This window comes from Diabrotica virgifera, chromosome 6 (genome assembly GCF_917563875.1).
Source record: "Diabrotica virgifera virgifera chromosome 6, PGI_DIABVI_V3a".
Lineage (NCBI taxonomy): Eukaryota > Metazoa > Arthropoda > Insecta > Coleoptera > Chrysomelidae > Diabrotica > Diabrotica virgifera.
Window position 1 is genome coordinate 79,423,610 of NC_065448.1, and position 102,957 is coordinate 79,526,566.

At 33.1% G+C, this 102,957-nt stretch overlaps 1 protein-coding gene and 1 long non-coding RNA gene across 3 annotated transcripts; both read right to left on the reverse strand.

Moving 5' to 3' along the window:
* Positions 1–8,536: 8,536 nt before the first annotated feature.
* On the reverse strand, positions 8,537–86,346 carry LOC126886456 (neurofilament heavy polypeptide-like). 2 transcript variants are annotated; one of them, XM_050653403.1, is made up of 8 exons: positions 86,193–86,346; positions 69,983–70,318; positions 69,620–69,898; positions 56,468–56,798; positions 50,468–50,614; positions 30,631–31,257; positions 22,521–22,898; positions 8,537–11,661 (listed from the first exon to the last, which is right to left on the reverse strand). In XM_050653403.1, exons 2-8 carry the CDS (start codon positions 70,301–70,303, stop codon positions 11,552–11,554), a joined length of 2,193 nt encoding a protein of 730 aa, XP_050509360.1. In that variant the 5' UTR covers positions 70,304–70,318; positions 86,193–86,346; the 3' UTR covers positions 8,537–11,551. The 2 variants fall into 2 exon arrangements, with proteins under 2 accessions (XP_050509360.1, XP_050509361.1); XM_050653404.1 differs by having other exon boundaries at positions 85,953–86,254.
* A 6,807-nt stretch (positions 86,347–93,153) lies between these two features.
* Positions 93,154–95,399, reverse strand: LOC126886462 (uncharacterized). Its single transcript, XR_007698628.1, has 3 exons — positions 95,255–95,399; positions 95,019–95,166; positions 93,154–93,421 (listed from the first exon to the last, which is right to left on the reverse strand). It is a non-coding gene; the product is annotated as an uncharacterized LOC126886462 (long non-coding RNA).
* Between the last annotated feature and the right edge of the window lie 7,558 nt (positions 95,400–102,957).

Genomic DNA, 102,957 nt, shown 5'->3' on the forward strand with positions numbered 1-102,957 from the left:
TAATATTTTTAATTTTTTCGATATTATTAATTTTACTATTAGGATTGAAAACAAACTTCATCTTTCAACTGCCAGATGACGCTAGTCACCTAGTACCTTCACTTCAGTTGCAATGGGTGGGAAAAGCTCTCGGTGCTGGTCAATTGGGGTATGGAGAACAGTGCCTACGTTCTCTCCGATGAGGCTCCAATAAGAGCAGAAAATCGCGATTCAGGGGACTGGACTGCGCTCCGTATTCTAATTGAAAGGTAAGATTGTTTTGCCTTCGCATTGCAACTGAATAAAAATGGTATTCGCGGTGTGCAAGTACTTGGAAGGGGAAACGAGAAACGACCCTGCGCGAGTCGCGGAGAAATATTGCAACTATCTTAAATAATTCATATTGTCAATTGAAATTGTCAAATTGACGTATATTTCATACCTTCTGTCAATGAAGCAGAAAAATTATATATTGCTCCACAATATTGATATGATATGCAATTATTATATAAAGGTAAATTTAATTAATTTTATTTTGCTTGCAGTACTGCATTTTAATAACTAATTTTATTTACTACATACAATTGTTGACGTTTTCACAACATAACCTGAATCTTATTTTTTCTTCTTATTATTTTTTTGGACTATGGCCTTGACAATTATCCAGTAACCAGGACTAATATAATTGGCCAATATAATTAAAAGTGCGAATTTTAGTATAGAGCGTAGAAATAGGGGTCGCTTTGCCGAACTTGCACGGTCCCAATACATTTTTAAAATAAGAAATGTTAGCAGTTTTTGGTGCATTATTAAATTAACAAGTTAATATAGATTCATATTATGTATATTACAGAATAAGAATGGCTAGAATTTTGCTAAGAATCTCCTACGTAGTTTTTAGATACCATAAGAATTAAAAATTTATTGCTGTTTATATCAATATGTATAAAATGTGACATTCCTTGTTTTTCCCCTGTACTTTTCATATATAATAAGCCAAAATTAAACACAGTATGAAAACAACAGGTAGAAGAAATAAGAAGGCGGTATAAGACGTATAAATGGTATAAGCTACTTATAAAATGAATACTGTTGAGACACTGAATAAAAGTCGGATTTTCAAACAAGTTATTCGTAGGAAACGACAAACTAAAGAAGAAAAAATCCTTAAGAAACTTTAAGAATATATAAACAAGGATTATTATCTTAGCTCATAAATATATAAAAAAAATATATTACAATAAAGTTACTATAAAATGAAAGATACTGTTAGACAATAGTTCAAAACGAATCATTCACATTCGCTAAACACTAAAATAAAAAATGTAATTTTGGATTCCTATGTTAAAGATGTGCTCACACTAATTCTATACAATAATTTAAGTTTTTAATTCTCATAGAATTAGTAATGTTGTTCAAGTAAACAAAATTTAAAAACTTCAAGCTGCTATATCTACAATTGAATATCTTTCTGGCACCTGATCTGTAATAAGATTAATAAGAGTAAAACAGTTTTTATTGATGGATTGAATCTATTATCAAATATGTGTAACTTTACATCTCTCCCTAAAGGTATTTTAATGTACATATTTTTAATTAGGAAAAAATAATACTAGTGCGAAAAAAGTCTTGAGGTTTTAGACATTTATAGAATTTTGCGCCTTTTATCCTTAAATTAGATATACAGAATTATCGTGATTGCATTGACAATTTCACTGAATATTGATTTTTTTATTTAGTTTAAATGTCTCGACAACTAAGGCCCTTGGAATGGTACGGTTGATTTCACAATCAGATTATAGTGTAATGTGTGTGTTGAGTAAATGTCGTGTTACTTGGTAAAGTCGATCTCATTGTCTTTACAAAGAGACGCTAATTGTATCCGAACGTCTGCGGTCCCTCTGGTGAGTACCGATCCCACAAGGATAGAAATAACTATTGAATGTAATTTAAAATATTTCTATCTATTTCTATTGAATGTAAATAGAGTAGTCTGTGCGATAAAAAAGACGTGTATTCAAATTTTAGTCACTTGCGGAGAATGACATAATAAATAAAAAATTTATTTGTAAGTTTTATTGCACAAATCATGTTTTTAAATATGTTTAGCAATAAAAATAGCAAATAATTTTGTAATATATAAAATGACGATTACTAAAAAATTGGCTTTTTAAATGAATTAAAAGTTAATTTACGTTCTTAATAAGATTTATTTTAAGAATAGTTTTAACCAATTTTAAAAAGTAGGATTTTTATAAATTAATTTTATTATTTTCATATTACTTATAAATATTGCATAAAAAACAGTACACCTTTATACAATACACATTTTATTTTACAATTAATTTTTAAACGCTTTTCTTTAGTTCGTTCTTAAAATACACGAATAGTCAATACAAAAAATTTGATGTTTATAATTGTTTAAATAAAAAAAAAACAGTTGTTTTTTACAATGTAGAAAGTTGAAACTTTTACAGATTGTAGCTAATTATATGAAATATACATAATTTCACTTTTTACGTTTGCTTCATAAATAAACAATAAAGTTTCAAATTTTTTGCCGATTCCGACTACTTTTTATGTTACAATGTATGTATCAAATGTTATCTTCAAATGAAATAAATGCAAAAAATGTATCTATCATATTATACATCCTTTTTTTTTAAACATGACGATATATTTTAATGTTTGAAAAGTGTAAGACTAACAAGCAAAAAATAAAAAATATGAAAAAAATTTTTTTAAGAAACGGTTTTCTTTAGTTATGAGTGACTAAAATTAAAAATATTATAAAGAAACAACTAAAAAGCAAAAAATAAAAAAATCAAACTCTAAGGATTATTCGAAAAAAAACTGTTAGAGAGATTAAATATACAAAAATCTCACACTTGCTTTTAAAAAATGTAACACATTCGTTAAAGAAAAGGGTGGGGCACGTCTACATCGAATAAACGGTTTAAGTATAGATACTTTTTTAATTTTCGTGCCCCACGCTTTTCTTTAACGAATGGTTACATTTTTTCAATTTTTTAACGTATTTGTGAGATTTTTGTATATTTAATCTCTCTAACAGTTTTTTTCGAATAATCCTTCGAGTTTAAATTTTTTTATTGTTTGCTTTTTAGTTGGTTTTTTTATATTTTTAATTTTAGTCACTCATAACTAAAGAAAAGTGTTTCTTAAAATTTTGTTTTATATTTTTTATATTATAAAAAGGTGAATATAAGATTCAATCCAAAAATCAATCAAGAGTGAAGCGAAAGGCAGTCAAAAGGTTTTGTTAAATTTACTAACACAGAGTACAGCGGCATAGATATGCGTAATGCGCAAAAGCTTCACTTGAAGCAAGTCAACTATTACAACTCGTAGTGCTACTATAACTTCTGATCTACTTACTTTACAATAAAAACCTGGACCGACTCTAATTTACTCTCTTTTAAAGTAGATAAAACAGTAGCATTATCCTATAAAAGAGCTCTTCAACCCTCGACTCTTAATAACAGCCAGATCCGTACCGTTGATTCTGTAAAATTTCTTGGTATTTTTTAGACAGCAACCTCAAATGGTTCCTTCGTATCGATTTGAAGTGAGAAGATAGCCTCAGCTTGTTATGCAATAAGATTTATTTCGGAGGAAATCAATTTACCATCTTCCAAAATAACATACTATGTTTCTTTGAGTCTCATCTTTGATATGGTCTTCCTTTTTGGTGTTCTGGTACATCTGCCTAATCCGATGTTATTTTTAAATTACAAAAAAGAGACTAAGGTATCTGTTTGGCATCTACCAAAAACTAAGCTACTTCAAAGATCACGGGATTTTAACACTTCCTTCTTTACATATTTTAGAAAATGTTTGCTTAATTGGTAAACACACACATGTCTTTCCAGCAAGACTACCCCACCAGAAATTCTAACTCTGATGTTTATTTACCGATCCCGTCCACTGAGTTAGTAAATAAATCTATATTATATGCTGCAAAAAAACTATACAACCATCTCCCTTCTACTATATCTTATACAACCATTAAATCTGCAACTTCTTTCGCCAAGTTCCGTGAAATAATGACAAAAGCCTATCTATCTGAAATACCATATTATTCACAAGAAGAAGAGTTTCTTAATGAATAACTAAGAAATTACAGTAAGTATTATCTATATCTTATCTTATCTACAAGTAGTATTGTTTATCTATATTTGGGTGTCATATACAGCCGCTTAAACTTATTAGTTCCTAAGGTTGATTATGCAATTTATTTAAACTTTGCAATAGTTTGTTTTTGTTTTATAACTAATGATTTTACCCGTCGCTACGCGACCGGGGATAAAATCAATTCCCCCTACAGTCACTGCTCTTAATTCTTTTACTTCCTCCTATTTTATCGTATCTCCCTCCAATTTTTTCTGACTCCTTTCTATTTTGTCTGGCACCCTTCAATTTTTTGTGACTCCCTCAAATTTTTTCTGACACCCTCTAATTTTTTTTTATTATACATATATAGATTTCAAAAGCGAAAGACAATAAATGTTTTCCACGGTGCCGTCTTCCTCTTGCACAGGGCTGTATACTTTTCTCAGTATATTACTCTCAAATGTCTCGAGTTGCGCTTCATCTTTTTTTTTGTCATTACACAAGTCTCACAACCATAGATTACTATTGGTCTAATGAATGGTCTGTGGATAGTCATTTTGTTTTAGTCTAATAACCGTATTGAAAAAGCCAGAAGCTCTTTTAACAGTCTTAGGAAGATTCTCTGCAACCTATCTTTAAGTATCAATATCATCATTCTCTTTGCCTTATCCCTATGCGGGGTCGGCTTCCCTAATTGCATTTCTCCACACAATTCTATCTTGGGTCATATCAATGTTAATTCCCTTTACCAACCTGTCCTGCCTTATCGTCTCCCACCAGGTCTTCCTCTCCTACTCCTTCCAGGAATCTGCACTTCAGCTATTCTTCGTATTGGGTGATTAACGTCTCGACGTTGAACATGACCAAACCATCTTAACCTATGCTCTCTCATTTTTTCATCAATTAGTGCCACACCTAGACTTCCCCTAATATACTCATCTCTAATTTTATCCTTCTTTGTCACTCCATTCATCCATCTAAGCATTCTCATTTCCGCCACATGCATTTGTTGTTCCTTTTTCTTTTTCACTGCCCAACATTCAGTTCCGTACATCATAGCCGGTCTTATGGCTGTAATAGAATTTTCCCTTCAGCTTCATTGGAATTTTTCTGTCACACAACACACCACTCGCTTCTTTCCACTTCATCTATCCAGCCCTAATTCTACTGCATGCATCTCCATCTATTTCTCCATTACTCTGTAATACCGATCCTAGGTACTTAAAACTATTACTTTTCACAATCATTTCACCATCCAAAGATACCGTTTTATTTGTAGTAACTCCATCTTTAAATGAACATTCCAAATACTCTGTTTTTGTCCTACTAAGTTTTAAACCTTTTTCCTCCAGAGCTTGTCTCCACTGTTCCAGTTTTTGTTCTAAGTTCTTTCACTATTTCCTATTAACACTACATCATCAGCATACATTAGGCACCATGGAATGCTACCCTGTAGTTTAGCTGTTATCTGGTCCAAAACTAATGAGAATAAATAAGGACTAAGCACAGAGCCTTGGTGCAATCCTACTTTCACCTGAAATTTATCAGTCTCTCCCACACCTGTCCTAACACTAGTCGTTACTCCCTCATACATATCTCTCACAATCTTTACATATTCTCCAGGGACTCCTTTCTTATTGAGTGCACACCACATAATCTCTCGAGGAACCCTATCATATGCTTTCTCAAGATCAATGAATACCATATGAGCGTTGGTCTCTTTATTCCTGTATTTTTCCATCAGTTGCCTTACAATGAAAATTGCATCTGTTGTTGATCTGCCCTGCATAAAGCCAAATTGATTATTGGATATTTCGGTTTCTTCATGTATCAATTACTTTCTCCCATGTTTTCATGGTGTGACTAAGTAGTTTTATAGCCCTGTAGTTTGTACATTGTTGTATGCCTCCCTTGTTTTTGTAGACAGTTACTAATATACTGCTTCTCCATTCGTCTGGCATTTGTGCAACTTCCATAATTTTATTAAATAGCCCTGCTAGCCAACTTATTCCTGTCTCTCCCAATGCTCTCCATACTTCCCCAGAAATATCATCTGGTCCAACTGCTTTTCCTTTCTTTATTTTTTGAAGCGCTTGAGCCACTTCCTCGTTTGTTATTCTGGCAACCACTGCTGTTACTGTCTCCGTTAACTCTACAGGCTGTCTGTCAAATTCTTCATTTAATAAACTGTCAAAATATTTTCTCCATCTCTCTTTGGCATCCTTTTAGTGAATTAGTATTTTATTATTTTCATCTCGGATACATCTAATCTGATTAAAATCTCTTGCTTTCTTTGCTCTCTGTTTGGCTATTTTATATATATCTTTGCTTCGCCTTCCCTGGTATCAAGTTGATCGTATAGGTTTGAATACGCTTCTGCTTTAGCTTTTGCTACTTTCGCTTCCTTTTTGGCGACCACATAGTTTTGAAGATCTATGCCCGATCTGGTTTCTTGCAACTTTTTATATAGCTTTCCCTTCTCTTTTATTTTTCCTTGTACTTCATTTGACCACCACCAAGTCTCTTTATCCTCAAACTTCTTTCCTGACGTTTTCCCAAGTATTTCAATAGCCGTCTCTCTAATAATATTGGCCATTTTTCTCCAAATTGTGTTAGGGCTTCATTTCATGATCTTTAAGTATCAATATACGCATAATAATTCTTAGATGTTACGTCTTTAGTGTCCTCCTTTACGGAGTAGAAAGCTGCAGTCTTACAGAAGATGCCATAAAACGATTAGAGGCGTTTGAAATGTGGTGCTGCCGACGTATGTTGAGGGTCTCATATATTATACACCACACAACTAACATAACTATTCTTCAGGGGCTAAGAAAAGACAAAGAAATAATTAATACCGTAAAGAACATAAAATTATCTTACTTCGGCCACATTATGTGTAATACCGAAATAAAATAATAAATACCGACTTCTACAGTTGATTCTGCAAGGCAAGAGAGGCCCTGGACGTAGACGTATATACTGGCTGGCCAATCTTAGGAAGTGGACTGGTCTAACATCAACTGATCTATTTCGAGCTGTTGTGGATATAATAAGATGGGTCAATGTCGTCGCTAACATCTCCAGAAGATAGGCACCTTTATAATAAGTCTAATAATTTCCATGCCATCAATTTTTTATTATTGAAGTTATACTTCTTTAGGTGCGATTGGGAAAAATGTTGAGAGTCAATGTTTATAAAATCCCACGCGCATGAGCACACAGAAAGTATGGAGTTAGTTGCTAAATCTTTCAAGTTATTGTATGTATGTATCAGTGCAAATAAGGTGTGAAAAGAATATATTAGTGTTTTTAGTAAATATATTTATAATATTTTTGTCTTTCGATTTGTCTTCCTCGGGAATAATTAGGGTATTATTAAAACATTTTTATAATACTTCTTTTGGTCTATTTGTCACTATGTTCGAGAAATCTTGCAATCCAATGTAAAAATTGCGATTATAGGGCCAGTGGTAGAGCATTCAACTGCAGATCGAGATGTCCCCGGTTCAAATCCGCGTCTTTCCTATTCTTTTGTTTTTTTGTTAATTTTTGGTATTGTTTTAATAAAAATTTTTGGAAAGTAGTAAGTACTAAAATTAGTTCAATACTTACTACTTTCCAAAAAAGAGTGCGTGTACGCACGTAAGAAGTTATACTTCTATTATTATGATATCAACGAAATAAATATAATTGTATTTCTATTTAAATATTAAACTAATTTTAATACTTAAAAATAATACCAGAAATTAAAAATATCGCTAATACGTCCTTTTTTATTAACTGTAGCCTCCCCGAAATTGCTTTTCCGTTAAGGAATCGTAGGATATATCTAAAAAACATCAGATTTTCTACACAAATGTTTAATTTTAATAAAAGTATAACTTTTTAAGTGCGTACAAAGTACACACACCTTTTTATCATATTATGTACGATTTACCACATAAATACCTGCATTAATTTGAAACAATTCGTGGTAATTCATCACTTCAACAATAAAAGTTCTGGGGCAAACTTTTTTGATCAACTAAAAAGTTGATTATTTTTGTTGAAAGACAATCTCACTGGAGTTTTCATTCAGCTTTTGTTTATCAACCAAACTTGACTCGTGAGAACGCGCTTTAAGATTTCAAATGACAAAAGACTTTTCAACGCTATATGGAGAAAATTGAAGATTTTCTTTAAGTGACTGTATAGTGAGTTTATTGTTTTCAAAGTGAAGTTGATTCACATTTGAAGGATTTTGATATAAAGTTGGTATTTTTGTTTATTGCCCTTTCTTGTCTAATTGTGTGAGTGTCGCTGACAAATCAAAATTTTGAAAGCTGTGCCGCGAACGGTACTGCCATTACAACATTGTCAATTCTAATAGCATGGCATGCAAAGAAGTGATGGATTTGCAATAATCCTTTTGAAAGCATACAAAATGTCCATTAAAAATAACTTTATTTTTATTTTTACATGTGTCATGAAATATTCACAAAAATGAATAGTAAATGTTTACTACACGAATAATGTAATCATTCAATACTATATTAAATCTTAGTTTTCTTCAATTCTAAATTTGAAAGAATGTTTATTTAATACGAAACAAATATTTTCCATACTTTATTAGATAAACTGACATTCTTATATAACTACCATCAATTTTGACATAAAATATTAAAGTCATATGTCAATTAGCTAACTTAGATTCCAACGTGCGTTATGACGTCATTGGAATCTGCAATAAAATAGTTTCAATGAAATTGTCAATCGGCTATGAATAAATATACACTAACATAATAAAGACATACTCTTTGCATTTCAAAATTAATGTGTTTTGGTTCACTTGTAACTTTCTAAAAACACGAACAATAACCAACAAAAAATATACCTGCTTATAGGCGTACTGTTTAATATCTGTTCCTTGTATCAGTTTCAGCACTGCGAAAAATTTGTAAATTATAGTTACTCCAAAAATTAAAATTGACAAATATATGAAAGTTTTATTTCAAATTTCATAAACCATTTGCTTCTTAGTTTATTTGTTATTAAAAATTGAAATATTACTTACATGAGACTTAAAAAGTATTTATTATTCGTTCTTCGGTCTGAGTAAACATTAGCAAACACGACTTCAACCTTTTTGATAGAAGTTTGTTAAAAATATGGGGATTTAAATACTTCATAAGCTATTTTTTCCCATTTTGTTTTATTAGTACTAGGACTGAGCTCCTCATTTAACTGTTCAGATTTATAAATAATCAGCGCTTTTTTGTTAATTTTTGTATATTATTTACGACACATTTGGTCTATTCACAGTAATAAAAAAACACTTTGTCGAAAAAATAATAAATTTAACTGAACAGAAATATGTTGTCATACATATTTTTTGTCATTGTTTTTGACAATTATATGCAAACTTGGACAAATTACTTCTCAATTATTATGTTGTTTAATGCCTACTCTAAACCAGTTTTTGAGACAGCGTTAAAATAACCGTCGTGAAGGTGTTAAAATCGGTGGTGAAATTATTAATAACTTCAGATACGCAGATGACTCCTCCATAACGGCAGTCTAGAAAACCTTCAAACCCTGTTGAATGGTGTAAACAACGAATGCACTGAAAAGGACTTAACAATCAACGCAAAGAAAACAAAATGGATCGCGGTCGGAGAAATTACTATCGAAGACTCGGTACTAAAATTAGATAACAAAATCCTGGAAAGGGTGGAACACCTTAGATATCTGGGTAGCTAGATTGACTGCAGGGTTGAAAGCGACGAGGAAATTTCGACCAGAATAGAACTTGCACGAAAGAGCTTTATTAACTGGAGTTCTGCATTGTGCTGCAGAGGAGTCATTGACCGCAGATCTAAGAGAAAAAATCTTAATAAATCAGAAGCATCTGAGTTGTGGTGTTACCATCGTATGCTCAGAACTCAAGGACAGCACGCATATCTGAAACCCGCTTTACACCAACAATAAATTGATGAAGAAATTGACCAATTTCTTGAAGCTCAAATTTTACGTGTACAAAATGTATGGTTTTTAGTACAAAGTACAATTTGACATCCAATTTTACCCACAAATCACCTAAAGTGTTCTGTGATTTTACCGTGAATCAAAAGAAAATGAAGGAATTTGACGAGATAGAACATGTTCTGTTATAGGACATATTTTATTTCGTCAAATTTCTTCATTTTTTTTTTTATTCACGGCAAAATTGGATGTAAAATTGTGTTTTGTTCACGTCAAATTTGACATTAAAGAAGTTGGTCAATTTCTTCATCAATTTATTGTTGGTGTAAAGCGGGTATTATGAACATATGATATAGACCACACACAAAGAGGGGAATTGATCAACATTTGCCAAAATGAGAAAGATCCAAGAGTTTGGTCATATAATGAGAGGACCTTAATATCGCTTACTCCGGCTATCTCTCAGGACAAAATTGAAGGAAAACGCTGGGTCTGGCTGAGTAACATTAGAATATGGTCAAACGGTCAAGGAATTGTTTGTTCTTTAAAATCCATATCACAAAACTATAATTAATAGAGTTAGGTTTATGAATTGAAAGAGTGCAACAGTAGGATTAACCTATCTATTTTCCAGGAAAAATATACTTCATACTAAATAAATAATAAAAATTAAATAAATTACTAAATATATAAGTACGATAAATCACAGCAAGTTATAGATCTCATGAGTTATTTCAAATACAGATATGTAGGACACTAAAAAAATCACTCTGCAGATCTAAACGATGATAAATCACTTATTTCTTAAATTTGATTAATTATCATGTTAGTCGCTTCTTAAATATTCAAAGTTTTCCATACAGGGATGAAAACCAAGAACAAAATACAAGTGTATAAACAGTAAAAAAACCAAAAAGTGTTGTACGGAAAGTCCTTCAATGCCTTTCAAACTCGTAAGCATGTTCAATTGTCAAAATTGTCAAATTTTCAATAGGCGACTTTAAAGCCACGACTTAAATGGTTTAAAAACTCTGAAAAAACTCTCATATTCTTTTAACACTAATCTAGTAGTACACTTTCCTTATTAAACAATATTCCTAAAATTCTTTCATAATAGAGAAATCTACTGTACACAAAACAAAATGTAAAATAGACTCCCTTGCGTGTAATGGCCATTATATAAGTATATGTAACTATAAACATTGCAACATTTTGAAAAATGGACCCTCTTACACATGTCATAATGAAAATTTGAACTATATTTTTTAGGAAGATCATAAGGCCTTTTCTTGAAATACTAATTTTTCTTTCAATACTCTGTAGTACTTGGATCCATTATTCAAATATTTTTTGAAAACACATATCATAACTTTTTGAAAAACCTCATGATATGCATCTACTCGTTATATATGGGTACGTAATCCATAAAAAATTAATTTCAAAAAAAAATAAAAAATATACACATCATCTGAAAATTAATTTACTTCCTGGTTGACCTCTTAGTTTTTCTTGGTGGTGGTGGCTTAGAACTTGCTGGTGCTGGTTTTGTGGCTTTTGAAGTAGAAGGAGTAGGTTTTGGAGACTTTGCACCTGTAAAATCAATTTTACCTTTTTAATACTATAAAAACTTTTATTACTATTAAGTTTATTATAAGTGAGAGAAATAAATTCTAAAAGGAACAATAATAGCATTCCGAACACTTTAAACCATAATGCCAAACCAGTTCCGATGGTCCTACCATAGCCAAGATGTTTGCTCAGTACTTTGCTGCAGTATATAGTGAGGACGAATGTCCTATTCCAAATAGTGCAAGGGCTAACACTAGTTTCAACATTGCTGGTTGTGACTTATCTATTTCAGAGGTATACAGGGTGCGCCAAACCTCTGGTCTTCTTTGATTACGGCTAAACTATGAGATATACAAAAAAATGTTTATAACAAAACTAATGTGTATCAAAGAGGTCTATAATTTAAAATTATTTTTAATTATACAGGGTGAGTCAGAACGACGGTATGAACCAAAGTTGTATTTTTTTAAATGGAACACCCTGTATATTAAATCCTTTTTGAATATATTATTTAAAAATATGAAAAATTTGTATAAGGTCTTATAGGCCTAAAGTTAATAATTTTCGAAATATTTACATTTTTATTGAGAAAAATGGTAATATTTATAGGGTTGTGGATTATGTTTCCAAGGAAATAAAAATTTAGGTGATAGGTCAAAGTTTTTAAAATATAGTGTTATTTTTAAATAATTTAATATTTTTTACTTTTAGCCATAAAATATACAGTGTGATCACTATTTGCAAATACAAAATTTTCTCATTTTTTTTAAATGGGACACCCTGTATATTAGTTTTGCGTTTTGTAGTAAATATTACAACCTTTCTTTTGGTATAAGGTTGTATGTACCTAGCATGTTTCGTTTTGTAGATATTTTAAAAAAACTATAGATTTTACGTGTTTGCGGATTTTTTATTTAAATTTTTTTTGCAAAAAAAAAAATAATTATAATCTGGTTTTAGAAACATACACTAAAATATAAAATATGAAAATAAAAACGTAATTAAAGATTAAAATAAATCGTATGCTAGTACAACTCAATTGAATTTAATAACTTTAAATTATTTTACAAAAAATATTTTACCATATTAATGAATGCATAAAATAGTTACTAAATTAAATAAACAACCAAATTTTAAATCAACCATAGTAATTTTTCTACTACAGCAACTTTCCTGTACCAAATTAATTGTTAGTTAAATTATATTTAGTTAAACTTTTAAATTGACTTACATACATCTTGAGAATATAAAAATTATTATAAAGTATGCTTTGAAACAAATGAATGTTAAATTACGTATTTTTTATGGGAAATAAGCCACAATTTTACTAAAAAATGAATTTATTAACGTTTCGAAGCCCAAATCGGGTTTCGTTGTCAAAATACAAAATACTATTAAATACAATAGTATTTTGTATTTTGACAACGAAACCCGATTTGGGCTTCGAAACGTTAATAAATTCATTTTTTAGTAAAATTGTGGCTTATTTCCCATAAAAAATACGTAATTATAAAAATGCCACAAGGAAATAGCTTCAGAACAACATGAATGTTAAATGTATCATCCAAATTATTTATTAATATAAATAGTATTTACTGGTGTCACAAAAACTGGTAATACTTTTGTAGTTGAAATTTTTGTAACAATTTTTTATATTTTAAATTTTAATTTTTTTAACCGAAAAATGTTTGGATATGACATTTGTTTTGGGCGAAACCATTCGAAATTATTACCAACTTTTGTGACACGAGTAGGTACATAGATACTATTTACTTCTTAATATACTTCCATAACGTTCATTTGTTTCAAAGCATACTTTATACGTTCTCAAGATGTAGGTAAATTAAAAAGTTATTAACTGATCTTACTCGTAAATACAATATAACTAACAATTAATTTGGTACAGGAAAGTTGCTGCGGTAGAAGAATTACTACGATTGATTTAAAATTTGGTTGTTTATTTAATTTAGTAACTAACTTATGTATTCATTAATAAGGTAAAATATTTTTTGTAAAATAATTTAAAGTTATTAAATTCAATTGAATTGTACTAGCATACGATTTATTTTAATCTTTAATTACGTTTTTATTTTCATATTTTATATTTTAGTGTATGTTTCTAAAACCAGATTATAATTATTTTTTTTGCAAAAAAATTTTTAAATAAAAAATCCGCAAAAACGTAAAATCTATAGTTTTTTTAAAATATCTACAAAACGAAACATGCTAGGTAAATACAACCTTATACCAAAAGAAAGGTTGTAATATTTACTACCAAACGCAAAACTAATATACAGGGTGTCCCATTTAAAAAAAATGAGAAAATTTTGTATTTGCAAATAGTGATCACACTGTATATTTTATGGCTAAAAGTAAAAAATATTAAATTATTTAAAAATAACACTATATTTTAAAAACTTTGACCTATCACCTAAATTTTTATTTCCTTGGAAACATAATCCACAACCCTATAAATATTACCATTTTTCTCAATAAAAATGTAAATATTTTGAAAATTATTAACTTTAGGCCTATAAGACCTTATACAAATTTTTCATATTTTTAAATAATATATTCAAAAATGATTTAATATACAGGGTGTTCCATTTAAAAAAATACAACTTTGGTTCATACCGTCGTTCTGACTCACCCTGTATAATTGAAAATAATTTTAAATTATAGACCTCTTTGATACACATTAGTTTTGTTATAAACATTTTTGTGTATATCTCATAGTTTAGCCGTAATCAAAGAAGACCAGAGGTTTGGCGCACCCTGTATACCAAATTATCTAAGCTAAACATACATAAGGGTCCAGGGCCTGATGGAATCCCACCAAAGTTACTGAAATACTGTAGTTTTAATCTTGCTCGTCCCTTATTCTTTAGTTAGGGAGTGAATTCCCTTCCGTTTGGAAAGTTAGTTTTATATCACCGATATTCAAGAATGGCGATAGAAGCAGGGTTCAAGGCTACTGATCTATTAGTATCTTTAATACTATACCTAAACTATTCGAGAGTTTAATATGTGACAAAATTAAGCCTACTATACAAAACGCAATAATTGAATAACAGTATGTATGGTTTTGTTATGAGGAGATCAACTGAAATGAACTTGTTAAATTATACCTCCTTCTTAAATGAAGCCTTGGAAAGCAAACAACAGGTAGATGTGATTTATACAGATTTTTCCAAGGCATTTCATAGGGTCAACCATACGTTATTGTTACATAAGATCGAATAGTTAGGTTTCTCTGATCCTCTGCTTAGTTGCATTCGAAATTATCTATTAGATAGAAGGCAGGCAGTTCGTATTAAGAATGATTTCTCTAATGAAATTATAGTTAAATCGGGGGTACCTCAAGGCTCCCACTTAGGACCTATCTTTTTTAATTTATTTATAAATGACATAAATAGAACTTTCAATTTTGCTCAATTTCTTCTATTTGCTGATGACCTTAAATTATTTCACATAATTGTCTCTGATTTGGATCGCTACAATTTGCAATCAGATCTTAATGGTCTTGTGGAATGGTGCTCACTTAATGACATGGACTTAAATGCAAACAAATGCCATGCTATAACTTTTACTCGACTGAGAAACTTTGAGAATAATTCTTACTATATACGGGACACTAGGTTACAATTAGTTGACTCAGTTATCTGGGTGTTATTCTTGACACTAACTGAATTTCAACCTACACATTAATAGCATGGTTTCTAAGTCATTAAAGATGCTTGGCTTTGTTAAAAGATGTAGCTATGACTTTACGACTGGTCATTCTTTAAAACTTCTTTATTGTTCTGACTCATTACAGAGTCGTCGTCAACATAAAGATCTTTGCTTCTTATATAACTTAATTCATGGTCATAAATTCTGTCTCAATCTCACTCTTAAATAAAATTGATCTACGTGTACCTTCAAGAACCACCCGTTCTGTGACCACCTTCCACGAAGTCATTAACCGTACAAACTATGGTTCAAGTTCCTATCTCTATAGAACTATTAAATTAGCAAACACATTATCTCCGCATGTTGTTTTCTTTATGAACGACTTAACTGCGTTTTCCACACAATTACATTTATATTTAACTTAATGTTTTAATTTCAGGACTGATTTGTCAATTACTGTTATTGTCTTTGTTCTAAGATAAGTTGTATTTGTCAATTGAAAAATGTTTTAGATATTTGGATTCTATTACTTTATATTATAGGACCAGCTCTCAATTTTTAAATGAGAGCAAGTAATTTAATTATTGTTTATTATGTATTTACCAATTTTCTACTAGATCTTATTTTGAATTGTTTTTCTAGTTTGTGTGACATTTTAATTGTATTATGTACTAATGAACATCAGTCCGTCAATAAATAATAAATTATTACAAAAAAATAAGAACTCCCAGATCTAAACAATAAATCTGAAACTTCCGTGGAACCACTTTCTGGTATCATCCTTAATCTCTGCCTTTTACAAAGTATAAGGAAAGTATACGACGAATAAAGAAGAGAAAAGGCACTCTACAATATGCAGTCACATTCCGTCTATTCGTCTAGGAAAAAATTCCAATGAAAGTTGATTCCGTGTACTCAAAATATGAGTTAAATGAAATATTAAAAAACAGCTTATGTTTCATTTCGGTTCAGAGGTGATCCACCATCCCCATACATACGTTTCTGTCTCTCCAGACGTCTTCAGTGGGGCTGCATGGACACCTCTGAATGGAAACGAAACCAAGCTGCCTATTTATTATAAGTGTTTGTTAGACTGAACACATGTAGTACAGTTGTTCTTATGTTATGGCGATTTGAGGACAACTTTACTGATTTCATTATTTTTTTTTTTTTAGTTTTCTAATACTGTGTTACTGTGTAGAAGGTTTTTACGAAAAAAAAAAACTAAGAAAATTGAGCAGAAATTTTAATAATTTCAGAATACTTAACAATTATTTAAAGGCGCGTTTAACACTTTCGCATTTGATCGTTGGTACGACGTAAATGTCAGCTAGTCACTAGCAAAATTATTATTATGACCACCTATGAATTTTTACAAAAATCAACAACTATTCCACTATTTTTGTTTAAAAATTATTGTTAAATTTAATTCATTTATTTAATGTTAATGTTGTACATTAACTATAATAAAAATAATAAACAGCAATAAAACATGAAAATATTACATATTTATATTTTGAATGTCCGACTGGTCTATTATTTGAGAAATAATGACATTATTTCGAAGTCTATTAAGTACGATATAACGCCCAAGGGCGTGTTATTAGTTAGTATAGGGCCTATTAAATTTAAATAACGAGTTAAAGACTGTCAAGTTGACAAATAAAACTCTAAGTAAAACTATGGTTATGGTTACCACAATTACGTTACGACTATTTCTGGTAAATGTACTTATTTGAAAACTAATTAATTCAAAATACATTCAAATTTTTTGCATATAAAGAATAATTTAGTCGGACATTAAACGTTAAGGCACCACAGGTATTATAATAATAATGCTTTCGGTCAACGTATATACCTCGAGCCGAAGGCCCTCAGTCTATACACCATTGACCTCAAACGTTATTATCCTTATTTATTTATTTATTTATTACGGGATGTCCCCATTTTTACAAATAACAAAAATAAATTATCCTAACCATAACACAAATACTAAACTAAGTATTAAATAATTAATAAATATTTTTAAAACAAATGATTATAATTTAAGTAAATTAAAATTCCTGAAAATATGTATTATTAAAATGAAAATCTCTGACAATTAAAATGAAATGAAATGAAGACTCCAAGGTAAAGGTCACTCATCTTCGATTCCTTACATACTCAGTCAGGCAGTGCTTACATCTTACAGATCTTGTATCCACCAGATCATAAGATTGACTAAAGTCATTTCCCAGTGTCTGAATCCTGTTAATTGGAGAGAATTTGCCATAGTTGGTGTGATAGTGTTTTATAGAAAATTTGGGCATGTCTCTAAGAATTCTAGTGCTAAATCTAAAGTTGATAAGACTTAATAAATCAGAACAGTCGGTGGTATAGTCAAGTAGTTTATAGAGAAAAATTAAATCACATTTACTTCTGTAGTCTTCTAAGGAACTGATATTTAGCCTTGACCCTAATTCCACCGAAGACATGTTCTTTAAGTTTAATCTATAAGCACAAATCCGGAGAAACTTATTTTGAATTTTTTCAAGGGTGTAAATATGGTTAAAATAGTATGGTGACCATACTATAGAAGAATAAGACAGGATACTACGGACGAAAGTAATACCCTTGGTACCTTAATAACTATTTAATATATTGTTTAGCCCCCTTCAGCCTTGACTACCTCTTGTACCCTCCTTGGCATACGTTGAATGCAGTTAAATTTACTTTGCTTCAATTTGTCGTTGTGGTTCAAATGATATACATATTAGTTTTTCAATCAAAACAATTGTGTTGGTGAATTTTTAAATGGTAATTTCTCGTTTTAAAAGCTCCTAAACATTTACATTAATTAAGGTCAGGAGCTCAACAAAATATTAAAAAAAAAAACAAATATGTAATAATAATAGTCTCCCATTTTATACCGCTCACGTGGCTTTGTGAGTATAGCAGGCTAGTCTGCTATATCTAGGGCCTACGGTATACAATATGTAATATTTTCAAATGTTTAATTGCTGTTTATTATTAAATATATTATAGTCAATGTATAGCATTAACAATAACATTACACACCAAAATTAAATTTAAAAATAATTAAAAAAGAAAAAGTAGTGGAGCAGATGATTTTTGTAAAAATTCAAAGGGGGTCATAATAATTTGACCAGGGACTGTATATATAGTAGGTCGAATTTATGGAGTTCCGGTGGCTAAATAATCTTTCCCAATTCTTTGGGAAAACAGAATAAATAAATCATCATTTTCTCAAGAACAGAAATATGTTTAAATAGTGATATTATTACACTGCTGAAAAACAGAGCAAGACAACTGAATGATAGTCGTGCAAGTGTACAAACAAGCTACCAACGATTTCTTCAAAATGTTGATCTGATTAAGAAAGGCGCAATAATAGCACACATACATAACGGATAGTCTACAACTACATCATCTGATGCCATATGCTGGATCTACTGGCAATGGTTTTCTGCTAAAAGTAGCTTATGCCATTGCACACACAAACCATGTCTGCAAAGTACATTATAGCAACAGTTTTTTGGGACAGGGAAGGACTTATTCTTGTCGACTTCCTGGAATGTGGCTCAACAATTAACTAAGCGAGGTATTGTGAAACATTGGAAAAGTTACGAAGAGCGATACAAAACAAATGCAGAGGAAAGCTGGGCTCAAAAATATTGTTTTTGCATGACAATCGTACTAAAGTGGGCAAATCGGCAAATCGTACTAAAGAAGTCCTTAAAAAATTCAAGTGGGAGGTATTGTATAGTCCGGATCTTGCACCTGGCGACTACCACCTGTTTCTAACAATGAAGATCTGGTCTGCAACGCAGCACTTTGGTAACTCAGAAGGTAGAATTTTTTATCGTTTGTGTTTCAAAGTTAATTCACCGCTGTGATAAGTGCCTGAATTTGTTGGGAGATTATATAGAAAAATAGTATTTGAGTGTCTCTTTCAAATGTGTATAATACACTATTTTTCTTGTAATTGTTTTTTTTTTGTTCATTCCAAAACGTAACAAACTTTCTGGATAGCTAGTGTGACCAACTAGCCCGAAAAATCCGGGACATGGCCCAAATTACGAAGTTGTGTCCCGGCGTCCCGGACAAAGCTTCCGGGCCATCCGATTTTTCAACGCTTTGGTAAAATTCTATTTTGAAATTTTCAATACGTTATTCTTCTACGAATTCATAACAAATTGAATTGGTAGGACAATAATAAGGTAATATTAATACCACATCAAAAACGCAAGCATTTTATATCGTGGTTTTATAGTTGTACGAAAACTCAAACTGTGGACTTTTTCGTTTCTGTATTTTAAACAACATAAAAATGGCCTGAAGCTGTTTTCTTGTGGCATGTTTGAAAAGTATATTTTTGATGGGATTAAGCCACAATTGGTTGTAATGATAATTACATTTTTATATTAACCTAACTAAGGTTATATTTACTTATTACAACCAATTGAGGTTTAACCCCATCAAAAATATCATTGTCAACATAAAAATGTTAAATAATCAATAAAATGATGATATTAAAATTCTATATTTAACACGTTGACGGACAGAACATCTATAGACGTCTAATTTCCAGTGATGTAATGTGACACAACGTCTATAGACGTTGCATTTTCCCTATTATACTTTGCAAAATACATATAGTGTCACAAAGTCACAACACTTGCTTAAACATTTGACGCACTGTCCGTCAACATGTTAAAAAAATGGCCCGATTTTCATTGAAAAGTCCCGGATTTCAGGTATTTTTTTAGCCTTGTCCCGATTTCGACTGAATTGGAGGTCACACTATGGATAGCCCATATATATGACAAATATTTTAACTGTTCCGGTAACTCCTACTGCAATATTCAGCTGTGTGATGGATGACCAAGTTATCGTTAACGTAAAGTTATCCTGTAGTTATGTTATAATCCTCGAATTGGTGTGATGTATCATACTTAACTTAACTACTTGCGTTATTTCTTGACAATTCTCAAGTTATCTGGTATATCAACTGTCACTTTATAACGCGACGTTAAACCTCAAGTGAGATAACTCTGTAGTTATGTAAGGATATGCAAGGTTAGTTCATCTTTTGACTTGTTTTTAGATAGAAATCAAGTGAATATTCAATGAAGAACGCTGCTTCATGTTGTCCTAGGATTTTGTGCGGCATGTTATTAATTTAATATCAAATATAAAGCAGTGCAAAATTAAAAATATCAAAAAAATAGACTTCGAATAACAATTAAAAGCCCGTAGGTAATAATACTTTACTCATAAACTGAAACTTGAGGCTGTCCAACACAATTTTCTGAGATATACTGCCACTAACATGCATGTATACTACAGCTATTCTGCATTAGAGCGCATACTGAACTTATCTCCTCTTTAGGTACGCGGAAAACAACAAGACTTAATAATTTTATTTAAAATTATCAACGGGCTGTGTAACTGCCCTGAGCTTCTCTCCAAAATATCTCTATTTGTCCCCAGTCGTTCGACTAGGCAGGTGCAAACCTTTTATGTTTGTTTTCATAGATTCAATTATTCTTACGACACATTTATTCCTAGAACTCTTCGATTGGCTAACTCATTAAATAACCTCGAAATTTTTAATATATCAGTTTCCCGCTTTAAAAATAATATTTCTTCCCTAACTTTTTAACTTTTTAATACTTTCGGCCAGAGCTATTGTATTGTGATTAGTGTTACATGACCTGTATGTATTAGATAACTCAAAACCGTTATACCTTGGAACATTTCTGAATTGATTTATGTGTTATATTTTGTTTGTAATTGCACTGACCTATATGTTATCTTATTCTTTTTTCTTTTTAGTAACTGTACTACTCATAGAATTATTTTTTCTCAAACCACTTTGTTATGTTATACAGTCAAACCTGCCATATCCGGATCAATGTGGCGACAGACCGATCCGGATATGAAAAAATCCGGATATCAAGACCACTACTTCCTTTATAGTCTCTGAAACGTTTTCTCCTTCATACATTCCATTAATCAACTCCGTCAATAACTTTCGTCGATAGACACGTATTATAGATTCTATAATACATTATTTCGCCATCTTTTAGTTCTTTTAGTGCGTTGTCCAACAGCAGGACTGCCTTTCTCGGTAGATTTCGGTAGATCCAGACGGCGCAGAACCGTCCGGATATGGGGAGGTCCGGATATGACAGGTCCGGATATGGCAGGTTGTGCTGTATTATGATAATTTAGAACACTGTAACATTTATATTTGAATAGGGCTTGCCCGTGAATAAATAAATAAATAAATAAAAAAATAATAATTAACGATAAAAAGTAAAGCTAATAATTTAAGAATAGAAAGGTAATACAATTTTAAAAATCATACAAAAATCAACTCGAGATATAATTGTTGAATATAAGTTGAAATTTATAAACATATGCAGTGTTGCCAGAGAAATTTTTGTAAATGCACTGGAATGACTGAAATAGTGACACAAAATGTACTAAACCAACACATTTTGTACAAAAACTTGTCAAGCCTGGGGCATGTTCCGATCAATCTCTCGCGCTCACTCTAACTTGTACTATTTCTACATAAGGTTCTCTTTGTTACTTCAAACTTTGTTAGTCAAATGTTATTTCTCTTTTTTAACGTTGAAGAAATAACTATCTCATAACGGCGACAGATACATCACACCGAATTTACGTAAATAGTTATGGGCACGTTATCCATGAAAGTTATCTTAACTTTAACTCAAACGTTAAAGATAACTTCGGTCATCCATCACACGGCTGATTACTGGCTTATAGATGATTTTCTTTATAGCTTTCCAGTTCTTAGTGTTTTAAGGAATTTCTTAATATCACAGTGCCTCTGCGTGCAGTTCCATCAGGTGGTTGTAGTTAAAGAACCTTGGCTATTAAGTTTAGTTCATGAGAATAATGGTTTAAGCAGTTTGCGTTATATAGCGCTATTTTTAGTATTTGAAACATTAAGAGATTTTCGTGATTTATTATTGTTCTCACTTGTGAAAATGAAGTCTCCCATCATAATTTTTAGTTTACAGGCATCATTAGATTGTCCTGAAGTGTTTTGTTGGGACCTTCTTGATTATGTTGTTTTGATGCAGTGCTAGGAATGTTATCCCCTGTGTTGTACCCCTGTTTTTAGTTATTAAAGAGTTTAGTTAATGAAGAAAAAATTAAAATTGTCTACTTACTACTTTTAGGAGTACTTTGAGGCTTCGGGCTACTGGAAGAAACAGCAGATTTCCTTCCAATTTTGGCTAATACCTTGGCCTTTTTCTGATCCACCACAGGGCTGGTTTTTGGTTCACTTTTTCTCTTCCCCCTAGCAGACCTGCTCGTCGATGCCGGCGTCTTTTTGGGTTCAGGGAGCTTTTTAGCGGGTGTTTGTTTCTTTGCTGGCGTAGGGGTTTTCGACGGTTTCGGCTCGACCTTTCGAACTTTCGGTGTTTCTGGAGCTTTCTTGGTTGGAGTTTCTTTTTTAGGTGACTCTGATCTCGGTGGAGCTTTGCGTTTTACGGGAGACTTCTTTTTCACTAATTGTTCTTCATCTTTATATAAAGATAAGTCCACTGAAACAAGTTACATAGAAGTAAGCAATAACAAATACATATTTCTAATTTTTATTGGAAGTAAAGCTTTCTTAACGCGGGTTACGATGGAGCGGTGGATCGCGCAAATATATGATAAAATATAAAAACGACTGAAACGCAATGACTATAACGACAGATCGCGTGACAACACACCGTCACAGCATATAAAACGCAACAGCAGTGACACACTAGAAGGCGGGAAAAGTTCGCGCACGATTACTGCGCAGATCGTCGGCCATTTTTCGCGTAGTACCAGACAGTGTAGAAAATCGACAGTGTTGCCGATTTGTACATAATTTTCAGATTTACTTAACTTTTATGACATATTAACTTAAATATTTTTAACATAATTTTATAGGTATGCCTGTGGGAATTATGTCAATAATTGGGACATAACACAAAATATTGACGATGAATGGCGATTGTATTGTTAATATTTTGCAGAAATTCCAGAAAATATTCAAAAAGAATCTCTTACGGGTAATAAAGTTAGTGCAAAAACTGATACTGGAGCAATGCAGAAATAAAAAAATCACATTTTCTTAGATATCGTTGTCTGTCGACGTTTAAGATAGCAAACATTAAATTAGTGTTAGCAAAAGTGAAGGAGTAAAAGAATGTTACTCCTTTCAAACAGACAAAAAATGTTAAATTATTTTAATCACATATATGTAATCTTTATTTTTACAAGATGAGGATGAGGAAATTTTATTTGAAAGCGTTCCAGATGTAGTTTTATTATAGTAATATATTACATATAATTTTGTGACAAGTATTTTTGAATTAGGAAGTTGAATAAAATAACTTTTTTCTTAATGTATTATTACCCTTAGAAACTACCAAGATCAAAAATTTTAACATAATTTTTGGCAAAATCTGATCATTTTAGCAGTGGCTTAATATAATTTCATATAGTGACATCGGTAACACTGATGAACGAACACATCACATCACCACTGAGATGTACTACGCGAAAAATGGCGACTCTGTACTTTTCAACTTCAAAGGCGGCATCGGGGAGTGTCCTTGCTGGTCTAGTTTATTATGCTGTGACACTGTGGTGTAGTAAACGCAATCCCATGCATGTTTCTTAATAAAATACATAGCATTAAAATAAATAAAATTAAATTAAATACCATTGCTTCGTATGTGCGTAGACGATACGAAAGCTATGCTTCCCCTCCTTGGTCAGTCAAGGACCCAACAACCCGATTCAACACAATAGGTACTTGAGTATGACTTTGACATAAGTTTGACTTGGTGGAGTAAATGCTCAAGCTTGAGTACCGACTATAAATAAGGGCATAAGAATTAAGAAGAGAATAAAGATAATCCAATTATTTATTGACGTTGGCAAATGCAGCTAAGCAAAACCAAATAGCCTGCTTAAAATCCAACGTCGAAAGAGAATTGCGTATGAATTAAATTTTACTGGCAAAAATTAGAAAAGCATTGTGATTTTGAGTCAGTTCAGATCGCGTTGGATGCTTACTTAGCATCTCAAAGCGACACGTCGCTTACTTAAGCAAACCTTTGTCAAAGTAGGTGAGAAGTTTCTGGTGTAAGCTACGATGGTTTTCAAGTCATGAATTATATTATACACAATGTGGAAATCTACAGGGTTGATCAATTTTAACATTAAATTCATGAAACTTCTCTAAGATGTGTCTTAATATAAACATTTGTTGTAGACCTTTGCTTGCAGAAGCCACTTTGCCAGTTGTAGTCAATTGGTGCGTTCGGACGACCATAGCGGCTGGCTGTCAGCAGAAATCGGCTGAGTGGTTGTATCCAGCCGTGATAGGGAAAGCTTAGTAAATCTCTCAGCGGCTGACTTCCAGCGGTGACGTCTGACAGCTACTGCTGGCTCAGCTGTACAGCCGCCGTGGTCGTCCGAACGCACCCATTGGTATACACTTGACAAGATCTTATACAAGGTGTCCCAAAAGTAGCGGAACGGTCGAATATTTTGCTAACTGAACATCGGATCGAAAAACTGAAAAATATGTTTTCAATAATTTTTAAAAATCTATCCAATGACATCAAATACGATCCCCCACTCCACCCCTTGGAGGTGTGGTTGGGGGCAATTTGAAATTTTAAATAGAAACCCCCAGTTTTTATTGCAGATTTGAATTTTTTATGTAAAAGTAAGTAACTTTTATTCGAGACATTTTTTCGAATTATGGATAGATGGCGCTGAAATCGGAAAAAACCATTTACCGTGATACCGTAGGTAAATTATAGAGACGGTCTAACATCTCGAGAAATACACTTCCAAATGAAAAACCAAAAAATACGTGTTTAATATTTTTCAAAAACCTATCGAATCACACTAAACATGACCCTCCACCCCACTCCCTAGAGGTGTGGTGGGGAGTAACTTTAAAATTTTAAATAGCAACCTCCATTTTTTATTGCAGATTTGAATTCGTCATAAAAAATTAAGCAACATTTATTCGAAACATTTTTTTAGAATTGTTGATAGATGGCGCTATAATTGGAAAAAGACAATTTATTAGCGCCATCTATCAACCATTCTAAAAAACGTTTCGAATAAATGTTGCTTACTTTTTCAAGATGAATCCAAATCTGCAATAAAAAATGGAGGTTGCTATTTAAGATTTTAAAGTTACCCTCACCCCACCTCTAGGGGGTGAGGTGGAGGGTCATGTTTAGCTTTGATTTGATAGGTTTTTTAAAAATATTAAATACGTATTTTTTGGGTTTTCATTTGGAAGTGTATTTCTCGAGAGATTAGACCGTTTCTATAATTTACGTATGGTATCACGATAAATTGTTTTTTTCCGATTATAGTGCCATCTGTCCGTAATTCGAAAAAATGTCTCGAATAAAAGTTGCTTACTTTTACATAAGAAATCTAAATCTGAAATAAAAACTCGGGGTTTCAGTTTAAGATTTCAAAGTTACCCCCCACCCCACCTCTAGTGAATGGAGTGGGGGATCGCATTTGATGTCATTGGATAGATTTTTATATTTCACTAACATTTCGTGTAATAACTCTATCAGGGCTTCACCGCGCTGCTTAATGAACTCTGATTTAACGTTGTCTGATCCTGATGATTTTTCATTTGACAATCAAGACAAATTGATCAAACCTGTAGTAGTAATCTAAAAAAAAAAATAGTACAGTCGAACCCGCTTATTAGAATACCGGGTCTAGGAATATCCCGGTTTATAAAATATAAATTTGAGGTCCCGAAACGGTTTTACTAGCCACTAATGAACGGTTATTAGAAAATCCCGGGTATAGGAATACATTTGCTAACAGCAAGGCTATTCCAATAAACGGGTTCGACTGTAGATGGACCTGGGAGGTTCCTAGATGGTTCAACTGTAGATGGACTGTAGATGTGAAACCTGGGTAATGACGAAAAAAGATGAAGCCAAACTGGGACATTTGAGAGAAAGAAGGCAAGACAGCACATGGAGAATCAGGAGAAACGACGATGTTAATGAATTGAATGAAGGGTATGATATTGTAAAATTTGTGAAACTCCAACTCATCTGTAGAGGAAGTTTTGTAAATCTTGCTTCCATATGGTGAATGGTATGTCAGATGTAAGCTCATACAGTGTTAATTTTGGTGGTGGCGGAATAGTACTATGGAATATGGAGTGATATTTCTTGGACAGGAGATACAGAACTTGTGGAGGTGATTGGGAGAATGACAGCTGATAATATGTACCGGGTGTCCCAATAAGAATGGCGCTCGGCCATATCTCAGGAACCGTTTATAGTACAGCTTTGGGAAAAAAAATTTATAACAAAATTTGCCTCGAGAAAAGCCTGGAAATTATTTTCATAATTGTAAGTCCACCTCTAGAGGGCGTAATTAAATATCAAAAATTAAAAAATCGAAATTTTACAAAATTTGCCTAAACTGGAAATCCGATTATCGTATTCTTCATAAAATTCTGCGCATATTTTATTTCACAAGTTTAAGTCTACCTGTGCAAATAAGAGGTGGGGGTGAGTGGGAACATTGTTATGAAAATATCGCTGTAAGTCCGGTTCTGCTTAATCGATTTTTGCAAACTTGGTCTTGTTGAAAACAGCTCTTTTTCATCAATGTAATAGTTATAATTTGGAAACAGCCTATTACGTAATATGCCGGTTAGGAGGCGCTATTCATTTTCTTTTTAGAAATCTAGTTTTCTTTGGAAAATATTAAATACAAGTATGTATTTTTTTCCTGTATTACAAAATTAGACCCAATTAGCAACAGAATACCGAAAACCTCATGTCTATACCTTTTTTCTATCTCGAGATATCTTAAGAAACGTGTAAATTTTAAACATAACTGTTGCTGTCATATAAGTGGAAATATAAGAAGCAAGTAGTGTGCTTTGGAAAAAAAACAAAGAAACATTTTCCAGATGTCACCGTATATAAGAAATCAAAACAAAATATGAAAAACTCTACTACTGGGGTGATGTCTTTGGGGATATTTCACTGCATATATTCTAGCCGCAACAGTTGCATTTCTTATGCATTCAAAGAATGTGGCTATCATGTCAGATGCTTCTTAGTTTGTAAGAATCATCTTGAATTTCACTCTGTATAAATTTTATATAAATTTTAATAGAAACAAACCGCAACAAACCATCAATGACCAAATTTTTATGTTTTACTGATTTGACACATCATGACTTTTTGAAATTAATCTAATAGTTCTATTTTTTCCATATCACACTACTTGTTTCCACTTTGACTTCCTTAACTTAGTTTACCGGTGACAATAACAGTTATGTATTTATCTTAGTTGGGAATAGGATAATTGATATTAAAATATAATGAAATAAAAATTAAAAATTTGTGTAGAAAATCTGACGTTTTTATATTTTCTACGATTCATCGAGAGAAAAGCAAATGCGCGGAGGCAACAATTCATAAAAATTTACATATTAACGCTATATTTTTGGTATTATTTTAAGTATTAAAATTAGTGTAATATTTAAACAAAAATAAAATTGAAACTGTTTCAAATATATTTATTTCGTTAAAATCATAATAGTAGAAGTATAACTTCTTACTCGCGTACAAAGTACACACACTCTTTTTTGTTATATTTTATAGTGTTATTTGTCTTATTGTTGTTTTGATTCATTATATACGGTGACATCTGGACAATGTTTCTTTGTTTTTTTTTTCATAGCACACTACGTGCTTCTATACATTTCCACTTATATGACCCAACAGTTATTTTTAAAATTTACACGTTTCTTAAGATATCTCGAGATAGAAAAAAGGTATCGACATTCGGTTTTCGGTATTCTGTTGCTAATTTAGTCTAATTTTGTAATACAGGGAAAAACATACATACTTGTATTTAATATTTTCCAAAGAAAACTAGATTTCTAAAAAACAATAAATAGCGCCTTCTAGCCGGCATATTACGTAATAGGCTGTTTCCAAATTATAACTATTACATTGACGAAAAAGAGCTGTTTTTAACAAGACCAAGTTTATAAAAATCGATTAAGCAGAACCGGACTTACAGCGATTTTTTCATAACAAGGTTCCCACTCACCCCCACCTCTTATTTGCACAGGTAGACTTAAACTTGTGAAATAAAATATGCACAGAATTGTATGAAGAATACGATGATTGGATTTCCAGTGCCCATTCATTAGGCAAATTTTATAAAATTTCGATTTTTTAATTTTTGATATTCAATTACGCCCTCTAGCGGTGGACTTACAATTACGAAAATAATTTCCAGGATTTTCTCGGGGTAACTTTTGTTATAAATTTTTTTTTCCCAAAGCTATAGTATAAACGGTTCCTGAGATATGGCCGAGAGCCATTCTTATTGGGACACCCGGTACATTAAAAACATTTTAGAAGATCATACATTGAGGTGCAAAATTAACCGGACACCTTAAAAATGGGTCATTTTTGATGTCTCGAATTTCCTAAACCTGTTGTCTGATTTAAGTGATTTTTTAATATGTTATAGCCTTATTCTTTATCAATATCGCTGTAATAATATTGTGGCTAAACAGGTAAATTTTCATTGCATACCGGGTGTACCAATGAAACTGTGTTTTTTTCTTAAACTTCGCATCACCCTGTGGAATATTCTAGCATTTATAAAATACTCAAATTAAAACCCAACTACAGCCTTATGTTTTCTCAACATTCTGTTTTTTGATTCATTCGCCTAAGTAGGACCATAAAAAAGTTAGGAAATTTAACAACTAGCCATGTTCTTTATTAATACAGGGTGTTTCTAAATAAGTGCGACAAACTTTAAGGGGTAATTCTACATGAAAAAATAATGATAGTTTGCTTTATAAACCTATGTCCGCAAATGCTTCATTTCTAAGATAGAGGGTGTGTTGAAATTTTTCTTACAAACTGACGATTTATTTATTGCTTAAAAACCAGTTGAGATATGCAAATGAAATTTGGTGGGTGTTAAGACGTAGTTATTGTACATTTTTTTGACATACAAGTAAGAATTTAATATTCACCATTGGCGCGCATACGGGTAATATAAGCCCTCATATTACCTGTATGCGCGCCAATTGGCAATATTAAATTCTTAATTGTATGTCAAAAAATGTGCAATAACTACTTCTTAAAACCCACCAAATTTCATTTGCATACCTCAACCGGTTTTAAAGCAATAAATAAATCGTCAGTTTGCAAGAAAACTTTCAACACCCCCTATATCGGAAATGAAGCATTGGCAGACATATCGTTGATAGAGCAAACTGTCATTATTTTTTCATGCAGAATTACCTCTTAAAGTTTGCCAATTATTATTTAAAAACACGCTGTATTGATGAAAAACATGGCTAGTTGTTAAAGTACCTACCTTTTTTATTTTATTATCCAACATAAGCGAATGAATCAAAAAACAAAATGTTGAGAAAACATGAGGCTATAGTTGGATTTTAATTTCAGTATTTTATAAATGCTAGAACAGCGGTTCTCAAACTTTTTGAGTCATGTATCACCTACAGTTCTTTTTATTATTTTTGGTACTACGTATATTTTTAGATTGTATTATCTAGACTTACTAAGTATGTACTACTATTTTAATTTTTTTTTCGTGTTTTGTGTATCACCGCAAATAATGATATGTACCACCAGTAGTACATGTACCACAGATTGAGAACCGTTGTGCTAGAATATTCCACAGGGTGATGCGAACTTTGAGAAAAAAACAGTTTGATTGCTACATCCGGTATACAATGAAAATTTACCTGTTAAGCAACAATACTATTACAGCGATATTGCTAAAGAATAAGGCTATAATATATTAAAAAATCACTTAAATCGGACAACAGGTTTAGGAAATTCGAGACATCAAAAATGACCAATTTTTAAGGTGTCCGGTTAATTTTACACCCAAGTGTATTTTGCCATTTGCCAGCCATATTGGATAACAAATTCGTGTTAATGCACCATGACACAGGTCTTCATGTCGATAGAATAGTGAATACTTACGTTGATGAGATTGAATTTAAAAATTATATTGGCCACCATATAGCCCATATTAAATTTAAATTCGATTTATATGATACATTCAAACATCGCATTCGGAAAAGAAATCCCATTTATATGACACTGGGGGCAGCACAAAAAATTTTATTTCACACGTTAATTTCAAAATGGGCAACATTTTTATACGTGAGTGTATAATAGCAAAACATTTATAAACAAAGATATTACTTACGACCATCGGGATGTTCCTCAGATACGGAAGGTTGAGAAATTTCTCCCTTTTCAACAGCCAAACATCTTTTCAAAATGCTGTCCGTCCTCTCCTTTTCCTTGGGTTTTAGTTTATATCTTCCTTTACCGACTTTCGTCAAATCTAAACTAGTTAAAATGCAGTCGAAATCTGTCAAATCATAAAAGTCGGGAGTGTATATCTCCCCACTTTTATCAGTTTTGTCTTGAGATAGCCAACGAATTTTTATCTTCGACGAAGATTTGTATACGTTTTGTATCGCCTGGCATAAATAGAAACCCCCCTCTGAGTTTCTAACAGCAAGAAATTCATTTTTATAGAAATAAATAAGTTTATCGTCGTTATTTTTACTTCGAGGCGTGGACGAGCTAATTTTTGTTATAATTTCAATTTCAGGTAAGGGGCTTTGGTAGTGCTGCGTCATCATTCTTTGTCTTTTTGTTTTCCCAGTGGCAGGTGATTTTTGTGGAGTTTTCGTTTCTGTTTTGGCTTCTGGCTTAACAGCCTTGGTTTTTCTTGCCGGTGTTTTTGGTGGAGTTTTAGCAAGTGGATCTTCATCTTTTTGGACGTTTTCAGCTTCTGTTGCCTCTTCATTCGACTGTTCTTCACCTAGAAGAGAAATAGTATTTTAATATTGATGTTGTTCTGAAGCTATTTTCTTGTGGCATTTTTACAATTTTAACTATTTATAATGGGAAATAAGCCACAATATTATTAAAAAATGATTTTTATTAACGTTTCGACGCCCAAATCGGGTGCCGTTGTCAAAATACAAAATACTATTAACATAAACAAAAATGTTGTTGATTACTAAAAAAAATTCTTCTAATAATTTATTTAATTTGACTCATTTATATCGGCAATTCAGATACATACGATACATTTTAAAGTAGAAGACTTTAAAATGATATTGCCAATATTTATGCCAAAATTCAACATTTCAACAACATTCAAAACAACCAACACATTGAGATCTATTCTATCTAAAACTAAACCTAATAATGAACAAGAAAGGACAAAGAATTGTATTTATAAAATACCTTGTGAATGCGAAAAGTTTTATATAGGTGAAACATCAAGACCATTAAACGTTAGAATAAGTGAACATCAATCTTATATTAAAAATAGAGAATTTGATAGATCTCAAATATGTCAACACGCATGGGATAATGAACATAGAGTTCAGTGAAGAGATTCAAGTATAGTCCTGAAAGAAACAGATAGTAAAAAGAGAAAAATCAAAGAAGCGGCTCTAATTATGCTAAACGAAACCAATTGTGTCGCAAATTCCTCGGTGGAATGCAGTAGGATGTGGATACCCGTACTGAAAGAGGAAGTCAATAGAAAGAAAATACCACAATTAGTAAGTCAATAGTCGAATTAGTACATATTTTATATTTTAGTATTACTTATATATCCATGTATTATTGATATTATTTATAATTTAAACAAAATTATAGTAAAGTCAGAATTTGGTATTAATTTTGAGAGTAAATTAAATGTAAGAGCAAATACTTACGATGTCGGGATAGTATCACGAGGTTTTTCCTGGTTTTCCCTCGTGATTTACTATGAGATCTCTAACGCGAGAATTTTAATGTCACAGTTGCATATGGTTGTCTTTTTAAAGACAGATCACATGCTATTATCTTTTTGTGACGGATATTCTTGAGTTGGGGTTGATTTCATGTAATCGAATGAACTATCTTTCAGTAAAGTCGTCCCAGGAACGCAACTCATAAATATTGGCAATATCATTTTAAAGTCTTCTACTTTAAAATGTATCATATGTATCTGAATTGCCGATATAAATGAGTCAAATTAAATAAATTATTAGAAGTGTACATTGCGGAGGTGAACATCCAGCTAATTATCGAGGATGTGTCGTTGCAAAAGAGATACAAAAACTCCGACAAAAGCAAACCAAAAAACCTAACCCATCTCGGCATCCACAACGAAATGCCATTCCACGGGTAGAACAACAGCGTGAAGAAAAAAACACAAAAGAAAACATATAGCGAGATTGCAAAAAACAAAAATAATTGTAATGAAAAATCGACACAAAAAGAATCTGCAGCTACTGAAATACTATTGCAGCAAATACTAGACAGACTAAATCAAATGGATAACAGAATCCTTAATTTAGAAAAACGCGCCCAAGGAGCGATACCAAAAAACAAAAATGGCTAAGCAACTGCGCATTATGCAATGGAACGCCAATGGACTCCAAAACCACCAACAGGAATTGCAAATAGTCCTTGACCTTGAAAAAATAGATGTGTGCCTTATATCCGAAACACATTTTACTAGAGAATCATATATCAGATTCCGTGGCTACAAAATATACCAAACAATACACCCAGATAATGCAGCAAAAGGGGGTAGTGCGGTTATTATAAAAGAAACCATTAGACATTATCAAGACACTGGATACCAAACAGCAGAGATTCAAGCCACAGCTGTCAACGTAACCATGAGAGATTATAACGTTATCATAGTAGCGTTGTACTGTCCTCCTCGACATGCATTAAAAGAAGAAAATTGTACCAACTTCTTGATGAATTACGGTAAAAGGTTCATTATAGGAGGCGATTTTAATGCAAAACATGTCCATTGGGGTTCCAGATTAACCACAAATAAAGGTAAAGAGCTACTCAAAGCAACCAAACACTTAAAGTGTGATGTTCTGAGCACAGGCACCCCAACCTATTGGCCAACGGACCCAAACAAGATACCTGATTTAATAGATTTTTTTATCATAAAAGGCCTTGCGTCTAATTTTGTACACGTGGAAGAAGCATTGGACATGAATTCGGATCATTCTCCAATTCTTCTTACTCTCAGTGACACTCTCATACAGAAAGAAAATCCACCACGATTAACAAATAAGTGTACAGACTGGACTAGTTTCCAATTACAATTAGAAAGGATAACTGATCTCTCTGGCTCATTAAAAACCCCCAAGGAATTAGATGAAGCTGTAGAAAAAATTACGAATAAGATCCAGCAAGCAGCTTGGGATAATTCACCAACTATTATCCAAAGAACTAAAGGCAACAATTATCCTAAAGAAATAAGGGATATGATAGCCGAAAAGAGAAAACTACGACGAAACTGGCACATGACTAGAAATCCTGCAGATAAAACTGTTTTAAACAATGCCACACAAAAATTAAAGCGAGAAATCAAACGCATACAACAAGAGTCCATAGGGGAGTACCTCAGTGAACTAAGCGCTGATAAAACGACAGACTACTCTCTGTGGAAAGCAGCTAAACGGTTTAAAAGACCAATTATACAAAATCCTCCTATTAGGAATAGCAATGGTACCTGGGCTCGTAGCAATGAACAAAAAGCTACAATATTTGCAGATCATTTAGAAAATACATTCAAACCACATGATGGAGAAGATCTTGAAGAACCAATTGAACTAAATGATGAAAACATAAAAATCAACCCTGTTACTCCTAATGAATTAGAGACAGAAATAAAGCACAATTTGAATCCGAAAAAAGCGCCTGGCTTTGATCTTATTACTGGTGAGATTTTAAAGCAGCTGCCGAAGAAAACCATTATAAAACTAACCCACCTTTTCAACGCTTCATATAGACTTAAATATGTTCCGAAGTTGTGGAAAGTGGCAGAGGTGATAATGATAACTAAACCTGGAAAACAACCTCACCAAGTAACGTCGTACAGACCAATATCACTCATCCCGGTGATAGCAAAACTCTATGAAAAATGCTCCTAAAAAGGCTAAAGCCAATAATTGAAGAGAGACAGCTAATCCCATCCCACCAATTTGGTTTTAGAGAGAGCCATTCTACTATTGAGCAAGTGCATAGGATCACTGACATCATAGAAATGGCACTGGAGGAAAAGAAAGTTTGCACCACTGTCTTCCTGGATGTGGCCCAAGCATTCGACAAGGTGTGGCACAAAGGATTAATACATAAACTGCGCTATCACCTACCAGAACAGTTCGCCCAACTCTTAGAATCATACATATCAGACAGATGCTTCAGAGTAAACCAGGAGGAAGCATACTCTGATTTGAGACAGATTAGAGCTGGTGTTCCACAAGGAAGTGTCCTTGTACCAGTTCTGTACATTTTATACACCAGAGATATCCCTCAACTACGTCAAGATACTATTGCTACATTTGCAGATGACACAGCAATTATCTCAGTTGGAAATAATCATGAAGAAGCGGTACATAACTTACAGAACTCCATAAATCAGATATATAAATGGACTAAAGCATGGAGAATCAAGTTGAATGAAACCAAATCCATACATATTGATTTTACCAATAAAAGGAGGCAATACATACCAATCAGAATAAATGATATCCAGATTCCATATGAGAATACTGCAAAATATCTGGGTATCACTCTTGATGCAAGACTTAGGTGGAAAGCACATATTAAAAAGAAAAGACAAGAGCTTGGAATCAGATATAAAAAAATGTATTGGCTGCTTGGACGTGACTCCAAATTATCAATCCATAATAAGTTGCTACTCTACAATCAAATCCTCAAGCCTGTCTGGAGCTATGGCATACAACTATGGGGGTGTGCCAGCGAAAGTAATATACAAATAATTCAACGCTTCCAAAACAAGGTACTAAGGAACATCGTAGATGCCCTCTGGTATATTAGAAACAGTATCATCCACAATGATCTGGGGATCGACACCGCTAGACAGACTATATCTAGATTTGCCCGGAACCACGAAGATAGGCTCCATCGTCACGTGAATGTTGAGGCCCTCCAGCTACTTGACAACACGAACCAGACCAGACGTCTTAAAAGAATCAAACCATATGAGCTAGTGTAGTGCGGTACTAAACCATATGAGATAGTGTAGTGCGCATCGTGCGGTAGTGTACACGTTAATTGTAGTGTAAATAGGCGATATGGTAATATAACCTAAAGAAATACTGATGAGTAAGACTTTAGCTTAAAAAAATGTAGTTAGGTTAGGTTAGAATTAAGTTACTCATTGTTCCAATAGTGAACAGATTGTAATGTTACTCCGAGTGGAGCATTAAAAAAAAAAAATAGAAGAATTTTTTTTACTAAGCAACAACATTTTTGTTTATGTTAATAGTATTTTGTATTTTGACAACGGCACCCGATTTGGGCGTCGAAACGTTAATAAAAATCATTTTTTAATAATATTGTGGCTTATTTCCCATTATAAATAAATAGAATTTGTTTGTTTGTTTAGGATGAAGACAGGGTTTAATGTAAATATTTAAGGCTAATGCTGCAACTATTTTTGAATTGTGATTGTCTAATTTTAGATTTTTGTATACACAGTTGTCAGATTTCAATTTACATACAAAAATGTATTTTGGTTTTTTGGCCAAACAGTTAAATTTAAAAAAAAATGTTATAAGACTTTTTTGCTCTACATTGTGCCTTGTACCTATACCTTTAAGGAACGCACTATTTTTGGGGACACCCTGTATAACTATATGCAGAATGATGACGTTTAAGTTGGAATAAATTCATTTTCTCGAGAATGAACGATTTTGGAGATAAATCCCGAAAGAAGTCGATTTGTATTATTAAATTACGATTTTTTGGCATATATTATATATCATACTATACAGTAACGTTATCCATCTAAGCGTGATGACGAAATCCATGATTTTTCATGAGAATATGGGTCGGGTGATAGCTGATTTGGAAGGTTATTTAATTTTCTATTCAATAATATAAACATTATTATATTTTTTATACAGGGTGTCAATTTTTTTTTAATTAAATTAATTGATACAAAAAGAAGAGTGTATAATAATTTATTTAATTCAAAATACATATTACTGCTGTCAGAAAACAGAAAAAATGTTTATTTGACAAATAAATATTGTTTTTCGCTTAAATTCAAGTTAAACCTGCTACCCACCTGCCTATTGGCAGTTTGAACATTTAATTTAAGCAAAAACAATGTTTATTTTTCAAATAAACATTTTTAGATCAATCAAGTTAGTAAAAAATAAGCCGTTTTTCGACATAATTGAAAAGACGAGGTTTGACAGTTGAAATGTGTAGTATGAGATATTACAAAAAGGCTACCATCTTGGGATTCATCAATTTTTTAGTGGAACAATTTCTAAATAAACAATCAAAACGTCAAACTTAATTTTGTGCTCATAACTTAAAAACTTGTTTATTTATTAGAGATTTGACGTCCACAGGTAACTTTTTTAGAACAAAAAGATACATCGAATGAGATACGCTAAATGAAAATCGGTTAATAAACAAAAAAGTTATTGCAAAACGGGCGACAAAATCACTGTTTTTGAATTTTGTTAATAACAATTTTATTGTTTATTAAAATATGTTTAAATATACCTAAACTTGAGGGCATTATGGTGTTTGAATGGTGTGCAAAAAATGGTCCAGATCTGTTAAATAGTTTTCCCAAAATTGAATTTGTTTATAATTTTTTTTGAAAAACGAGCTAATTTCTGAGGCTGGTCCAGTTAATATGGCTGAACGTATCTCAATAATCCGGGGCTCATTTCCTTCGTTAAGATGTATACTAATAGCATATGAAAAAAAAAGTAAAAAAATTACATGTACGTACAGAAAATTATTTGTTAATAAATAACAGTTTTTAAGCTTATAAACAATTACAATAATTTCGTAGAAATTAGCTCAAATTAAATGGCAATAAAAAATACGGAAAACTGGTTAAAATACACAACTTCTAAAAAAAAATTTTAGGTCCTACGACCCTTGGGGTCTGAGATAGCCCCTTTTTTTGAAAAAATCACTGTTATGTTAAATAAAAACACTAAGATCTGAAATTAACCAATCTTTTATAAGAAAAGTCAAAGTTTTTAGCAAGAAAAAATGTTAAAAATTGTTTAAACAGGAGTGTTATAAACAAAGAGAACTTTGCGTTGCGACTAAAGTAAAAAAAAAAATAATGGGCGTAGCCGAATGAGAATAAATTCGCGTACTACCATTCGCTAGCGCTAGACCGTTGCAGCCCATTTTTAACATTGACAGTATACCGGATTTGAAGCTTAATATTATATTTATATATTTTGGTAGAAACTTGAATTTTATGAATTTTATTATGTTGCACATTTATTTAGTAAAATTATATTTTAAATAAATAAATTTAAAAAATAACAATAAAAAGGCCACTTCAAAAAAGGTTTATACATCCCATTAGCTGCTTTGTTTTGGATAATTTTGCAATGAAAATAAGATAAATGTTATTATTTTAATGTGGTATCATAGATAAAAAAAATAGTAAACTTGGTACAGTAGAACCCGATTGGTAGGTATAGGCCATTTTTTCTTCTCTATTTTGAATCCGTGTGTAGTCCAGGCTGTATCGTCGACCCCGTTAGGTAAATTATTCCGATTCGTATTTTTTGCACAAACTTACTAAAAAAAAATTTCCTTATAACAAATCCAGAGGGTACCAAGAGCTACCGCGGCCGGAAAATTGTTAAAACAATTTTTTCATTAGTTTTATGTTTACTTATAAAAGTTGGGTGGCAAACTGTTTAGTTTATAATTTTAATCAACGCAGAATTAAAACATAGGTCCTGAAGAAGTTTTCTGGAAAATTTCAAGTCAAAATATGCAACAGAAAAAAGTTACGCGACCTTATAGACGAGTGGTACTCCTCCAAAAAAAAACGCTCATTTCTCGAGATATCAAGCACGGTGTAGTGAATGGCTAATTTTTGTCTTACTTTATGTTTTTGACGGTGCTGAAAACAAAAATGAGTTTTGTTTTGAATTTTAGATGGGGAAACATTGTCAAAATTGCAATTTTACCTTAAAAATAAAAAAATGAAATTACGTTTTTTATAAATTAAAAGTTACACCACTTTTTTTTATAAAACATTTTGTTCTCTGTACTCTAGACTCTAGATTTTAACATAAAATTAATTAAACAGCTAAATTTCAAATTTTGTCACTCAACTTTTGCGATTAAACTTTGCAATTCAAGAATCTGCACCTTTTACTTCAAACAATTTATAACTTTCTTTATAGCAAGACAGAAATATTGAATATTGAAGCAGGTCCCATTGTCTTCAGAAAGGTGAGAAATATATACTATAAAAATTTCAGAAAAAAATATTACAATGGAACAGAGTTGTAGCAAGTTAAACGCAAAAAAAAACGTGATTTTTTTTATTTTTAGGGTAAAATTGCGATTTTGATAATGTTCCCCCACGTAAAATTCAAAACAACCCTAATTTTCGTTTTCAGCACCATCAAAAATATAAAGTATGACCAAAATTAGTATCAGTATCTCGAGAAATAAGCTTTTTTGGGGTGTGCCGCTCGTCTATAAAGTCACATAACATTTTTCCTATTGCATATTTTATATTAAATTTTTTTGGAAAACTTCTTCATGAATTATATTTTATTTCTGTGTTAGTTAAAATTATAAACTAAAAAGTTTGTCACTCAACTTTTTTAAGTAAACATGAAACTAACGAAATCTGACGACAAAATGTTTAAAAATTAACAACTTCTCTTTTAATGTGTTTAATCATTTTGAACAAATCTCATTGTTATCTAAATGCTTCAAAGATAACACAGTAGAATTTTCAAAAGAAAATATTTACAGCAACCAAAAATACAGTGAGTTAAAATTGAAAAATCATCAAAATTGATTTTTCGCATTTTTGCATAAAATTTGATTTTTGAACATGTTCCACTAATTCTAGAAAAAATAAACTCGATATTCGGATTCAGAGACATCGAAAACATAAGGAATGATGAAAATTTGTCATTCATCTTAAAGTTGATTTTTGTGGTCGGTATAACGTAATTTTAGGAGTTGCTGCCGGTCGCCAACCGCGCCCACTATTCAGTCAGTCGACTACGCCCGCTATTTTTTACTTTAGTCGGAACGCAAAATACTCTCTGTTTATAACACTCCTGTTTAAACAATTTTTAACATTTTTTCTTGCTAAAAACTTTCGACTTTTCTTATAAAAGATTGGTTAATTTCAGCTCTTAGTGCTGTTAATTAACGTGACAGTGATTTTTTCAAAAAAAGGGACCATCTCAGACCCCAAGGGTCGTAGGACCTAAAATTTTTTTTTTTAGAAGTTGTGTATTTTTACCAGTTTTCCGTATTTTTTATTGCCATTTAATTTGATCTAATTTCTACGAAATTATTGTAATTGTTTATAAGCTTAAAAACAGCTATTTATTAACAAATAATTTTGTGTACATATATGTAATTTTTTTTACTTTTTTTTTTCATAGGCTGTTAGTATACATCTTAACGAAGGAAATGAGCCCCGGATTATTGAGATACATTCAGCCATATTAACTGGATCAGCCTCAGAAATTAGATCGTTATTCAAAAAAATTTATAAACAAATTCAATTTTGCGAAAACTATTTAACAGATCTGGACCATTTTTTGCACACCATTCAAACACCATAGTGCCCTCAATTTTAGGTATATTAAAACATATTTTAATAAACAATAAAATTGTTATTAACAATATTCAAAAACAGTGATTTTATCATCCGTTTTGCAATAACTTTTTTTTATTTATTAACTGATTTTCATTGAGCGTATCTCATTCGATGTATCCTTTTTTTCTGAAAAAGTTACCTGTGGACGTCAAATTTCTAAATAAACAAGTTTTTAAGTTATGAGCAAAAAACGAAGTAGTTTGACGTTTTGATTGTTTATTTAAAAAATGTTCCACTAAAAAATTGACGAATCCCAAGATGGTAGTCTTTTTGTAATATCTAATACTACACATCGATGGTTAAGAGCGCAGATATGGCATGTCCAAATATCTTAATTGTTGAGGAAAACGTTTTGAAGTTTTCGCGTTACTTTTTGTTTGATACTGCTGATATACCGATATATCATAATGTTTGGGTAATAAGTTCGGGTATCATTATTAGTTTCATGTAGATATTTTTTAAAATATTATGTATTATTGGGTTAAAAAATATTTTTTTTGAAAATGTGTGGACATACAACATAAGATATGTTACTGCATGTCCGGACAAACAGTATTTACAGCCATGATAAGTTTGATCGCGTGAGCACTAATATTGTATGTCCCAAAACATACTATGTTTGTGCACTTCCAAACATACATAAAATATCTGTGCAAGTCGGTTTTTAGTACAAATGGGAAATACTATATTTTGGCAAGGCCGTTTAACCCATTTACAATCATTCTGGACTTACAATAATTATGCGGAACATTCATATGACCCTAATGAATATTTTTATAATGTTATCTTAAAATCAGCAAAAAGTGGACATACTATATCTGTGCTCTTAACCATCGACATTTCAACTGTCAAACCTCGTCTTTTCCGTTATGTCTAGTAAAAACCTAACTTGATTGGCCTATTTACATTTCTAAACAATAAACAGCTTAAATTTGACAAAATATGAATAACTTACACTCTTATACAAAATGTTGTAGAATATAATATAGGGTGATTCATTAAAATTATAAGGTTAGTGAGGTTGTTGCAAATATTTCAATATGTTGATCAGAAAGTACAAATTTTCAAAATCCTAAGCTGATTATTTTTAGACATAGTGATACCCGAAACACATTGTATAAATATAGACAGGAATGTCAACAATAGATATGAAATAATTATATGACCACTAAAACAAACATATCACTTGTTATCTTTCTATTAATGGTTAAGACACAGATATTATATCATCCAATACAGGAAATAGATATGTGAGTATAACTAATTTGGAACAATCTAGGAGTTTCATATTGTGCGGTTTTTGTACTTTCTAAAATTCAACAACTAAATTTAAATTTTTATCTACATAACTATATGAGACTCGACTACATAATACTCATGACGAAAATTTCTGACGTCCAAAGGGGAAATATTACTGGTCTTGTGGAGCAAGAAATGTCTCAAAGGGACATGTTGCAGTCGTATGCGTAACACAGGGCATTGTGTCAAAAACCTATAGGCACTAGGTATAAGGAAGGAAAGCTTAAGAATTGATCAAGACAATCAACCCTGTGATGTGTCACCAAGTTATTTTTAACGTTTTGCGTTAAGTTAAAATTGACAGATAACAGTCTCGATAACTTTTAACGTAAATTCTGTGTGATGTATCGCTCACAGTTACAAGATGAGTTATTTCCCAGAAGTTAAAAAGGAAGTAAGTATTGTTTCGTCTATCAAAGAGAACCTTATGTAGAAATAGTATAAGTTGGAGCGAGAAAGAAAATAATGAGAAGGTATATACATAAAAGTAGGTAGAACAGTAAAATATCTGGATGTTTATAAATTTAAAAACATCTTTATTCTTGTATCTCTCGATTAGTCCTTTGTACCATTTTTCTATTTTCAAGTGTTTATTGCCGTTGTATGTTTAAATTAGCTCTATTTATTTACTTTTAATTATTCTTTTAATTTTATTATTAGTAGCAATCTGATTCTCGAAGCGTGAACATGTACCGTCATTAAAGGCGCTAGAGAACTTCCTTATCGTAAAACTACCTAATTAACTAGTAATTATCTTATCAGCATCAAAAAAATTGTTAAAGTGAAAAGTAACAAAAACCAAGTGATTAGTGAAACAAACAAAAGAAATATGTTCCCTTCGGGGAACTTATTAGGATTTGATAATAATGGCCAACCAATTTATCAACAAATGAATACTAGACAGGATGTCCCAACAATAAATAACCAGAACCAGTCAAACCAAACAGCAGTAAAACCGCAAGTACCATTTTTGTATTTTAATCAAACACCATCTAACCAGATAACAAATCAAATGTCATGCTCAAACCAAATACCTATTCCAACCCAAATAGCTATACCAAACCAAGTACAATTTCCTAGTCAATCAACTGCACAAAATATTCAAAACACTCAAAACCCTATTCAGTCACAATACACAACATTATCCACAAACCCTCAATGCTCACTCTCATCAACACAAAACACCAATAACTACACAGATAGCGATAGCGACATAGAACTTAACGAAACAGAAAACCAAAATAAACATCCTTGGCAAGAAGTTGCCAATAAGAGAAAAAGGATGAAAAGACAAACAACTTCAGAAAAGTCCAACCAAATCCAAACACAAAACAGATTTGATTCCCTCTCAAAAGAAAATCTAGATGAACAAACAGACAATTTATCAAATACACAAAACACAAATATCACCAAAAAAGATCCCTCACCGCCACCAATCTATATTTATGGAGTTACTGACTATAGTGCTATGATAGCAAACCTTTCAACTGCAACTGCGGCAGAAACCTATTACACCAAAACCATTTCAAATAATACAGTAAAAATTAACCCTACAAACTCAGACACCTACAGGACACTCATACAGCACCTTAGAAAAGAAAACATTGTACATCACACTTACCAACCGAAACAAGAGAGGGCCTATAGAGTTGTCATAAGAGGATTACACCATTCAATACCCACAGCAGATATCTCGCATGAATTAAATAATAAGGGTTTTAAAGTTCGCAACATAATTAATGTTAGACATAGAGTTACCAAAGAACCATTGCCCTTATTCTTTGTCGATATAGAGCCAAACGAAAACAACAAAAACATATTTAACCTACAAGTCCTACGAAACTGCATAATAACAGTAGAACCACCTAGAATAAAAAATACAATAGTTCAATGCACAAGGTGTCAAAAATACGGGCATTCAAAAAGTTACTGCCTAAGGCCATTCGCCTGTGTTAAATGCGGAGGATCACATGACACAAAAACCTGAAAAAAAGCACGCGACACACCAGCAACATGTGCCTTATGTAATGGCAATCATCCAGCAAACTATAAAGGATGTGCTATATATAAAGACCTAGTCAATTCGAAAAACAAAAATATAACAAGCAGCATTCCTATACCTAGAGTTGCAAGCCTAAATAATAATAACACTAATGCTCACCACATACACCAATCACATGTAACATATGCTCAAGTTGCAGCAACTAATACTTCTTCACAAGACAACAACAATAATTCAGACCTTTCAAATAAACTTACAGAGTTCCTCAACGAATTTAAAAATATGTTTGCACAATTGATAAACCAAAACAGCATGATACTAAGCATGCTTACAACAGTGATAAATAGAACGTCGTAATGGCTAACTCACTTAGAATAGCAGAGTGGAACGCAAATGGTCTAACAAACCATGTGCAAGAAATTATACTATTTCTAAAATTAAACAAAATAGACATCCTACTTATATCCGAGAGTCACACAACTGAGAGGTCTTTTATAAAAATTCCACACTACTCTGTCTATTACGCAAACCATCCAGATGGAACAGCCCATGCTGGTTCAGTTGTAATAATTCGTACAGCTATAAAACACTACGAACTTGCTCCATATATCACCAACAAAATTCAGAGTACTATCATAAAAGTACATGCGCTCACCTTTCCACTAACAATAGCTTCTATCTACAGCCCACCACGCCACACCATCAATCTGGAGGAATACAGAGAGTTTTTTGAACAACTTGGCTCACATTTCCTAGTGGCAGGGGACTGGAATGCAAAATATACAACCTGGGGAGCAAGACTGATATCTCCAAAAGGCAGAAATCTATTAAAGATCATACAAGATAATAACCTGAAATACCTAACAACTGGTACCCCCACATACTGGCCCACTGATAACAACAAAATTCCTGATCTGTTAGACTTTGCTATAACTAAGGGAATACCTGAAATACACAGCGACATCACCCCCAGTTTTGATCTCCATTCGGACCACAGTCCCATCCTGATTACCTTAAGTACCAATATAATTTGGAAAACTCCTGCACCAAGGCTATGTTCCAGTAACACGAATTGGGTTCAATTCAAAGAAGAAATAAATGATAAAATATCTCTTGACATTCGACTCAAGCACAAAAACGATATTGAAGAAGCTGTAAAATATTTAACGGAAAAAATACAACAGGCCGCTTGGAAAGCTACTCCTGTAAAGGAAAAAACCATCGATGAAAGGTATAGTATACCCCTCCATATTAGAACACTAGTAGAAGAGAGAAGAAGAGCCCGTCACAAATGGCAAAGAACAAGAAACGCGATAGATAAAACAAATCTTAACAGACTCACACACAGACTTCATTCCGCTATCCAAACAGCCAAAAACGAATCCTTTGAAAGATATGTCACAAACCTTTGTCTTGACGACAACTCTCTTTGGAAAGCCACAAAGAAATTCAAAAAGCCGGTAGTAATGAAATCACCAATTAGAAAAAATGATGGAGCCTGGGCTCGATCAGATATAGAAAAATCCAACAGATTTGCAGAACATCTATCAACCGTCTTCTCCACCCCAGAGGCCAACGATATTAACGACGAGAAAATTAGAGACTTCCTCAATGCACCCTGTCAGCTATCATTACCACTAAAATACTTCTCACCAAATGAAGTCCGTAACGAAATCAACCTGCTTAACCCTCATAAAGCTCCAGGATTTGACCTCATAACTGGCGAAATCTTAAAAAAACTCCCAAGAAAAGGTGTCGTCTTAATAACCATTATTTTTAATAGCCTCCTGAGACTATGTTATTTTCCAGTGCAATGGAAGTATGCACAAATTATAATGATACCTAAACCTGGTAAACCTCTAACTGAAGCCAGTTCGTACAGACCAATAAGTCTCCTTCCGACTTTATCAAAAGTATTCGAAAGGTTAATCCTTAACAGAATAGAAACAATAATACCTATAGAAAACCTTATCCCAGATCATCAGTTTGGTTTTCGCTCAAATCACTCAACCATACAACAGTGCCATAGATTAGTCAACAAAATAAAAGAGAGCCTAGAAGGGAAACAAATATGTCTATCAGCATTTCTCGATATACAGCAAGCATTTGATAGAGTGTGGCACGAGGGTCTTCTCTTTAAAATAAAAACTCAGCTAACTGACCAAATCTACCTCCTCCTTAAATCATACTTGTCCGACAGATACTTCCAAGTTAAATACGAAGGTACTCTATCCAACTACCACCAAATAAAATCCGGAGTACCTCAAGGCAGTGTACTTGGCCCATTCCTTTACCAAATCTTCACTGCTGATATTCCTATTAGTGAAAATACACTAATGGCAACATTTGCGGATGACACTGGTATACTAGCATCAGACATCAACGAAATATTAGCATTTAACAAATTGCAAAATCATCTCAATGAACTAGAAGACTGGCTTAAATGCTGGAAAATAAACGCCAACACAAACAAGTCTTGTCAAGTAAATTTCACAAATCGAAGAATTAGATGTCCACAACTACACCTAAATAATTCACCTATACCAATAAAAACAGAAGTAAAGTACCTGGGCCTTCATCTAGACGAAAAACTTACTTGGAAATCACATATTGCAGCCAAACGACGACACCTCGACCTAAAAGTTAAAAATATGAGCTGGCTAATCAACAGAAGATCGCAACTTTCATTAGAAAACAAACTGACCATCTATAAAACAATAGTCAAACCAGTGTGGACATACGGAATCGAGCTGTGGGGCTGTAGCAAACCATCCAACACCAAAATACTACAGACATTCCAGTCAAAAACTATTCGTATGTTAGCTAAAGCCCCATGGTATGTGTCAAACCAAACCCTTCATGCAGACCTCAACATCCCCTTCATCAATGATGTGATTGCTGACCACTCCAGAAGGTACATGAATCGCAGCGCAGACCATCCAAACCATCTCATAGATGAATTATTCAACCCCCCACTGGTTGACAGACGTCTGAAAAGACTTTGGCCAGAAGACCTAGCTGCTAGGTAAATTCCAGAGAGTCGTCAATGGACGACACCTGCCACAAGCCAACAACATACATTATATTTACTTATTACTGTATTGAAGTAGATTGTAAATAAGCAATAAATAAATAAATAAAAAAAAAATTTTATTATTACCTACAGTAACTCATTTATCTGCATATCTGCAACCACGAGGAAAATACATGACAAGATATTAAATTTAATTGGTTACACCACACCAAACCGTGGTTTTGTCAAAAGGTAAAAGAACTCTCTGAATTAAAACGCAAATGCTACCTGAGATATAAAAGCACACAATCTAAAGAAGCTCTCGCAGAATATCTCCAAGTAAGAAACGAAGTAAACGCAAGAATAAAATCAATCAAAAAAGAACATTGGGCTAAATTCACTGGCGACATGGACTACGACCTATATGGTGCCCAAAAGAAAGTATGGAAAATGCTTCGGAACAGGAAAAACACAGTTAACGAGTTCGTGCAGACCAAGGGAGTACCTATAGAGACATGGCATTTTAAAGAGCTATATGATGCTGAAGAAACGCTGAATATAAATGAATACGAAATACATATAAGCGCTACAATCAATGACGAAGAGGTAGAAGCAAAGATCAAGAAGCTAAAAAACAGAAAATCACCTGGAACGGATGGTATACCCAATGAACTTTTAAAATATGGAGGCCCTGAACTTGCAAGTAAACTGTCGCAACTATTTAAAAAAATCTTAAACGAAACAGAAACACCAGAGGAATTGCGTAAGAGCATCACAATCCCCATATTTAAAAAAGAACAAAAAACTTGCCCACAAAACTACAGAGAATAACCCTCTTAAATACAATGATGAAACTTTTCATGGGTATTCTTAAGGACAAACTGGAAAGACAAATCACTAATGCTGAAGAACAACAAGAACAAATAAAAGAAAAAGCTATAGAGTTCGGCATGCCCGCGTATAATTACTTCATTGATCTGACGAAGGCGTTTGACAGAGTTCGCCTGGGAGACATTCTAAATATATTAATATAAAATAAAACACCGACCAGCATAACAAAGATAGTCCATAACCTAAATAACAACAACTTAACCAAAGTTAGAGCAGAAGACCAGTTCACTGAAAATATTCCAACACCGGGAGGAATTAGACAAGGAGACAGTTTAAGCCCCTTCTTGTTTAACCCACTCATGGGCAAAATTATAAACAAAGTAACATCTCTTAATCTCGGATATAGAATGGGCAACAAAAGAATTGGTATGGTGTGTTACGCAGATGATGCAGCAATTATTGCTGAATCAGAAGATGATCTTCAGAGACAGCTCTTTCAGTTCTTTCAAGTAAGCCGCCAACTAAATATGAACATTTCAACCAACAAAACTAAGCTAAAATAGCAAATGATCCGCTCAGATGTAAGTTAGTGGTTGAGAAAAACAAGTGATGCAATTTAGATATCTGGGAATAGATATATCAAGCACCCACGACCCAGTAAAGGACCTGAGGAGTCAGATCAACAAAGCATATGCATTGTCAGGATGTCTGCGGGAGATAGTCTGGTCAAATCCGTATATGCGCAGATAGTAAACAAGACTTGGATATGGCAGATCATGACATATGGCATAGAAGTGTGCGAAGACACCAACAAAACGAAACAGATGCTAAGAGTTGCCGAAATGAAAACCCTAAGAATAATAGTGGGAAAAACAAGAAGAGACAGAGTAAGAAATACAGACATTAGAAAGCAATGCAAAATTCAAGATATTGTAAGATGGGGAAGGCAGCGTAAGAGGATGTGGTACAACCATGTAAGACGAATGGATGAGAATAAACTCCCAAAAATTGCCCTAGAAAACAACCCGCCCGGTTCACGACCCCCTGAAGACCACCTAAAAGATGGAGGAATAGTTGGCAATCTACCTCCCAGGAACTTAACCAGAGGCAGCTTCAGAATTAAACAGATCAAAAGATCTCCAAGAAGTAAAAGAAGAAGAACAAAATGCTGCGTAGAATCGCGGGACAACCTGAAGCATCGTTGGAATTCAAACTCTGTCAATTTAAACGGATTTGTTGAATCTCTAAGCGTTCTTCTTCAATATTCACTTCATTTCTAAAAACAAATCCAAAGATGAACCTATCTTACAAATCCTTACATAACTACAAAGTTATATTGTAACTTCACATATAAAATAACATCGAGTTATAAAATGAGTTTATAATATAAAAAAAGTTGAACATCAGATAACTCCAGAATAACGCAATAGTTAAGTTAAATATGATACATGGTTAACAATAGTTAACTACAGGATAACTTTACGTTATATTTAACTTAGTGATACATCACAGGGCTGAATGTCACCAAAAAGTAACAAATACATTGTTTGAGTACATTGATTGAGTAGCTAGAAGAAACTCAATAACACAGCTTTTGGAATCTACAGGTATAAGTGTTCCACTTGAAACAACAGGAAAAATACTTTGTGCCCAATGCCTATGGCTTGATTACACGTAAAACCTTGATTACACATAATGAGTATTGGTGCGAGACAGTGTTCTCGGCAAGTGCTCGTTTCGTATAAACATACTAACGAGTACTTGGCCGAGCACTCGACCCAGTCATATGGCGAGACAGTCACTCGGACCTTGTTCTATTTACTAGGCCGAGTCTTCAACCTCCCACCCTTCAATCGTATACTCGCCAAGCCAATCAGTACGTGTAAACAACACTCGCTGTGTAATTGTACATATTACCACTTCATCAGAGGAGGCGACTTGTGTTAATCAATGTGATTTGTGATTCTCAAAAATAGCTAACAAATGAGTTCTTGTTTAGTTTTTTGACTATAAAAATAAACAAAAACGTGATGCAGCATATGTATCGATTGTAGAAGAAATAAATAAAACTCAACTGGTTTTAAAACTCAAGAAGTCGAAATGAAATAAAAAATTTAAATTTGATATACAGTCGAACCCGCTTATTGGAATAGCATTCGTGCCAAGCAAAAGTACTCCTATAACCGGGATATTCTAATAAACGATCATTAGTGGCTAGTAAAACCATTTCGGGACCTCAAAGTGTTCTAAGCCTGTTTGACTGTATAGACAAGAAAAATCAATGAATCGAAGAAATTGGAAACGCTTATCTCCTTCTCATAATATATCCGTCAATTCTTGTATAAGCAGTGGTATAAGCCGTTTGCTATATTTTTAATGTTAGCTTTACGATCCATAAGTACACTACTCCTTGTTTTTGTGAATCGAAACTGAACTGACTCGCCTCCAAATTAAAAAATTGTCAAATACATATAAACCATCTTTCTCCCTCACCACTGTCTCGGCCTAGTAACAGTTTGCTGTCTTGCCACTGTACTCGTTACGTGTAATCAAGCCATTACGAGTACAGTGGCGAGACAGCAAACTGTTATGGTTTATACGTATTTGGCAATTTTTGAATTTGGAGGCGAGTCAGTTCAGTTTCGATTCACAAAAACAAGGAGTAGTGTACTTATGGATCGTAAAAATAACATTAAAAATATAGCAAACTTATACCACTGCTTATACAAGAATTAACGGATATATTATGAGAAGTGAGATAAGTGTCTTTGGACTAGACAATGGATTTTAAGAAGACCAAATGTCGCTGCTCCCGATTTCTTCAATTCATTGATTTTTTTTATTTCTGGTCTATATGTCGAATTTAAATTTTTTATTTTATTTGACTTCTTGAGTAACACTATTTATTTCTTCTACAATCGATACATATGCTGCATCACGTTTTTGTTTATTTTTATACTCCAAAGATTTGAAATTTCATAAGCACGGGTGTGACTTATCTATACAATTGAACTAAACTTTATTGTCCTATCTGAGTCCCATTTGTTAGCTATTTTTGAGAATCACAAATCCCATTGATTAACACAAGTCGTCTCCTCCGATGAAGTGGTAATATGCACAGTTACGCAGCGAGTGTTGTTTACACATATGTACATTACTTTTTAATAAAATTAAAATATTTTGTCACTATTTACCTTCATCATTATCTTCACTTTCTTCTTTGTTTTCAGCTTCAACTTCATCTTTTTCTTGTGCAGATTTTTCAGCAGCCGCTGTTTCAAGTGGATCAGCTAATGGATCTATTTCTGAAGCATCTTTTACTTTTTCTGGTTCTTCTGCAACTAGATTCAACACATTGAATATTAATAATTAAAATACATACATTTACAAATCTTTAGAGCTATAGTCGGGCCATCCAATAGATAGAATCGCAAGGACACACGATCAGAGAGATTTGCATTATAATTGGCGATCTGCAAGGTTACATGCATTTGAAATTGAACCGGATAAGACATCTGTACCCTTATTCTTGAATCGAGAGAAAATTTTACTCCCCACTAAGCTAACTCGCTTTTCTTCTTCTTCAAGTGCCCTGTCAGTTGCGAACGTTGGCTATTAACATAGCAATTCTGATCTTGCTTACGGGGCTTTTGAATAGTTTGAACGATGTGAGTCCAAACCACTTCCGCAAATTTTGGAGCCACGAGTGTCTTCTCCTGCCTGGCCCTAGCTTACTGTCTATTTCTGTGGTCTATCGCTTTTCTACTCCTTCATAATATCTCTCGATTTTAAAAAGCTGTAATTTTGTATAGGGGGAGTAAAGTGAGGAGAGAAACTGCGAACAGTGTTACCGAGTTTTTTTGAAAATTTCAACCAATCACAAAAGTTAATTATTGGCAACCTGATCTCTATTTGTTATTTGTTTACATTCTTTTTCAACAAACAGTTTGTAGTTGAAAATTGGTTAAAAGTTGAGAATCCAACGCATGCCATTCACGTGATAATTCTATCTCTTCAGCGGCCCAACCATAAATTTGTGGCATTATTCTTCTAACCTGACAAATTAGATGACAATTATATTTTGAAACATAAGCTTACTGCACATTTAAGAATGGCTATAGTCTGTTTTTAAACCAGGAAGAGTAATTCAAATTTACCGCTCCATGATGCTTGTTTGTAATTGGTCCAACCTCAGACAAGTTTACTGCACTGTTATGAAATGTTGACACTATTGAGATTTCAGGTAAGATTCCGACACCGACTGGAACTTCAGACGGCAGTTACAGTTGTTACAATGACATACATATTTACTTTGCACTATTAATTTGTATAATTATTAGCAACTGACGTTCTGGCAGACAGCAATTGCAGATAGATGTCGGAATCAGTCTCATACAAATTAATAGTGCAAAGTAGTGACATCTGTCACGGCGACAACTGCAACAGCCGTCTGCAGTCGATGTCGGAATCGCACCTTTATGAAATTTCATTTCATAGGTTTGTTTTTCTATTTACCCTTTACCGTGCCCTTTCACTACGGGCGGAGTATAGGTTGTGTGCGGCTGATATACGGTGCGGGGAAAATTTTGCACTAGGCGATCGAATCGGTCGCTCAGTAGTTTATATTAGTTCTATCCAAGTGGTTGAATTGTTTTTGGTTGTATTATTGTGTGGATCCGAACAAACAAACGAGAACCAACGGCTCTTCTTAGAGCCTACATTGACAATGATGACCATAAACATTGAGGGTATTATTTGTAATAAACAGGAAGTTTTGTCTGAATTGTGTAAAATCCACAAATGTGATATATTATGTATACAAGAGACTCACCGTGACATATCAGCACATAGACCTAGTGTTGAGGGAATGCAGCTTATCATTGAACATCCAAGTGCAAAGCACGGAAGCGCCCTCTTCGTAAGGAGAGATATTGATGTAACGTCAGCTGAAAAAACATGCTACAACGACATTGAAATTCTAACCGTCGAAATAGGAGCCTGCACAGTGACATCTGTGTATAAACCACCCTGGAGAGACTTTGTTTTCTCCCCTCCAAAAAATTTTACTTCTCAAAAAACCAGATTCATTCTCGGTGATTTTAATAGTCATAATGTTCATTGGGGCTACGCCTTATCTGATAAAAATGGAGATCTTGTGGAATCTTGGGCTGAACAAAACGACCTGGCACTGCTGCATGACCCAAAACTGCCCTCTTCGTTCCAAAGCAAAATATGGAAGAAAGGTTACAACCTGGATCTCACCTTTATCAGCATGTCTTTAGAGGACCGTTGCAATAGAAATGTATATAAGCCTATACCAAAAACATAACATAGGCCCGTGGAAATAACCGTATACAGCGCTATAAAAGCTCCCACAATACCTTTCAAACAAAGGTTTAATTTCAAAAAAGCGAACTGGGAAAAATATACTGATGAATTGGAAATTGAAAGAATTGGAAATTACAAGTGAAAAACATAGTCCCGATCCCCAAAAACTATGATGTGTTCATCAAACTTGTGAAACGAACCTCATGTAAACACATACCCAGAGGATGTCATCAATGTTACATATCTGGTCTGAACGACGAAGCAAAAGACGTTATGACAAAATACATCGGAGAATATAGTAAAGACAGCAAATACAAAGCACCTCCAGACAAGAACGGTGGAGCGAGACATTACGTAAAATGGATATGGCGCACAGTAGTAAGCAGGCTTGGAATATGATTAAAAAACTTAACGGTGATCCCACAGAAATGAAAGAGCCATGTGCAATAATGCCAAATCAGATAGCCCACCAACTGCTTCTGAATGGCAAAGCAAACCATCAGTGCAAAACGCCAAAGATTATAAGAACTCAAGAACAGGAAAAAACTCTATTGCGAAACCCATTTACCATCGAAGAGCTCAAAAATGGTAAGGACTGTATGAAAAATGGAAAATCACCTGGGGTGGACGAAATCCTAACAGAGCAGATAAAACACTTCGGACAAAAAGCGAGACAATGGGTGCTTGATCTATTTAACATCTGTCGCTCTACCTACCAGGTTCCAAAACTGTGGCGTAAATCAAAAGTAGTAGCCCTTCTGAAACCTGGGAAAGACCCTGAACTACCGAGTAGCTACCGTCCAATATCTCCCCTATGCCATTTGTATAAATTGTATGAACGCTTCATTTTGAACCGCATCCAGGAAAAATTAGATGCAAAACTAATCACACAACAAGCAGGCTTCAAGCCAGGTAAATCATGCACAGGCCAAGTGCTGAACCTAACAGAGAACATAGAGGAGGGATATGAGCAGAAAGAGATAGTGGGAGTGGCCTTGATAGACATCACAGCGGCCTATGATACGATAAATCACATACCTTGCTAACTAAGATCTATAACACTGTGCTTGACTATGACCTGGTAAATATCATTAGATCACTTTATGTAATAGCCACTTCTACGTTGTGCTAAATGGAAAGAAGAGCAGATGGAGAACCAAAAAAATGGCCTACCTCAAGGAAGCGTTCTAGCACCGTCCCTATTTAACATCTACACCAACGACCAACCAATGCACCCCCAGACTGAGAGTTTGTTTACGCTGACGACCTTGGTATCGCCGTAAAAGGGAAAACACACAAGTAGAGTCGACAATGGAAGAGGCTTTAAACATGATGTCAACTTACTGCAAACAAAACTCATTAAAGCCAAACCCTACTAAAACCCAAGTATGTGCATTCCATCTCAACAACCATCTGGCGCATGTAAAACTGAATGTTTCTTGGGAGGGACAACGCTTGGAACATACTGATAGGCCCAAATATCTTGGGAGTGATACTAGACCGGTCACTAACGTATAACTTCCACTGGCGGAGCACAAGACAAAAGGTTTCTACGAGAAACAACCTTCAACGGAAACTTGTAGGGAGCATGTGGGGTGCAAACCCCCAGGTCTTAAAGTCAACAGCTGAGGCCTTATGTTTCTCAACAGGGGAATATGCTTGTCCTGTCTGGGGTAGATCTAGACACGCCCAACAAGTCACCATGGCGTTAAATGAAACATGTAGAATAATTACCGGTTGTATGAAGCCTACCCCTCTGCCCCTACTGTACCGGGCAGCTGGATTCGTATCACCAGACGACCGTAGATGCGCCTCACAATATTTGGAGAAGTTCAGGCAAACTTTTGATGAAAGGCACCAATTATACGGGTTTGACGAACCGCCAGGAACCAGCCGACTTAAATCAAGGAAAAGGTTTATGAGAATTGTCAGCGTCGAACCACCCGAACTGTTCCCCCTACATCCAGAACGACCTAATGGAATGACCCTGGACTGGAGAACCTGGCGGACACTCAACCGCATACGTACAGGTGTTGCCCCTGTAAAACAGAACCTTATTAAATGGGGCATCAAGACAGATAACGACGCACTTTGCGAATGTGGGGGAATACAGACGTGGAGCATCTGAGAGTATGCAGCCTTTGCCCATCACAGTGCACCCTCGATGATTTATGGCTCGCAAATACAAAGGGTGTAGACATAGCCCGATACTGGGCAGAAAAACTGTAGTCGGATCCAGACACGAAAAAGTAAAAGTAAAGTAAGGTATTATTTACAATGTATTGCTTTTCGTTTCCTTATTACAAAAAAAAAACTTCACAAAAACGGTATTCATAAAAAGTACGGCCCTAGGGTGGGTGATATGCTACTATATATTATGTAAGGCATCAGTATGGTGTATTTGGAGATCGTGACGTATATGAAAGGTGCAAGTAAGCAAAATACACAATGTAGAACATACTACAACGATTATAGCTCTCTAAAGATGCAAATACTTAAAAATTTACAGTGACAGAACCTGAACGATAGAGATTAATTTGCGTAATAGTATGGCGCAGGGTTGGCAGGTTTAAACCAACATGCTTAAAACCTTGGTTTAAATTAACTGTTTTTTTAAGAAAAAAACCTGGTTTTTTTATTGAACCTCCAAACTGGTGTTTTTATGTAAAGTTTTTTATACAGCTGCCGGAAATGAAGAAATTTAAGATAAATTAATTCTATTTTTACTTTCGAACTTAGCTATTTTGAATATGTTTTGATACGTTTGAAGATGTTTTTTTGTTATTTTAATTTTTTGTGTGTGTAAATAAAAATAAAAGATGTCTTAATAATTTTTTTCATTGTTTATTACTATTATTTTATATAATTTATTCATTTTTAAAGTATTTAGAATTATGATACTTTGTATCAAATAAATCTGGTTTAAACTAAATAAACCTGGTTTAAACAAAAAAACCTGATTATTTTGGTTTTTTTTGAAAAAAACTTGGTTTTTGCCTACCCTGACGACGCTCGCTCATCAAAGCTGCAAATGAAAATCGTACTTGAACGGTAACAATATCGATCAAAGCTGCAAATGAAAATCGTACTTGAACAGTAACAGTATCGAAAGGGTTACCTATTCTAATTTTGTTTGTTTGTTTTTCTATTCTATTTTTTTAAACTTATTTTCATCGTACCTTGGTAGAGCCTATTATGACTTATGGGGCAGAAGTTTGGCAGATGACAAAAAAAGATAGAAAAAGAATAGAAGTAGTAGAAATGGATTATCTAAGGAGAGCGTGTGGTAGATCTAAAAAAGATCACATCAGGAATGAAGATATTAGAAGGAGGACACATACTGTATATTCCAGTGTCACGTGAAACGAATGAATGAAGATAGATGGCCAAAGAAAGCTTTGAATTACATACCACACCAAAGAAGAAGGGGAAGACCTTCAGTTGCCGGGAAGAAAATGTACGGCACATCATGAAAGATAGAGCCATCAAAGAAGACGAATGGATGGACAAAAAACGATGGCGATCGAAATGCGAGAAGCAGCAGAGGCTGTAGGAACCTCGCTTATAGATAGATAGATTTTCATAGGTTAATTAAGTTATATCAGCAATTTTTGTGTTTTCTGCATTATTCCTTTAATTTTCAGATTTTCTGTCTGCTTTTATATAAAAATCAGTTGTTTTTAGAACTCTTTAGCGACGTGTTAGTATAATATATTTATGGATTACTCTCGAAGGCCGACATGATCAACCAAAAAGATATATTTATGTATTTGGTAATTTTTCTAGTGACTTTCTTGGGTGTGAATCTGTCTTTTTAGTTTACTCCTCCTGGTTTAAAAACAAAGCATAAATAAAATTAATTTTACCTGTCTCATTTTGAACTGTTTCAGGTTCAGCTTTCTCTTTCTGAGGCGTGGCAGGTGTGGCAGATTTTGCAGGTTCAGTTACTAAAGTAGGAGGGGTAATTGGTCTAGTTACAGATTCTGCAGCTTCTGCTATTGATGGCGTTGGGTCTGGTGTAGGATCTGGAATTGACTCTGCATCTTGAACAGAATCTGATACTGAAGGTGAAACTGATGCAGCTTCTTCTACTTTGTCTTGAGGGGGTTGTTGAGCTGTTTCAGCTTCTTGCTGTGATTGCTCGGGAGATTTAGGTTTTTCAGTTGTTAATTCTTCAGGAGTTTCTTGTGGAGGTTCCTGTATACAGAAAATATGTAAATAAGTGCACGTTATTATTTTGACAGTAAATTACAAATAAGATTCAAGCATCAAACATATTCAGTTTCAGCATGTTACAGCATATAAGTCATACTGGACCACAGCAGCACTGGTGACTACAAGGGAAAACATATTAGACCGGTCTAGTTAGACTCAAAAATAGGAGTGAGGCTACAATAATTACCATCAAGCTGAAAATTGGCAGGATTGTTCAAAATACCATCATAAATGAAATACCATCAAAAATTTACGCCTGGTCAAAGGTTACCAAATATGGTTTTTAGCGAAACGGTAAGTTTTATTGTAAAGTTAGTTCTAACAAAAAATGTAGATTAGATAATTAGCTATAAAAAATATCTTAATACTTTTTTCCTAAGAGCCACCGTTTTTGAGATAAAACGATTCAAAGAATTGAAAGACTTCTAATCGTCATAATATATCGAGGGTATACCAGCAGAACGCACTAAGTCAATTTTTTTAGTTATTCAACTATTAATGCAGTCGTATATAAAATGGTATGCTCTACATATTGCAAATACACACTAAGTCGTACTTATTATAATTACAGAAAAAAAATTAATACTAAGTCAGTTTGACTGTTGAATTTACTAGCAGAATTTATTAAGTACTCTTAATGCAGTCTGCTTGTACTATTTTTGCGAAAACCGAACATACAACACTGCATTAACGTTGACTTAGAACATTCTGATTGTGCAATCTGTATACCTATCGTTAAGTTTAAATCAATAGGTTAATGTAAGAAAATGAGAAACCTATGACCTAATTAAAGGGCCATAAATGTGACAACTCTACAACTCATAGATCAAGCTGTGCTAATCAATTATTTTTGAATATTGAGAATTTTCCAAAATTGTACTCTACGACCATTAAAATTAGTTGTGCCAAAAAGAATGAGTTAATGCAGTTATGCGAGAAGAAAGTCATACCAGAAGTCAGAAGTATTTCACAGGTGCGGGGTACGAAGATTTGCCGTTTGATGAAAAAATTATCAATGTTCTGCCGGAACCTGATATCTATGATTCAGATTAGATCATTTAGCACTAAAATCACCGGAGTAAATAGATTTTAAATACAACACCTAGAGACTTGCAACTTTTTTCATTGTGTTTAGGATGTGATGTGGGGAAAAAGTCTACAATAGAAAAATGGGTGGAAATTTATAATTGCATTTTAAACTGCATAAAATGTATCCAAAATGCATAGACATGTCAAGATAATTAAGAGCCAGATTTTGCCACTCGGAGGCTTTTGGGGACGCTGAATACAAATTCGCCATCAGCACCGACACTTGGGGTACCTAGGGCACAGTTTCACTGCTAAGGCACATCATCTTCTGGAGTTTAGAGTGTTTTCGGCATTAAATTGATGCAAACAGATTACTCAGCGAGTCTTTGGGTGTGCTGAAGACGAATACACATTCAGAACAGACACCTGTTCGAAGTTTCGAGGGATTTTGGCACTTATTGCATGCAAATAGATTACTAGGCGGTTTTTGGGGTCACTTAGTACGAATACGCCATCAGAAACGAACCCGGACCACCTGGTGCCCAAGGTCACTGCTAAGGCATGTTACCTTATAGAGTTTGGAGGGTGTTTGTGCATCGGGGGGTCGGTTCTGATGTCGTATTCTTATTCAGCGGCCCCAAAAACCCTCGAGTAATCTGTTTGCATCAATTTGCTGAAAATCCACGAAACTCCAGACCATGTGCCTTAGCAGTGAACCTGGGCACCTGGTGCTCCGGTGGCCGATTCTAATGGCGTGAGAGACGTAGATTTGTATTAGGCTATCATGGAAGAGTTGCCTAAATACCTACTCAAAAATGTCTCACAGCTCTTATGCTACTTTTAAAAATCAAAAAATTTACTGCCTACTTTAATTCAAGTGGAATATCTCAGGGAAGTCAACGGAAAAGCCGTACCATCTCGTGGGTATCGACATTTTTACTCAGTCATGGATTTTATTAACATATAAGCAAAAAAAAGCGATTTGTTTTATTCATTTCAATATTGTGAAAAAACTACATTGTAGATGAAAACATTTAACAGATGACTTTCTTGAAAATATTATTTGCTCTCCAAAATGACACTTTCTAAATTAACAAATGTTTATAAACAAAAGTTATTGCAAAGTAAACCACAAGGTAAGCATTTTTAAATTATGTATACTTATTAAAATAAACAATACAAAAATTTAAAACAAATTTTACAACTTTTGAACAATTTTTCAACAAATAAAAAAGTTATTCTTATCTTTATATGGTTCTTTTCATGAGAATTTTTCAGTGCGTCACAAATGATAGAAAAAAAAGTTTAGTCCGTGATAAATAGACATTTATGACATTTATTCTAATATGGCATTTTAGTTAAATCTGACAGTTGTCACATTTTATTTGCAATTTGGTATAAAAACAAATCAATTTGGTTTATTGCATTTATAAAATGGTATTTTCTTTGATTTGTATAGTCTTATAAATTGTACAGATTAATTTTTTTTTATATAGAATAATATAATATTATTTAATATTATATTATTAGCGCCATCTATTGACAACTAGATTAAATGTTATAAATGTCACCGACGAAATGTAATCAGCGAGTGCGTTTTTTTCTGTCACATACAATTTAATGCGTTAGAGAGAAATCGAAAAACTGTGACGCACTGAAAAATGCTTATGAAAAGAACCATAATAAAGGTTCCAGTGGCAAACTTTTCAGCTTGTAGGTAAGAAATAAACAGTGTGTTTCGAATGTTAAAGTTCAGACATTTGTCAAGGCTATATATTCTGAAACCCAACAGTATATCAATTTCTTTATGTTCATACAAGAATAACTTCCTTGTTTAATAACCAAAATAGTCCCATCTCTAATTGAATTGGTAAGACGTGTTTATGAGTGCTCGTAACTTTTATCAAGTTTTGTGATTATTACGGCTATAATTAAAAAGCTTTTAAAGCGCCAAAGAAACCATAAAGTGACAAAGTGAAATTGTGCAGAAAGTGAGCCAAGAAAACAAGCGGAATAATTTGTAAGTACAATTTCTTATATTTACATTTATTGAATAGAACAAAAATATCGCTTGCAAATTAAAGAACTATAAAAACCAGAAACTAATTAGTTCTGATAAGGTGACTTGATTTTGAGCCATCGAGGCGGGCTCGCCACTTTTTCGCAAACCAAACTGTTACAAAATAACGATTGGACTATTAAGTAACGGGAGTGAATATAAGTAAGTGAAAATAATCTGTATGTGTACAATTTCTTATATTTATTGGGAAAGAACAAAAATATCGTATGCAAATTAACGAACTATAAATAACAGTAACTATTTAGGTTTGATAAGGTGAAGAGCCTCCGCGCTTTTGAGGCGGGCTCGGCACTTTTTCGCAAACCGAACAGTGACAAAACACCGATTGGACTATTAAGTAACGGGAGTGAGTAATACATGCACGCTGCGCCACAAAAAATGGCTTCGAATTTGTTAACACCGGTAAAAATAATGGATAGATACAAAGTGGATTCGGACGACGACACATCAGAAGACCATAGAAAGAGGAACAGAGAAGAAGAGGAAGAATTGTTCCAAAAAAGTAAAAAAGTGTCTAGATCGCCTAACAAAACCCGTAACGAAGATAATAAGCTCGATCAAATTATTAAAATGATGCATGACTTAACCACAGAAACAAAAAATTTAACAACGGAAGTAAAAGAGATAAAGAATGGACAGAGAAAGTACTGGGAGGAATTAAACGACCTGAAAACAGAATTGGAGAAAGTTAAACAAGAAAACCAAACTAAACACAAGGAGAAGGAAGAAATGAAAAAAGAACTAAACGATATGAAAATACGTGTACAAAGACTAGAAAAGGAAAGGAAAGTAAATAATGTTGTAATACAAGGCTTGCCAATAGATACAATCGATAGAAATGCACTGAAACAAACTGTAGGAAACTTCATGGAAAAAGAAATGAATATCAATGTTCAAATCGAAGAAGTTATCAAACTGGGAGAAAAAACATGTTTGGTCAAACTACAGAACAAGTTTGAAAAAGAAAAGATCATGCAAAATAAAGCTAAACTAAAACACATAAAAGGCAATAAAGTATATATAAATAATGACATAACAAAAGAAGAACTACAAACACAGAAAAAAATAAGACAAGTCGCAAATGAAGAAATTAATAAGGGTAAAAGTGTTACAATAAAATATAATAAATTAATAATAGATGGAAAAACACACAAATCGAATCAATACAGCAACCAGCTAGAAGAAGACCAGGGAAATCCAAAAAACTAACAGAAGATGAAAATACACAAACAAAAGCACAAATCACGACAGACAAGGCACAGAAAAAGGAATTGAGCAAGGACGAAAATAGAAATAGAGCAAAAACGAAAGATAAACATGAAATAGACATAAGAGAGAACATATTTATAGGTGCATGGAATGTAAGAACCCTACACGAAACCGGCAAATTGGAGCAGGTAAGCCAAGAGATTGATAAGTACAAATTAGACATTGTCGGACTAAGCGAAACAAGATGGAATGGTAGTGGATCAACCCGAGTAGGTGACCAACAGCTAATGATATATTCTGGGAATACGGATGTAAATGACAAACACGAAAAGGGAGTAGCAATACTGCTAGCCCAAAAGGGGAGAAAGGCTCTAGTAGAGTGGGAACCAGTGTCAGAAAGGATTATTTGGGCGAGACTGAAGGCAAGATATTATAACATAATAGTAATAAATGTATATGCTCCCACAAATAAAAACGACGAAAATGAGAAGGAAGAATTTTACGAGCAACTACAAACAACGTTTAATAAGATTAATAATAAATATAGAAGAGATATAAAAATAGTAATCGGAGACTTTAATGCAAAAATAGGAAATGATAATAAAGGACATGAACATGTGATGGGAAAGGAGGGAATCGGAGAGAGAAACGACAATGGAAATCGATTAATCGAATTTTGTGAGCAAAATGAACTTTTAATAGGCGGAAGCATCTTTAAACATAAGCGGATACATAAGGAAACATGGAAATCACCGGGAGGGAGATACAAGAATCAAATAGACCACATAATAATTGAATATAAATGGAGAAGCTGGCTGCAAGATGTCAGGAGCTTAAGAGGTGCTGATGTGGGATCAGACCACATGCTAATCAAAGCGAGACTAAAAATGAAATTAGCCAGAGATAAAAACCAAAAAATCAGCAGAAGGAACAAGTACAACGTTGATGCCCTAAAACAAGAATGTATAAGAAATAAATTCAGTGAGAGACTGGCAATTAACCGAACAGTATCACAACAAACTGGAGAGTCAGTCGAAGAAACATGGAAATATTTTAAAGAAGTGATGATGAATACAGCAAAAGAAACAATCGGATTAAAAAGAAGACAAAATAAAAAATGGATTACCAAAGACACTCTACTACTGATAGAAGAAAGAAAAAAGATCAAAGAAGAAATTCTACAAAAGGAAGGATCGGAAGAAGAGAGGGCACTTGAAAGGAAATACAAGGCAAAAAACGCAGAAGTAAAAAAACAAGCCAGAAAAGATAAAAGAAACTATATAAATGAGATGCTAAATATATCAGAAGAAGCAGCGAAAGAAAACGACTTACGAACACAATATACAATCATACGAAACTTAACAGGAAAAGCACAACGAAATATACGAGAAGTAAAGGATAAACAAGGAAATAGAATAAAAAATGAGAAAGAAATAATACAAAGATGGAAGGAATACTTCGAAGAGATATATGCTAAGCATGAAATAACTCAAATCATAGAAGATGAAGTAGAATCACCAGAGCTAGAAGTGAATATTGGAGAAATTACAATGGAAGAAATTGGAAACACCCTAAAACTACTAAAAAATGGCAAAGCCGCAGGAATCGACAATATACCCATTGACATAATAAAAGCAGACACCGAGCAGTCAGTAGAGATGCTACATACACTTCTGAATAAAATATGGACGGACGAAGAATTGCCAAAGGAGTGGAAAGAGGGATTGATTATAAAAATACCCAAAAAAGGAGACCTGAGCAAATGCAACAATTGGCGTGCAATAACACTACTAAGTGCCACATCCAAAATGCTGACCAAAATCATTTTGGAAAGATTGAAGCCGGAACTAGATAAAAAACTGAGAAACAACCAAGCAGGCTTCCGTTCCAACCATTCCACTATTGATCACATTTGCACCCTTAGAATTATCTTGGAACAAACAAATGAATGGAATAAAGATATATATGTGAGTTTTATCGACTTCGAAAAGGCCTTTGACCGTGTAAATAGGGCACAGATGTGGAAAATCCTTAGATTATATGGGATACCACAAAAAATCATAAACTTTATTAAACTCTTCTACGAAGGATACAAAGCCAAACTAGAACATTCAGGTGAAGTAACAGAAGAAATATCCATAGAAAGTGGAGTCAAACAGGGTTGTGTACTATCCCCTACCCTATTTCTTATTATGATAGATTGGGTAATGAGGAAAGTAATCGACGATCGAACAGGCATCAGGTGGAACCTTTTCAAACAGCTAGAAGATCTCGAATTTGCAGATGACATCTGCCTTATAACTGAACACCGAAATCATATGCAAGCAAAAATTGACAAATTGGCACAGTACTCCGACACGATCGGACTTCGAATAAACACAGAAAAAACTAAACTTCTAAAAAATAATAACCATCCAAATAATAAAATAATGATAAACGGTAAAGAAGTAGAAGAGGTAGACAAGTTCACATATCTGGGATCTGTCATGGAAAGGAGCGGGGGGTGTAAAAAGGATATACAGACGAGAATAACAAAGGCGCAACACGCATTCAACGCTTTAAATAAAATTTGGCAAACAAACGAAATATCGGAAACAACAAAAATTAAAATCTTTAACAGTTGCATTAAAAGTATACTGCTCTATGGAGCAGAAACATGGAAACAGGACGAAAATACAACTAAAAAACTACAAACATTTGTAAACAAATCTCTAAGAAAAATCCTGAAAATATACTGGCCAAATAAAATAACTAATACAGAACTATGGGAAAGGACAAAGCAAACTAACGTATCTACTACAGTCAAGGAAAAAAAATGGAAATGGATCGGCCACACTTTAAGGAAAGACCAAAGCAGCATAGCAAGACAAGCACTTGAATACCAACCAGAGGGGAAAAGAAAGAGGGGCAGACCAGACAACAGCTGGAAAAGAACAACAACGAGAGAACACGAAAAAATTGGACTAAGATGGGGCGAAGTCAAAAAGAGAGCAAAAGATAGAAGAGAGTGGAGGGAATTAGTTCACAATTTATCCAGTGAATAAAAACAAGAGAAGATGCGCTGTCCCGGCCAGACAGCAATCTTACACCTTTGGCCAAGAAACGCATAAGCGCCCAATACTCCACAAGGAGGGATGGAACGAGAGAGAGAGATAATATTATTTAATATTATATTATTAGCGCCATCTATTGACAACTAGATTAAATGTTATAAATGTCACCGACGAAATGTAATCAGCGAGTGCGTTTTTTTCTGTCACATACAATTTAATGCGTTAGAGAGAAATCGAAAAACTGTGACGCACTGAAAAATGCTTATGAAAAGAACCATAATAAAGGTTCCAGTGGCAAACTTTTCAGCTTGTAGGTAAGAAATAAACAGTGTGTTTCGAATGTTAAAGTTCAGACATTTGTCAAGGCTATATATTCTGAAACCCAACAGTATATCAATTTCTTTATGTTCATACAAGAATAACTTCCTTGTTTAATAACCAAAATTATGAAAACAAAAATTGGAATCTGGAATCATTCGAGTTGAGGGTGTATAGAAGAATTCTGAAAATATCATGGAGAACATGTCAAAAACAAAGAGGTTCTGAGAAAGACGAATAAAGAAATGGAAGTCTTAAATGCAATCAAAAGCAGAAAATTGGAATATCTCGGATATGTTACACGTGGAGAGAGATAATTCTTCTTCTGGTTCCTATCCGTTTCGGATGTTGGAAATCATATTGGCAATCATAACATTCTTCGCTGCGGCTCGAAACAGTTCCGTTGAGGTTTCCTTAAACCATCTTCTGAAATTCCGCAGCCATAATATTCTCGTTCTACCAGGTCCCTGCTTACCTGTGACTTTATCTTGCAATATGGACTGCAGCAGGGAGTAACGGTGCTGATTTCTCATAACGTGTCCCAGATACTGCAATTTTATGCGTTTGATGGTAAACACAATCTCCGGTTCCTTCTTCATTCTTCCTAGGACTTCCTTGTTCGTGATCCTTGCTGTCCATGATATTCTCATCAATCTTCTATAAAGCCACATCTCAAATGCTTCAAGTTTTTTAATAGTTGTGTCTGTAAGCGTCCATGCCTCCGCTCCGTACAACAATACAGAGAAAACATGTCAAATATCTTATTTTTGTATCTAGGGATATGTTGTGGCTTTTGAAGATGGTTAAACACATAATGTGGCTTAACGCTAAAAGGGCCAAATCAATTTTTTGGGTTTTGTTGTCAATATTAAATTCAAAAGAAAGCTGTACAAAAAAGCAAAAAATTGACATTAGCCCTTTTAGAACCATGCCACAGAATTAAAAACCATGAAAATTTGAGACATTACGAAGATAATGAGATTACAACATCCAATCTAAATATTGACAAAACACTGTACGGCCATTTGAAATTACCTATTTTCTCTCAAATGGTATAATACTATAATATTTCAAAAACATGTACAATATTCTCATTTTAAAGAGCAAGTATTTTCAAGAAAGTCAAATGTGAACGTTTTCATATACAATGCATAGTTTTTTCACAATATTGAAATATAGGAAAAGTCACTGTTTTGCTTAAATGTTAATAAAAAACCACATCGCAGTAAAAATTTCAATACCCACGAGATAGTCTATCTTTTATATTGACTTCCGATAGATATTCTAGTTGAAAAAAAGCAGGCAGTAAATTTTAAATGCTTTGTTTCCTGGGATACTACGGCTAACATAATATGTGTTCATTTAATATTTATGGAATTAAAAATTGTACCGTGTGTCCCAATAAGAATGGCTCTCGGCCATATCTCAGGAACCGTTTATAGTACAGCTTTGAGAAAAAAATATTTATAACAAAAGTTGCCTCGGGAAAAGCCTGGAAATTATTTTCCATAATTGTAGGTCCACCGCTAGAGGGCGTAATTGAATATCAAAAATTAAAAAATTAAAATTTTCCAAAATTTACCTAATGAAAGGGCACTTCCAATCATCGTATTCTTCATAAAATTCTGCGCATATTTGATTTCACAAGTTTAAGTCTACCTTTGCAAATAAGAGGTGTGGGTGAGTGGGAACCTTCTTATGAAAAAATGGCTGTAAGTCCGGTTCTGCTAAATTGAATTTTGCATACTTGGTCTTGTTGAAAACAGCTCTTTTTCGTCAATGTAAGTGTCTTATTTTCGAAATAGCCTAATAAGTAATATGCAAGCTAGAAGGCGTTATTTAATTATTTTCAGAAATCTAGTTTTCTTTGGAAAATATTAAATACAAGTATGCATTTTTAATCCTGTATTACAAAATTAGACCAAATTAGCAACATAATACCGAAAACCGCATGTCGATACCTTTTTTCTATCTCGAGATATCTTAAGAAATGTGTAAATTTTAAACATAACTGTTACTGTCACCGGTAAACGGGGTTAAGGAAAAGTAGTGTGCTATGGAAAAAACAAATAAACATTGTCCAGATGTAAACGTATATAATTAATTAAAACAACAGTAAGACAAGCAACACTATAAAATATAACAAAGAAATAAATGTAACTACTTACTTAGTCTTAGTGACTGCCTAAATGTTCAAATTGTTGCCCATCATTTTAGATGCAAGCATTTACTCCTTCAAAAGTAGATTGAATAGCAACAGATTAAACTGTTTTAGACTTTTATTTATGGGGACGGATTAAAGACCTTGTTTTTGCCGCTAGGCCCACTACGCGAGAAAACATGATCTAGAATCTAGAGAATATGAAACGCCATTCAAAGCATTGCGAAAGCAGAAATTGAGACCGCTATTGAGAATAGTAAATGCTTGAAGCGAAAATGATGAGCAACAATTTGAACATTTGTGTCGTCACTAAGTAAGTAGTTGCTTTTATTTATTTGTTATATTTTATAGTGTAGTGTTGTTTGTCTTATTGTTGTTTTAATTAATTATATACGTTTACATCTGGAAAATGTTTCTTTGTTTTTCCATAGCACACTATGAAAAAAGGTATCGATATGCGGTTTTCGGTATTATGTTGCTAATTTGGTCTAATTTTGGAATAAAGGATTAAAAACTTGTCGTTAATATTCTCCAAAGAAAACTAGATTTCCGAAAATAAATAAATACCGCCTACTAGCTGGCATATTACTCATTAGGCTATTTCGAAAATAAGACTCTTACATTGATGAAAATGAGCTGTTTTCAACAAGACCAAGTATGCAAAATTCGATTTAGCAGAACCGGACTTACAGCCATTTTTTTCATAAGAAGGTTCCCACTCACCCCCACCTCTTATTTGCAAAGGTAGACTTAACCTTGTGAAATCAAATATGCGCAGAATTCTATAAAGAATATGATGATTGGATTTCCAGTGCCCTTTCATTAGGTAAATTTTGGAAAATTTTGATTTTTTAATTTTTGATATTTAATTACGCCCTCTAGCAGTGGACCTACAATTATGAAAATAATTTCCAGGCTTTTCCCGAGGCAACTTTTGTTATGAATATTTTTTTCTCAAAGCTGTACTATAAACGGTTCCTCAGATATGGCCGAGAGCCATTCTTATTGGGACACCCGGTACAATATTTTAAAATATATGAAATTTAGATAGTGATGAATAGATGCAGATGATAAGACAGAAAACAACAATCATCCAAAAAAAATTAAATAATCACTAGACCAAAACAGAAATTATTTTAGTTAGTCCTTTATTGCTTGGTAAATTGAAACGCATCTTTCGAGAGAAAAAAATTATCAGCAAACATATCTACAAATAATTACCACTATATTTAAGGCAGATATCCCATTGTTTCACCAACTCATGCATACCATGTTTAAAAGAATTCTTGTGACTGTAGGAAGAATTCTTTTACAGAATTTTGTATTTCTTGGTCCATCTGAAAACGATTAGATTTAAACACCATCTTCAGTGACCCAAAGATGTGAAAATCATAAAGCAATAAGGCGGGTTGACATTACTAGTGAATAACGAACGTGGTTCACACTAAAAAACAAGAAAGGCGGGTTGACATTACTAGTGAATAACGAACGTGGCTCACGCTTACATAGTTTGCCCAGGCTACACGATTATAGGCGGGTTGACATTACTAGTGAATAACGAACGTGGCTCACGCTTACGTATTTTGCCCGTGCTATTGTTAGATATTTTATTATCTATTTTTAAACTCGAGCAGTACATTTGCGTAGACAATGCATAGAACATCCATGTTTTCGTCATATTGCTTGATGAACTTTGTTTAAAGTTTCCTTATATGAGGTCCCTAGAACACAAGGAGTGTAAGTGACAATTTTTAGGAAATTGGGTTAAATACAAAAATTGACTCCCAAATACATAGAAAACATGGTGGCTTCAAACTTTCTACATAAACTAGCAATAACATGATCAAAAATGCCATGTCATTGAAAACATGCTAAGTAGTACCTACCTAGATCTTTTAAATATGTCTAGAACTTTGAACGAAGTTTTCTGAAAACTTGACACTTACACCCCTTGTGTTCTAAGGGCCTAATATAGGGTTTCATTGTTATGCATCCTAGGTTCTGTAAACTGTATGAGCAAGGGTTTTCATGGTTGGAAAAATAATGTTAAGATGACCTTGCCCGCAGAAGGTTGAACTTTGTATGACCTCACACTGATTATGTTTGCATTTGCACAACAAATGCCATTTTTAAACCACAACAGCAGTAAAATATAAATAGCGGACGTTTACAAAAAATATAATTAACATTTTAGAACGTTAGTTGAGTGATTACAATTGTAGAGGGGTGGGGCTAATTGATTTAAGTGCCAAAATTTCCTATTTCCGGATTTTTTCACCAAAATAATCTATGTGCCAAGACCAATATATGATTGAAGTACCAACACGATTTCCTTCTCGTTTAAAAAGCCATCAAGATGTGGTTGAGCTGCTAAGTGCCTGAACTCATTGCATATCTAACAGATCTAAGTGCCACAATTTGTTGCAATGGCACAGTTGTCGTGTACTGAAGAAGACATTCAACATTGACCACATCTGGTCAGTTGAACTGTCAAGTTTACCTAATGCAATGCCCCTGAAGGATTCGAAAAAAAAAGACATTGAAGCTATGATAAGAGTTTATGCGCGAAGAGAACAGAGAATTTTTCAGAAAAATTCTAAGTGCCCAGTACTGATATAGATCATTTCCATGACCATAACTTGGCACTTGGATCTTTTTTATTTTCTTTGTTAATTTTTTTTTTAAATATGTTGCTTTTCTATACATTTTTCATGTTACATTTGAATGTTTGTATTGAACTTTGTGTTAACACTATTAAGAATAAAAATTTACGTTAGCTTTTACTGATGGGCAGTTTTTCTTGTTTTTCTCGAAAAAATGTTTTTGAGCACATAAATCAATTAGCCCGGCTGCTCTACAATTGTTTCCAAGGCTAAGTTGACCAAAGATGTGTTTCCATTGAACAAGCTTATATTACTTTAACTAGCTTGACCTTTCTTAATTTTTCACTTACCCTTAGGGGTTCTTGTACTTCAGAGGTTTCAGTTGTGTTTGAAGATTCAGGTATCACATGATTTTCCTGAGGTTCTGGTTTTTCTTCCACTGGTGTTGATGGTTCCTCTTCGGTGGTACCATTAGACTGGGGCTTTTCCTTTTCTACTGAAGGTTCTTTACCTTGTACAGTGGAATTTGAATTGGAATTTGATAAATTTTGTGATGAGGGGACACCTTGTGGAGTAGCTGTAGGATTGGTAGCTGGTAATGTTTGGACAACGGGAGGTAATGTGTTTTGCTAATAACATACAAAATATATTATAGATTATCATGATTAAACAATGTTAATGATTTTTTTTAGAAATTATTTAATAGTACTTACGTTTTGTGCATTTTGAAACCCACTTGAATATGAAACATTTTTTGGTGCATTGTAAACCTGACCGCTGGATGACTGATTATTAGCCAAAGGGTGGTTGCTAGCTGGGATGGCACCCATATTAAAAGGAGAACTACCACCAAGAGAGTAATGGTTCTGTTGAGATGGCGGATGATTATGTGCCATGTTGGTATTTGGATAAGGATTTTGAGTTATAGGCCCTGAAGGCTGTCCGTATGATACTGGAGCCCCCTGGGGATGCATTGGTTTGTTAGGACTTGCTGAACTTGTTTGAGACGTGACAGGATTTAAAGTTGTGTTCATTATCTGCTCAAATGCCTGAAAATTAATTTAATATCAGTTACCCAAACATCATACAATTATACTTTATATGCAATACAATATCAAATTAAAAAATCGAACAAAACGGTACTATGTAATATGTGGTTCATGACAAAAAGAAAACAATGATCTTCTCTTTCTACTTTTTCTTCTTTTCTTTTTCTGTTATATGGGCAGTACTGCCTGTTTTTCTTCAAATGTGCCTTTTATTCTGCCCCTAAATTGTAGTTCCATCTTTTCCTTGGGTGTCCTATACTATACTTCTTTTGCCTAACAGTGACTTTTCCCTGGCTCTAACCAAAAGAAACTTTTTGGTTACTCTAAGGGACTTTCGGCCCTTGGTAACAATGTAATCTTTCATTCTGCGTTTAAATTTTTCAAAAATACTTATTAGTTTTCTCAGGATTCAAAAAAAAATGAATACATTTAAAATACCTTGAACATTTTGATAGGCGACATGTTGTGCCTATACCCTTAAACCAATAGATGAATAGATGATACTGTAATTTTTAGAGGAAACCTTAAATACAGTTGTATTGAGAATATAACTTAGTTAATAATGGAATCCAACAATTTATCCAATATTCTATTAGTGATGTTAAGTCACAATGACGACCTCTCGTGGATTTCAGCTGAACTAGCTTCAATGGGGTTGTTAATGTTAGTGCGCATGCATTTGGAACCAGTAGGTAATATTCGTTATCTATTTTTACATGTTTTATTTTACAAATTTTATATACAACAGTGACGCCAACTTTTACTGAAATGTGAAGATTCCATGTTAATAATTTTATATTACCCAATAATTCTAACGTGCTATGTACTAAGTCGGCGCACACAGTGAAGGCGGTTTCCGCTAGCGGGACCCGCTTTTAAACGTTTTCAAAAAGAATGCACGTCTTTAAATGTACACGAACATAGTCAAAGCAGGTCCGCGCGGGCCAACCGCCTCAACCCGCCTGACCGCTTTTGCTAGAATGAGAATTTAGTTTTTTCCGCGCGGTTTTAATGTTTACTGCAATGATAATTTAGTTTATTCGCTCTTTTATAATAAGAATTAATAGTTCTCCATGGATTAATTTTATAAATAATTGTACATTATAATAAACAAAAGTAATAAAGTCAATCTTATTGAAACCGTAATTTTGTGTGACTTAGGTATTTCTAAAACCATTCCAGTATTAACTATTAACTAAATCAGTACTTGAAAAATAAATTTACAACAAAACTACTTACCTCAATGTTATAACAAGCCTTTCTTCCGGAAGGATAGCCTGCTTATGTAAATTACACCAGTTTTTAATTAAACGATACTCCTTCTTCTTCTTAAAGTGCCTATCCGTTCCGGATGTTGGCGATCATCATGGCTATCTTGACTTTGTCTACCGCAGCGCGGAACAGTTCAGTGGTAGTGGTATTATACCACTTTTGTAAATTTTGAAGCCAGGAAATGCGTCTTCTTCCCGGTCCTCTTTTACCATTTACATACCTTCCCTTGGAGAATCAGTTGGAGAAGGCCGTAACATTCTTGATTTCTCATTACATGTCCTAGATATTCTAATTTTTTTGTTTTGATGGTTATGAGAAATTCACACTCTTTCCCCACTCTACGCAGGAATTCCACGTTAGTAATTCGGTCAACGCAGGATATACGTAAGATGCTCATATAACACCACATTTCGAAAGCTTCGAGCCGATTCATAGATGTAACAGTTAGTGTCCAAGCTTCCATTCCGTAGAGCAGAACTGTGAATATATAGCATTTCAACAGACGGTATTTTGTTTTTAATGATATGTCTCGACTGTTGAAAATGGGTCTCATTCTAAAGTATGCTGCTTTCGCTTTTATTATTCGCTGTTTAATTTCTGAGTAGTCCCATTCGCTATTTAAATTCGTACCCAGATATGTATATTCTCAACTCTTTCGATATTCTGTTGGTTGACTGTAAGTTGAGCGTTTAATATTGTTTTTAACGATACTCCACTTTCTCCGAAATATATTTAAAAGTCTCTTGAGTCATTCTCATATACTGGAAGAATCGTTCATTATCTTTTAATTTTTGAAATAGATGATGATATTCTCCATAAATTAATCTTTCTCGATTAATATGATGTACATCAACTCTCTTTCTTTTCAGTTTAGTCAAAACAGAATCTAAAGCAATTATATCATCATCGGAAGACGACATTTTGCTACAAGTAGTAGACGCAACTGCCAGATTTGAACGATCTCTCTCGCTTTTACCCGTCTTCACTGTGTTACCATACCAGCGCGCGAGAACCGCGCGGTTTGCCCGCTAGCGGAAACCGCTTTCACTATGTGTGCCGCCTAAGAGTATAAGTCATAAAAAAGATTTTTCGGGATTCTTCCATATTTTGAATTATATAATTAATAAGGTATTACCAAAGTAGAAAGTAAAATAGTTAATTACTAATTTATTAATCATATTTCGTTACCATTTTGATATTTAGTTGTAATATTTATTTCATCACTGGTAAAAAAGACTTTGAAAAGTCGTAATAAAAAATTTTCATTTTTGACTTATACTCTTAATACATCGCACTCTAGAATTAATTTAAACCAATTTAAACCATGACTATTACCCTCTTGTTTCAAATGCATGTGCGCTCAGCGTTTGACACTGAAAACCCACTCAAAGCTAGTTCAGCCGAAATCAACAAGATGTAGTCATATTGTGACTTAACATCAAAAATTCAGTTTATTCAAGATATTCGTTTTGAGTAAATGAGTCAAAAAAAAATTTGCATACCATGTTTTTTTGATACCCATCAAGTAAACAAATAAAAATATGGAAATTATCTTTTATTGTATTACAGTGGAACCTCGATTATCCATCAGGGCACCGGACCAAGGGTATGACGGATAATCAAAAAGACAGTTAACAGAACATGCACCCGAAAAGCTAGGGGGTGGCACGGTCTCCCTGACAGCGTGCCTGTATGGGCGCCCATGAAGATACTCGTCAACCCCAGCCTTGGGGACATTATGTCTGTTGACCCACATTTCCGAAGATCAAACCAGTCACTGAACTACCTATCTGACCGCCCATAACCTGGAGTGGTATCTATCTGACCCCCAAGCTATAACACCACCCCACCCCATCGCAGTACATAACAAATGAGGAGGTTTTGTACTGAACGTTTCCTTGGATGCCCTGGGTAATGGGACATCCTCTGTATTACTTTATGTGGTTAAACCACCTGATTTTAGGGGTAGCTAGAAGAGCTTATTAATGACTTGATTTTGGACTTGTGTCCTAAAAATGTGTGTTCCAGGCAGCGAGGCATCGACTTAGTCGGTGTTCCCCTATCCGCAAATGTCCCCGGTAAATAAATTTCGGTTAGTTTTATTGGATCCATGATCTGACAGAATAACTTCATTTTAATTTTTTTAAGAAATTGGCTAAGAGAACTAAGATTGTTTTTGTCATTTCTTCTTTTTCGGCTTTTCTTCTTCGCTTTGTGCCCCAGATAATTTTTTTTAATCCATTTTTATTTAACTAAATAAAAATAATAACTTGAAAACCTCAAGATTATGTTTTTGCAGTAATGTGAAACCGTAATTTAATAATAGTACTGAGTACTTAACAAATATAATTTTATATTAATTGAATGCAACACTAGATTCTTTAACTGCAGAGTACAATTACTGACAAACTATTCTGTATAATTAGTATGTTGTATAGGTATAATCACATGAAATAATACTAAATCTAAATCTAAAAGTTCATCAATAGAGGTAGTAGTTGGTAATGTTATTTTTTTACCTGAATATACTGTGCTAAAGTTTTCACCAAAAAGGTTAACATCAGTTTGACCATCAGAACTACGTTCATCATTTAAAAACATTGTATTGGGATAACCATTAGATTTACGTAAATTATTGACATATTTCCAAAAACAACTAGGATCGTTCTAAATATTTGTTTCAGTTTTAATCAAATAGTTTCTATAACAAATCTCACTCAGAGCTTTACATTGTAAGCGTAGTTCACAAAATTTATGATAGTCAAAAGGATTAAGTGTTTGTTTGTATTGTTTGTGCTGCATTTTTTTCTTAAAAACCAAATTTTTTAATTCTCTTGTAAACACATACCTCTAGCACATTATAAATCTCACTCAGAGCTTTACATTGTAAGCGTAGTTCACAAAATTTATGATAGTCAAAAGGATTAAATGTTTGTTTGTATTGTTTGTGATGCATTTTTTTCTTAAAAACCAAATTTTTTAATTCTCTTGTAAATCATACTGCAAAAGTTGATGTTTTATAAAGTTTCAGTGGTACAAATAAATGAATAGCCTCATAGATGATGATGTAGAATGTAGAATTGAATAGCCAAATCAATATCCTTGATATTATACATATATGACCAATTAATATGAGCAAGATAAATATTTATACCTATAAAATCAATATTCCTAAAATCATAGTAGAAAGTCTCAATTGGTAGTGATGAATTAGAGCTATCAGGAACTGTTACACAATATGGTACATGATGAAAACTACTGTTAAATAGTATATCTGTTGCTTCAGTAATCTCACTACTCAAATTATGTGTATAAAGTAAGTCTAGAAAAACCCCACGTTTATTAGGAATATGATTCCGTTGATTAAGACCACATGCACCAAAAGAGTCAGATAAAAATTTGCCATTGGATAAATCTGGACAAATCAGTTCAAGAATGTCATCTTTCAGCACCCAAGTGGCGTCTGGCATGTTAAAGTCACCAAAAATAGTTACTTCTGAGACTAAGCGAGATTCACTACCTCTAGCACATTATTCACATGCTCTTCATATAGTCCTCTAGCTCAGCGTTTCCCAACTGGTGGGCACATTTCAGGTGGGCCGCAGCGTGGCTCTTACAGTAGCTAAGTAGTGTACAGAGTACAGAATAGCGTATCACCATGGGTGAGGGATGGGTCGCGAATATGGAAAAACATCAGAAGGTGGGTCACGAGACATAAAAGGTTGGGAACCACTGCTCTAGCTGACTTAGGGGGAATGTAAATTGTACCAAAAATGTGCTGAAGGTCACCATATTTGATACAAACAAATAGTTCTTCCAAATGAGCAGATACACTAGGTATACTATAAGAATTCAAATATTTACGAACTGCAATTAGGACTCCTCCACCAGTAGACTTATCGTTGACCTGTAGATTGCGATCCTTCCTATAAATATTAAACTCAGGAAGGTCAATTTCATTAGACGAGATTTCATCATTAAACCATATTTCAATAAGACATATAACATCATACGAAGTAACACTAACAGCGAGTTTAAAGTCAGTCAGTTTGGATTTCATACCACCAATATTTCGACAATTAACCATCAACTTCTTTTTTAGTTTTTTGATTCAAAAACTTTTGCTAATAATGGGAACACCATTCTGATATCTTTTGTTCGACAATATAAGAGAGATTTGTGTTCGTACAATCGAATCAATTTGGTTTAAAATATTCTGAAATCTTTGTTTGTTTGTATTGCTTAACATTTTGCAATGCCTGAATTTCTTAATTGGCGTAACATCATGTTATCTACTTTATTGGCTTCTTCTTTTCAAGCATTTCAACAAGGATGAATTGTTGCATGTGCGATGCAGCTTCCCTAGGTTCTTTACACAGATTTTTGTCAGTTGCAATAGTCTCATCGACATCGCCACCATCAAATTTGAAGTCTGTGTCAGCTTCTAAATCTCCTCCTCCGCCTCAGTTGCCATTTCAACGATTTCATTATCTGTCAACAATGGATAGCTGTTTGCGTCCTCACCACAAATTAACCATTTAATATGACATAACCAATATGTCATCATTAGACCACGAAAACAAAACAGTTAATTCAGCCTTAAAAATATGGTGATAGCATAATTGTACATTTCAGTGAATTTCGTTTGGCTTATCGGCCCAAACAAAGCAATGCTCAAACAAAGTGAATGTACGCATGTTAACAGAGGTGACGGTTAATGGAGAGACAGATAATCGAGGTTACACTGTATTCAAAATTTACATTCTCATGTATACTTTTTACTTTTTGTACAATACAATTTGTCTGCAAATTTACAATTCTGTTGCTACAATTTGCTGATGACACTGCAGTGATATCATATGGAAAAAATGTAATAAAGACAATGGACTTATTGCAGAGGCAGGTGGATGACACAATATCTTGGATGAATAAATGGAGATTAACAATAAATCCTTCTAAAACAAAACTAATAATATTTAACCATAGAATCCAAGATCACTCACCAACTATAAACAAACATATGCGACAATATTATTAAACCCTCCCAAACTGTTAAGTATTTGGGAATAGAAATAGATAACAAATTGAAGTTCAACCACCACACAGCAGTTATAAAAAGGAAAATTATAACTAGAGCAAAACACTTCAGAAGTTTAACATACAAGAATGAGGGAATTACGATTGAAACAGCAGCCAATATTTATAAAATGATTTGCAGGCCCATGCTGGAGTATGGTTCTGCAATTTTCTATAATTCTAAAGGTCCTGCCAAAAATAATATAAAGGTGGCTGAAACAACTAGCCTTCAACAAATTACTAGAATGCGTCATCCTGATAATCCACTTCATAATCCATCCAACAGAATGCTGTATGAGAAAACTGGAATTGAACCTATTAATGAGAGACTCAATAAGCTGTTTAAATATCTCTTTATTAATGACAATAACAAAAATTTGATTGAGCCCCACACTGTGAATATACCAGAGGACAGTGCCCGTAGATATCCAGGAAGCACTCTCTTTGAAGAAATCTGCTACACATCAAGACCATAAACAACTCTATTCAAATCATCATCTGTATTGTAACTAATTGTCAGTGATATTGTGATTACCGCCACATACAAATATTTTTTTTTTAATTACAGTGGAACCCCGATAAGTCGGCCTCCGATAACCCGGAAGTCCGGCTAACCCGGACTGACTTTCATAAGACAAAACAAAAATTTTTCAGTTTGACTGAGTTTTTTTACCAAAAAATGAACAATACTGTATACAATTGTACGTAATTTAGATGTATTGTGCATATGTATTTCATGTTTTTTAGAATTAAAATAGAGATTATCTGTAAGTATACCGTATTTTATTAATTTTTACCATATTCTCCGGCTAACCCGAATTTTCGATAACCCGAATCAGCTGCGGTCCCGATTAATCTGACTTATCGAGATTCCGCTGTATTGTATTGTATTAATATTAACAAAAAACATATATTGTAATAATGTATATTAATTGTGTAAATTGGATGAAAGACTTCGGTCGATGGCCTTTTGGTACATTGTATCAATAAAGTATGTCTCTCTCTCTCTACAATTCTGTACCACAGAAGCATACAACACTATATCCATTTTTTTCAATTATGACATTTTTACACACTAATAATCAACTGTTATCACTATTTAGAGGAATAGACCACTTGGTCCTAAATCATTTGCTAATGGAGATAGTGACCTTAAAAATAACACCAAGTCCACTTTCACTTTTGTTTGCGATCACCCCTTGTAACAAATTGCATAAGCTTCAAGAGAAAACTTTGAAAGTTGAATTACCCATGTATGATTCTTCTGATTCATCAGTCCATTGCATTAGTGGGATGCATAAGTGACTATATAATCAGCCCTGTGATGAATCACTCACATTAAATATAACAAAAAGTTATCCTGCAGTTGTTAAGTTATAATCGTCGAATTGGTGTGATGTACCATATTTAACTTAACTACTTGCATTATTTCTTGACAGTTCTAAACAATAATAAAAATAAAAAATAAAGCTAATAATTTAAAAATAGAAGGGTAATGCAATTTTAAAAATTATACAAAAATCAAATCGAGAGATACAAGTTGAAATTTATAAACATCAGGTTTTTAAGTATTTCTATCTACTTTTATGATGCACCAATGAATAGCTGTTCGGTCATTGGTGCGGTGGCTGGTGGGTAGGTAGGTATACCTTCTCCCGATTCTCTTTCTCACTCCAACTTGTACTGATTCTACATAAGGTTCTCTTTGTTAGACAACTCAATATTTTTTTCCTTTATAACGTTTAAGAAATAACTCATCTCATAACAGTGAATGATACATCACACGGAATTTACGTTAAAAGTTATCGAGACAGTTATCTGTCAGAGTTATCTTAACTTTAACGCAAACATTAAAAATAACTTTGTTGATTCATCATAGGGCTGAATAAGTGTGTTTTTTGATAAGGCTATTAAAATTAGACCATTAGAAAGTTTGGCTAGATATGTGCCAAATACCTACAATTAAAAGAAAATAAAAAATGAGTTTGGGAACAGGGCTTTTGAGATACAACTAGGAGAAATCAAAACATTATATCGCACCTCCACTCAAAGAGTGTCATAACTCAAAAAATTTTAAAACCAGATAATAATATATTATATTCTGTACTGCAAGTGTCACTGTTGATCAATAATATTTCGTAAATTTTTTGTTATTTTGTCTGTATAGTGTCACAACTCAAAAAAATTGTTTTTTTTTTAATATTCTTAATATACTTAATACGCTATTTTATAGAGGTTCATGTGATGTATGCAAATAGGTAGTATTCGGAACGCACTCAAGTTGGTAATATTGTAAGAGTGACATGACAGTGACAAGGACAGTGAAGCGGAAATAAAACCATTCTGAATCTAGACACGATAGATACAAGTTGTTTCATTATAACCTATCCTCCAAAGTTAACCTAGGAACCCTACCACGTGTTACATTATAACATTACATGGTGCCGAAACCGTAACCAAACCGAAGAAAAACGTATATAAGAAGCATAATGGAATTCAAGGCAGCAATAAATTCCATGCAGATGTCGGGTAACGTGTACGAAAATTGGAAATTCTTCATACAAAGATTCAAAAACTACTTACAAGCTACAGAATTAACAAAGAAACCTGAAATAACCCAGTGTGCACAGCTATTACAGTTAATAGGGGACGAAGGGTTCAAAATATATAACACGTTTAAGTTCTCAACAGAAGAAAAAGACAAGTTAGAACTGTTAATAAAAAAATTTGAAGCACATTTCAAGCCAAAAAGCAACGTGTCAAATGCAAGGTATTGCCTGTTCACCAGAAAACAAGAAGAAGGTGAGTCAGTAGACAAATTTATAACAGATATTATAAACAAGGCAAAAAATTGTGAGCTAGAGAATTTGGAGGACAGTCTGATTAAGACTTGCATAACTTGTGGAGTAGCAGATGAAACGATGAGACAGAGACTATTAGAAGAAGATGAGATGAGCTTGGAAAAAGCAATCAATCTGTGTAAAAGTATAGAAAGTTCGAAAATCCAGTCTGAAAAAATGAAGTCAGAGGAGGTGCACTACATAAAGAAAAGAAACTTCAATAAGAAATATGAAAATAGAGAACAGTGGGAAGACAGAAGAGTGAATCCAACTCATTCGAAGTCCCAAGACGGCCAGTTCAATGGTAAATCTGGAAGCAGTTCAGGGTGCAGTAGGTGCGGAATGGAGCACAGAGGCCAACCATGCAAAGCATATAAAGCTAAGTGTAATTTATGTAATAAAATATGGCATTATGCAAAAAAATGTTTTCAAAAACAAATTAAGTATGTAGATGTAGATGATTCAGAATCAGATGATTTGTTAATAGGCTTGGTAAATACTAAAAATAGCAGTTTTGATGATGATTTCATGATAAATTTTGAAGTTAACAAGCGTAAATTAAGCTGTAGATTAGATACAGGGGCAATGGCAAACGTAATATCAATAAATAAGTTAAATTCTCTAGAAGTTAATGTTGAACTACAGAAAACAAACTGCAGGTTAACGACATTTTCGGATGAAACACTTAGGGTCATTGGAAAATGTAGTTTAGAATGCAAGTATAAAGATAACATGTACAACATAATGTTTTATGTGGTAGAAATTAATTCACCAACGGTATTAGGTCTTCCTACATGTAAAGCTTTAAATATTTTAAAAAGAATCAATACTATAGAAAAAATTGAAAATAATTTGAATTCTAGAGAAGTTACATTTAAAAATGATTACTCTGATGTGAAAAAAATATTTAAAGAAGTTTTTTCATGTGTAGGCTGCTTGGATGAGTCATACAAAATCGTGTTAAATGAAACTGCACAACCAGTTATACATCCTCCAAGAAAGATTCCACTACAATTAAAGGAGAAACTAAAACTTGAATTAGCTGAAATGGAGAAAAATGGAATAATTGAGAAGGTCGATGAACCTACAGATTGGGTCAACTCGATAGTCTTGGTAAGAAAACCAAAAAGTAATTCCATAAGAGTTTGTATAGATCCTAGAGACTTGAATAAAGCTATCAAAAGAGAGCACTTTCAACTCCCTACGATTGATGAAATAGCTGCAAATTTAAAAGGTAACGTTTATTTCAGCAAGCTTGATGCCTCAAAAGCATTTTGGAGCATAAAGCTTGATGATGAAAGTAGTAAATTATGTACTTTTAACACTTGCTATGGTAGATATAAATATTTAAGACTGCCTTATGGCATTAGTTCAGCAAGTGAGGTGTTTCACAAAAGATTCAGTAAAATATTTAATATGGAGGGTGTAGAAACATATATTGATGATTTAATTGTTTATGGCTCATCAAAACAACAACATGATAAATGTTTATATCAAGTTTTAGAAAGAGCTAGGATAAATAATGTCAAATTTAATTATGAAAAATGTAGTTTTGGTGTAAAAAATGTAAAATTTTTAGGATTTAATTACAATAAAGATGGTCAAAGTGTTGATAGTGATAAAATTAAAGCCATTCAAGATATGAAAAAGCCAGAAAATAAAAAAGACATACAGAGATTATTAGGAATGATAACGTATTTGTCTAAACACATAAAAAATTTGTCAGACTTAACCGCACCTCTTAGGGAATTAATTAAAGAAAATGTAGAATGGCATTGGTCACATAAACATGATGAATGTTTTAGTAAAATTAAGGAAATAATTTCAAAAAGCCCAGTATTAAGACATTTTGATATAAATGAAAAGTGTTTAATATCGGTTGACTGTTCAAAAGACTCAATAGGAGCTGTACTCTTACAAAAAGGTCAACCAGTAGCTTACATATCAAAGGCTTTAACTTCACAACAAAATTATGCACAAATTGAAAAAGAACTTCTTGGAGTTCTGGTGGCATGTGAGAAATTTCATAATTATATATATGCTTCCAAGTTTGATATAGAAACTGATCACAAACCATTGATATCCATAGTAAAGAAACCCTTAATGAATGCGCCACCACGACTTCAAAGAATGTTATTTAAATTGCAGAGGTATGACTATAATCTGATGTACAAAAAAGGTAAAGAACTATATATAGCTGATACGCTATCGAGATGTTGTTCAGAATTGCCTGTAATAAAGAATGATTTAGATATTGAACTAAAATCACAAATTTGTTTAGTAAGATTAAACATTAATGTTTCAAACAATCAACTGCAAAAAATCAAAGAAGAGACTAGCAAAGACAAAACTTTAATTGATCTAAAGACTTTCATAAAAAAAGGTTGGCCAAAAGAATTAAATAATGAACATAAAGATTTAAAAGCATTTTTTAAGATTAAAGATGAAATAACCTTCTTTGATAGTTTGTTGATGAGGAATAGTCAAATTATAATTCCTCATGTAATGAGAAAAGAAATGTTAAAAAGAATTCACTATGGCCATCAAGGAATAAATAAATGTAAAATGTTAGCTAGACAATCATTATATTGGCCTTCCATGACAGTTGACATTGAGAATGAAGTTAAAGGTTGTCCAATTTGCCCACAATTTGAAAATGCAAAGAGAGAACCTTTGACTCCACACAATATCCCAGAACTCCCCTGGGAGGAAGTTGGCTCTGATATATTTTACATAGGTCAAAAAAGTTATTTAATGGTGGTAGATTATTACAGTAAATATCCAGAAATTTGTCTGTTGAACGATACAACCAGTTCAACTATAATTACACATTTAAAATCGATATTTGCTCGTCATGGAATACCAAAAATATTTTACTCTGATGGTGGACCACAATACACAGCCAATAAATTTGTTAAATTTTGTCAAGAATGGGAATTTAAAAGCATAAAGTCAAGCCCAGAAAATCATAGATCTAATGGTCTAAGTGAAAGATATATTCAAACCTACAAAAAAGCGCTAAGAAAATCTCTTAGAGATGGTAAAGATACATATTTAACATTGCTACAACTTAGAAATACACCAATTGATTCAAATTTACCATCACCATCTCAACTTTTAATGTCACGAGTACTTAGAACTCAGATTCCCACCACTGACAAAATTCTAAAACCAAAATTATGTAATGCTAAAATAGTAATCAGCGATTTTCAGAAAAGACAAAACAGTCAAAAAGCTTATTATGATAGAGGGACAATAAATTTAAAACCGCTTAAAAATAATGAAAAAGTTTATATTAAAGATAAAAACAAATTGAGAGGTCTTATCACACATAAATTAAGAGATAAAACCTACTCGATTAAATTAAGAGATTCTGGGTCAGAAATTGCAAGAAATAGACAATTTTTAGTTCGCATTCCTGCAACTTCTGACGATGAACATTCAGATAACGAATCTGAAACTAGTGAGTCACAAAATTTTGAAAGTGTCTCTGATAACCATTCTGATCATCACTCTCCAATAAACTTACCTCCACAAACCTCTTCAGGTCGAATTGTTAAAAAACCTGATAGACTAGATTTATAAGTAATTTTATTATAAAATAAAAGGGGGTAAAGGGTGAATGAAACAATTGTGGAAATTTATAAATGTTTATTTAAAGATTTGTTAAAGAAAGTTATGTTTATTTTGTCATTATAAAAAGAGGGGGATGTGATGTATGCAAATAGGTAGTATTCGGAACGCACTCAAGTTGGTAATATTGTAAGAGTGACGTGACAGTGACAAGGACAGTGAAGCGGAAATAAAACCATTCTGAATCTAGACACGATAGATACAAGTTGTTTCATTATAACCTATCCTCCAAAGTTAACCTAGGAACCCTACCACGTGTTACATTATAACATTACAGTTCAAAAGCCATGGTAACTGACTAAAACAGTTATTATTCTAATTTTAATAGTTTTTTAATTAGACCCGAAAATGTTGTAGGACAAACTTTAAACGTTTTCTTGAAACTTTTCTTTTTTGACTTATGACACTCTGTGAGCAGAGGCGAGATATGTTAACCTGTTTCGCTCAACTAATACATTTTGACAGATACAGAGTAGGAAACATACAGTTGAGTCCACGAGTCTTTACCCGTGCGTCATCATTTAAAGCATACGAAATAAGTCAGAAATTTACTGAACGCAACGGCAAATGGATATTATTCCGATCACGGGTTATTATAAAATTTGACGTTATCAAATAAATAGAATGTCAAATTATTAATTATAATAATATAATATTAAATAATTTGAAGTAGCTTAATAAATTATTATATTATCATTGATTAATAAATAAATAAACAATTTATAAAAAAGTTCAATAACATGTTTTCTTTTTGATATTTTATTCACTTTGGCGGAACCTTAAACACAAGCATTCAACTGTGTCAACAATGAGGTTAGCTTTGTACGTCGTCAAAATTTATCTTAAAATAACATAAACTTCACAAAATTTCTAACTCCAATATAAAATTAGTTGTGAAAACAACTGTTTGTATACTATAAAAAACTTCAAAATGCAAAAACTCGACAGAATAACAGCAAAAAATTCAACAAACTGACAGCCACAAAAGTAAACAAACCAAAACGTCAGAAATTGTACTTAAAATATGTGAAGACATCCCAAATCGTCTTTCTTTGTACCTATCTCTTTTCAATACACTGAGTCTTAATCGTTCATAAAAATAACATGTGTTTTTACTTAAATAACAGGCGGCAGCTGGTTTGTCATTAATTTCATGCGTGCAAGAGAATGATGCTAAATAAAAAGTATGTGTTTTATCTCACCAGGTATTAATGACGCACAGGTAAAGACTCGCGGAGTCAACTGTAGAAGACAAAAATTCCTACCTCAAACTATTAACATCTCAAATAAACTTACTCTCTCATTAAAAAAGCAGAATTATTGGAAATAGTGGGAGTGTATACTAAACTCAAACAATTTTGTGGAATTAAGTTCTTCAAAATACTTTTATTTTGTACAATAAAACAATATTCTCATTTGCTATCAATACATATTATAATGTAAATAAATAATTATTGATTGGCGTAAGATTTATGTTATTTGTTTGTTTATTCTTAATATTGGCTATTAGCACATGTGCTTGGTTGTATAGTAATTTCCAGCCACATCTAGTCTATCAAAATGTAACAAACTTCGCAAAAAAAAATAATTACTAAAATTACTAGATACAGTAGAGCGTCGATAATCCGAACTAATTGGTACAGGGGTAGTTCGGATTATCAAATTGTTCGTTTTATCGAACATATGTTCAAAATACATACAAAGCTCATAAACATAGTAATATCTACATATGTACATACAATACATGTTAGTTACAAGGAATAAAACACCTGCATAATGAACAAATATATTGTATGTATTTCTGCATAAACACAACAAAAATTCGCGGTCATATTTTGCCCATATTGTCATATTAAATCCAAAAATTCGGTCCGCGATTATATTTTTTAATTTTATAATTTTTTTTGCGTTTGGATTAGCGATCATTCGGATTACCAGGGTTCGGATTATCGACGCTCTACTGTAGTTGTGTCTGAGATTAGCGAACAGACTTTAGGATATAATTTGGACCAAAAATTTATTGTGATTATTTCTACTTGTGTCTCATGCTGTAAGTCCATCATTTTAACTTGATAAATTAGTGAAACACTGATTTCACTTAGTTATGAACTTACGTTATATAGTTAAAATCTGGTTGAATGAAGTGTGGATAATTATAAATACAAATACATATGTGGCAAAATGTGGATGTACCTAGTTTAAAATTTTTTGGTTGAAGGTCTTAAAGAATCTTTACAAGTTCAAGCTATCAAAGAAAAACGAAGACAACAAAAAAATTTAAATAAATATTTTTAGATTCCGTACCAAATAAAAAATCATCCCCTTTATTTTTAATTTCCTACAAGTATTTGATCAGTAAACAGAAACACTCTCAATAAAAATAAGAAAAACCTTGTATTTCTTTGTTTGGCAACATTGCAAAATTAATGATAAAAACTCAAAAACATTAATTCATCAAGCGGAATAAAGATATAATTAGCTATTTCAGAACTTGTAATTGCCTCTTGGAGAAATCGAAAAAAACAAAAGAATTAATACAAAAAAGTTTGCATCCAATCATAGTTCACATAATGCCCTTGAATTATGTAGGTGTCTGTGCCTAGTGTACAAACAGAGATATTATTAATATAAGCATGTAAAATCTGATTTTTGTATATTATGCACGTGATATTCATTACACAGGTATAGATCTAGGATTAAAAGTGGTAGTTGGACATTTAAAATATTAATTAACCAGGCTATACCTGACTACCGGCCGTCTTCAAACACACCTTCGCACCTATACAACAATAACAATAAAAACAAATACTAACACCAAGCAATTGCTAGCACCTAAGTACAACTTTTATTAACGGATGAAATTAGGATAAAAAATCAGTATATCCTATTAAAACCGAACTGAACATTGTTTACGGGTCAAACAGCTTGGGGTATCTACTCCAATACTCGAAATTTTCACGTTGAATTTAACAATATTTTAATCGCGCTTTGCACTTGTTTTTATTGGTACGTCCAGTTTCATTTAGAAAACATCAAACAACTAAGTTACTCACTTATTTCCATAGCAGTCTATATATAAATTTTATTCTATTACACAAAATTACTTTTCACTTATGGCGTCTGTGGAACGAACAGTTACGAACAGAAACAGATCACGATCGACTATCTCGCTCTTGCTTTCGCTTCGCCCTCTGTCAGTCACAAGAATCTACAGGTCGAGCAAGTCTCGTAAATTTCACGATTGCGAGCCACGCTTCACGCAACCGTGTTTGCGTACTTGTGTTTCGAGTTGCGTGGTCGTGCAGAGTTATATTTACCAATTCGCGCAATCGTACTTGAGACGCTGTGTCAGGTGAGGTGTTTGAAAATTTGTGTAACTTGATTGCTTGATTCTGTGGTGTGAAGGTGGTTAAACTTTTGTTTTATTTTTTTTTGTTTTGTTTGTTTTTGTTGTTGCGAATATATCGCAGAAAGTTTTTAGATGAAGTAATTGTATGATGAAGATAACACAGAAAATACAAGAGGGCAGCATACTTTGCAAAACAACTGTTACAATTTGAAATAAACAATTTGTTAAGTTGTTGTCTTGCAGAGGAATATTTATAATCAATGCTTGCAGGTAAAAAAAGTGACTTTTTAAAAAATTATATCTTGGAAACTAAAAATTATTTTTATTTATAATTGAAACATGTAAAAGTATAGTACTCTCAAAAAAATTTCAGCCAAAAATATTCATTTTTGTAGAGTTGACTGCAATTTTTCGACAACAGCCCTTTTTTGCCGTGAGCAGCATAACAAGTCCAGTCTCATCTGAAATCAAAGTTTCTTGTAGTTTATACCTCTGGCTAGTGAATCAACAAAGGATTTTTTATTAGATGAGGTCTTTTTGTTTTATAAAAAAAACTACTTTAAAAATGAGAAAAATTGGGGTCAAAAATGTGTTTAAACTTATGTAAAATCTTCAAATTTCATTTTTTTTTAATTCCTTCGTTCATATTCTAGCCAGAGGTATAAACTACAAGAAACTTTTTGATTTCAGATGAGACTGGACTTAGTTATGCTGCCAACGCAAAGAAACTTAAACTCTACAAAAATGAATATTTTTGGCTGAAACTTTTTTTGAGACTACCTTAAGTACTATACTTTTACATGTTCCAATTATAAATAAAAATAAATTTTAGTTTTCGAGATATAATTTTTTTAAAAAGTCACTTTTTTTACCCACAAGACCCCTTAAAAAAATGTTTGGAAGAATATGTTTGATGGCCAAGATGCATACATATATTTAGAAGGAAAGTTCCTGATTTCTGTAGTATAATACATAATACCGAAGAGGAAGTAGCCCTAAGCGCCGGACTCCACTTGCGATTTGTAGTTGTGAAGATTGAACACATTCTTTCAAATAGAAGTCAATCCATGATTATTTAGTCACAAATGGATTGACTTGTATTTGAAACAATGTGTTCAATCTTCCTGATTACAAATCGCAAGTGGAGTGCGGCGGTAATAACACCAAAATATTCCATATAGGTCCATAGAAGGTACACAGACATTGAAAAATTCCTGGAATATCCCCGAAAACATGTTCCCTGAGAACATCCCAGGAAAATCCTGTGTCAGCAAACATTACCTGAGTGTTTAAACATTACCTGAATGTCTTATTGGAACATTCCATGAATGTCCACGAATGTTCTCTGGACATTCAAAATATATTTTGTAGACATTCCCTGGATATACCAGAAATACAGTGATGAGCGCTCTAATAACCGGCAAAATAGCACAAAAGATGTATTAAGTATATAGTGAGATAAAAAGACATGAAACTAGTCGAGCTGGGAAATTTAGCGATATTAACTTATACATTTAGATTGTATTGATTGTGTACCACCTTCAGACGTATCAGACGAGTTTGGAAACTACCACTGTCACAGTGACAGTTTTAGTTGACATACTCCTCCGATATGTGTAAAGGTGGGATCAATATAACGTAAATTTAAAGGTTAATTTCGCTAAATTTCCCAGCTCGACTAGTTTCATTTCTTTTTATCTCACAACTAAATATTTTGCCGGTTATTAGGGCACTCATCACTGTACATCCTTGCTGATGTGACAATACCTCCCTATCTGTTTTTTCATGAGTTTTGTATGAGAGATGGAAAAACATGTTTTAAGGTCACCTCCTGTGTTCATATGTAAGTTTTGACTTGTTTTGTAGTTCATAGATAGTTTAATTTACTACAAAACAAGTCAAAAAATATCATATGAAAACAGGAGGTGACCCTAAGACAAGTTTTTAGTCTCTCTTACAAAACTCATGAAAAAACAGATAGGATGTATTATTACATCACTGACGATATGTGGCCATACCAAATAATACATCCTTGATAAATATAAACATTTTTATTGAACAAAATCTTTTCATACATTTTTTTAATGCAATTTACTGATATTCCTAAATATTTCAAAAAAATGTGTCACATTTGCTTTGTAAACCTTTCTTTTGCCTTTCGTAGCCACATATTCCGTTTCCTTCCTGGTTTTTTTGTAGACCACTTCTCTCAGCTGATTCTAAAAAAAATAAAATAAATGGTAATTTTTCTATCCTTTACAATTAACAATCAGAAGAAATATTATTTACAGATAATGATATGTATAATAATAATAGGTTTGTTCTAGCATCAGTTTGAAACCATCAGCGAATAGTGGACCAGCGCGAGTAGAGGGGATCGCACTGGTGACTGTATTATGTTCTTTTACTGACCAACTGTTTGCTGATGGTTTTTGACTAGTTTGACCGTTTGCTAGAACAAACCTAATAATAATGAATATTTTGTATTTTGACAATGACATCTGATGTGGAAGTCAAAACATTAATAAAATTATTTTTTCAAGTTAACTTTCACATGCGCGTCTTAAAATTTAATACTTATATCATAAATAACTATTAAAACTATCTTAAGAGGAAACAGTATAGATCAACAGGTAGCGAAAATGTGTTCCAAGATTGCGGCTGTAATTTTGAATATTTTTTCAAGATATTTGGCACACATATTCGTAATATAATAAAGAATGGCGGTACAGAGCCCAATTTGAAAAATATATTAATATGTGGAAATTACTCTGTAATTAAACACAATATAAAAAAAACGAGCTTGTACCGCCATTAAGAAGAACAAAAAAATACACTTTTTTCAAATACAACTTTTTTATCCGATTTTGTGTTATTTTGGAACTACTAAAATTTTTTATTTCATTAGTAGTTCCAAAATTACACAAAATCTAGGCATCGGATAAAAAAGTTTATTTGAAGAAAGTGTATTTTTTTGTTCTTCTTAATGGCGGTACAGGCTCATTTTTTAAATATTGTATAATTACAGAGTAATTTCCACATATTAATATATTTTTCAAATTGGGCTCTGTACCGCCATTCTTTATTATTTTACGAATACGTGTGCCAAATGCCTCGAAAAAATATTCAAAATTACAGTGACAATCTTGGAACACGTTTAGGCTACCTGTTTATCGCTACTGTATTACCTTAAAACATTGCAATTTGCTAAACCAGTATATTTTACTCTACTACTACTCTACTAGCTACCTCATTTTCCACTGTTTCTAAAGACTTGTTTACATGGGTAGAGTTTTGAGGAGAGTAGAGTAGTGGTAGTACTCTACCAAAAATGGCTTGATACCATTCACGTGAGGAGAGTACAAGTATAGTACTGATGCTAGTATAGTGAAACCGATTTTTGTATTTTTAAACACTCTTGATTATAAGTGCACCTTAAATTCTTAATTTTTTGCTTAAGCTTGTTTACTCCAAAGCCCCCTTTGCCATTCTTTCGACGATTTCATCCTCCGCAGCTTGCTGCAAACTTTTATTTCTGTAGTATACACTACCTAAATTCCATAAACACTGGTATTCACCGTATTATAGCTCTACAAGTTTTAAAGTTTCATCTTCGGTGAACTTCATTTTCACTATTTACACAAAACACAATTCCAGCCAGAATGACAGCGCCCCCATGTACTCTCCTACCTACTCTATTCTGCCATAATTGAGCGTGTTCCATGGGTAGAGTGTGCAGCCGAGTAGACATTTTGGCAGTAGTGGTGGTCATAGAGTAGTTACTTTGCCATAGGTTGCTAGTCACTCTACTTTAACTCCAACTATACACTCTACCAGCTATTCTACTGTGCTGAGCATTTTTACAGGTAGAGTTACTCTACTCTATCAAGTACTTGCATCATTACTCTACCCGTGTAAACAAGTCTTAAATCTACTGAATGAAAATCTACTTAATCTTAATCTACTCTTAATGAAAAATGTCTAAAATCATTTACCCACCTAGTATTATTGTAGAATTTAAGACAGTCCAGTGCCTTATAAATAATTTCAATATGAATATTTTTCCCTTTAATTCTCCTTTGATACCACTCCATTTTAGATTTTGGGGAACTTATTTCATTGTGTTTATAGACCATATTTATTGAAGGAACCCAATCTGGAGATTGTTATTATCTATTAAGTCGGCTGGTTTTCCTATAAGATTAAAATGTTAACATCTTCAAAAATCGTTACTGTTGTAATTGTAACTTACCAGATATAAAATGATTACAGCAGACAGGACAGTAAAATTTTCATTTCGCTAGTAAAACCTGTACATTGTATTGCATTTAACCATTGTTGTCTCTCAGATACCTTATTTAGTTCAGTTTAAAAGTGAACTTTATCTTGACTTTATCACATTTCACACTTCAAAACACAACACCAATGAAGCATATTATCTTTCTAAATTAATACTTCCAGAGAAAATGTTAAATTAATCTTTGTACAACACAAAATTACAAAGAAATACAACTAAAATTATCTAAAACTCATTAAGAACAGATAGAATAAGATTTATCTTTTACACCCAGTAGCCATATTGACATATTGATTTAATTTTGAAAACGATTATATTTAAATTTGGTAAATATAACTCCGTACGACCACGCAACTTGAAACACAAGTACGCAAACACGGTTGCGTGAAGCGTGGCTCGCAATCGTGAAATTTACGAGACTTGCTCGACCTGTAGATTCTTGTCTTTCAGTCGGGTTCTATTTCAGACGTTTGTCGATAGATGGCGTGATCGAGTATTTTCACGAAACCTTAATTCGCACACTTGATCCAACGTTGCCAATTGTACGGGTAACAGTCAATGCGCGGTAAATTTAAAAAAGACGATGCATTGTGCCAGCACACAATGTGACACAATCATAATATAATGATTAGTAATATATTAATTTAATCATTAAAGGTAGTCAGTAAGTGCGTGCGTCATACATATTATATTTTCAAGTTTAATTTATGTCTTACTAATATACATACATGATACAGCTCAAGCTAAAATAAGTTTATTCAAGCGTTTAAGCTATTAGGTCAGGATCCCGCGTATGAAAAAAAAATTGATTAATAGCAAGCTGAAAATTTGTTAATAGGGGTGTCTAGTCGGACAAACTTTGATTTATGGGAACACTGGAAATTTTAATTGTGGAACAGGTTAAAAATTTGGAACGGTCAGACCACGAAAGAAAAAAGAACTTCCAATTGATTTGTTACCCTTTCATTAAACTTTCATGCAAAAATCAGACTGCTATTTATCACCTGTCATTTGACATATTCTACGTGTTCCACTCATTTATAATTCTCATTTGGTGATAAATAGCAACCTGATTTTTGCACGAGAGTTTAATGAAAGGGTAACAATTCAATTGGAAGTTCTGTCGGACAAAATACATGTGACGTTTTCGTGGTCTGACAGTTCCACAATTAAAACCCCTTTTCCTATATATCAAAGTTTGTCCGACTAGACACCCTTAAGCTATTAACAAATTTTCAGCTTGCTTAATCAACTTTTTTTCATACGCGGGAGCCAGACCTATATACATATTTGTACAAGAACTGTAAGAAATTTTGTGAAAGTGGCTTACGAAAAAAAAAACAAACAGATCGCTTCTTAGCGGCAATTAAGATTGCTTCGTAGGGGTAACTTCAGACATGGCCTGTTCTGTTGGGCCATAACAGAGGGTTACTTTAAATTGTCGGCTCGAGTGGGGAAAGAATTTGGTAAGATACTGGGTGCTATGTAAATACCAGGTAAATTCAGAACCAAGTACTAACTTTTATTACAGGATTGAAATGGAAAGAATAAGCTAAAGATAGCCTAACTCAGAGAGCTTTAATATATTACTCAGGCACATATTTGCTGTTTATTTAGCGTTTGCCTCTAAATCACCGCCTTTGAAATCAATAGGCAGTGATGTGTTGTTGCCATATCAATTTCTAAAAGTAAAAGTTGATATAAAAATAGTGTTTTTCAAACTAAGCAATATCTTAAGGCTTAAGGATTACAATAAAACGAACGTATATAGTTGTACCGAATTTATTTTGCAAACATGAAGTTGGTCAAGTGCAATCAATTACACAATTTAAAAAAATACCTCTAATACAAAGTATAACAATACTTGAATATATGCTATACAGGGTGTTTTAACAGAAAAAAATAATAAGCAGTAGAATATGATCGCCGTTTACAATTAACAGAAAATATGATTTAAAAATTGTGGCCTTCTATGGAAAGTTTTTGTTATCAATGGGTTAAAGTGTTTTTCACTCAATAATATGTAGTATGTGTAATAATATGTGTAGAGCACCAATTCAAGTTAAACTTGTTATTGATTTTTGTGTTTGTTATTGTTTTGTATTTTTTATGACTCAATTGATGCTTTATGATGCTTTTTATGTAAGCATTGTCTATAAAATTGTACAATTTTCCATGACAATTAAGCATATTTCTATTCTAAGTTGTCTATTTCTTAAACCAAAGCATTGATTATTACTACGAAATATTATTTCGTAGAAGTTGTCAAACAAATAAAATATTTGGGAATCATTATTGATAATTTATTTATCAACGTTAAAAACGATTTACTAATTACAGTTAATTTATTTAATGGAAATTAAGGTAATAATAATAATAATGTTTATTCAACACAAATATAACACTATACATAAAATAATAAACTATAAAATCTTCATGCGACTAAAAACATATCAAAGTGTAGATATAGTTATTAAAAATAAACATAGGAAGCCACAAGAAAATAAATTTGCACGTAGCTATAGCCCAAAGTAACTCCTGTTGTTTATCCAAATCTTCACTAGTCAAAAGCCTTTAAATTAAAGTTCCAGCAGTTTTTCCTTTTTCTACATATATAAAATATCTGGTGTTTGTTCCTAAAATCAAATACATAAATAAAAATTTTACGTTGTGTACCATAAAAATCATACAAATGTGGAAAGTACCACAAAAGTACAGTACACACTTGATACTCCGACATGCTCAGTAGTCTGACCTTTTGGTCCCATACCTGTCGGACTATCAAGGGCAACTGTATTTTAATATTAAGACAGTTATACCTACAAGGTTTAGGTTAGTTTAGTTAGTTTTATATAAGGGCAGCTGCCATAATAAGCCACAACAAAAAGGTATTAAAAGAAAAAGCTATAGATCTGAAATGGGAAGCTACTACGTTTAGTCTATATATAAATGAAAGTAAAACAAAATATATAGAGTGCACAAAGTAAAATCAACATGAACATCTGAAGGTAGAAAACCATACCTACGAATATGCCTCCCATTTTCACTACCCAGACTCAATAATAAATGACAACAACACTATGATACTATCGAGAGAATACAACATAGATTCTTGAGATCATGTGCTTACTATACACAAACTATCATTGTCAATCACGATTATTCTTTTCTTGAACAACAGTTGTCCCTACCTCCACTTAAGTTACGCCGTGACATAGCAGGTGCTGTTTTCATTTTTAGGATCATAAATGGACTTATAAATTCTCCCAATCTTTTAAGTCAGATTAATTTTAATGTTCCTTATCAAGCTCTCCGTTACCATAATATGTTTAAAATACCTTTCCATAGAATATTGTATGGCGTTCACAACCCACTTGATAGGTATATGGGATTGTTAAATAATTACGAACTTGATTTATTTAATATAACTCTAAATCAATTAAAAAGATCTCTTGCTCTGTGATGTTATTTTTATACTCTTAAGTGTTATGTTTGTATGTTGTATATTTTTTTGTAGTCAATATTTATGTTATATATTAATTTTCGTGACATATGAAATTTTTCAGTGTTTTTATACTTTTCTAACTCTCTATTTTTTAGATTAATTAAGTCATATTTAACACATTGAATTTATTATTACCTTTTGGAAATGTATTAATATTTAACTGTAATTTTTCTGTTAATGGGGTTATCCCGTATAATAATAAATAAATAAATAAACACCAGTCAAGAAAAGCATGAATTCTTAGCAGCAATAAGTGATTTTATGCATACAAAGACTTAACGAAAAGTAAGTTACTAAGTCTAACCTTAGAATCTACAAAACAAATCTACACATTGCAGTGATGGTTTGTGGAGAATTAAAATGAACCACGAGCTGGATAATACTAATGCAGAGTGCAGATATTGTTAGAATTGTAAAATCTCAAAGACTAAATTGGCTTGATGTCTCAGAAAGAATGCCAGATAATTGAGCTGTACAAGTAATCCAGAGATGGAAGCCCCAAGGAAATAGAACAAGAGGAAGGGCCCATAAAAGATGGATAGACGATGCAGAGGGGGATCTTAAAACCATGAACATCAGAAAAGTATCTGGCAGGGCAGAATGTTGTTAAGCACACCAAGACTCAAAAAGGGTTGTAGCACCATTAGAAAAAGATTTAGGCTATATGCATTAAAACATGGTAAGCTTTGCATCTAACCATATTGTAATAAACTATATCTTATACTTACATGGTCAAGAGAAGTCTCTTCATTATTTTCTTTACATTTACTTCTTTCATCAGCTCTTCTCTTGCATTCTAGATCACCTTTTTTTTTATTGTCTGCTTTGGTAACCCATGTTTTGGTTTGGAATATCTTTTTAAAGTGACTGGCTTTCCTAATAATTAAGTTTGAATTATTACTTAGGTACATCTTTATCATTATTGTAGACATTTTTTAAAAACCTTATTAATTGAATTACTTACCACTTCTACAATGTTTATTGCATATTCTTTTATAGTTCTGTTCTCCTTATGGCTTTTACATATCCATTAATCCATTGTTCCCGACTTTGTTTTGTTAGATTAGAGGATAACTATTTACATTTATTTATTTACAAGATAATCTGTCAATTGTCAAATTGGTGTCAGTGTCAAATATTGAGATTTTAGTGACTTGGCAACGTTGGATCAAGTGTGCGAATTAAGGTTTCGTGTATTTTCAATGTTCTGTCAAAAAGTGACCAGTGACATAGCCACCTTTACTTTACAAGCCATGAAGAGAAAAAGGCAACGTCGCAATTGATGACGTCCGTAGTCCGACTTTCGGACTACCGCTTTCGAAACTACGATTTTAAAGTACAAATTCTGGTAAAATTTATAGTATTTTTTGAGTCGAATAAGAAAATATTATTAATTAGAAGTTTGTACAAAATAATATTAAAAGTAATTCCTTGTAAGTAACGTTTATTATACAAAAAAAAGCAATGACAAGAATATAAACGGGATTCATTTTTTTTCGAATCCTAAGAAAACTAATAAGTATTTTTGAAAAATTTAAACGCAGAATGAAAGATTACATTAGGACCGAGGGCCGAAAGTCCCTGAAAACTTCTATGTTTATTTTAATAAGTTACAGGGGTGAAAAATTAAGAAAATTTAATGTGATTTTTAGTTTCAAATATGTCATTAAAAAAACCATTTTATTCATTCTAAGGGACTTTCTGCCCTCGGCAATAAAGTAATCTTTCATTCTGCGTTTAAATTTTTCAAAAATACTTATTAGTTTTCTCAGGATTCGAAAAAAATGATTACATTTAAAATACAGGCGTCAAAATTTTACATTTTGTTCCTTTCCACTTAAAGTTTGTCGCACTTATTTAGAAACACCCTGAATTGATAAAGAACAAATCTAGTTGTTAAACATAAGCGAATTAATAAAAAAAAAACAGAATGTTAAGAAAACCAGAGTCTATAGTTGGGTTTTAATTTCAGTATTTTATAAATGCCCGGTACACCATAAAAATTTAACTGGTTAGCAACAATATTATTACAGCGGTATTGTAAAAGAATTAGGCTATAACATATTAAAAAATCACTTAAATCTGCCAACAGATTTAGGAAATATAAGACATTAAAAATGACAAAATTTTTAAGTGGACGGATTTCTATATGCACGCAAATTTATATAAAAATATATTATATTGAACTAAAATCATCTTAATAACATACCTTTAAATGTTCTTTATAATTTAGAGCACGAAATATTTCAGTTTCTCTGTAAATACAGTGAAAATTATTTAAAAACAAATGATAACTGTCAGAATTAATCGGTCTACCAATAGATGTTGCCAAATTTCAACTTCATGGCTTGTTAAGTAAAGGTGGCTATGCCAGTGACAAAGTATCAAGTTGGCGTTGGCTACATATTTTCATGATACAATGAACATACATTGCTCCAAAAAAAGTTGGAGCTTACTACATTCCACTTCTTTATAAAATTTTTTTACAAATACAGTGGAACCCCGTTAACTCGGATTAATTGGGACCGCGGCCGATCCGGGTTATCGAAAATCCGGGTTAGCCGGAGAAAATGGTAAAAATTAATAAAATATGGTATGCTTACAGATAAACTCCGTTATAATTGTCACACAGACACTGGTAAACCACGTTCGCATTCCACACAAAACCACACATACAAAGCGTCGTCAAAAGTCTCATTCTTAGCTTTATTAGCTTTGCACCGATTAAACTGTCTTTTGTTATCATTTTGAAAAAAAAAATTCTTCGATTTTAGTTCTATTTTTCTTCCAATCCGATACTGTAGATGTACCGACACCATAATATAATGCTGCAAGATTCACCTTTATCAATTCTACTTAATGCTTCTAGTTTCTTTTCCATTGTCACTACAACATTTTTACGTTTTGTTGCCCTTATAGACAAAAGACACACAAACACAAAATCTGAATAAATTTACGAACGATTACAAAACGGAAGCGAACAATAATACGACTTTACTACACATAATACCGTCTCTGATGTTATGTTATTTAATAAAAGTGATGACTAAGACCATTGTTAAAAAAAGAATTTTAATAGTCTTTTCTAAACAATGCTAACACAGACAGTTTCAAAAAAATAAAGGATAATACAGGTGCATGTTGTTTTCGACAATGAATGTGGTGTACGATGAGTCATTTTTACTATGTTATAATATGTAGTTCAATCCGGTTCCATTATCTCTCAAATATTATATTACATAGAGTTGGTACAAAACCTCGTGAACCTTGAAAATGCGTATGTATAAACGAAATAAAATGAAGCCAAAAACATACGACTATTTTATTTGCTGCGAATTGCGCGACAGGGTCCCATCTGCACCCTGATTGCCCTGATATTTTCAGTAATGTCGGATTCATCAATCGTTTCGTTCGTATATTGACGTCACCAAATGAATGAATTAGGTTTACGAGATTTTGTAACAGCAATACATTTTTATTGTTGAAAGGTTTGTCTGATAAAAATCGGTCCGGGTTAGCCGGAGTTCCGGGTTATCGGGGGCCGACTTATCGGGGTTCCACTGTAATATAAAGTTTGTATAAAATGCAAGATTGAGGGCCGGTTGTTCGAACGCTAATCAAAAATGATCATTATCAAATATTTAATTATTGTCACCAACTGTCAATGTCAACTTTGTTTGAGTTGCTGAAAACATAATTGATTAAAATTATGAGATTAGTTAATCAATTAACATAACAATTATTAACATAATTCATTAACTAATTTCATAATTGTAATCCATAATTATGTTTTCAGCAACCCAAACAAAGTTGACATTGACAGTTGGTGACAGTAATTAAATATTTGATAGTGATCATTGTTGATTAGCGTTCGAACAACCGGCCCTTAGTTAAAAAAATAAGTAGAATACATTCTTAAATGCTTTTAATTAATGATTTTTGGAAATCGCTATATTATATAGGTACCTAATTTATTGTTTTCACCCAATTTTGAAAAAATGTGAAAACTTTGAATTATCCACGTCCGTCTGTCTGTCTGTCTGTGATCACAACTCCTCCGTCAATATACCAGCTAGAATGACAAGTGAGGTGTCAAATGAAAGCTTATAATCCAAGGAGGTAATAAAGGTGAGATATTTGACCTAAGCTGTCTGCCCGTCGGTCCGTCCGACCGCGAATAAAACTCCTCCGTCATTATACCAGGTAGATGACAAATGAGGAGTCAAATGAAAGCTTGTATTTCAAGGATGGTACTAAAGGTGAGATATTTGACCTAGGATGTCTGTCCGTTAGTCCGTCCGACCGCGAATATAGTTCTTCTGTCATTATAACAGCTAGAATGACAAATGAGGTGTCAAATGAAAGCTTATAATCCAAGAATGGTAGTAAATGTGAAATATTTAACCTAGGCTGTCTTTCCGTCGGTCCGTCCGACCGCGAATATAACTCATCCTTCATTATACCAGGTAGAATAACAAATGAGGTGTCAAATTAAAGCTTATAATCTAAGGATGGTACTAAAGGTGAGATATTTGACCTAGGCTGTCTGCCCGTCGGTCCGTGAATATAACTCCTTCGTCATTATGCCAGGTAGAATGAAAAATGAGGTGTCAAATGAAAGCTTGTAATCCAAGGATGGTACTAAAGGTAAGATATTTGACCTAGGCTGTCTGTCCGTCCTCCGACCGCGAATATAATTCTTCCGTCATTATAACAACTAAAATGACAAATGAGGTGTCAAATAAAAACTTATAATCCAAGGATTGCACTAAAGGTGAGATATCTGACCTAGGCTGTCTGCCCGTCGGTCCGTCCGACCGCGAATATAACTCCTCCACCATTATACCAGGTAGAATGACAAATGAGGTGTCAAATGAAAGCTTGTAATCCAAGGATGTTACTAACGGTGAGATAGTTGACCTAGGCTGTCTGTCCGTCAGTCCGTCCGACCGCGAATATAATTCTTCCGTCATTATAACAGCTAGAATGACAAATGAGGTGTCAAATGAAAGCTTATAGTCCAAGGATGGTAGTTTATGTAAAATATTTGAACTAGGCTGTCTTTTCGTTGGTCCGTCCGACCGCGAATATAATTCCTCCTTTATTATACCAGGTAGAATGACAATGAGGTGTCAAATGAAAGCTTATAATCCAAGGATGGTAGTAAATGTGAAATATTTGACCTAGGGTGTCTTTCCGTCGGTCCGTCCGACCGTGAATATAACTCCTCCTTCATTATACCAGGTATCATGACAAGTGAGGTGTCAAATGTAAGCTTATAACCCAGGGATTGTATTAAATGTGAGATATTTGACCTAGGCTGTCTGCCCGTCGGTCCGTCCGACCGCGAATATAACTCCATCATTATACCAGGTAGAATGACAAATGAGGTGTCAAATGAAAGCTTGTAATCCCAGGATGTGACTAAATGTGAGATATTTGACCTAGGAGCCGGTTTAAGTGCTGTTATAGTCGCCGAAATAGTACATGTAACACATCAATCGAAGCGTATTGAAAGTTGAGTTTTAATCTTTAGTTCCTGTTTTGAAGTCATTTCTGTTTAAACAATGATGACCCAAAGTTTAGTTAAAAAGACTCAAAATTAGTAAAATCGTATATCGATCGATGCAAAGTTACACGAAGCGTTCAAATATCGACTTCCATTTCTATTTTCGATTACTTTGGGTGAAAACCTAGGACTTGCGAACTCCAATTACTTGTTTATACAGCGTGTCTACTTAAGTTGGAAACATATGGGAAACTTTTTTGTTATTCATTTTACGAAAAAAAGTTATTCTTTATAAAAAGTTCTGCATGCTCTAAAACCTAAGATTCAATCATCAGATATCAAATTTTGTGAATATTATACGAGTTATGTCAAAAAATATGAACTTCGTTCAAGAGTAAAGTACCTTTATTTCTCTCAATATCGAAAATTCATATTATGAAAAGTTGTTTGGAAATAAAAATTAAGATCAAATATGCAATTATGTACATGCTTCTAATTGGAAAAAAATATTTTCCAAATTTTTCTCAAATTTATTGATACTAACTTCGTTTTTATTTATTACACATACGATAACTCTTTTATTATTACTTTTACGAAAAAAGGTATTCTTTATAAAAAGCTCTGTATGCCTTAAGACCGAAGATACAACCATCAGATATCACATTTTATTAATTTTATACGAGGTATGTCAAAAAATTTGAATTTCACTCAAGAGTAAAGTACCTTTATTTTTCACAATATTGAAAACGGTTATTAAAAAAGTTGTTTAGAATTAAAAACTATGTTTCAATATGCAATTACATCCTTCTAATTGAAATATTGTGAAATATAAAGGTACTATAATCTTGAGCGAATTTCATATTTTTTGACACACCTCGTATAAAATTAATAAAAGTTGATAGATCATGGTTGTGTCTTAGATTTTAGACCATGCAAAGCTTTTTATGAAAAATAACTTTTTTTCGTAAAATGAATAATAAACGAGTTATCATATTTGTAATAACTAAAAACGATGTTGGGTACCCATAAATTTGAGAAAAAATTATTTTTTTTTTCAATTAGAAGCATGTAATTGCATATTTGATCTTAGTTTTTAATTCCAAACAACTTTTTATCATACGAATTTTCGATATTGAGAGAAATAAAGGTACTTTACCCTTGACCGAAATTCATATTTTTTGACATACCTCGTATAATATTGAGAAAATTTGATATATGATGATTGAATCTTAGGTTTTGGGTCATGCAGAACTTTTTATAAAAAATAACTTTTTTTCGTAAAATTAATAATAAAAAAGTTTCCCATATGTTTCCAACTTAAGTAGACACGCTGTATAAACCATCAGTGACGTCACAACTTCACCGTGAACATTGTTTCCTCGTGTTTACTATTTTGTTTACGAAATCAAATCCATTACCGATATACCTAATAGATACAGGACATAGTCTTTAATATAATCCAGAATAAGAAAAAAAAATAAAAACATATCTTACAGAATTTTTGATTTGGCAAACTTGGCTGGAGCAGACTAAAACCGCCATATTTTTAGCAGACTCAGTGGTAGTTTTTTATTGGTATTATACAGGGTGATCCATTAAAAATGTCCAATCTCTGAGTTGTAGATACTAGACCTCAAAATATTAAGATTTAACCCAAATTGCTTAAATAAGGTGTGCCTCGTTACTGAGTGTTTTATTTTAGTGGAGTCCCTGAAGGTTTTCACCTCCGATTTCGTTGAACCTTCATCGATTTTCATGAAAATTGGTGAGCAGTTAGAAGATACTTCAAGGAACAAAGGTGACATGATGCCAACTTGCGCTTTTAGCCTAGGGGTGGATGCCACCCAGTGCCGGTTTAACCTAACTTCGGGCCCTGGGCGCTGGAGGTTTAGGGGCCCCCTTCATTGCTATTCGTTGTCAGTTTTTTAACAAGAAAACACACGCATTAACTATAAAGGTTTATTGTACAACCCATAAAGTGATTTTTTTAAACAAGCAAGAAGAATAGCAAATGTAACAAAATAATCCAAAAAATACTTTTAAAAACATAAATAAAAAACAGAAAGTTCCACAAAACAACACATGACAAGTAAAGAAACCTATTCTAAAAAATACACAAAGACAAAAATTAGATCACTTTTTTTCTTGACTTGGAATTCGCAAACTGCCATATTATTATAATATTATCACAATTCAGTTTCTCCAGTTCTTCATTCTCTATATACAATAGTGATAATGCGTCTAGGTTTTTTTGACCCAAATTTGACCTTAAATATGTTTTTATTCTTTATAAAGCCGAAAAAGATCGCTCACCTGACGCGTCAAATAAATTTGCAGCAAAGTTAGGATATTGGGAAAAGTTGCCTTTACATCCTGGATGACATCAAATTTTTCATAAATTATAATGGGTAATTTCATTATGCAAGTTCTCTTTGGTTTCATCAACATCGTTTTTGTTTCTTGCTTAAAGTATTAATTGACGTCTTGACTTCTTCTTTATCTAGAGTAAAACAACATCTAAAAGCTGATGTCACACCCTTGTAGCCTTCAATTCGCGATTCTGAAAACAGCGACTAATTTTCTAGTAAATTTTCTGCGACAGCGATTTTTTTGTCGCCGCGACTACAAATCGCAAGTGGAGTGCTTAGAGGCCCCTGTATAATGCCAAATTACAATTTTTGTCATCGCTTTACTTTTGAATGTTTGAAAGAGTGTGTACCTATTGTTTGGGTATTGGCATGGCATTTTCGAGAATAATCTATTCTTTATCTACAAATTAGATGTATGTATATCTATTTTTGTCTTTCGTTTAACTATTTTAAAAGAACTTATTTTGTTCCTATTTTAAAAGAACTTATTTTAAAGCCGAAAAGTGAGATATATCTATTACATATTATTATGTATTATTTAAGCATAAGCCCCACAATTAAAAATGAAATTATGAGAAACAATAAAACTCCGCTTATGCGATTATTTTGGATACAATTCGAGACATAGCTAAATCTGACAACTTTCTGCAGTTTTTGGAAAAGGGCCCCGCCACAAACACTGACCCGGGGCCCCTGTGGGGCTAGGCTACGCCGCTGTGTATATGCGTGAAGAGATGTAACAAAAAAACATAGGCTTTTGCAGTGTATTGGCGTATTTGCGTATATTTT

Coding starts and splice junctions, on each gene's coding strand:
- LOC126886456 (XM_050653403.1), bottom strand. CDS start 70,303: ATGAACACAACTTTAAATCCTGTCACGTCTCAAACAAGTTCAGCAAGT. Junction 31,258..50,467: donor AAGTGAAGATAATGATGAAG/GTAAATAGTGAC, acceptor TTTCTCTTCTAG/GTGAAGAACAGTCGAATGAA. Junction 11,662..22,520: donor TCAAAGTACTCCTAAAAGTA/GTAAGTAGACAA, acceptor TTGATTTTACAG/GTGCAAAGTCTCCAAAACCT.